The following is a 122838-nucleotide window of genomic DNA, read 5'->3' on the forward strand; positions in this document are numbered from 1 at the left end:
TAAAATAAAATTCTGGTGCACTACACATCCAATACTAGAGAACTGACACTTAAAAAGCCTAAATAAGCACATGCTAAGCAAAATCAGACAGCAAATAAACAGAGGACATATAGAAAAATCCCCCGAATGCAGTGTTTTGATACACCTTCAGGTTAAATCAAGGGGAAAAATGTGCAGTGTGTAAAGCACTGGCATGCAGTATAATTCACTGCACTGCAGAACTTAAAGTACTGTCAGAAAAGGAGGAATTCAGGGCACAAGGTTGGGGGATACTGGAAGGGGTTGGGTTGGCTCACAGTTTTTAATCAAACTCTACAGGTTTTACTTCACCTCTGTATTTCTATTAGGATTAAGGACAGGCATGTTAATACACTAACAGTATCTCCACTGTGTGAACACAAGATTTATATGAACCTGAATATTCTATATTATTATATTATATTATATAATAAGTCAGAAGAAAGTGAACGCGGTCTCCCATTTTCATAGCTGAAAAGGTACCTACACATTCCTGCTTCTCTGAGACTGGAGATGCCTCACTCTAATACTGCTACGTTAGGTCTTGTTTCAAGGAAACTGTCTTTCCACTTTACTTTAGTTTGCATGTTGTTGTTTTATTCATAGCTCTCCCACAAGCACTGACCACCATAGTCTGCGAAAGACATCCTCCAGAGCTAACGTTACTGGTGCTACTGGGTTTCGCTTACTTAAGACTCGACGTCCTTTAGTGACAAACAAATTCAATTTTTTATTCATCATCAAGGTACAAACAATGTAAATGTTCCCTCAAAGGTACAACAGTGGTTTTAAGGTCCAACTGGGCACCTTAAGTAAGTTTTCCCAGGTCAAAAATAAGTATTTGCACCTTTTCGTAACCTAACGTTTTAAAAAACAGACCAATAAAATAAAAAGCCTGCAGATGAGACGGGGTGTGTGGAGTCAATACAACTTAGAAAAAATATAATTTCAGTGGATTATGATACAATTATGTTCCCTGACTAAAGGTACTGAGATGTACCCTTGAGGGTCCCACCCCAGTAACAAGAAGGAACCGCTCCAGTGACAGTTTCATACCATTTTTTCTGACAGTGTAGCAGTAGCTGGAAATAACTTTTTTTATTGAGAGCCAACAGATGAACCTCTTGCCACTAAAAAGCTGTATTTAAACAAGAGGTCTGCGGGTCAAAGCGTTCTTCGAGTGTTCATAGTTCTATATAGAACGTTAACTTTGACACCACTAATAACATATTGTTTACTTAAAAAATAAAGCACTAAAAATGTTGTATAATGTTTGTATGACGCAAACATCCATTCCAACAACCTGCAGTCCACTACAGGAGGAAACCAGGGCGATATGGCTTCTATTATTTTTGTTGCACCATTAAAGAAGTAAGTGCACATCATACAGATGGAGCTTTGAACAATGTCTGCTAAAAAAGAATCAACAAAGGCATAACTGTTAGACTAGCTAATTAATCAAATAATTAGTAAGGTAAAACAGTAATCGGTTATAGAAATAATGATGAGTGACACTCCAACTGTAGAGCCTGAGAGTTCATTTCCGTCAGTTATACAGACGGAAAAACAAACTCACATTCCTACTCCGCTCCAACACTACAAAACATGGCTGGCTGTCTGGAGCCCTGGGAACGCTTAAGGCCTAGCATTCATATCCATAGCAGGTTACATGGGCCCTGATATCTTCAGAGGAAGAGTGTGGTTATCCAGCAGATTTGAGGCCTGATAGAGATGCATTAGACCCCTCCGGCCTCAGCTGTCAATCCAATCCACCACATTGCTGCATCAGCTCGATCTCCAACTGAAAGGATTCTCCAGGGATTTCAGCTCAGCTCCTCCATCACTGGCTTTCCCCTCTCTCAAACACTGTTCCTCTCTCAGTTTGCCCTCATTCTTTATCCTCTCTCTCATTCCTCTTCCATTCTTCTCTCTTTCTCTTTATCGGTCCTTAGCCTGCTCAGTGAAGCCCAGGGGAACTTTTAATGAGACGATGCTCAGTGTGATCCTTTGAACGCTGGGCTCCTCGTGCTGAGTGGAGTAACTTTTTACACCACCCACTTCCTCAAAGAGCTGTCAGTCAAACCGAAGGTCGGTTCCTATCTAGCCAATTAGATGCGACTTGAGGTTAAAACTGGTGGGAGGAGTCAGGTGGAGGTCAGGGTGATGGAACCCAGTGGAAAGGAAACAAAAGACGAAGTCTATTTGTGGGGGGTGTTCTCTGTGATGGCACGCAGGGGTTGAGGCAGGAATACAAGTTCTAAAGTTAACAGGCTGTTATTCAGTGCTGGAGAAGGGGGCAATATTCTGTGCAGAACTGAATAAGAGAGAAAATTCGACCAATCATGAAGAGTGAAGCTGACACTGCACATGACTGTCTGCAATTATTCATTCCACTGAATTAGTTCAAAGTCAGAGTTCAAAGCGCATTTTGGACCTTTAGCTCGCTTAAACTTTAGACACCTTCTTGCTTTACGTGACTGCATAGATTAATTGTGTTCATCAAAATAGAACCAATAACTGAACATTACATTTTGTCACTACCAAAACAATCATAACACTACCACAATTTTACCAAATGTTCAGTTGTCACAATTACAGCCAATTTTGAACTCAAACTCAAAACACTAGCTAATACATGACTAGCAAACCCAGCTTTGAACAGCTGTACACACAGAAAATGATATTTTTTTAATAAAACACAAAGGTTTACTTAACTGCAGAAAATGTGTGTTTTGTTAATGAAAATTCTTAGTCACACACTGATTTTCAGAGTTTGGAACACATTTACTTCAAGAAAACTGGATCTAACGGCTCATCACATGGACATGAGGGACAGACATTAACTCGACATTATTCCAAGACTGGATGATTCAACGTGTGGAAAATATTCCTGCAGATTTTTTGAAAACACTGAGGGAATGCTCTCCTTCCTTACGAGCCCTGGGCAGTCCCCACTCCAGTGTGTAAATAGAAATACAGCTTAACCTTCATAAATACACAGTAGTCAGTGTGGAATGAGAGCAAACACCCACAAACATGCAAACACAACCAGGTATTTCCCATCTCCAAACCACAGCACTACTAATCTGATGTGTGTAATGTGATGCTCATCATAAAGGAAGTGCTTCAATTAAAAATAGCTTTAGTAGTTTTAAAAGAAGAAATATCAGAATGATCAGCACCAGATGACTCAAGTTTCAATACCAGTATCAGAAAAAAAAACCACTGGTATCATGCCATCTCTAATCTGTACTGTAGGCGGATTAGCTCAAGGCCAGGACACACCAGATAAGGTCCTCTTAACAATGTTCCCGCTTTCCTCCCCTCCATCCATCCATCTCCCCACTCTCTGCTCTTCCATTTATTACCAGCCTGCACTGTTTACCAAGTGCAACCTTGAGCTCTGGAACAAACATTGAGCTACAGCACTAAAACACAAACTACACAACTTGGCAAAAATGTCCAAAAAGCCTGTCTCTGCCCCCACGCAACCTCTTAACTCACACTGACACACACGCTCATGAAAGTGTACCATTAGGCTTCAGACTCAAATGTCCAAATGCAATATTTCTGTGATATATCATTAGATCTAAAGCCCTAAACCTGACTACATCCAATATGATTCATACTATCTTAATACACAGCTCCATCTAGACAATCAAAGATGCTCTCAGAGCAGAATCCAACAGCAATAAACTTCAGCTGATCCACAGGATACAGTCAGAATCTTTTACAAGAAAACAGAATATGGTCCTTTTAGATACACTAAAAGTGTGAAGAAATACATGCAGAACTTGGTCACAGAGATAAAGTAAAAGAACAGACTAAACAGGCAAACACGCATACCCAAATCACACACTCTGATCAGTGTGAGGATCACTGTTGGTACTTCTGATATGAGTCAAATGCTCATTTATCAGTAAGCTCATCTTGACCATGAGGTCTGGTAAGGGGCGAGATACGTGTGTTATGACAACTTGACAAAAAAAAAAATCTTATATATGAATAATTACAGTATACTATTTCTGTTTTAACTTCTGTTGCTAAAATAGTATAAATATAAAATCTCAACATACTGTTTGTCTAGTTTAGATGATTTAAATCAGCATTTTATAAGTTGTTATATGTAAAATAACAATTAATATGAAAAGTCATTCCAAACTGTTGAACAATAGTGTAAACTAAGGTGCTAAAGTGGAAACTGACCATACATACATACATACATACATACATACATACATACATACATCACTTCTTTACATAGTGAGGGTTGTTTTACCAAATAATGAAGGGATGATGCATTCAGAGAAGTTGCATTTCTGACATTAGATTACACAAGCACTTGCGTACACACACAATCTATGCCACTTATCCTTCTGGGTCAAGGGTGGTGCTGGAGCCTATATCCCAGCGGTCATTGGGCGGAAGGCAGGAAACACCATGGACATCATGGGGCAGACATACATACATACATACATACATACATACACACATACACACATACACACACATGCATTCACACCTCGGGGCAATTTAGCGTGTCTAATAAGCCTGACTGCATGTCTTTGGACTTTGAAACCGGAGCACCCGGAGGAAATCCACACAGACACAGGGAGAACATACAAACCCCACACAAAAAGGACCCTGGTCACCCTGCTGGGGAAATCAAACTCCAGCCCTTCTTGCTGTGAGGCATAATACTGAACATACAGTACTTAGTAATACTAAAATGTATTACTGAATATGTATCATTTCATTTCTTTATTTCAATAGGAAAACGGCAGACATTCAACTCTCTGACCAGCTACAGTTTCTCTTTCTCATATTAACAGAACAGATACAAACTCTGTCACTCCAGATTACTGCAATATTCAATAACCCATCAAGGTCTAAACTGAAGTGACAGAAGAAAAATGACTGAGCTGGGGCCTCACACCAAGAGATCACTCCAATGATATGAGGCAAGCTGTCAGGCATGTGTGGAGCCCAACAGTACTACAGCATAACAGCCAAGCCAAGTTACAGCTAAGAGATGGTGATACAAACATATAACATCAACTATTAGTAAAATAATAACATGAATAAGATAATAGCACAGTTGGCTGGCATTCAGTCAGCTGCTTATCACTGTGCCGGTTATCCAGTTACTATACACTGGTTGTTGTTGTTGTTCACAGGATCTTTAAAGTTAGGCTAAATCTATCTTATGATACATGCAGATGTTCAGTGATCTAGAAGTACTGGATAACATTATATACAGCCGTATGCACAAGTTTGGACACCCTCAGATTACAGGTTTAGTTGATTTTCTAAGTGATAACATCCTCTGGAAGGAAGAAACCTAAATAAAGCATTTGTCTGCATATTTTAGTGCATAATTTCTATTTATTTACAAGGTTTAACATATAGGAAAGCAAAGTATAAAACAACTTTTGCACAGCCCACATTTCATGCTTTATTTTTCCCCTCAATAGGTTACACTTAGCTTAGTAAACAGTAATTGTCTATTATAATGTGCAGAAGTGAGTTCTCTGTAGAGGATGTTTAACTTATTTTCACTTAGAAATCAAAACATGTAACATGTGACAAGAGACACTCCAGCTTTTGCACAAAACTAACCACGGCACCGAAAAGCAAATCGTGATTTATATAACATACTGGAATACTGCCAAGCCCGGTTACAACTACGTTGAGAGAAAGGAATGAAAAAACATGAGTTCTTAGCACTGGAGTCATTGCACTGGACATTATGATGATTATGTACGCATAGATTAGAAATGTTTTCATTTTTCTCTCTCACACATACACAGACACACACAGACACACAGTTCATTTACATGAAGTTCAGGAAGACAGCTGAATAATTTGGTATCCTGGCTGGCCGGCCGGCAGAAGTGCCTGCAATTGTTAGGATCTTATTAAAATAACTCACATTCCATTCCAGAGCGCAGGCAGGCCACAAACTAATTAGGCCTGAATGAGAGAACAGAGCATCTACACATGTGCACACAAACACACACACACACACACACACACACACACACACACACACACACACACACACACACACACACACACACACACACACAAACACACAAACACACAAACACACACACACACACACACACACACACACACACACACACACACACAAACACACAGGTCAGCGAAGGTCATACTATTGTAAAGCACACTTCTGGAATGATGCCACTTCAAGTCTAGTGAAGTGGTCTTTATTGTTATTCCTCAATATAACTTGGACACATTGGAATGAAATGTATCACTTTGTGATGTAAATGTGCAGGGCAGCGGTTCTCCAGGACCAGGACTGAGAGCCTGTGCCCTAAAAGAACCATTTCTATACACACGTGTGAGTGAGAAAAGCCTTTTTAAAAGGGAATTACATGGATTTCTGCATAATTCAATGGTTAAGATGTAACCAGAGTCATTCAGAGTGGTTCAATGTGAAATAGCTCACTGTAGAGAAACTTGCTGACTTGGATTTTTTTACAGTGGTGGTGATGGGAACCAGGGGTCATGATGTCTACAACACAAATATAGCTACTTAATTTATTGTCCAAAAAGACAAGTTAACTTACACTCAGAGGTGGGCCATTATGAGCATATTTTATTGTTACTGTGATAAATTTTGCTAACACTACGCTTCCCTGAGTGTATTGTGGACATCATCAGTTCTTAAAGAATACTGAGCTCTGCGTGTTTCATTATGAAGAGAGCAAAATTAGTCCTGTTTCGCTAGATTTAGTGCAGCACAGTACATGAAAGGTTAAATAAAAATCTTTGTAGCCAGAGTTTTTCAATGGCAGTTGAAAAGTGCATTATGTCCATGTTAAAATATTGTGATATGTATTGTGTATAGAGAAAATATCGTGATATGAAATTTAGATTTATAGATTTTATATTGCCAACATCTACATACACATGCCTCTTGTTTATATGTAATATTGATTACAGTACAATATTGGGTAAATCTGGTAAACAGTGACACCCTTCCAACAAGCATTGATCATAAAAAATATTAAGCTCAAAAACTTAAGCTCAACATTGTCTCAAGCATAAGACAGCATATTCATAACCATCTCAAAAGTTTACTCTGATGCATCCTTCAGAAGCATTAAACATCTGGTTCCCATCACCACCACTATGAACAAATCTGAGTTGGTGTGCTTCTCTAGAAAGCAGCATTTCTCATCAAAACACTCTGAATGACTTTGTTTAAATTTCAACCACTTCATTTTGCAGAGATTTTGAAAAATTGGTGGAATTCCCATTTAGGGTTTAAAGATAGCAAACAAATGCCATATTTGAATGTGTTCTCTACTTATTTGCACAAAAAAAAAAAAAAATCAACAAAAGATAGCATTTGACCAGGGATTGTTCAAACTTTTGTATACAACTGTATGTGTGGGAATGTGTGCTTCTGTATCCTATCAGGAAAATGGTCCATTCTCTCAGTTTTCCCACGACGTTTGGCCAATGGGTCATATACACAGGCCAGACATACCATGAGGAAGTGATGTCACCACTGGTCACCAAAGAGACGGTCCTTAATGGCCCATCACAACAGTTGGTGAAACCATGGTAACAAGTCCCTCTAATAAAACTGCAATCTGCACAATCAAAAAGCTTTGTGTTTGGCAGTGTTTGTGACCACTCATCAAGCACGAGCGTGCCACTATTCTAAAAGCCTCTCGAGAGTCGACTAGAATACATGACCTAGAATCAATGGACTTTTTAAGAGTAATTTATTCACACGAATGCATAAATCGCACGCCTTCTGGGGCTAAAAGGAGGTCACAGACATTATTATACAGAAAGGAAAAAAAAGATGCTCAAAGACAGCACAACAATCAACAGGAAAGAAAGTCTACAGCCAGAAACTGTGGATGGTGGCAGTAATGACGGCCGTGGGGGTCATTAAATGGTCATTAAGGCACACTGAGGTGCTGAAGATGGACTATGGAGCGCTCATCTGTCTATACTGGGCACACTGCCCAGTCTGTATGTGTGTGTGTGGTATACTCCTTTTTAACAGCTTTGTAATGGTGCGGCAGCTGGACCTCGTGCCGCTACAACAGACCTTTAATGTCCACAAAAGGTACGACCACAGGAGACCTTGTAAAATAACCGACTCCCAACACTGCCAAACCAACCTCTGACATTTTTCAGTTTATTTTCAAGCCTAGTTTATAATACAAGCCTAATGAAAGGCAGCTTCCTGTACCAAACCAATACTACTTCTCCCAAACCACCCTGGAAGCACTGTGCGAGTGCTTTGAAGTTGAAATGAGCCGAGCTTTTAGAAAACAGCTCTCTGCATCTTCACTGAAGAAGAACTGGATGAAATATAGTGATATGATGATATGCTATCACTATAATAGAGAATTACATCACAACCCACTTTTTGCTTTCCTTTGTACATCACAGGTATACAGGTAGGTCTGTATTATTACACTGCATAAAAAACTGAGAAGTAAATGTATGTTTTGCTGGTGCATTGCGTCTGTAACTCATCAGCAATATAAATATTTTGATAGTGTATCGTTACGATGTCTTCAAGTGTCACAATATTCCAAATCTGCTGTATTGTCCAGCCATTATATAGACTACATACAACAGACTAAATAAAGGGACACCCCAGCCAGTATGAAAAATGTAATCACTTACAGCCAGCAGTAAGGATTTGTTGATACCACAGAGATTCCCAATGGCTGTATGATACATTTGTGTAATGAATGCTGGGAATTGTAGTAAAAGAATATTGATGAACGAAAACAAAATTACATACAATTCAAGCGAACTGAATTCTGTCAAATCGATGGCGCTGAGGTAAATGCTCTGCTAAGGAATACTGCAAGCAACATCATAAACTCTTGTTTTAGGCCAGAATGTCCCTTTAAAGACAACTATAACAACACAAAACAAGATTCTGAATGAACCTAATGGTTTAAACAGGGGAGTCAAGCCACCAGTTCTCATAGAAAAAAAGATAAGTAATGTAATACTTTGGAACAATTTCAAACTCCCTTACGAAAAAGGGAGCACAGCAAAATATGTCTTTAAAACAAACAATAAGTAATGAGTTCAGTTCATATACAAAATGGTCAGGTCAACTCCAAAATGGACTGGAGTCAACTGTGGACTGGAGGCAAAGTCCACTAATGATCTCTGATCATATACAGATGAGGTGATATTAATTTAGAAAAATTAATTTAGCGAGACAACACAGCACCTCGCTGCGCTATAGGCTGCTGCTGGAGTCTGACCCCTTGTCAAAAAAAGAATCCCTGCTAATTTAAAGCTTCAGAATACAAACAATCCCATGCTTTTGTATTGCTGACAGATCCATGAGTGTGTTTGAAGCAGATGCAACACTCGACCGCAGCGAGGGGATTTTTTCTGTGGCTGAAATCTTTTAAGACAGCGATAAACCATAGTACACATGTACAGTGGCTTTAGTAAAGCATGTAAATTGCAATACAACTTTTGACAAAAGCTAAAGATATACAGACAGAGAGAGCATGAACACAGTGGCCTCTATAGCAACCTATTAATGCTGTCTACTGTTCAAACTCGCACAGAGAGAGACAGAGAGACAGACAGACAGAGAGAGAAAATGAAAGTCAAAGAAAGTCAAAATGAGTCACAAAAATCTATTAGATCTGAATGGTGAATGGCACCATTCAATTATATATGCATCAGCACTAACTGCCACCTTCTATCCCGCTCAGCGCCTGTGGAGAAACAGTGCTAAGTGGTGTGCTTTAACCTCTCTGATGAAGAAATGCAGATATGCAGCATACAGGGCAAGGTAAACATCAGTTTTTACTGATTTATTTGACCATAGCAGCACACATGCCTGAACCCCCATGACATCTAAAACATGGAGCTCTCTGAAGGGAAACGAGTGCAGTGTATTGGGTTGCCCACTCGCATCTCCTAATGCTGAAAACAATGACAACGACTGGAAATAACACACTTCTGCACATTTTAATGCACAATGTACTGTTTATTTGATGAATTCATCATACAGGGAAAAAAATGAATATAAAATGTGATCTGTTTCATTTTTTCCCCCCAAAAGTGCCACAGCTTTTGAACAGATGAGGCATTCAAACTTCTGCATAAGATTATACGTTTTGTAGTTAGGAGTGGTGAGTGGTAAACACAGAATTCAGGTCAAAGCAATAAAAATGCATTCATTTGCACTGACGCATCAAAAGCAGGCCAGACTTCCAAATTGCCATCCATGTAAGCAGAAGCATTTCCTCACTCTGGATTATAATGCAAAATTGCTTTACTCAGATTAATGACGTGAAACTTCAGAATGAACCTGCATTTTTCTGATTGGATAAAAATTTTACATTTAAAAAGCACCTTATTTAAAACTGATCATCTTTTCTTCCCTGAAATTGAAATCATACTCTTAGTTTGTAGTTACTGTTAGTTTTCACCACTGGTAGGGGGAGCATCTCTATTTGAGATGAGCTATAGAATAACTAATTTTTAGGAATGCCTAATGATATCAGAATCACTGGTATCTGCAGATAACTGCTTAAAAAATATTACCACTGGACAGATGTTTGGATATTTATATACCAATATTTGATGACATCTATTGCAGAGTGTTTAAGCAATGATGCGATACTGTGCTAAAATTTCTGCAGTTTTAGTTTCCTGCATGTTAGTTTACTGCAAAAACATTATATTTCTCTGTTATGCTTATTTACATATGTGTAATCCCAATTTGTACATTTTTATAAATATGTATGGTACATCCCTTTCAATATTCACCATCCTAAATGTTTTCAAGTAGGCCATTCAATACAGCTTGCTATTTAGGCCACTGTCTTTCTTTCTATGTTATGTGTATGAAGCATCTTTTGACAGCCCCAAAGTTTTAACATAATTGTACAGCTTGTTAGTTAAAGACTTATCCATTCTCTCATGTTAAATGGCTTACAGATTAAAAATGTAAGCTTAAACAAAAATGACTAATCTCATTCATACAGACATTCTTAGCATTCAGACACAACAAATGTAGATTACTGTAGATACCACTTTGATATTTTACTGCAGATAACATTATGTTCTGTAATACTATTAATAAAAAATGATGAAAAACAACTTTTATTCACTCCGTGAGGTAATTAATATTGAATCATATGATTTTTGGCTTCTGCCACTATAATAGCCCCTTAAATAGAGAGCCTACCCACCATGAAAGAGTTGGACAAGTCTAGAGTACACAAACAACTGAAGAACACAGCACTGACCACAAACACACAAGAGGAAATAATTCACTGCTTCTCACACCAAAAACAATACTATATCCAGGAGCCTCTGGAAGGGCCGAGTGTAATAAGATGATGCTCTCAAGTGTGCGTGCATGTCTCTTCATTAGTAAATGATGACCACCTTGACACCAAACAAACTGCACTGTCCAAGGATTAGGTCACATTTCAGTCATGCCTCAATGTGATAGCATATCCAGTAGGGCTGTGCCATGTGTTGTCTGTTATTTGTTTCTGCGATATTGACCTTTACAGCACTGATTTTGTTAGCTGGACTTTTAAGCTGGACTGTTTTCAAATGTTCTCCTCTGCTTGCTGCTTAATTCCCCCCCCTCCACAAAAAAAACACAGACAGAGAGGTTTTATTCTGTTTGTGAAGCATGGACATAAATCAAAATATAATTTACTGTATTGAACGCCACCAAACTCTGGTCTGCAGTACAGCAAACGGAAAGTCACAATACTGCAGAGCCTAAAGAAGAACTTTTTCACAGTAGGTCAGTCAGTGCAGATTCCCAAGAAACTCAAAAATCAATAATAAAAGCAGTTTTTTGGTTTCTAGATTCCTCAGACCCTGGTGCTACCGCATGTTCGTGTTAAGTTATCCAGTCAGCTAATTTGTTAAAGGGGAATTCCACCAATTTCTGAAAAATTAGGTCACTGAGTCGTTCGGAGTGGTCTGCTCTGAAGTGGTTCATTGTAGAGTAAATTAAGACTCAGACGCCTTTACAGTGGTCTTGACAGGAGCCAGGGGGCAAGATGTTTACAACACAAATGTGGCCATTTCATTTATTATTATCTAAAACCACCAGTCAACATACACATGCCTTTTGAGTTTTTATATGTAATGTTAATAATGATAACAGTCATAAAGCTGACTGGGGACTATTTGCCTTACAACACCCTGAATGTATTCCTCCACCATGAATGGATTAAAATAAATGGATTAAAATACATTTTAAGCCAAAACTTTCAAAAACTATAATAATGTGTCCGATATGAGGCAGCACATATCGAACCATTAGTTCATTTTGCATGTTATAGAGAGGAAAGCATAGCAAGAACTTGTTCCTAAAAAAAACTGAATATGTAGTGCTATATATAGTGATACATTATTAAATTTAAACACATTTTCCTAATTTGACCCTGAGAACCATCCAAAGTAGTTCAAGCTAAAGCCCAGCGGCTGACAAATAGAAACTTAACAGATAAACAGAAATTGTGCAGTAAAATATGCTGAAAAACGTCATATAACCGAACAGCCACTCATTAACTCTTATGGATTCACTCCATAAGAGTATACGGCTCACTATTACAGCCAAGTGCTGAATCTAAAGGGTTGTGAGTGAATAACTCTAAGCTGTGGAACGTAAGCTCTGGGCACACCCTCAAACAACGGCCATGAACACACCTTAGCTCCACAAAAGGTGAGCAGGTATGCTGCATACATTCAAACTCTCCAATTCACTCCTCACTCCCCACAGGCTACAGCTCAGCAATTACGGTGAGAGCAGTGGCCAGTGTACTCAGAGTGACAGCGAGAGACGGAGAGGGCAGATGAAGTCCCGCTGAGCTGAGGAGCAGAATCGGAGCCCTGCTGAGAGCCAGAAAATGGACAGTCGTCATGGGGACACTCAGAGCAGGTCATTCCAGAGCAGCGGGAGCTGTCGTATATGAAGGCGCTTGAGTTTGACCTGACAGCTGCTACTGCTTTCACAGGGACCTGCTCTAGACTTGGTACACTGGCTTTCAGTCTATCTTCACAAGGAACAGGATAACTGTGGTGCCACTTAAATGAAAGTTATACAAAATGCTGCATACAGACAATCTAATGTAATGATGAATAGATGTGACAAGCTCGAGCCACACCAACATATTGTTTGACCAGTGAAACTGATCGATATTTAAATTCCAAGGATTAATCAATATTAATAAAGCACATTTTTTTTTACTTTACACTTTTATACCTTAACAAACAGATCCCTATAATACAACAAGCAATAATTTTGATAGATATAATATGTAAACACAAGTTTCAAAATGTACCAGTCAATCCCCAGTCCATACACTCATATATGAAAACAGCTTGATTTGATTCCTCTGTTTTTGTGATGTCACAAAAACCAACACATTTACATATATCCTCCTATTCAATCTAGAGCAGTTTAGCTCCGCCCATTCACACTGAAGTTACAAAGTGTGTTTTAGCTTGGATTGCTTTCTGAATGAGGCACAATACAGGACTTCAGATCAGAGCAAAACTCGTTCACATATATCAGAATTAAAGGCAGCCTGTTTAATTCTAAGGGATGAAGGGAGGTTGAAGAATGTTCATGGAAATTATGTTTTTGATACATAAACCCACACAAACATTATACATGGGGAAAAAATAAAAAGCAAGAAAAATGCAGGATATGGGCCCTTTCAAGTAAATACTAATAAGAAATCATAACGCATTTTCCCTCCATACCATAACATATTTCTGTGGTATTAGGGAGGGTCTCTGAGCTAACGGAATACCTTTGCTTCATGATATTAAGTGGTTTTGGTGAGGGGGGATGCTTTGAAAGAAGAATGAGAGAGAATGTGGATGAGTAAAAACAATGTAGTCTCATGAGTGAGAGGAGCATTTGGGGCTGTGACCCTGAACTGGAAGAGCGGCTTCAATACATTCCAGGAATGACAGCATCGATCACAGTCCAGAAAATCGCAACCCCTGGAAAAGAGCAATAGCACAAAACACTAGAGACGCAGCAGTCCTGAGTTTTATAGCCTGATGACTGTTTTTTGGACAGTTTTATAAGTCTGTTTAACCCTCAGCTCACACTGTGTGGGCAAAATGAACACATGAAACACACTAGCACATTTCCAGATTTCTATCAGCCAAAGTCACTATTTTTGCTCTTGAGAAAAAAAAACAAAAAAAAACAGTTGCCTAGATAAATAACATGAATCAAAGTGCTACATAGAACATATGAGGCAATAAGCTATTTAGCTCAATGAGTTTTGTATAATTATGCTATGATATTTTGGTACAGGAGCAGCAGCAGCATTCAAAAACGGTACAAATGCAACACAAACTACTTCATAAAAGTGCAACACAGATCAGCCAAAGTAACAAACTGGCCGGTTGCCAGCATGTTTGGAGCTAAAATGTGCTGATTCTAATACACATTAGAATATTAGAATGTATATTTTACTATTATATATGTAATGCTATTTGTTATATATTACGTAGATCACAATCCTGTAAAAAACAGTCTATGAGTGATGACGGTTACTTAGTTTAAGGTGGTGCCCTGCAGAAAATATTTGGATGTGTCACACCATGATTTACAATACAAATCCAACTGAAGTGTTTGACAAGAGTCATGGGTGTGTGTGTGTGTGTGTGTGTGTGTGTGTGTGTGTGTGTGTGTGTGTGTGTGTTTAGCTCCACATCATCCTCACAGTAGTTAATCACTCCAATGCTCCTCTTGGCAAAGCTGCCTCATACAAAACTAGTGAGGAGTCAGAGTGTTTAAATATTCAAATAGGCTTGAAACTTTAAATAAAACTCAAATAATATTACATTTTTTCAATATGCAAATGAGCTTCTCCCTTACGTTATTTTCACATACACCACCAGAGTGTAGAGTTTCTTTGCTCAGAGTTTATTCTGTGTTTACTCCAAAGAAGGAAGCATACTGCAGCCGGCTAAATGCTTCCACATGCGGGGTGAGAAGGCACACTTGATTTCCACTCCACGCGTATAGTTTGAGTGCGATAAAATGTTCAACTTCATTAGTCAGTTTATCGTTGGATTTCCAGCTAAAGGGAACGAAGTGAAATACACTGTGGCTAGGCTAGTAACGCTAGCTGAGGTGAAAAGACTGTCAGCATTCGTCTGTTTATCTTAAAGGCTTCAGATCGACACTTTTCTTGGTGTAAATTCGAACATCGAATTTGACTGTAATGCTCATGCCTACACAACACGGCTGAGCAATTCAGTACTACATATTTACATACACTACCACCACAACCACCACCTCATATATCAGCACAAACAGGAACCCAAGAAATTCTCAGGTTTACTATTTTTAATTCAGATTTTTGTATTTTCACTCATTAATCTGTGGAGAAAGTAGTCACAAAAATACTACAAAAAGACAAAACATAGATATAACATTTACTAACAGTGAGAAAAAGTCATGGTAGACTGAATTAATCATTTATGACTCACACTCGCGTGTATGATGCCATGCATGTGGTTGATCATACTGATATAATGAATCTACAAGGACAAATTACACAAAATAGAGATTTTGTAATAATCCCCACCAAATCTCCTAATTCTGTGCATATCCGTGTTTATATCTGAAATCCGCTTTTATGTCTCAATTCAAATCACAGGGCTTTACGCAACACACCTCTCTACGCAGCTGCTAAAGAGGAGAGGACAAAAACAGATACAGAAAAACAGCAGCTTCAAAGACGTGCGGGAAAACTCCAGTCTAAATGTAGGTTATTTTCCTTTTGTTCTTTTTTTTTTTACTCCATCGTGCACGGTCAGGTCTAATGGTGAGTAATTGGAAATGTGAACAGCAGGAAAACCTGCTGTGCCCTCCGTCAACCCCTGCATAAACTACTGCACATTATTCAGGCAAGGATATTCCTACGGAGATAACATCAGAGCGCGGTGAGAGAACTTGTCCTTGGGAAACGTATGAGTTCTGCTCCTTGCAGAGTGTGTGTGTGTGTGTGTGTGTGTGTGTGTGTGTGTGTGTGTGTTTGTGTGAGAGATTGTTCATAGTTGAGCAGAACGGCATCCTTAATCATAGAGCTGTGAGCGCCGCCCCATCCCAGAATCCTCCTCTCTATCTCACCTGTTAATGATATTCTGTCGTTCTCACAGGGAGCGGCCACACACAGACACACACACACACACACACAGACACACACAGACACACACACACACACACACAAGGACATGGTAGCAAAGCCTTGTTAGTCCAGGGCGGAGCAGGTGAGATTGGATTCAGACTCTGTACTCGCTCACTCAGAATTACGTTATTGATCATAACACACAGTGGGTTATGACAGATTCAAGAGGCCACAGTGTTACCCAACCAATCAGACAAAAAACAGGAGGGGTTTAATACGGCGATTTATTACAGCACAAGCAGACGGACACTGACGCCTGAACTAACTAACAAACTGATAGTATCAGCGGGTATCATTTAATATGATCAAAAATGAAAAAAGCCTTAGTTAAACAGGGCTTAAGTGACTGATTTTCAGTGAAAATAAGAAAACACATCCCCTACACACTTCTGCACAATTACTGTTTATTTGCTGAGTTTAACATTTAATATACTGGGGGGAAAATATAAAACTTAACGTGGCCGAGGTGAAGGTTATGCCAGCAAATAAACACAAATTGTGCACTAAAATTTGCAGAAAAATACCATATTTATGTGTGCTGTCTGTAGAGGATGTGTTGTCATTTGACTGGTGATGTTCAGATGTTTGCAGATGACTGTAATAGTCAATTCCTAATTATATTTCATAACTGTATTCATGAAGTCTTAAATCATATAGATATTTTATCATGTGGGACAGAGCTTCCTAGTATTCTTTGGGTATGTTGGTTTCACATCATTAGCTTTTATTCATATGATTTTTCACTAGTTCCCTTCATAGAAAGTGTTGTGTGTTGTAAAGTTACCTTCACCCTAAAGTTTAGGTGCATTTTGTTGGTTTCATTTCTGAGTGTTACAATATAAAACAAGACACTAAATGTAACAGAATTATCAGTGGCATTTAGAGACGGAAGGATCGATCGGCTGGCTTTCAGCCCAATACGCGATCGGTAATCGGAGGATATTTCTCTAACTTAGCCGATGCTGAAAGTTGATCAGTAACATTAAACATACAAGCCATATTTCACCTGAGCAACCAGAATGTAACTGCTGCACCACTTAAGATGGAATGGGAAACAAGACGCTGGCGAATAGGAAGCCTCCTTCAGCCTCATCATATCTATTTCACTCAAAAACAGTTTTCCGGAAGTGTCTCCTATTTCACTGTAAACGCACTGTATGAACATGTAGAGCTGTAGCTACTTAACACAGTTTGTTATCAAAGCTTTGAGGATTAATTTCTGTTAGGATGTTAAATAGTGAGTCATGCTAACAGAAGCAGATGGGACCAGGCCTGAGACCGTTGCGTCCTCTGATGCAACTGACTGAAAGCGGGCGAGACACAAGCGGTGCAAGAGGAAACAGAAACACAGCAAGCAGCCTGGTGTCCATGCCAGGCTAAACGCTAGCACCAAGAGACCAGCTATCCATTCCATATTCTCGTCTAATGTCAGCTTCTTTAATAACTAACAAGACTATGGACTCCTGCAGAAGACATGAGGGTCTGTTACGTTCTCATTTTTACCCGAAATGTGTCTGCAAGACACCATCCCTAACTCAGCCATTCAGCTAAACAGGCTAATATTAGCGTGATTTACACTGTATGTATGTTGCGTTATCTGTGCTTCTTTGTGGCAGCTCATAATTTAAGAAGAATTCAACCAGGCATATTGGATGAACCAGTATCTCACCCAATACTATTTCACGGGACCTCAATATCAGCCAACCAAAATACCGGTCAGGTAAAATTCAATTCAACTCTTCCAACCTCAAGTCTGGTTATGTGGTTCCGCTCTAAAGCCTTCATTGAACTTTTGGCCACGGGAGAGTCCAAGTCTGTGTAACCCATACACACAGGCCACTGCTAAAGTAGGCCATGCAACAGACGAAAAGTGATTTTCCACACTCACACACTCTCTCACACACACGCACACACTCCATGCTGATAGGAGCTGCTGGGTGTCTTATCGTGCTGGAATGTGGAAGGGCTGATAAGGCTGAATATAGCAGAGGTATAGGCTTTGGACACAAGGCTCTAAAGTAAACTGACTTTGTATCCAAGGGGTTGTTTACAAGTGTGTGCATGTTTCTTTGGGAGATAACTCTGGCCAGCTCCTTACTACTTAAGGCCTTACCCATCCATCTCCTTACTTCTCTCAGCTGTTCATCACCATTCAATCCTGTGCTTCTCACAGTTTAGCAATACTTAAATGATGTTAATACAGCGAGATGATCTGTTTTGCATATTTTTTGTGGTATGAAATGCCCCATGAAAGCATTACTTGATTTTGTACCTGTATCATTGGGATGTGCATATTTTGCATTATTTTATGCTCTATCAAATCCACTGGAGTTTAGCTTCTGAAGAAAAATGCAACAGGTTAATTATTTCCAACCCTGATGGAACAAGGAAGGGTGGAAATAGTAAACTAATTATTTATAGTCAATATGGCTCGGTAGGAATACCAAAGTGTGGTCTGAGAAAGATATAAATGCTTAATAAAGTCTTACAGGCAACAAATGAACAAAGGAAGAAAAGGAAATAAAAATGTACACAATTTTCACATGTTGCACTGGAAACCAGGCAGGCATAACCAGGCTGACAACTAGCTAGCTTAGAGTAAACTGCATGCCTAAGTCATCACACATTTGCCTCAAACTGCATTGAGTTAAGTAATCTCAGACAGACTTGCTTATAGTCACTGAAACTTTAAGACACATTGTAATCTATAAAAACAGACAAAAGTACAGTAGTAAAAATATTAGTGACCATCTTTAAGTCTGAAATTTAATTATACTTTTGCTCATTACCAATTAGCTACATTAGCGTGTCTCTAGTGAAAACTAAACACCACACTACCACACATCTTTAGGGTGATCCACTACATTTAGTGGACTGTAAAACTTTTTATTTTTATTTTGGGGAAAATATCAAATTGCCATTTTTCTGTCCAGTATTGCAACTGCAATTTAAATGCAATTATTTTCTATAAATTAATTTCCAGGTCTGTTTTTGGCCAAGAAGACCAGAATATCCACTGTTTCTGCCATGAAGCCTGAATCCTGAGTGCATCAGACTTAGTTGTGATGGTTGTGATGTCACATCTATAGAACATATGTGGTCTGTTGCTTCTGATCGTTTGAACTCATCTACACACAGTTCATAAGTTCTGTTATTAGTTCAAATTTGATCCATTTAAAACAACAACACTGTTGATAATGTATTATATAATAAAAATGCAGCCCTTGCAATTTGAAAATTGCACTCTTTCAAATTGCAAATTTCAACATAAAAAACGATTCATGTTTCTTCCCTACATCAAACTATTGCTTTAAAAGTGATTTCAATCAGCTATCCTGGCAATAGTCTCAGACAGGATTCCTGAAGAACAGGAACTAGACAATAACAGCTTTCCAAGCTTATAGTGCTACAGAACTACAGAAGACAAAGGAGCTAGTAGGGAATGTAGCAGCAGCCTGCTGTGAGACCGCAGGGGCCTAACAGCGCCTAGTGCTGCCTACGTGGTTGTTCACTAATGTCAAGGGAGGTGGAATCTATTTGCTGCAGCGAGTTTACCCAAGCAGAGTTTACATCTCTTAGCACTCGACTTCATAAGGTCAAACATGTGGTCATCCACCTCTCACAGAAATAACTTCACTCCTCCATGAAATGCACATAATCGCTACACCATCCAGAACACATAACATAGGTAAATAGATGATCAGATACCTAAATAATGTCAAATATCAGCCTCGTTGTGAACAAAGTCAAAGCCATCTAGCAAGCTGCAACAGTTAGCAGAAAAGCAATACAAAGCCCATTTTCTCTCTTCAGACTCGAGCCTGTTATTTTTTTAAACAGCGCTTGAGGCGCTGATGCCTTTTCGCATCCTTCACATTCTGAAAACACTGGTGGAGTGGCAGTTTCTTTCAACTTATGCCTTAGAAAACAACCCATTAATCATTTTATTCTGTTCACTCACGAGTGACTTGCATTTTGGAAGTTGCTGTCTTTACTGATACAGCTCATGGAGACCTCAATGGGAATAAATGTGTGAATTTCTTAGGCTGTGGTGGGGCAATTCTTGCACAATTTGTTTTCAGAGAGCAGATTTTGGGAAACTAGATGATTAATCTTATCAGCTGGCTTTCAAGCCTATTAAGACCAGTTGTGGGAAGTGGAGGGACGCACTATGCTGTGCACTACAGGGATCGACCAGCTTTGGGAGTGAAAACGAGTGAATTACTCGAGTCCTATAAAAAGGTTTCAATTTTAGACTTGGAGACCCATCGGCTAGCCCGCTCTCACACTCTTCTTTCATCTCTGCAGATAAAGCCATTCAATTATCAGGCCCTGATAAGCTGAATCAGGTGTGCTAGATCAGGAAAAATTACCCATGCAAAGCAGCAGGTCTGTGGGAACAAAGCTGAAAACCCTGTCCTGAAGGCAACTTCCAGCATAGTCCACTCTACTCTATTACAGACCTGATATAAAGAATCAAGACTGCTCAAAAGATCCTCAGGGAAAAACACTTAAACCAGGTATATGACAAGACAGCGACGGCCCAAAGAGACAAAGCGGGGACACATTTTTCTTTAAAGACGTAAGAAGTGCTGGCACAGCAGACTGGGTTTTTCCATTAAAGGGGTATGAACTGACTCCATATGACTAATTACTGCTGTTATAGTCAGGAATTTATCAGCTGGGCTGGGAGGCATTCACTCCAACAGTGAAACTGAGAAAAACACCACCTTAACTTCACAGAGACAGAAGCAGAGAGTGGCCTTTTTCTATGGCCCCTTTATACTTGTACTGGTAAAGGAAGTGTCGTATTGAGTAAACAAAGAAATAACTACGGTGCTCTTCAGCAATACTACTAGTTGGCAGCTGGGTGTGTATGGGTGTAGAATAACCAAATTTTTCTCACCATCCTATATGAGTGTTAGGAAGCAGGTTGTACAGGCTCTTGATGATTTCCAGTATAATAGGAGAGAGGGAGGGACACAAGCTAATGCATTCTGGTTTTTGCAAAATAATTTTTTAATTATCTGAGGAAGACTCATCAATTATACAAACAGTCTACGGATCTACGTTACAAATGAAAACACAAACTTTGTTTCCAGCACCTACTAAGCAGCCAATGGAGCTACCAGGCAAATGTAGCTAACAAATAACGGAAGCTTTTAACCACTAGTTAGCATAGAGTCACCTCAAACCACATCCAGTTATTAAGTAATCTCATATGCATTTGCTTATAAACACAAACTTTGTTTCCGGCACCTACTATTTATGAACAATTCAGCCAAAAGAGGAATGACTGCAAATGTTACAACTAACACCAGAGGTAACAGATGTTTTTAATGAAGCTTTACATTAAAACTGCCAAAACAATTCTTTACTTTAAGGGTGCGTTCAGACTTTGTGCAGGTTTGCTTTGATTAAAACAAACCCTGGAGCGATTGCTCTGTTAGTGCGGTTAGAGCAAGTGAGAACACTGCCACCCAAAAGTTGATGTGCACCAAATAAGCGGACAGAGACCCCCCGGAGCAGTTTGGCCTCAGTTCGCTTCAGAATAACTTCCGGTGCAGTTTGTTTGAAGTATGAAAGCAATACAGATCAAAACTGTCTAAACGGACCAAAGACAGAACAAACCTTCGTCTCCTCTCAGCACAATTGCTTTGGTACGTGGAAAAGACGAGTTTCTGATGCTGTTCAGTCACATGCGTGTGTTTTATCATCTCTTCATAAGCTCTGAACAGGTCATTATGGGGTTAGGCTTCGGAGATATAATTTATAATTTGGGTTTTAAAACAAGGCTGTTTTGTGCTCGTACGAGTGATGATGATGCAGATGATACAGAATAAAGTATATGATAATCACGTTAATAGCTGACTAAAACAGACCACTAACCTAATCAGTTTCTGAAATAAAAATAATTGTTTATTAATTTTTTAAGAGCAGTGTCTTATACTTGGAAACATCTTCTGAGAGAAAGACGGTGAGTAAGAGAGTGACAGAAAGGAGAGAGAGAGAGAGAAAAACAACGAGAGAGAGAAACATGTATGGCAAGCATCAAGAAAGACAGGCAGCAAGCCAACACACAGGAAATTGAGCCCAGCAGTACTCTCTCTCACACAAACACACACACAAAACATTAATTAAAATATCCTGTTTATATTGAGAATCTAGACATGAAACTGGCTTATGTTCAGCTCTATGGCCATATCTCCCTCTCCCTCTCTCTCTCTCTCTCTCTCTCTCTCTCTCTCTCTCTCTCACACACACACAACACACACACACACACACACACACACACACACAGTCGTAGTTTAACAGCTGTGGATCAGACTCAATGCAGGGATGAGTGAGCGAGTGAGTGACTCATTATGCAAAGTCTTCCTCAGAGAATGTCCCGTCACATTAAGAGGAGACATCCAAAACTCCCAGAAATACCTCACACAGGAATGCCCCATTTCTAAAGCCCAAACACCACACACACCCACAAATTCCCACACATTCCCTTATTTCTGTTTGTCTTCTGTCTCCTCCATCTCTTAGTGTTTCACTTTCTCTTTCAAGCTGAACAAAGTTAGACTGTTGTTTAGGATCTACAGTGACCCACAGTATGCTTTGCTGATATGTTGATGATGATCCATACCATGTAATAAGATGAATACATAGCATTTAAAAAGAGCTTTTCAAGAACCCATTATAATAATAATAATAATAATAATAATACACAGGTAAACATAACACAAAATTGTTGAGAAGTAGGCAACCATAAAGACAGGACATTGTAAAGAAACAATGTAAGTCATGTTAAGTCTGTGGTCAGTTGTAGATCATTTTTAAATATGGAAAGAGAGTTGTTAAGAGCTTTGTAAGTAGGAACAAGATTTTTTTTTGTGAATTGAACACTTTCCAGGAAACCAATGAAGATTTAGCCACTTAAATCTATACCATGTAAGATTTGTGGATTTGGAGACCTCTCTGGTGGAAATGTGTAATTACACATAACTTGCAGAAGAACATTTTTATAATTCCCTGAGCAGACTTATCTGATGATTGCAAGTGCGTTAAAAGAGTATTCAAAGAGAACTCAGTTAAAACTTGGTGAGGGAATTGGTGTCCTCTGAGGATGTAAATGAATTATCTACTATTGCCATCATATCTTCATTAGTTTGATGTTGATTTTATTTTATTGATTTGTTTTGAAATATTAGGTTCTGAAAAGGAACAAATACGTAGCTTTCCTCTAGAAAAATATGATTCAGTCTACACAACTGGACCTTCACTATTATTATACATTTATATTTTTTGTAATCTGATGAACAAAAAAAAAAAGTGCAGCTTTAAGTTTGTATAACTTGGCTTGTGTGTGTGTGTGCAGATGTGTGTGTACTGATGTGTAAAACGACCCCCGAAGCAGGTCTGTGTATGCACCGGCACACTCGCACACTTATTCCTGACCTTGGTCTTTCAGTAGGCACCAGAGAAGTGATTTATTGAGAGTTAAACACAGAAAGAGGCACAAAGGGGCCGACCTGCTAACAACTTACACCGCTCTAATGGCGGGTATGTGAGTGAAAACACACTCTGCAAACAAAGTGAAAGTGAGTTTGTACTAAAATAGACCAACTCTGCTTTTTTTGGACTGGACCCTGGTTGAACTGACGATTAGGCTCTATTATATTAAAGGCGTGATGCAGAAAGTGCATTCTCAGATAAAATCAAGCCACCATGACCATGAGCATTCACTGCTAATCAGCTAAGATACTGACAACAGATCAATGTGTGCCAATGGAGTTCTAAAATCAGAAAAGAAACCACAGAAATGCCCAAAGCCCTTGAGACTTAGATTTATTAACTGAATAATAAATTGAATTTAGAACTTTCCTTTACATGTTCACTGCTCCTCCTGCCTTAACAACTCACTCACTCTTGATTCACATTTGCTCTATTGGTTCACTGCGAGATTAACTTAGGCTGGAGCGCAAAAAGTGTTTTTCATTTTATCAGCCTGACAAGTAAACACGCATATATATGCATGACTCCGTATGTATGCATGCATGCATATGTGATGGTCGTTGCAGGATGTGGTACACTGTTAGAAATAAAGGTTCTGTGCTGGTACATTTTCATTCATTAAGGTACAAACAATGTAAATGTTCCTTCAAAAGGTACAACAGTGGGTTTAAGGTCCAATTGTGTACCTTAATTAGGTGAAAAGTACATATTTGTATTTTTTTCAAAACCTAAAGTTTTAAAACAGAACAATAAAATAAAAAACCTGGAGATGAGACGGGGTGTGTGGAGTCAATACAACTTCGAAAATATCATTGGAATGGATTATGGTTCAGTTCTGTCTGCTGACTAAAGGTAATGAGATGTACCCTTGAGGGTACGACCCCAGTGACAAGAGGGGTACTGCCCCAGAGACAGTTTTGTACCTTTTTTTCCTGAGAGTGTATATCCTATCTAACCTCAACAGTGCTGTGTAAGAAACTCAAGAATAAATTGCTGCAGTAAAAAGATGCGTCCTAAACCATATCAGAAGATTTATCCTACCGAAAAAATATGAATTTGGTAAACAATAGATTTCTGAAGAGTCTCCATTCTGTAGTCATGTCCATATTAGCAGCTCAGGGTCTAAGCAGATTTCTATACAGGAAAAATAAAAATTGCTCCCATCGTGCCCTGTAGTAAACAAGTATACTCCAAACATAATACGTTTTACTGTATGGACATTTAACCTCCAAATCTCACCAGATCCTCTGAATTACGAGGTCATTATGGAACCGAAACATGATTATTACTATGTGAGCTAACACTGCTGTGTACTAGATTGACATTACAAGACTCACGTAAATACTCAACAAACAGCAACAGCAAACTTTGTTAACTGTGGAGATTAAGTTGCTTTTGTAATAGAGGACTTAAGTTTCAGTAGTTAGTGTTGTTATATAACATGTTGACGTTTAATAGCAGATTTACTTTCATGCGTGTCACTTCAATGCATAAGAGCGTTAGCTTGTTTGTAGCATGTACGTAGCATTATTCATATTTTGAGTGCCATACAAACTCATAACCTAAGGATCCAGCGGCACTTTGGGAAAATGCATGTAGGACAAAACATCAAGTTTAGAACTTTTTTTGTTTACCACAGGGAACGACAGCAGCAATTTTCAAAGACATCTTTCATTTTCACCCCAAACAGAAAACCAGCTCTACAGTGGGCATGACGCCGACTATAGAATGACCAACCCAATGGTCTATTCTGAATTTTGTGTTTCTGGCAATACTGAAGGAGAATGTAGAACTTAAAATTGCTCACAATCTAGCAATGTAACGTTTTGTGCTATAGATTGCTTTGGCTGTTTTTTCTGATAGCACTCGAAGTATTGTGCCACATCTCCCAGCACTATTTTCAAGACAAGTTTTTCTAAGGCTTGACAAGTTGGAACAGACAAAAAAAAAAAGAACGAGTAGAGCCTTGTTTAAAAAAAAATATATATATATATAAAAAAGTTTAGTGAGTTCAAAGATTTCTATGCAACATTTCACACACTGCACTGTGTTGAACCCAATTATTTAGGACTAATTATGCTCTCTTTGTAATGAAACATGCAGTCATTACTTGCGCAGATGATATTCACGATACTCTCAGAAAAGCAGGTTGTGACATAATGAGACATAATTATTATAATTTAACCAGTACAAACATTTCCAAAATTCTTCAATAACACACATTTAAACAAATAATATCCCACTTCGGAGCAGCAACAAAACCATAATTAATATTTCATTCACAAAATACCCCACCTATCTCTTTCATGAGACAAAAAGAGGCTTTATCCCACAGGGTTATTGACAGCGCGTGGCAGGATGAAACATTAGCGGTGGTTTTAGACGTGGGGAAATTGGGCTCTTTGAGGATTAGCTGCGACGTTGCTCATGTTCGTGCTCAAATTAAATCCCCTGCTTGAATGCATCTTAATCAAGCAGAGAGCCCTTGTTACACGTCCCAAACACAAAGGGCCACCCAGCAGGCACCTTAAGCAGCTTTTGTCAAATCCCTCATAACCTGGAGACAGCCAGAACGGACAAAATACAGAAAAAAAAACACTGCAAAATGAAAACATCCTGAGCGGAGGTATAAATCCTTGAATTAGCCATCTGTCAATCTGTGTATTTGGGGCAGATTTTTCAGAGGTAAAAACAGACGGCTTTGGTTGGTCTACTGATGCAGAACGAGATGGTCTTGCACGCATTTTATTTCACAATGCCGGGGTTAAAATCTAAATAAATGACTCTGGGAATCCCCCTCAAGTCCTTGACATCCTTAATGAAGGAGGGTTTTTGTCTAGGACTGCACAATTAATTATTTAGGCCTCTGCACTTAGTTATTCATAAAAGGCTGCAGTTAACGCCTTCCCTTTAGCAGCGTCCATACTGTGTCAAACTCAGCTAAACACACAGGGCAAAAAGCTCACTAATAATTCAGATGAAGTTCTGCAGAATGTCCCTCAGGGTGCGAAACCAAACCAGTCACTCTGATTGGCTGTTCTATTCTGTGAGTAATCCAACGGCTCCAACAAACAGCAGCATCTGAGCGTCACATACTTTGGCAATGTTTGTTAGTGGGCATTGTGCCAGCGCAATGGAAATTTACTTGGACATTTTGAACTACTATGATCAAATAAAACATTTTTTCCTGTAACTTGGGCACTGACGTCTGTGTGTGAAATGTTGTGACTGTGTTGAGCTGCTAGTGGGCAATGAGGGGTGTAAGTGGAGGGGTGAGAACCCCCTGCTGTGAAAACAATTCTCCACAAAGATGCCTGTGCCGAAATAAAATGGACCGCACAACAAAAAGCCATTTTAAATGTTTACTTGCTCTCTAACCTACAAAAGACGAAAATCTAGCTTGATTCCGATTTGTTAAATCAAACACATTTCCATTGAAAGACATTCCAGCAACATCACTGACAAAAAAAAAGTGCAACTGAGAGATCTCAAGCAGGCATAAAAGGCATTTTATGGTTACTCCTAAAAATGGGTAAGCTTTATAGGAACAGTGCACATTATTGTAACAGTTTAGGCAATTTGGTTAATCTTTAACCGTAGTCCCTGAACAGGTAGCACTCATAAAATTGCATAAAACACGAAGGATACATTCAAAACAGTACAAGACAATACAAAATAAAGATCGATGCCAGGTGTTAAAATGATCAACATACTACAGTGACATTCTTAATTGTTTTTTAAGCCATGATTTTAAATAAGCTGGAAAAAAAAAAAAAACATTTACAGCTGTATTCAAAGTTTCAACACCGCTGGTTAAATGACATCTTTTGTTGATTTACTAAGTGAAAGTACACTTCGGTTACAGACTTAAACATGGCATTTTTCTGTGGATTTCAGTGTTCAATTTCTATTTATTTGCTGAGTTTAACAAAACAAAATATAAAATGTTTCCTTTGGAAAAGGCCACATTTATTTTATTTAATTCTATTTATTTTTATTTATTGTTCATTTAGAGAATCAACAAAACATGGAATTTGACCGGGGTGCTCAAACTTTTACACACGACTGTAGAAATGTGTAACGTCCCTTAACTGTAATTATCAATCCAAATATTTGCTTTTTCTCTATTATCCATTCTGCCCTACTTTTACATGTAATGGAGGTAGAGCATACTGCTTTGAATGTACTCAAAATCAATGGCTTATATCTCTGTAAGAAGCATGTATGCCCTTATAATCTCTTCTAACATGACAGGATGAGACATTCCTAAAGCTGATTAGTTGAAATGCACAACCAATGCCCCAATTATAAAATGAGTTATTATGCCAAGCGCACATTAAAAGAAAACAAAACAAATATGCAGCCTTGAAACCATGCTACTGCACACTGTTTATCCTGACTGAAAACAGGATTAATTAGTAGATGAACAATTTCAAGTGGACACAACGTAAATAAAGGTCTGATCCAGAGCATAATGAATGAGATGCTGGGGAAGAGTTATTTTAGGTTAGGCTTATGTTTAATATGAACGAAATCCAAACGGGAAGGGATTAATATTGATGGAATTCCTGATACAAAGTCATGCATGCTACACTAAATATTTATTTAAGTCAAAGCATAATATTTTCTTAGAGCAGTGGTTCTTAACGCTGGAGGCCCATTGTCCAGCACGTTTTGTTAAGGACTTTGACAAACCAAGCCAACGTTGAATGACTAGCGCCAAACCAAAGCCAACAGACTATCACTTTCCTTCAGCTCACCATCGCCTCTCGTCTTCTGTGAAAAGTTGACCTGGACAGCTGTTTTCCTCTGTCTGCATGAAAAGAAAATCAATCTCCATAGCAGGAGGTGGCAGCAGTCTTTAACTGTAATTTAAAAAATAAATAAATAAATAAATAAATACTGGAAGACTCACAAAAGTCAACGCTATTAAAAATGATGATTCCTTAAGGGTCATTTAGTCAAGAAACTGGTTCTATATAGGACCAACAACACTCAAAGAACCCTTTACATGATTTAATAGTTCTTTGCATTGTAAAAGTGTTCTTCAGACTATTGGAGAATATGCTGTAGATGCTTCCATACAGAACCTTTTTGAAAAGGGTTCTCTATAGCACCAAAAGCCAGTTCTTTAGTAAATGCAAAGGGCCTTATTCACCAATATCACCAAGTTTTTTCTTAACTTTGTTGTTGAGAAAAGTCCTAAGAAAAAGTCTACGTCAGATTCACGTTGTGTTCTTAAACCGTAGTAATGTTCATAGTTTTGTGCTCGAGTGTGTGTAGATTCTGTCCTCACTGAAGAACAAATCTCAAATAAGAACATTGGTGAATGTCAGAATCATCGTGAAAACTGCGTAGGTGGGTTTTAAGAAGAAATTTCTTCTTAAGAATGGTTGGTGAATGAGGCCCAGTGATTCTATATAGAACTATGAGCAGTCAAAGAATCATTTGCATGTTTATATGGTTTTGCATGGTGAAATGCTTCTTCAGATTAACTGAGAATGTGTTGTAAAAGGTTCAAAGCACCAAAAAGGGTTCTGCTATTGTTCTGACGTGACCTTGTAACAAAGGAAGAATCTTTTTTGGTGCTATATAGAACCCTACACAGAACAATATATAACACATTCTCCATCAATCTGAGAACCATTTTACCATGGAAATGGTTCTTTGAGTGCTCATGGTTCTATATAGAACCATTGTTTTTACTAAAGAACCCTTGAATAAGCAATTTCTTTTTTTTTTTTTAAGTGTGGACCAGGATTAGGAACCACCGTCTTAGCGTATCACTAATTCTGCACGCAATCTGTTGATTTCCTCATTATAAGTGGATTGTTCTGTAGATAACTAGCTACACCGCCTCTATGAACAATGAAAGCTTTATATATTATGTGCCGCAAGATTCAGTTTTTTTGTTACCTTGAGCTACTAAGCACCATGTGTGTATGAGATACTGATGCAGCAACTGGATACTGAAGTGTTTAGTAATTTAAAACTTCCACCAACCACTGCATTACACTCACACACAAACAACAGCTCACCAGCCCAGCAGCAAACGTTACCTGAAATTTCTGCAAAAACACTGAGCTCTAAATAATTAACGCAGCCTATGGCTCTCCTCTTCTTATCCCGCTTTGCCTTCATTATCTGAGGGAAAGTTGAGGTGTGGAGGTTTCTCCTCTGTGGCCCCAGAGCTGTGTTTACGTAAGGCATGCATAACACCTTGACTGAGCCGAAGAAAGCTTCTATCAAAGCACGCCGTTATGCAAAAGCACCTGACGCCCAAATCAGATGGAGCTAAACACAGCGCGAAGCTGCTCCTTTGAAGTCCTGCAAACCAGAAGCACTTGACTGACATTAGCGCAGTGCTGAATAGAGGCTCTTACCTCTTCTAGCTCTCCTGCCAAACTGTGTTTTTTTTCCTGAATGAAAACATGCTGGAGAAAATGAGAGCCCTGCTGGAAGTTTCTAAAGACACTGAGGTTCCAAATAACTGACTAAAGATGGACAGAAACGTGAGCCGCACAGTATGTGAGTTCTGGCTTTTGCGTTTTAAAAATGGTGTTCTACTAAGATCACTGCATTTAATATACAACAAAACAAACAAACACAGATCGAGACTACAGCCTTGACCTTCAAACTTCCAGGTGTATAAATGGAACGTGTTACAATAGCACTGTGGGTAGAATGTCCTCCATCTTTAAGACAATGGGTCTCATTCTCCAATATCTTCCAAAGTTTTTCCCTAAATTTATTCTTGAGAAAGGTCCTAAGAAAAAGTCTTCATCAGATCCATGATGTGTTCTTAAACCGCAGCACTGTTCACACCTTTGTGCTCTTAAGTGTGTAGATTCTGTTCTTACCTAAGATCAAATCCCAAATAAGAAAACATTGCTGAATGTCAGAATCAAAACAAAAACTGCGTAAGTGGGCTTTAAAAAGAAATTTCTTTTTAAGAACAGCTGACGAAAGAGGCCCATTCTGTTTTTTTCAACCTACGCTATCCTCCACACTTGTACTGTACCGTAGATAACCACATGCAATTCATATATCTTTCTTTCAGAACTTTAAACAGGCCTGAAATTCCAAAACCAAATACAGTCTGAGAAGTTTCTGTCCCCGCCAGATCTGACCCAACACACACAGCAGGGCGTTTTGAGTCTGAACCCAACCCAAGCCCAACAAAACTCTGTATGAACCTGACCTGACCAACGTCATCATTTTTTGAATCCGAACCAAAACCAATCTTGAAAAAAATCTGACCCGAAGCCAATCCGAACTACACCACGTTTTGAGTCCAAAACTGACCATGGTATAACAAATTCTGTCAAAAACTGACCCGAGCAAACCCATCCACCACACAAAGTGCAGAATAAAACCTGACAGGACAGCACCGGTTACTATGCAAAGACAATAAAAGCCATTAAATCGCAGATAAATAAAATATAAAATAATAGGCTATAATAAAATAATCAGCCTTCCAAAATTAAAGGTTACATTCTGTTTTACTGAACTTATTAATCAAATAATGATTCTGAACATAACTTTAAATGTTTAAGTCTGGAGAACTTTCCATACTGCACTGTTAACACACTGTGTTGCGCTGATGAGATGTTAGTCTTCACTTGTTTAACAATAAAACTCTATTTCTGCACTTAGAACATATTCAACATGTGGCAAATTAAACATTGTTACGATTGCACCAAACTGCACTTTGCTAAATCACAGTTTATGTCCCATTTTCTCAAGCATAGGCCTCGTGGAGCTTGGCGCCGAGTGGGTGACTCCAGCATGCCAGATTAAAAAACAATTTAAGGTATTGAAAGCAGTGAAGAATTAAGTCAGGAGGAAAACGAAAGCAGGGGGAAATGGAGGGTAAAATCTTAAAAGTGGGAGGTGGGCTGTGAGAACCCGAACGTGAAATTAAAACCCGACAATAGTATTCTGAGTTCTTGTTTCTCTGTATTTAGAAAAGAACTGAAAACTTGCTGACTGTAAAGTCCTATTAACACTTTCTCTTATAATAGAAGTCATTGGGCAACTCTGTGATGATCTGAAATACAACTATTCTAACAATACAAGTCTTAGGATGGAAGACTGTCCTACCATCGCCTATTCTGGATGCTTACTGTACTGGCCGCTTTCACATTCTCCAAGGTTTTCAGGTATCCATATGCAATCAGGCCAGAAGGCTGTACAAACTCCACCCACAGCTTATATCACTACGTTGGTAACATATAACCACAAAGTCTTCCCTCTGGAAGTTCCATCTTTAAAAGAACAAATTATATGGTGTTTGTAAGTGTTTGAATAACACTTTTATACATGCTTTAATTAAAGTGCTGCTTTGCATAAATGTTTACTGATTACAATTCAGCAACTGCCCAATGGCTTCTTTTATGAATGTAATTTAAATGAACAGGGTTTCTGTCCTTTGCTAATTACAGGAAAACGCATCAAAATTGCCGTCTATGGTAATCAGCTGTACACAACAAATGCGACAAACAGAGATTACGCTGAAAAACACTGGAACTTTCCTTCAAAGCTCAGCATGGAAACAACTAACCTGCAGATGTAGTAGGTTCTGTTCTGCTTCACTTTAAGCTGCAGTTCACTGGACATGAGTAGCACTGTGGATCTGCTGACAGCTGGAATCAAGACTAGGAAGGGACTGTCATGGCACGCAGCAAAGTAATGATAAGCAGATAAATAAAAAGATAAAATGTGTAGTCCAAGAAGGCCATGCTCAGATTTAATTCGCCTAGGCTTGATAAATCATTCAGAACACGCAGAATGGCAATGAGAACATTATACGGAGAAAGCAGACAAAAGGTACAGCAGGGAATTGAGGGAGTGTCACTGTTTGTGACACAAACAGAGAGAGAGAGAGAGAGAGAGAGAGAGAGAGAGAGAGAGAGAGAGAGAGAGAGAGAGATCTGAACAGCAGAACAGCTGTCACTCACACACACAGAATAACAAGTGTAATCTCACCTGCAGCTGATTGCACTGGCACTGCTAACACCCACCCCCGGAGTACCACCCACACACTCACACCTAACACACATACACACACACACACACACACACTCACACCATTAATAACCCAGTACACACTAACCTGCTGGCACCACCCACACTCTTCGGGGACCTGCAGAGACAGCTTGCTAATCAACCCCACAGTCAGCAGAGTTTCACTCCAAACGCCCCTCTCGCTCTCACTCACACACAGACAGTAGAGGTCACTGGGGTCATTCACTTCATCTGTCAGTGTGATAACACTCTACATCAGCCCGGGTTGATAATTAAGTAGATAAAGTGGACAGGAAGCATGCCATCGTGCATGTGCAGTCAGGAGTGTAAATCTCTGATCTCACAAGTACTTTTGAATCTTCAAATGATTTCACTGCAAATGATTTGGTTCAATTCAGAGATACTGAATACATAGATGTGACTGGAGGAAGTCGGGATGAACATGGCAGAGGGGAGTCCTCAGGGCCTTCTCGGCCTTCAGAGAAGGCCAAATGACTTCTGGAAAAAAATGCATGCCTAATTTTTTGTTCGTTTTCATTCAATAGAATCATTCTTTTATTTAAAGTCTGCAAGTACTACAGATCTGCACTTGATTCATTATTCAGTTTTGGGTGGAAATAATTCTTGAAATGTCCAGCAGAAAATTGGCCAATCAGGAATTGTTTTTCCTCAGTGGTATGTACATAGATAGAGCTAAGTAAGCTCTCCTATTGGTTAGCATAATTACAACGTGACAGAGAAATCAGCCAAACACGTTTTGGATTTCCAATGAGTGGGGCCAAATTCATGAGAAATAAAATGTCACTCTAGGCAAGGGGGGGGCACAACTTTGGTACTAGAGGGCCAGTGTCCAGCACAGTCCCTCTACTCAAACATACCCACTAAACCTGGCAATAACAGATCAGTTGAATCAGGTTTGTTTGAGCAGGTAAATCACCAAACTGTGCTGAACCCTGCCCTCCAGAACCGGAGTTGTGCACCCCCACTCCAGGCTTTCAGGAAGTTCTTCGCACATCACTGACCATGAATACCAGCAGTAGCTTAATCAGTGGGTTGTTCGAAATAGACAACAGGAGCAGCAGCTCTATAGCAGGACTCTTTACTAAAAGAGTCACCGTGAAACTGCTACAATGTAAAATATAAGCTAATATGTCTGTCACAGGCTTCAAGTAAACCATGTAATGTCTTTTCTAAGCCTCAATTTTATTATTTTTTTTTAATTTTCTATCCCACCCTTAACGGTGGAGCAGATACTCCACTGTACTGTTGCCTAGATGCACCAGAATATAAGGTGGAACAGAAAATTCAAATAAGAAGCTAACTTCATGGTAACAGCACACAAACAGCTGAGATTCAGCCTGAAACTCAAAGAAAATTGATTGTTATTCAACATAATGGTCAAATATTACTCCAAGAACAGCACAATGATTTTCACTTGCTACGTTAATACAGAAATTAGCTGACCATCTTCAATATTACACAATTGTTTTTTCTTTCTGCAGTTCAGAATTTGTGCCAACAGCAAAAGGGTCATTGTAAATCAATTACATAGAAATACAAGCACCACAGAAGTGCTCATCCCCACAGTCATGTGTAAAGGAGTGCCATATTTTGAAGTAAAAAACTTTTCCTGCTATTTTAACTGCAATAATCTATACAGGACTCTGGAATATATGAATTAAATGACAAAGAAAACAAATACTAAATAAATATTATAAAATACATGATGAAAGTTGTTGCCCCCAGGGTCACTGGTGTTACTGTGTAACAAAAAAATCACACTGATGACATCACTTGACTTCCTTTTACCTATTTTCTGAGGATCTATGAAGAAAAGCACATAGTTAGTCCACTGCGTCTTTTCAGTTATCCAAGATTTTCTCATTTAGCTCATGATTTCATATTAAGCTTTAAGTTGAAGTCACTGGTGTGACCGACTTTATTCTTAGGTAGTTGTGAAAAAATAGAATACAAATGGATTAAATTACATATTTCAGTGGATATTCCATGATTGACATGGGGTTTGATGCTCTGTAGCAGCCATTTTGTAAAATGCATTTTCCATTAAAAATGTCACTGGTGTTACTGTCTTTGGGGTCACCTTTCTTATGTGTAACACCAATGACGGTCAGTAACACCAGTGACACCTATGGATAAACAGAAAAGTGGACGTTTCTGTAGAATGACCCAAAAACAGAACTGGACCCAAGAGGCCTGCTGGCCGACAACGAGACCAGTCAAGCGCAGACAAGGCCAGGCTGATTCCACGAACTCTATGGCCCAGCACTATTACTACAGTGACTTAATCAAGGGCACAATGACACCAAACACACAACATCCACCCGCAACATTATAGGCATGTCCATTCACTGACTCACGTTATGCTTTTAGGACTCACTTAAAGCACTTACAGTATCAGCCCAATCGAAACCAGACAAAAACCAGACAATGACAACGTGCGCGCATGACTGAGAGTCAAACACTGAGTCAGCATTTTAGAAACTACATTCTAAAAAAAGTCCCTTCAATGGCAGACTACAGTTGAAGCTGTAAATTAGTAGGAATTTCTCAACCTGAAGAACGACAGCAGCCCAGGGAGAATGAGTCGAATTTCTCTTCAGAAGAAAGAAAAGAGGAAAAGTTTCAGAAAAGAGGAAAAGTTTCAGATAATTAAGGTTCTCCAAGCCCAAACCGAACCAAAACCAACTAAGTCACACAGTTCTGCATCATCAGGCTACGTTAAAACTGAAACTGTCTATAAAAAGGGCTATGATTCCTTCATTCAACCAACGCAGATGCAATAACCTCAATTAAAGATAACATTCAGCAGTTTAACCTTAATGTATTGAAGTACACATTTTCAAAAAGATGGTTCTTCAAGAGCTCTTCAGTAAAGAAAATAGTTCTATTCAGAAACATTCTAGAACCATTTCATTCTTAAAGGGGTCTTTGCATGGTGAAATAGTTCTTTGAAATGTCTATATAGCACCAAAAAGGATTCTTCTATTGTTGCAAGCTTAACATCATAACAACAGAACCCTTTTTGGTGTTATACAGAACAACGTTCAACAAGCTTTGACATAGAACCACATACTATTAACCACATTATGTGTACTACAGGTCACCTTTGCAGCCAAGACACTGGTAAATTCTGATGGGTGATTCTAGCTAGAACTTAGTAAAGTGAGGTGTGATATCATCACTGTCCAGAATAAAACTGACCCACAAGGCCATGAGAGCCAGTGGAGAAGAAAAACGATAGTGAACAAACTCAAATCAGCGGAGATATCGCTGCTGCATCTCGGCATGTCCAGACATGTCCCTCTTCCGCACTTCGCCATCATCTCATCCTCAGCAATTAACTGCAGTGAAGAGAAGCTATGTGCTGGAAGGAAATGAACTTAATTTGAGGAGAAAATTGCACTTGTCTGCCCCATTGTGTGCCAGCGCCATCTCCTCAGCACACTCTGACCTTTTGTTTGCTTTCTCATTGTGCTTAACACAATCCGCCAGAAGAATATCCATTTGCTCGACACAGGCCTGAATTAGCGCTCACAGCGAGCCATTAGAGCTGCCGCACACGAGAAGGCAACGTTTCCAGCTCTTTTCATACTGACAAGATGATTTCTGCAGCATCACATGCTGAAGAAAAAAAAATAAAATGTCATGGAGGAGGAGATATTCTAATGGAATTTGGGGCGGAAGGGGTCGGTCAGCATTTGGGGGCAAAACCAAAAGTTTCCTACATTTTGTTACAACGTAAACAAGACCAGTTAAAGAAAATATGAACCAGTGGGGACTTGAACTGGCGTATAACATTGATTACCAGTCTACTTGCAATGTAATTGGGGCTGCACTGCTATGGGAATTGTGCCAGTATCAAAAGTTTTCTCCATTATGATTTGTTGCTGACACAAACATTCATAAAAACATAGAAAAGCAAGTATAGAAGCCTATCGCAGTAACAATAAATATCATATTGCCTACACCTAATGTCATGTTACCAATTACATTTTTTCATCCTTTTCCCTTTATAAAACCTTGATTTACTTGCATTTCTCCAATAAAATGTTTCTGAATCTTTACAGGACTACAGTTGGTTTGTTACTCCTCATGTAAAGCTGTTTTTTTAAACTCTGATCACTCGACCACTCGCAAAAATAATCAGTAGCCTAATTGATTACCAATATAATCAATAGTGAGAGCCCTACACAAAACAAATATGCCTTTATCTTTCTCTGCAATACTACTGTGAACACAAGACAGTGCTTACAGTCACATTATAAAGTGTTTAAAGTGCTTGTTTTGGTCTTGTTTACCATTTTAGAGCCACGCTGCTATCAGTACTTCTACCCACACAGAGATCTGACCCTTAGATCAGCCTTGCCCCTCACTGTAAACAATCCCTACTAAAAAGGTCCAAAGAGCAGAGCAAGGCCTTTTCGATTAGCTCATAATTGAGTGGGCTGCTCAGGAAGTGAGGTTGACCGAATGAGCATCCAGTCCACAGATTATTCGAGAGGCCCACTGGTCGTGCAGCTTGGACAAAAGCGCATAAACATGCACGCACATGCAGTGTAAACTCTACTAGTCCAACTGCTTTTTGTGCTTCATGAAAATCAGTATATACAAAGAACAGACATTTAACCGCTGCACAGAGGCAAGAATGGAGCGAGGACACGGACACACACACACACACACACACACACACACACACACAGGAAACACATGAATGGGGCCACTGTGCATGGTCTTCATGTTTCTCGGCATGAAAGACAAACAAACAGAGGCATTACTCATGATCTCTCCCAGAGATGAAGGAAGACAGGGCAAGGGAAAAAAACGAAAAGCTCGCTCAATCTCAGCACCGGACCGCCGCTCTCTGACCTTAGGAGGGCATGAGCACTTCCTCTCCTCAATCTCTCCTCAGTCTCTGCACCACTCAGCCCAAGCTTGGACAAATCAACCCAGATGTTTCCATTGCACTCTCAGATTAGCCCTCTTCGCTTAAAGCTGTTTGGGTTCAGTGCCCCTCCAGTGCCACAATCAGTCACAATCAAGTACTTTGTTCAGACTTGTTTTTAAAAGTCACAGTTGAAGAGCAACCTACTCCATAGACAAGCACTACAGTGACAACTGCTGCTTTCAAAATTAATGCAATTAATTTTCAAAGTTCTCCACAAAATCTATTTTAACTTGGCCCTTCTAACACCCTGTATCTATGGCAATGGTACACACAATATTTTAGTAGAGCTGAATGATTATTCATTTTCATAGCAAAAATTGAAGGAGAGCAAAACAACAATAATCCCATTTAAATCACAACCAATACTGGTCAGAAAAAACACAATTAGATGTTTTCCACAAATTGTTCTACTCTAGGCACGAACTCGAACTCGACCTCAACGTCATCTGTTGGGCAAAAGGCACTTTATCACGAATGAAAACTGTTTTCATGATCTGTAATCTTTTGACTTAATCTTCATATTTTGCATATCTACAGAGGTCTTCCACAGGTGTTTGCCAAGCATCTTCAGACAATGAACGCAGCATTAGTTTTATGAGCCCATGAGGCTCATGTTCTTAAATATACTTCATTTTACTGTTCTCTTTCACCCAGTTTCTTCCCAATGTAGTTATGGCCAATTCCACCAGTTAGCTAGGTTTCCCCGGTGCTAATGCCACAGCTGAACATGCGTGGAGAACGCTTACTGATAATTCTGTTATGTCAGCTCATAGATGTCCATCTTGACTAGCATCATGATGAGTGATGGGAGGAGAGGTAATATTACCCACCCAGAGAGGGCGAGAGCAACTATGCTTTACTGGACTCCTGGCTGCGGCATCGCAATCGGCCGATGACAGGGCCTGAACGCTTAGGTGACTGCACCACCCGGGAGCCCACAACTGCATTGGTAATCATTTTTATCTGATACCAAGAAATACTTGTTAATTGATTATAAATTAATTCATTTTTAGCAGAATCCACAGGCTCCAAAATGTACACATATTTGAAGACCACTGGCCTGGACAGTGCCTGGATTTGGGGACTATAAAGCTATTCGATTAGTCTTATGAGCTTAAGCTTGACTATAATAAGAAACATTTCTTACAGACTAGGCCAGAGACAACTTTTCAGTTCATTTAAAGAGGAGGCATCATATTTCACTTCTTGCTGAGCCTGCTCAAGGACAGCCTCAAGATTAACACAGAACTGAAAATGAAAATGCACACAGCAGTGTCTGGCTGAAAAGGAAACCAAAGAAGTGACCTTGACAACCACCTGGTCAATGTTCAACAAGTTTATAAGCACATTAAAGCTCAGTCATTCTTCAAGTCCAAACTGAGGCAATACGACTGTGGTGTCACCTGCTGGTTTCTACTATGACTAAAATCAACTTAGTCCCAAGTTAAGACACAACACCTTTCCCCTGCTCCAGGGATATAACAGGATTTGGAGATGGAGTTCAGGTTGTGAGGTTAGGATTAAGCAAACATTATGGGAAACATCCAAAGGTCTACACTCCCCTTAAACACGAACATAAATCCCAGGCAATAAGATGTGTATCTCAGCCACTCACAGAGGCCAGTTATAAGAACATTTTTATCCAGCATGTTTATCACTACCAAACACATTATGCTGCAGGCACTAAAAAGGCCTTAAATTTCAATTATATTCATAATAGAGCCACGGGAATTTCATAAGCAAAAACCATTACTGCTACTACTCAGTTACGCAATAAATAGCAATGAGATTAGAGCCTCATTATATTTCATTTTTATTACAAAAAGCCTCCCGATGCAGACTGAATGTAACTGAGCATAAAAGTGGAAGGATAAACAAGGCACGGCTCACTGAGACACGGCTCAGAAAGTGGGTGGTTGAGCTAGTAAGACAAGAATGAAGAATGTTTAAGAAAAATGCCAACTGAAACATCATGTAAAAAGCAACAAGGGTGAAGGCAGAACTAAACCTTCACGGAACTGCAATATAAGAAGGACCTAAGCCGGATAACGTGAATAACGCCTTTAAAACTCCCTGTAGTCTGGAACAAGCTGTTGTTTTGAAATGTAAGTAAAATATTCAAGTCCCTATGTATGACTTTCTGGCGCTAAAAACCAGCTTGCTTCTTTGACGGATGGCAGAAAGACTGTTGGTTTTGACCGTGTTTATGTATAGAAGGATCTAGAAAAAAAAACAAAAAAAACACAAAAGCTTTGGGAGGCATACTAGAGCTGGGCAATATGACAATATTTACCTTTATTGTGAATAATTATGTCAAAATATACTTTTCAGAGCATATGATAGATATAGTCAGTATTCAAATACATGTTTTTTGTTTGACTACAGAGAACTGTTTAAATAGACAGAGTGCAGCACAGTGTGTGACGTTGAAAACAAACCACTGTTCATATTTTTGATAGTATTTCAAACGTGGCTCTATTTTATCTTTTACAATTTATCAAATGTCAGAAAAACATACATTGTGCCATATCGAGTATCGTGAAAACTTCTTAAAGTATCGTGATATTACATTTTAGCATTATCGCCAGCTCTAGGCGGGACACAGCTCGACCGAATTACTCGGCTTTTGTGAAACTTGTTTACGATAACACCAGGATGTACGACACTAAAACAACAGATATCTGTTTTAAAAAGCAGTAAAAAGTCTAATAACGACTGCAGAAACAGGAAACATGAGACTACAATACACAAAAGTGAGTCTCTGAGGGGTTTACAAACGATGAACACAGTCAGACCAGCAGCAGCAGCGCTAGTCTGTAGGCTAACGTACACACAGCTGACCCGCTCTGAACAGCTCGTTCATTAGAAAACCAACCGCCCCTGAGCGAGTGAGCTCTGACCGAGCTGAAGGAGACAGACAGGGCGACTGAGAGGGGCTGTAGTAAAAACTTCGTGCTTGTTTTAACAGACAAACAGCCAAAACAACAAAGTTAAAGCCGAACTTACCTCCACTTAAAGCTGACTGAGAGACTCTCTGCTCACACTGGCAGCCAGCACAGCAACCTGTGAGCTCAAAAACTTCACATTATTTTCTCCCCAAACTGGCAGCTGGATTTCAAATCAGTCTGTTCCTCCTCCAATGTGCTGTGAGGCGATGAGGTTCGTGGCTTTAAATCCGCAGAAACTCTGTGAACTGAGCCGAACTGAACTGTACAGCGCCGACAGCTCATCGACCAGAGAGCTCAGACTACTTCTCCACCTCCTCCACCTTCTCTCCCTCCTCCCCAGAGAGCTGATCACATGATATTTCACAGGTACGTTCAGACAGAGAGGACTCTCACACCTAAGGGAGATCACCGCCGCTCTCCTCTCCTGGAAAACTGACCGTGTTTCTCCTGCTGACTGACTGACGATGATGATGATGATGATGACGATGAAGAAGATCTCGCCTTTCAGCCTGAACTAAATCAGAGTTCAGTGGATCCAAACACCTCGAGCTGCGACCCGTCTGTGTGTTCCAGTCAGTTTACACACGAGCAGAAAGAGCCAACAAAGTAGACGACCAGCAGAGGAAAAGCCTGTGATTGTTCCTCCCTCCTCTCTCCCTCTCGCTCCCTCTCTCCCTCCTCCCTCTTTCCTTCTCTCTCTCTATCCGGAGAGTTTTTCGCCCCCTGTGGTGAAACAAAAGCACAGTTTCTACCTCAACCAGCCTCCTTCTTAAAGTAGCTTATAGCAGTGGGAGCCCAGCAAAAGCATTTTAAAGGGGAACTCCCATCGATTTCAAAAATAAAAAATCTACATAATTAAATAGTTCAGGTGTAAAGAAAGCCGTTCAGAGTGGTTTGGTGTGAAATGCTCTGTTCTAGAGAAGCTATTCACCGTGGTGGTGACAGGAACCAGACGTCCACCTCTAAAAGCTCCCTCACAGAACGTTATTACATGAAATGGTTAGATTTATGCTGCTTGATGTCTGAGACATTATTATATGATAAAGTTTTTCTTAAAAAGTATTTTAATCAATTAATTTAAATCCATTCATGCTGGAGGGGTACATGCAGGGTGTTCTAAGGCAAAAAAGGCTCCAAAAAAGCTTATTTCAGATTTATGACTATTTTACCATCATTATAATTACATCTAAAAGACTCAGAATACATGTGTAAGTTAACAGGTGCTTTTGGATAGTAAATAAAATGGCTATATTTGTGTTGTAGACATTGTGATCCCTGGTTCCTATCACCACCATGGTAAAGAAATGTGAGTCTGTAAGTTTCTCCACAATAAACCACCACTGTGAATGACTGTTTACATCTCAAGGACTGAATTGGTTTCTGAAATTCAGAAACTTTGAAAAAGTTGGTGGAGAAAAAAATAAACATTCACGCTAAACCAGAAGCTGTTCGACATTGTTGTGGCAGTTTAGAATCTGTGAAAGCTGTTTGCTTTCTAGTAGCGTGAGATGGACATAGTTAAAGGGACACTCCAACCAAAATGTAAAATGTAATCATCAATACATCTGTTGTAAACATGCCTGAACGCCTCCCGCAGCATGCCTCAGTAGTCTCCACAGCAGGGTTTAAAGAGTTTAAAAAGTAGAAAAATCCCTCTTCCGATGATGCATCTTGAAGGTGGAAGTAAATTTTGAAAGGCAAGTGCTTTGAGGTGGAGTGATATTTGGGGATGGGCTGTTTTGTTGCTAGTTGACACAGTTTTTATTAGTATTTATTGGCCTCTAGATCAGGACTGCCCAAAGAACTTGGCCTGCCATGAACTTACCTTAATCCCTACCTCATCATCCAATGAGAAAGCAAATATAATTTTATACTCTCTCAACTTATTAAATTCTTATTTTCCAGTTAAAATGTATTTTTATGTAACATTACAAAATACATTGCCCTGCGATGGACTGGCGGCCTGTCCAGGGTGTATCCTGCCTTCCGCCCAATGACAGCTGGGATAGGCTCCAGCACCCCACCGCGACCCAGAAGGATAAGCGGTTTGGATGATGTATGTATGTATTACAAAATACATTTAAAATCTCAGACTATATATTTGTATATTGTTTTTTACTTTGGGCTCTAAGCCCACCACAAAAATAATATTTTGACCGCTCAAGACAAAAGTTTGGGCAACCCTGCTCTAGATAGGGGCTGGCAGTCAGGATTTGCTGAGCGCTGTAGGGATTCCCAATTGTCCATTTTAAGAAATGCATGCTGGGTGAGGGGTGCAATGATGCGCTACTACATAACAAATAATATATGAAATGTTAGTTTTAGGCCAGAATGCTTATTTAATTTGCGGGCTGTTAAGTGAGTGGTGTCACTGTACTATAGCTGAGTGTGTGTGTGTATGTGTGTGTGTGTTATTGAACAGTGTCACAGCTGAATGATTTGAATGATTTATGAGTATGGTAATATCAGTCTGAGGGAAGAGAGTGCCGTCCTTGCCCCGTGGGCCTGTAGAGACACACTCTCTTCTTTCTTTTTCATCTCTTTTCTTTCTTCGTCTGTTCTCTCTCCATGCTACCTACTTTTCTCCAACACACTCACATACATACATACATACATTTCTCCTTCTCAAATTCTAGGCCTCGTGTTTTGAGAGAGCAGAAGCATTAAGGAAAGAGAGAGAGAAAGGGAGGGAGGGAGAGAGAGAATAATGATAGCTGTCATGGAACAAGTGAGATGGGTCTGTGACTGAACACATTACATGCTGAGTTTTCTATAATTGGAGCCCATTGTTCTGCTGGAACAGTAACGGTCCAGCGCCTGTGTAGCTTTCAATGGAGCTGTCAGACTGCTGTTCACTGAATTCTGAGAAATTCTGAGAAATATCAAGCTCCATCCACAGAACACTGAGGCCGATGAAGGTGGCATCCTCACAGCTTTTATGGCTCCTGTTATTTGCAGGCCACAGATTTACACAGAAGGAGCTCTGGCTGTCAGTGCTGACAGTGATTTTGGTGGCCACACATGTGAAAGGAACCGATCGAAGAGCTACAGGGAAGCACCATCTGTTGCTGTTGCCGATGAGAAACTCAAGAAACTTGACCCCCCCCCCTAAAAAAAATGAGGGAAAACGTAAACACAGAGGGCACTGAGTACATGAACTTGCCTGTACGTCTGTTGCCCCCTGCTGTCTGAGAATGTAATAGCAGTTTAAAATTCTGGCGTATCTTAACACAAACCTCTCCTTATATCATATACTGTGAGTAATACATTTGTATGCAAAAGTTTAAAAATTATTACCTTAGGCGCTCCTTACTAAGTTGCTTAACCCTAAAGAAAGTCTTTTTTTTTCCATTTAAAAAGCAATGCATTTTGTTTTAGCTATACGACGGGACAAAATAAACTTCATCAGAATGTATAGTCATATGCAAAAGTTTTGGTGCCCCTGGCCAAATGACATGTCTTGTTGATTTTCTAAGTGTGGTAGTGTTAAGCTAGAGAGCAGTTGCACAGGCAAGCTGCAGGAAAGACAGCATGTTGCGAGACAGTAGATGAAAGGAGAAAAGAAGCGAGAGAGCAGTGGGCTGTGTGTGAGGAGAGAGAGAGAAATAAAGGGGTTATTTTTAGCATGTGTAATGATTAGATTTTCTTCTCTGTCTTACAGAGGTGAGCTAGTTGGCTGCTGTCAATGTGATGTATTGCAGATAATCCCCTGATTCTAATCATAAAGGTGTGTGTGCTTGTTTGTTTTCATACATTTTTAGGACTTAAATGTCCTGGTTTTGTAGAAAAATGAGATGAAAAGGGCTAAACTACAAGACCAACTATATCCTGATTTTTTAAAAGTGCTTTTTCTACAGAAGTTAAAAAGTTATGTTTCATATTTTAAAACTGAAGGCAAAACTATTTCTTTTTTGGGTTAATGAGATGAAAGTTAGGGTTAACATTTCTTATTACATATACAGTATTGTGCAAAAGTCAGAGACCACCCTTTCATTTATTCAGTTTCTAGTCAAAACAGCCATTAATTATAGGAACTATTTTTCAATGTCAAAACTGAAAAAATCCACAGGTGTTTTTGTCCATCCTTCCACCTGAAAGGACGTGTAGCTGTCAAGAAACCCTTACTGAGAAAAGGGAACAGACAGAAAAGGAGAAAAATTGCACTAGAACACTGAAACTATACATTTGAGTTGTGCTTACAGTTTTATGGGTTGATGAGTTTAAATTTGAGATTTTTGACAGCAACAAAGGGAAGTATGAATGTTGCCGAGGCAATGAAAGACTCTTCATTCCATCAGTCAGATGGATCAGTGCAAGTTTAGGGATATGAACATCTGGAGTTGGTGATTTCTTTTTGATATAAGGCATCATGAATGTTAATAAGCACAACTTTTAATAGAACATGCAGTGCTTCCCCAAAAACATTGGATTGGAAAGAAATTTATAGATCAACACGACAACCCAGACCGCACTGCTGAGAAGATCAAGACATACTTATCAAACACAGAGACTGTTGTTTTTCTCAGAACAATGGACTGACCATCCCAGAACCCAGACCTCAACATTACTGAATGCATTTGGGATTACTGGGATCGTGAGTAGCACAAAATGCAACCAACTTCTTAGACTGAACTTTGGAGGTGTGGACACATATCTCTGCAGATTTCTTTGAAAAAATGAAAAGAAGTGTACTGAAAAGAACAGAAGCTGTAATAAAGGCAAAGTGTGGACACACTAAATACTGAAAAAAATAGTATATTTTGAGGCTTCTGTGTGATTTTCTCTTGAATACATGTTTTTTGAATTTGACTGGAAATTGTATTTTCAAAAGGGTGATCTCTGACATTTGCACAGTACTGTAGGTAGTAAAATATCATTAACGTGGTAAGAAAATGCATATCTGGAATGGTGACTGTATAGGAGAAGGGAAAAAAGTGCTCTTCACTTCTGTTAATGTAAAAGTTTTCTTTTAGTCAGTTCATGAAATGTTTATACAATATAAAAAGCAACTGCTGTTCTCAAATGCTTTAAATGATTCTAACTACTGCAGAAAAGGGAGTTTTGAGGATTTCTTATCTTTTAATGATTTATTACAGAAATCACACGTATCATATAAAGCATAGGTGATATATATGACCTTACATCCTGACACCTTATAAAAACAAACGTGTGTGTGTGTGTCACACAGTATACCAGGCTGTTTACCATTATCACAATATCAGCCTTCCTCATACTGATGTGTTGTGTGCAATTTGCAGGGCCATTTCTGAACATTTGGTGGCTTTATGCATCATTCTGCTTGGGGGACTCCATCCTCCCCAGTCATATTATTTTGTATGCAGGAAATAATACTTCATTGAGTTTATTCAGGAAAACGTTTAATAAAAGCTAAAGAAAACACCACATAAAGGTGAAACAGACTTCTATATATCTAAACCATACAAAAATAAAGAAAGAATACATATTGTTAAATAAGCTTGACTGTGTGTAAGCAGACTGTCTGTCATTTCTTCCTTCTTTTTTCTTTTCATCAATAATGTCTTTATAAGAAATCTGCCAATGTCATGATGACTCAAGATATAATAAAAACAATATTCTTGCTGGTCCCCTGTGGCTCAGGGGGTTCAAAGTGACTGCTTATATTGCTTATGGCAAGAAACAGAACTGGCAACACGCACGTGAGACTTTAACCAATCATGTTTTGTGTTTTGTGTGGTGGTGGAGTGTTTGGATGAATGGATGCTCCAAAAAATGAAAATGATTTTTGGGGAAAATGTAACGCAGGCTAATCCAAAACCACAACACAGCAAGAGTTTCTCTGATGTGTTCTTAATATATTGCGAGGCATCCTGCAGCCCTAGTGCTTGTGTTTGTGTGTATTTGTCTACCACATGAGCCTCATTTACTTTGAATTTCATTGTAAATTTGTTCTTAAGATAAATTCTGAGCATTTGCCTTCAAATGATTTATAAAACACAAACAAAACTTTTGCACAGGCCACATTTTTTTCCAATATGTTAAACTCAGCAAATAAACAGTAGTTGTATATTAAATTGTGCAGATGTGTGTTCTCTGTGGAAGATGTGTTCATTTATTGTCAACAAAATGTCATTTGACCAGGGGCGCCTATACTTTTGCACACGTCTGTATGCACACAAATTCATGTTAGTTGATTTGTTACTTAAAAGACTTCACATACGACTGTTGTAAGATCACATCTGTGCTTAAAATGCTTTATAAATGAGGTCCCTGTGCTATAATTGTACAGATCGAAAGCTCAGCTCTGTCTCATAAACTGAAACTCCAAAAGGCAGAAATCCAAAAGAAGACACTGTGGGCACTTGCTGTGTGATGGGATGGTTTCCACCCTGCCAGTTTGGTGCAGTGCCACCACTGAGCCATCTGCTGCTCTTTCTGACACTCGCAGCAGCTCAGGCTTCATCAGCCAGCGTCCTGCACCCTCATCCTCTCTGCCTGCATGCTCACGCCTCTCCAAACCAACAGGCCTCTGTGGAAAACTGGACTGTAGATGGCAACACTGTGAATGCTGCTCTCCTTTATCCTCATCCAGCCTGAAAGCTTTGGCAAAATGACTGAGTTGCTCTGAGCGGGCCATTTGCTGGTTAGACACATTTCAGGCCCGGGTGGTTTATCCAGGCTTTGAATTCTGTAGAAGAGTGTAAAAAGCAGTGAGTCTTTGCTATATGCATGGAATAAGTCTGTAAGCATTGGGAAGTATAGTGATTAAAATTGTTAGTGTACTCATCAAGCACTACAGACTTAAAGGTACAGTAACAACAGCCTGTGTAATTCTGCAGGATACAGAGACATTGAGAAGTGATAATGTAAAAATTAATTAATGACCAATTTGGTGTATAAAACCACAAAAAAAGTTACAGTTAAAATGTAGAATGAAGAAGAAAATCAATTGGTATCCAAGTAGCTGACTGCATGTGATCATTTATTTATATTTATTTATTGTTTTCATATATATATATATATATATATATATATATATATATATATATATATATATAGAGAGAGAGAGAGATAGATAGATAGATAGTCAGAACTTTTTTTTTTTACTTCTGATTGCATCTGAGTGAGTTAATAAGGCTGGGAAAGTTAGCAAGTTCTACACAGCTTAAGCTCCCAAAATAAGAACAATAATTTCAAACATAACATCATCTTAAAATCCTTGAAGTAAGACAACATAAGGAAAGGCTAAATCTTGAAACAAGTGAAAAACCCTGATTAAATATCATAGCAGTCATAATTACTTAATCAGTGAGTCTTTGCTTGTTTTGTGTCATAATGACTTAAAATAAGGTAAAATATCTGTGTGAGAATTTTTCTTAAAATGAACAAAATAATATTACACACGCAGCGTTATTTGTCTTATTAGAGAAAAAATACTATTTATTACCTTGGTATGAGCTATGCTTTTGGTGTACTCAGAAATCTCTTTTTCAGACATGGTTCTTTAGGGAATCAAAACTAGTTCTTCTGTGGCATTGCTCAAAGCACACTTTGTGGCACCTTTTTAAAAGGGACCACCATCGATTTGATGACATCTCAAGATGTCTTCATAGTTCAGTGGTTTAAATGTAAACAAAGCCATTTAGAGTGATTTGATATGAGATGGTACCTTGTAGAGAAACATACCAATTCAGATTTCTTTACAGTGGTGGTGATAGGAACCAGGAGTCACAATGTCTAAACAAAGCAAATAGAGCTTTTTTTATTTACTGTCCAAAATGACCAGTGAACTTGTCTTCTGAGTTTTTATATGTAATGTTGATGACGGTAAACTAGTGGTGAATCCAGAAATGTTTTTCTTTGGATTCTATTTTGCCTGCATGTACTTCTCCACCATGAATAGGTTTGAAAAAATAATATTTCAGGCACAAAACAATGTCTCAGACATCAAGCAGCACATCTGTCGTGCATATCATGTAATAGCTTTCTGGGATTTAGCTTTTGCTAAGCATTAAAGACTTCAGATGTTTGGTTCCTATCACTACCACTGTGAACAATTCTGACTCAGTCATTTCCTCGAGAGAGGATCGTTTCACATCAAAGCACTCTGAATGACTTTGTTTACATCTTTACCATGTAATTGTGCAGAAATGTTGAGAAGTCAGTGGAATTCCCCATTAAAGAGTGTACATGCATTACATGAGTCTACCCACCAGCCTATGTGCTTCATATCAAAGTGAGAGCTTTGGGTAAAGAGTAAATAAACAAATATTATTGTGTTTATCACTTTCAAGGAACATTTTGGTTAATGAAACCACCACACAGCCATCAAAAGGATTTTAATATCCACCATAAAAATCACAGATATGTGAAAGTGTAGAGAACATAAAGATCAGAAAGAGGGTGCAAGATTGCTGACAGCCAAATATCTGTAAACTACACATTTCAGGATCACTATCTCTCTCTCTCTCTCTCTCTCTCGCTCTCTCTCTCTCTCTCTCTCTCTCTCTCTCTCTCTCTCCCCCCCTGCAGCTGAGCTCTGTTCAGCCTCCAGGCCTCATCAGTGTCCTGATTTAAGGAGATAGAGATGAGACATGTCTGATGAAGCCGTTAATGAAGATGAAATTCTGCTCTTCAGATGTTGTGGCGCGGTCGCTATTGCCTGTTTAAATCTTATTAAACTCCATCAACCTGCTCCCAAGCCATCAGAAACATTTCAAGCATGCTCTAAACACAATCATTCACTTCTGAGCTTACAAGGCTTTCAAGTTCTCCTGTTAACTTGCCATTCGTCTGATTAGAAGTTAACTAATTCTCATTGGCGGGATTCGTACGAGTCATCTATGATAACGAGTACACGCACACATATAGATATGCACACGCAGACGTCTGACAGCATCTGACTGTTTTTATTTGTTCAAATGATTAGGACTTTAATTTGACTTTGTAATTCATTAAATCACAGCGTGCTTACATTAGAAGCACTCCACAGTCGAGTTTTTATGGCTGGTTGACATCAAATAATAAGCTCTGTGGAGCAGAACAATCCAATAAAAACGTTATGAATCTTTAATCAGCAAGAATACTGTCTTTCAGCTAACCTTCAGGGCCCAAGAAAATAACGTGTTTCCTCATATTGGACTGATATCACAGGCCGTGAGCTGATGAATCACTTCAGGCATGAATGAGTATCGATTAATGAGAATTCCACACAGGATTGCTATATGTGCTAATATGAAAGGCTGTGTGAAAGAATGCAGATAATGCCATCACATCATCTGTCACACTGCAAGATACAGCCTCTGTGACTTTTTATATTACTTTTTTTTAATTGCTATAACATATCATGTCAATGGACACCATGTGTTGTTCTACAACAACTACAACAACAGAGTAAACCAAGTCTGGCTCATTCAACTGCCACTGTTTGTATATGGAGATTGCACGGCTTGATTTCAAACACCTGTGACCAAAACACTTGAACTCAATAATTAGGAGGGGTGTCCACATACTTTTGGCCATATATTGTATGTCTATGTTATAAAATGCTGTGTTCTTCACAAAAGTAAAGATTGCAGTTGCTGTGGTTGCTGACATTTAACAATATTTTATTTGCCTTTGGTCCCCATTGTAAAGTAATACATGCCAAAGTGTAGACATTTTAGTCTACAGTGCCATTCTCAGTATTTTATATATGATATTACATTAAAGTATATTAATATAAGTATATTACGTATTCGTATAACATAAGTATATTATGGCTTTTTTAGACTGCTCTTGAGGTCACAGAGTTTCTTGATCTCATTTACATACATTGGGCCACATCTAATAGCTTGTTTTGCTGCATGCCTCACTACATTTTTACATTAATTGTGTTTAGCACACATGTACAACATGATTGCCTCACAGGCCAAAGGTCTACCTTTTTTTAGAGAGTCAGGTTCATTATGTCTCATAACATGGCCAAGAACCGCCTTTGACAGGAGAGGGCTTTTTGACTTATATGCAAAACTAGAGCTAATCATCCAACATCAGTACCTGACCTCACTAATGCTTTTATGGTTGAAGACAATCAAATCCTTAAAGCAATGTGTCAGTGTCTAGTATAAAGTCTTGCCAGAAGAATAGAAGCTGTTACTGCAGCAAAGGGGTACAAACCTTGTATTAATACCCTTGATTTCAGGGGAAGCCCTTCTAATCAGTTCATAAAATACACATTATTTCTTAGCAATGTGTTGACTGATGAATGAGCCACTCAACTAGCCATTGACAAGATTGGCATTGATATCTAGGTAACTATACTAAAAACTATATTACTGCATTTCCTTTTGAAGAACTTGGCTAAATAAGGTTCAGTGAGGAGCATGGAGCTCTCCAGTGAACTTACCGGGAGCTATTTATTAATGAAGCTAGTCTAAATATGCTAATTCTATTAGGCTTTCAAACAGATGTCTACCAAGACCATGTAATATAATTTAACAAAACTAAAAATTATGGGGTGTGCTACTGTTATACCATATCAGAGTTACAGTTAGGTGCTTTGTCCATCTGCAGTGCATAATACACAAGAGTTTTTACTCAAGAATGTCTTATGGCCAACACTTATGCATGTGTAAGCTGTGTTGTGATCATTTTTTGTGGTCAAAGCAAATGATTCCATTGTACTGAGCTACAGTTTTCCACATTCCTGCTACCTTTATTTGCCTCACATTAGTGGATTCCACAGAATTTCCACAGAATCAGGCGGCAAGAGTGTTTCATGTAAAAAAAATTTAGATTATTTCAACACACAATTGCCTCTAAATCTTGGTGTCCATCCTAAACTTTAATAACAGCTTCACAAGCACAACACATTCATCTAAAGAGTTTTGGCTGGAATTCATCCGCTATGGAATCTGTATGCCATGATAAATATTCTGGTTGAAAATGTTTTTCATTTTACTCTCAGCCTAGTAGCATTTTGCTGTCTATTTCAGGGGCAGTTCCTGCTTGACCTGCTTCACTCCTCTCGTTTCTTCAAATCCTTTGATGGTGTTGGAGACAGTGGTTAAGAGCATTTGCAAAGTTCTTGGAATTTGTCTCAACGAACGATCTTCTTATCATGATTACAGACTTTGATCTTTGCATAAGTGATGAAATTTCGGTCAGACTTCGGCCTATGCCATGTACATTTATAAGCAGCATGCACTTTTGAATGTCCGTTACCTGTATTAGCAATCATTAATGATAAAAGGTTAGTTAGCTGAGCTTTATACTTTTATTCATAACTTAGACTTGTAGCTGAGATGTATAGCTTTGATTATCTGTTGATATAAACCCATATCATATGATCAACCATTAAGTGATTATGGTTTCCACAGTGATAAGATGAAAAGGCTGCTTGTGAGCAGGTGCATTTAGGGGTTTCCAGTAAATCATTATGTAACTACACATGTTCTGTGCTTTAGGGCATCACCTTCCTGAACATGCCCACTCCTGTCAGGATACAAATGCTTTAAAACAAAGATCTGTTATCACATATAACAGGCAGGGACACCGACTGCCTGTTTAGCCTGCAAGCACAGGAAGCACACCTGTGCACTGTACAAAACAAAATACTGTGTTATAGTATAATAAAGTGTTCAAACTGCATCTGAATTTCAAATAGTAGGTTAACGTACACTAACTTCTGCAGACACTGCACTGACTAGACTGCACTAGACTCTCTTTACAAACAAGTTTTGTGTACACAGTGACAGTGCAAAGAGGACGTGGCATTTTGCAGTTATGGGTTCAAATTGCATAAGAGCTTTGAAACTTAGTTCCACAGATTTCACATGACTTAGATTTCTCGACAATGGCTACAACACATACACCATCAGCCATAACATTAAACCACACTCACTGTCTGTGCACTTTGTAGTTCTACAGTTACAGACTGTAGTCCATCTGTTTCTCTACATACTTTGCCCATTTTCACCCTGTTCTTCAATGGTCAGGACCCCCACAGGACCACCACAGGGCAGGTATTATTTGGGTGGTGGAACATTCTCAGCACTGCAGTGACACTGATGTGGTGGTGATGTGTTGTGTTGTGCTGGTACGAGTGGATCAGACACAGCTGCTGCTGGAGTTTTTAAACTCTTCAGTGTCTCTGCTGGGCTGAGAATAGTCAAAAATCAAAAATATCCAGCCAACAGCTTCCTGTGACCACTGATGAAGGACTAAAATGACCAACATGATTGGTGTAGACAGCTGCTTTGTTTGTTTCACAGCCAGTGAATCTAAACGTCACTTTTGAGATTTCATCGGAAATGGTCATTAGATTTGAATGGAGCTAAATTATGCATAAAGAATTAATTTTATCAGTGTTATGACCCAGTCTAAGGTCAGTTCATAACTGAAAATGAGAGTGGACTCTCTCCTCAGACCTCCTGCCAGACCAAACACCAGACACTAAACCAGAAAACTGATCAAATTCTTTTAGCTTTTCTTAACAGTCTCCATGTTAAGATAGCGGTTATGGGATAGTGAATTCAGGAATGAGCATGTACCAAAATAACAAACTAAAATGACTAAAGGTTTTAAAAACGAACTAGGGCTGAAAACAAAATGATACAAAAGCCTATCTTATCCTATCTTCCTGTTTTAAAACCAGGTGTAAAGACGATAAAAACAACTGCCACTTACTTTTCCCAGAAGTAGAGTTTCACAGAATCTACTAAAACTTTCACAAAATTACAAGTAAAGGAGTAAAGTGGAATGAAAAGTGCCAGGCTGGTCTGGACAGGTGCACTTCCAGGTCACATCAGAGGGAGAGAGCCCTGAACAGAGCCAGTTTATGAGGAGCCTGGCCTCTACCTATTTCTCCTGTTATATCAAAAACAATGATGCAAAACAGCAGAGGGCGCCTGTGAGTGAGTCCTCAAAAAATGGGAGTAAATGGAGCTCAAGGGCTAAAAATGAAAAGTTAAAATCGTTTCTAATCACTTGCCCAGAACTTTCCTTTAATTTTAGAAAGGACATACTCCTGGCCTTACTCCTGCTGCTGCATGTGTTTTAGAGGACACCAGTCTATACAACAAAATACACTGTAGGCCAAACGTTATCACAGAAATGTCGTCAAACAATCTCTAAGACCTCAGGCAACATATTTGTTAGTATTTTTGTAATAACTTCCTGTGAGGTACCTTTAAAGGCCTTTAAAGACTTTGGAGCCTGGGTTCCTATCGCAGCCATAGCTTTGACACTGCATCTTGTTCTCAAATGGCACATTTTACATCAAAACGATTTCAATGACTTTGTTTGTTTTTCAACAAGCAAGCTATGCTAAAATATAGAACATTTGGTGGACTTTGACTTAAATACAAACTTTTAAAAATTTGTAAGTTGTTGTGAAAATCTGAAATAAAATACCAAGAAATTTGTATAATGATGAAATAAAGCACTAAGCCCCAAGACATTATGTGATACTGTGATTATCACCAGAATGGCAGAAAGGGGTTTTATTAGGCATGACTGTCTTTTCACAGCGCAATGATTTGATATGATGACATATTAATACAAAATTCAATTGCTGTGAGGCGGTCATAGATGTGCACATATACAGTTGTATGCAAAAATGCGTGCCCCTGGTCAAATGACATGTTTTGTTGCTTTCTAAGTGAAAGTAAGTTACAGAGAACACACTTCTGTGCATTTTAATGCACAATTACTGTTTATTTGCTGAATTCAACATATTGGAAAAAAATAAAAGCATAAAATGTGGCACAAAATAGAAACTGCACACTAAAATTTGCAGAAAAATGCCATATATAAGTGTGTTCCCTGTAGAGGATGTGTTAACTTATCTTCGCAAGGTTCTGTGATTAGGAAGCTTTGTAATACTACTATAATGTACATCATTATAGAGCTATTACACTGTTAGAAATAAAGGTACAGTGCAGGTACATTTTTCATTCATCAAGTACAAATCTGTAAAAGTACCGTCAAAGGTACAACAGTGGTTTTAAGGTCCAATTGTGTACCTTAAATAAGTTTTTCCCAGGTGAAAAGTACATATGAAAAGTATCTTTTCATAACTTAATATTTTAAAGGATTAACATAAAATAAAAAGCCTGGAGATGAGATGTGGTGTGTGGAGTCAGTACAACATTCATTTCAGTGTATTGTGATACGATTATGTTGCCTGACTAAAGGTACTAAAATGTACCCTTGAGGGTACCACCCCAGTGACAAGAGGGGTACCACCCCAGTGACAGTTTACTGCCTTTATTATTGAGGGCATATAGTGTCTGAAATTCTCAGGCTTTACACTTTTGTCAGTAAAGTTTAGCAGACTAAACAAAATAGGTAAAAAAAATATTGCACTGCACAAGATCCTCCTAATTATCTGTATCTGGTCTCCTTTTTTAAGTATGTGTTTTTCTCATTATTCTCATGGGACATGTACCACACATGGCGGTTTTATCACCAAGGCAACATCACCCACTAGTGGGAGTTATTGTTTTGTTCTCTAATACACTATTGCAGGTGGAAGATAAATGCTTTTCTGTGTGATCTTTATATGAATACAAATGTAAATGGAGTATGAAGTAAATGTGAATCTTCCTGGACCAGGAAATTAAGAACTGCTTAATAAGAAACTACAAGGAAAAAATCTATACAAATTTATTTAATAATCGTAACTCGTTCATGATATTTTCTCTGTCTTTGTCATATTTAATTGCCCCAGATAGGCTTCCTCTTTGCAGACTTTATTCCTGTCATAGTGCTTAATGCCCAAACTTGACCACCAGCCACCACTGGCACATGTCTGCCACCTGCCATGTTTACCATTTCTGTTTTCATATCTATTATCCTGTTTATGTCCAACGTGATCAGGAACCCAGATCTTTGACAGACTTTACCACTATTTAATGCTAATCACAGATCTTTTCTCTAAATGATCAGAATGCCTTCATACATGTATCCTATATATAAACTTTTTGTAAACTACTTGTGTCATAACTCCACCATTGAATGTTGACCAGAGGAGGATGGCTTCTTCTATAGAATCATAGTTCTTCCCAATCAATACATCAAATCCTTTTAAACAAAATACAATCCTCAATTCCACAAAAGAAGGGACAGAATATGAAATGAGAATCAAAACAGAAAGCAGTGATTTGTAAATCCACTTTGACTTGTATATAAACAAAGGAAAACAAGATATTTAATGTTTTATCTCATCAACTTCATTGTTTTTTTGGTAATTATAAGCTCATCTAGACATTGGTTGCCTGCAACACGTTCCAAAATGTGTTGGGACAGGAGAAATTTAGGACTACGAATGCTGTGAAATGTTCATAAAACATCTTAAACAGGTGATGTAATCATGCCTGGGTATAAAAGGTGCATCCAGGAAAGATCTAGTCCTTTATGAGCAAAGATGGGTCAAGTCTCATCTGCCAAAAAATGCCTGTGAGTAACAAAGCAGTTTAAGAACAACATTCATCAACAAATGATTTAAAGAATTTTATGTATTTCACCCTCTGTGGTGCGTAACATCATCAAAAGATTCAGGCTAAAAAACATTACTGAATATCCATGACCTTCGTTCTCACAGTCGTCATGCATCTGTAGTGGACGTCACCACATAATCTCAGGAATACTTTGGCAAACTGTTGTCAGTAAACACAATTTGTCGCTAAATCCACAAATACAAGTTAAGACTGTACTATACACAGCAGAAGCCATATGTCAACAATGTCCAGAAATACTACTGACTACTCTGGGCTCGAGCTCATCTGAAATGGACTGATGGATAGTTGATGAGTTAAGCTTGGAAATAATGAACTTTGTGTTTTACTGGCCAAACGGATTGTTACCAGTATAAAACACAGCAAGGGTCATGGTATGGGAGTGTATTAGTGCCAATGGCGTGAGTAACTTGCACATCTGTGAAGGCACCATTGCTATATACAGAATTTATGAGCAACATATGATATACAACGTTTTTTAGGGCTGTCCACATGACAACACCAATCCATATTCTACACGGTACAACAACATCAACCCCAAACCTTTTTGGAATTGAGGTTTATATTAAAGTAATACACTATTTGTCCAAAAGTTTGCAGACACCTGCTCATCCAATGTTTCTTCTGAAATCAATGGTATTAATAGGGAGTTTGTCCCCGTGTGCTGTAGTAACAGCCTTTACCCTTCTGAGAAGGCTTTACACTAGATGTTGGAACATTGCTGTGAGGATTTAATTGTATTCAGCCAAATCAAAACATTAGTGAGGTCAGGTACTGATGTGGGATGATTTGATCTGGATCACAAATTCCACTCCAACTCATCCCAAACATACTGGATGAAGCTCCATCACTTCGGAGAACACAGCTCCACTGATCCACAACTCAGTGCTGGAGGGCTTTATACCCCTCTGCTCATCCAGAGCATCCACTTCTATTGGTCAATGCTTTTCTATGGAGATTATACAAGGGCAATGTGCGTCAGTAATGGGTGCACCTTCAAGTATCTGAATTCATTAATTAGAAAGGGTGTCTAGATACTTTTGGGCCTGTCTAATGAGTGCCCATGGAAACATTATGTATACAGTCTTTGATTACCTTTTTGATTACAAAAAAAGACCGACTGAACATGCACCTGGCTAAATCTGAATCCAACTGAGTCTCTGTGTGTTTAATAATACTAACCAGTAGATGTCACCACAGCTGAACATTTGGTTTGCTAACTCTGATTCTCAGGCTCAGTCCTGCTGGCCGTTTTCTGTGTTTTTCAACTCATCAGGTTTGGCCCGACCACCCTCAAGGAGGTTGTAACAATTGCATGCAGTGTTAAAGCGAATTGAAGTGCATGAGACTCCTTTGACTGGGGTTTATAGCCACTGTTCTAACTGTCCAAGTCCCCTTCTGATCCAGTAGCTTAGTACCTTACAACTGCTAGTGTGGCTCTGTATGTAAGTCTGACCATTGCGCTATAAATCTATTCCATAAAAGTGTTCAGCCCATGACAACAGTGCCTGTCTGCATGCTAAAACTACACCATCTGTGTTTATATAGATTCATGCTGCTGACTGAGGCCTTTGCCCACATATGGCACTTAGTCTGGACTGTTCAACAAAATCATCATATTACTTTTCTTCTTCCTTGTTTGACAGGAAGTCAAAATATTTTTTCACTTTCTTTCTCTCCCTCCGTCCATCTATCTCTCTTTTCCTCTGTCATTATTTTTGCCTGCCTCACATTTCCCCCTTGACTCACATGCTAGGCACCTAAACAGACATGTTAAACAGACATGCAGCAGCATGTAAATGGTACTGTTGTATATATTCATAGTTGAGGGATAGTACACACCCGCAGACTCAGCTTTGTCCAAGTGAGAGTATGTGGTGCATAACAAGGGCTACATGTATCACATTTGCTTTTCTACTGCTACGCATTATGATTATGATTATAATAAAAACAATCCTGAACCCTTGATTGAAGTCAAAGATGGGCCTGGATTATTTTCACCCAAACTGTTTACTTCTTTTGAATGGCCTAAGGTCCTTGGTTTGTCAAAACACCCACTGAACAGTCATAAAGGAATGTCTGTGACTGGTTACGGTGCTCACAGTGCATAACAAACAGTTTTTCCAGGAAAAGACAATATTGCAGTAATGATTGTCAAACAATAATATATTGTGCCACCCTAGAGTATGAGAGACATTAGAACTAGGCCCAAATACATGAAGTATCTTAAAGTAAGTTTGGAGTATGTGGCTATCTACACTCTGGTTATTCATTGGTGTTCACTGATTGTATTAGTCATTAGCATTACAGAGAGATCAGACTGTTCCAGACTGAAATTGTGTGTGTGTTGGGTGACGAACATGTTTAATGGTTTTCGGACACCTGGGAGCCGCTGTCTGAATGTCACTAAGCATTCGTTTACACTGATATAGAAATGACTGCATGGTCATGCCACTGTTAAATAAACAGTGCTATGTCATTCTCTCTCTCTCTCTCTCTCTCTCTCTCTCTCTCTCTCTCTCTTTCTCTCTCTCTCTCTCTCTCTCTCTCTCTCTCTGTGTGTGATGGGGTTGTGTATAAAAAAAACCGCCTGGTATCATGTACTTGGCAGCTTCACCTCACTAGCTTCCAATCTCTCTTACAGTGGCACAAAACAAAATATTGCAGAGCTGCATGAATTCATCGGAATGACGTCTGTGTTGAACATTTGCTGTCTGGGACAGAAGAGCACTTAATTAAAGACGTGTTCATGTAATCATTTAGCCGAAAGCTCAGTCATCACTGGAAAAACCAGAGCTTGGATCCCTCTTCTGCTGACGACTAGGGTTGTCATCTGACAGCAGTCTGGGGTGGGGGGTTGGGGGGGGGAGTTATTGCCACTGCGTCAGTAGTGTACTGGTGTCTGTATAGGTGAATACTGAGCTTTCATTGAATTCATATGTACAGTATTCAGTAACGAGTTTAAATTCCTATTAGTGCACTATATACTTAGCATAGAGCAGGTGAGAGTGGCAGTGCCAGTTACAACCAAGCATAGGTTACCCAATCAGAGGCTAACGAATCACAGTTTAACCAAACACAGTCCCTGTAATCACAAGCTAATCAATTACAAGTTAACCAGTCACAGGCTACCTAATCACAGGCCAACTACTCACTGGGTAACCAGTCACAGGCTAATCAATTATGTGCTAATCAACCACAGGCTAACTAATTGTAGCCTAACCAATCACAGTCTAACAATCATCCGCAAACCAGTGGCAGGCTAGCCAGTAATAGGAAAACCAACCATAGGCTAATTAATCACAGGCTAATAATTATTGACTTACCAATTGCAGGCTTGCCAGTCACAGGATAAGCAACCATAGCCTAGTCATCAAGCTTATGATTGATTAGCCTATGATTGGTTAGGCTATTGGTGACCCCAGAATGCAACTGGAAAGAGGGGCTGTTTTTCTGTTACAGCAGTAACCATCTCAAAGAAGAGACGCAAACATGAATGTATTTTACTGATTTTATTTCTATGACTGAAAAAATCAAAACCATTTGGTTGTACAGACAAAATGTGCCTGAGTGATGAAATAAAGGGACCAAATGCAGTGATCACATGCTCTTAAATCTCCCCAGTGACGTTTGTTTGTCTTTCGAGACAGGACCTTTAGCAACTTATCTGTGTTTAATTTTGCTGAGCTGATGATGACGCATGTTACATGTGCAGAGGCTTACTGACTCCTGGCTTACTGATGGGAATCTGGAACTTTCTCAAAGTTGTTGCTGTTTGAACCTTGAACCCTCCAGACCAGTTCGGGCCTGGCTTTCCCCCAGTCGGGGTGTCACCGCAGGCCGCTTTGATGGTTCACACATGGGCTACTTCCTGTGCTACTTCCTGTGTGTTGGACAGAGCAGATCAGAGCTGCTCCATTCTCGCCCCAGAGGGGATGTGAATGTCTGCACACACACAAACACACACAATGAAACTGACCCCGGGACCCACCGTGTCTCCCAACACGCACCCTCGCTTCCCCCAACAGACACACAAGCACACTTACATACAGCAGTTTCTCCTGCAGCGGAGTCTCTAGATGATCGGTAACCTCAATGACTCCTGTAGCCAGTTTAAGAGGGAATTCCAAAGAATTTTCAAAATTTCTGCATAATTAAATGATTAACATCTAAACAAGGTAATTCAGGGTTGTTTGATAACGCACTGTTCTAGAGAAACGTACTGAGTTAGAATTGTTCACAGTATGGTGATGTGAAGCAAACGCTCAAAGCCTTTAAAGAGACCTCACAGGACATTATGGCATGAACTGGCTGTGAATATGCTGCCTGATGTCTGAGACGTTGTTTTACAATAGTGTAGAGATAAAGCCTAATGCTTTTTTCAATATCTATTCATGGCGGAGAGGTACATAAAGGGCAAAATAGTCTTGTCCCCCAAAGAAAACTTATTTTTTTCAAATTTACCACTACTGTCATCAACATTACATATAAAAATTCAGAAGACAGGTGTAGATTCACTAGTTGTTTTGTATAGTAAATAAAATGACTATATGTAGTTTGCTATGTAGTACAGGAAATAATGATTACTGCACCCAAAAGAGCATTATATGTCTAAATAAATCCATATGGGATACAGCCACAGGATGCATGAATCATTATTCAACATTTAGTCTGCTACTTGGGTGTGGAAGACACCTATAGGGAATAGGGAGCCATGTGAGATTCAACCTCTGTGCTGAGATCCCTGGTGGTTCCTATCACAACCACTGTAAAGGAAATCAAGAGTTAGTAAGTTTCTCTACAATTAAACATTTTACATCAAAACTCTTTGAATGACTTTGTTTACATCTCAACCACAGAATTAAGCAAAACATACTGAAAAAAGTGTGTAGAATTCTATTTTAATATTGTATTCACATGTCCTCAGCATCACAATGTTGTACTAAAAGTCGACTTCTGGCGTGTTGGCATGCTAGTATGTGTTGCACTGGTATGAGTGGATCAGACACAGCAGTGCTGCTGGAGTTTTTAAACACCTCAGTGTTACTGCTGGACTGAGAATAGTCCACCAACCAAAAATATCCAGCCAACACCGTCCTGTGACCACTGATGACGGACTAGAGGATGACCAACACAAACTGTGCCGCAACAAATGAGCTACTGTCTCTGACTTTACATCTACAAGGACCAACAAGGTAGGGGTGTCTAACAGAGTGGACAGTGAGTGTTTAAAAATTCCAGCAGCACTGAGAATGATCCACCACCCAAATAATACCTGCTCTGTGATGGTCCTATGGGGGTCCTGATCACTAAAGAACAGGGTGAAAGGGGCTAACAAAGTATGCAGAAAAAAAGTTGGATGTCAGTCTGTAAATGTAGAACTACAAAGTGCACCTAGATGGTAAGAGCAGCTCAAAAAATGGACATAGTGTAGAAACAAGGCGGTGTACTAAATGAAGTAGTCAGGCAAAGCTTTCTAATTACAAACAATCCTCTTATTGTCTCTTAACAAAAGTCAGTTATCACAACCTATCAATTTGGTATCTGCCATGGTCTCTAAAGATATTAATGATAATAATTAACAGTTGTTGTTATTATTATTGTTATTAATTAATTAAAATTTATTCAAAAGAAATTAAAAAACTAAAATAAATTATTCTTGCTAATTATTATGATCACAATTTTTATTATTATTATTACAGTTGGTGTTCTGATTGTATTTTTATGCTGTGTTGTTCATATTAAGTTAATTTTCTTTCAGTTTGAACCTGTGAATTCTGAAAAACATAAAATAATTAAGAGTTAATTTCTTAACAGATTCAACTTTGTAACCTCCAACAGTTAAATGGCACATGACATTGTATATAACATCAACACATTGGCTAAAAGTGAAAAAAAGATGAATGAGAAAAGAAAAGAAAAGAAAAGAAAAGAAAAAAAGAAAAGAAAAGAAAAGAAAAGAAAAGAAAAGAAAAAAAGGAGGGGGGGGGGCATGAGAAATAGTGTACAGAGTGCAAAATGAATGGGAGACGTACAGTGCAGCCCCAGCTCCCATGAGTCTAATATTGGTTATGGGTCATGAAGAAGGCATGAGAGCACAGATTTCTTCAGAGGGCCAGCAGAGGGTCACAGACCAGCTCTTATCAGATTAACAACGAGGAATCATACATGCCATATTCACCGGTTTTATCAAAGAAATCAGGGCAGAGCAGCCAGTAAGCCTTTAACACTGATCAGCCCAGTCAAATCTCTCTGTGACACATTTTGCCTTTGATAAAGATAAAAATACATACAGTCACTGCACGCGCAGAGTCTACATATTAGCATCTATGCCTAAATTCGCCGCTGATTCTGCGGCTGCATTGTCCGTCCAAAGACACATTCAGTGTATGTGTGTGTGACACATGAAGACGGAGCTGAGTGGAGGGTCCTGTGATTGTCCCGCTGTTCTTTACTTGCCCTACATGTGAGGAGGTGCTGTGGCGCCGCCATAACGCTCCTGTGGACTGAAGCAGAAAGAGAGCAGCATCACTGAGCAGAGCCACCACAGCGAGGGTGAGAGGAGGCACAGAGGAGGCGAGGAACCGGGGGTTTTAGGTGAGTGTGGATGTGTTTGAGTGTGGTTAGAGCTGGACAAACCCGGACCGTGTGTGTGTGTGTGTGTGTGAACACCTGCACAACGAGTCTCTGTAACCCAGATTTCACTCAGCTTGCTGGTGTTGTGTGTTGTCTTGCGAAGCTGAAGTCAGCGTCTTATTCGCCAGCTTCTTGCTCGAATTTGACCGTTCCACCTTAAATGGTGCAGCAGTTACATTCGGTCCCTGCGGCCCGAGACGCCAGAATGTAACTGCTGCACCATTTAAGGTGGAACGGTCAAATTCGCGAGTCCTGAATGAGCCTGAATGAGCGCTGTGGCGAAGGTGAGGATGCTGAGGGTTAAACTGGCTTAGATAGGTCGGAAATAGTGAGCTGTATCGTAACGCTTTCCATTTTTAGCCTAGTGTGAGGTTATTTACACATTAATAAGAGGAATAAGTCCGCACTGTATCTGTACAGAGATGCAGATAAGCTGAAACCGATCCACCCACGACTGTTCATCGCTACAAGGTGGCTAACCTTCCATTCACTAAGCTACATCCCTGAATATCTTTAACACGTAGCCTAAATGTGCTCATATCGAAAAATGCCAAGGAAACGTGAAGCACCCCGTGTCTTTTCCCTGTATTATCTTTTGGCAGCAGGCTGTGTGGAGGACCGTGTGGCGTTTCTCTCTCAGTTCACTTGCTCAAGTTTGGAAATCCGATAGCAGGCAGAGATGGAGTATGCGCACAGCTGATGCACAACGGCTAAAAATAATCAGTCCCTACTACTCTCTCTCTCTCTGTCTCTCTCTCTCTCATTGTGTGTGTGTGTGTGTGTGTGATTAGACTGCCGTCTCCAAAAAACACAGGCTTCGGGAATGAAAACGTGGTGATTCGGGACATTTCTTCCAGTAAGTGAGCGTTTACTTCTTGGTCTGTTTTCTTCTTACTTTAGCGAGTTTAGAGAGTCCTCGAGAAGAAAATGTCACTGAGCTCCACTCTGAGAAATGCGTGGAGCAAGTTGGCTTCTTCTGAAAAGCTGACTTCTTCTAAGTTGGCTTTTTCTGTCCACACTGAGGGCGGATTTAACTCTGTGGAGAGAATAATGTTAGTTTCTCTGGCGTTACTTTTACATTTTCGTCATTTAAATCCACTTGTCAGGTCACCTCAGTAGACCTACACTCTTCACAAAGGTTGTTCTTCAGAGGTTCTTTTGTAAAGGCAGTGGCTCTATTTACAACCATGGATTCTATGTAGAACTATTTCATGCTTAAGTAGTTTTCCAGATTGATAGAGAATATGTTGTATATGGTTATATATTGGCCCTTTTTAAAAATGGTTCCATATGGCACCAAAAAGGTTCTTTTCTTTTATTCAAAGCCAAGCTGTGCAGCAGTAGAAGAACACTTTTTGGTGCTATATAGAACCATTTTTGGAAAGGTTTTGTATAGAAGCATATAAAACGCATTCTCTGTCAATCGGAAGAACCATTTCACCATGCAAAGAACTGTTTAGGCATAAAATAGAGCCATTGCCTTTACTAAAGAACGTTACATCGCCAACAGTGTGAACAGAGATTCAGGACTGGAAGTCATTTGAGAGAGGGTTTTGGAAAGGTGTGATGGAAATTACACAGACATCACACTAGACCTCCCCCAGTAGCAGTGATTACTGAGCAGCCACTTAAGTACAAACACAGGGCCAGTCATTATGTGGCTATGAATCTCTTTAAAGATGAAGAGGTGAAGGCTTACATGGCAGCCTGTGTATTTTGTCTGTTTTTTTTCAGACATTAGACTCTAGATGGTACTAGATGACAAATGCTGTATACACCACTGAATAACCATGATCGTGACAAAAAAAATTTGTACCACATTAATGGTTCTTCAGTGTTTTTATACAATAATTGTGAAGCCTTTTAGTGCGTATTGAACAAGCTGCACAGAACAGCATTTTTCCATGGCTGATGACCAGCAATTCTCTAATCCCTGCTCCAGGATCTTTTGGCGCAGTCAGGCAACATGGCCTTGTCATTTTGTGGGAACGATCTCAACAACTCCTACAGCGTGGACAAGGGAGTCCTGAATAACGGCTGCTTTGTGGACGCACTCAACCTGGTTCCGCATGTCTTCCTGCTCTTCATCACCTTCCCCATTCTCTTCATTGGTATGAAAGTTTCACTATTTTCTTAGACCCCGTTTACACCTGGTCTCTTGATGTTACAAGTATCTGGATTGTATCTGCATAAGATTTTAGCCACATGCATTTACACTTGGTAGTCAAATGCGTCTCTGGTTAGTCAGACTGAAAACCGATTACTGTGTGAGACGGAACATGCAAATCTGTTCCTTTCACAGCAACCAGTTACCAGTTGTTTATAGGTTTATCTCTTCATCTGCAGCGTGTTTCTGCACAGTAGTATTGCTGTTAAGCATTTTTGTGTAGTCTGGTGTGATTATCTTCCTCACAGGCACAGATCACATGCCCAGTGATGTGCTGCTTGGGGAGGAGTTTCAGCTGTAGTGGGAGGGGTTTTGGTTGTCAAATGTTTCTAGAAGAGACAGATGTGTTTACACTGCCATAACGTGGCTTGTATGGGTCTCAGACCACCTCCTGAAGTGGTTTGAGTGATTGGATTAGCATCTGTTTTAAATGTGTCTTGGGTGCGTTTACACTTACACACGTCTTAGGGTCATTGTCTTAAAAATGCCAATCTGGACAGGGTTTCCTGATATCGATAAATCATAGAGATGAATGAGCTCATTAGGTTAAATTTGTTATGTAAGTTCCCTATTTCATTAAGATTAAGATAGCATTGTTAAAAATGTGAGCCATAATTACATTTGCAGCTCTTACAATCTTTCAAATTGCAATTTTATTATAAAATCAATTAATCTTTCAGCCCTCCAATCAGCTTAATAGTTAGCTGATAGTAATAGTAAGCTGAACCTGCTAGCTTCAGGTTCCTGTGTTCTCCCACAGTTTTTGCACAGTTTTTAAAATCAAATTCAATTCTTTTTAATAACTTTTAAGTCCTCAGCATAGCAAAAATGGTACCGTCTCCATTGCACAATGGCACACAGAAAACTCCAATATAGCATACATTAATATATATTATATTCAAACTGATTTCTTTATCAGTTTTGCTTTAATCGGTGGTCACAGGACTATTGTATTGTTGGCTGGATAGCTCTGGTAGGCTGACTCTTCTGAAATAGTTTCATATATAATATGACCTATTTCTTAGGAATCATAATTTAATTAAGCATGTCCATGCCCTCTAATCAGACGCTAGTCCTTTAATATGAAGTATCAGCTGATACTTTTTGGAGTTTTCATAGATAATACAGTTACAGGACAGGATAATACAGGACAGAAACATAATGGGAGTGTATATTATACATGGTTCCGGTGACATCACTCGTGATAAATGGCAGAAAACAAACTGGCATAGCCACACGCTTACAGTCTATGTGTCTGTGTTTATACAAAGACAAAACATCAGAAATGGATCAGACTTATTTTAGCTGATACCTGATTCATTAAAATATGCATGGACATCTTCAAATGTAATACCTCTAACGGTAAAAAAAATTAGACATTCTTCTAAGGATCATTCTGGACCCTGTCTTCCACCTGAGTATGGAAGAATATTATCAGTATGTTGGAGATTGTAAAAGCAATTTTGTTGTCTTATTACATGCCCCATGGAAGCTTACAGGAGCTAATCTTTGGTGTGTATTTTACTTAAAAAGAATTTCACACAGAGGAAAAACATTGAAAAAAGAGGAAACATCGGACTATTACTTTAAAATAACTATTTCAAAAGTTTGTACACACTGTCTGCTTTGATGGGAATTTACATTTTTTATAATGTTCTGCATATCTGCATTACTTTGAATATATTGTAGCCTACAAGTTTGAGGAAACTCCACTAGCTATGAGCACATGACATCCAATACAAGTAGCTTTGGCAGCTACAGTGCTGTCTATTTAAAACATCACAAGCAGATCTCATTAAAAATACATGCCTGACATTTTGAACCTCTGTTATCAGAAATGCAAACATTTGGCGTGAACTCCTGCCCTAAGTTACCAGACCACTGTCCAGGAGTTCTCAGCCCCAGTGTTAGACATGTTTAAGTATGTGTTCCTGCTGTAAAACACCTGAAGTAGCACATGACAGGCTTCACAATTACTTCATATGCTGGGAACGCACAAAAATGAACAGTATATGGAGTCTCCAGAGCCACTGGCCTTGTACCATAAAACTGCATAGGATTATGGCTGCCTTTTCAGTTTCCTCTTCAGTTTGATGGCGAGTTTACTTTGATGAGCAACATCAAGTAATGTCTAAAACAGAGCGTTATAGACGGACAGTTATCATACTTATGAGTAATTAGAAAGATGTGGTTTAATAGTGTGATTGGGGGGCAGATACATTGTTTTGCCCTGACAAAATGAAGAATTCACTGATGAAGTTATGTTATATTTTTGAGAGGAATTTTTCTCCATTTTGAGTTGGAGTGACACTTGAGACTGTGTTGAGTGAACCAGATACAAGTAATGAGATTGAGGATTACAGAGAGACTAAGATAGAATCAGTGTGTGTTCAGTTAGCTGTGTGTCATGAAGCATGTAATCAGAGGACTGGCTTGTATAATCTAGATAATGTGGCTGTGAGAATGTATGTGTTTTCATCACCAGCAAAGGTATGTGTGAAAGTATGAGTACATGATTGAGGCACGTCAGCCGTTCCAGTATTTAATATTGCCATATCTTAATAGCACTGTATCAGTGTTAACCCCTAAACCTTGAGGGGTATTATTCAGTAAGTACTATGAATTAATCAGTAACTAAGAGGGCTGTAGCAATATGCCCTAGAATTTATAAAGAACTTTGGAAGGAAAGCCCAGTCATTGAAGTGTGGCTGAGTGCATAGCAATGCTCCCCTCCCCACACACCCCACACCTGCTGCCCGGCCCACTTTACTCTGATAGGATGCACCCAGATGCCTAGTTTTGATCATTGACAGTGGTTTTCACAAAAGATGACAAAATGCAAATGAAGGGAAGAGACTGAGAGCCATATTAACGATACAATTTAACATTTTCCCATACTGTATATTCCCATACTGTGAAATTGTTCACCTTGATAACTATTATGAAACTGCTACGTAAGGTATGCTGCTCCAAGAGTGAGGTATGGAACTGTTGACCCACCAGCTGGTCATTAGAGTGTTAAAGGGGTTAAACACTTTTTTTAATTTATTTTTTTTTATTTATTATTGGTTGGTTTACTCAAAGTAACATTAAAAGGTGACTGAAGAGTTACACATATGTTTTCTTGATCATCTAAGTGGTCATTTATGCCCAGAATGCATCCAAAATCCATCCATTTTGTTAAATCGCATTCTTTACATATGAACATAAATAGAACAGCATTGGGACATCACATTATTAACAGAGAAAAATACATTGCAGAACTTGCTTTTTTAGTGGCAGGAGGTGCGGCATCATGCCAGAGGTTTGTACAAAGAGGTTGTAGCAGTCCAGATGAACTGGATGTAGGAATCAAGCTTTATGTTTTTGTTACTGCTTATCTGAAAAATGTAGAGACGGCGTGCAGAGTTGTGGGGGAAGGTCAGGTTTAGAAATGGGGAAGGTTTACAATTAGCATAATTGTGCATATTCATGCACTGTCAGAAAGAAAGGTACAGAGCAGGTACAATTTTCGTCAAGGTACAAACAATTTTAATGTAACCTCCAAGGTACAACAATGATTTTACGGTTCAACTGTGTACCTTAAATAAGTTTTTTCCTGGGGAAAGACAAATAGTTAGACCTTTTCATAACTTAATGTTTTAAAACAGAACAGTGAACGTTACAAATTTAGTTACCTAAATAAAGATACTGAAGACGTACCCTTGAGGGTACCACCACAGTGAGAAGAGGGCTACCACCCCGGTAACAGTTTGGTACCTTTTTTCTGAGAGGGTAGATCTTCATGTTCTTAAGGAGTGTTGAAGTTTAGGGATGCTCCTATGCCAGTTTTAGTATTTTTTGGCCATAACCATAATACATAAAATATTTAACAGTCTACCATTTAGCACAGATTATTTTTTTGTGTTTTAACTTATGACTTAAGGGCACTTTAAAGGTTATTAGTTTTTCTTGTTTAGCCTGTATTACTGTGTCATAAGTGAGCAGTTATTGACCAACACAAGTCACACAGTGCAGGAATGAAATGATCAAAAAATAAATTTTATATAATGTTCAAAAGTCTAAAATCAGTTTGGTCCAAACCACAATAGCAGGTGTAAAAGATGCCTTGGACCACGGTCTGGACCAAAGAACCAAAATGTAGCCATAAGAGTTGGTCTTGGTCCAGATCAAATTGAACCATGGCTCAGTTCGTCTGCAGTGTGAAAAGACTTTTTGGATGGTTTAGACTTTCGGACCAATTAAAGGAAGTTGAGGCAGGCAGTTATCACCCATTAAACAACAGAAGAGGAAAAAGAACTGGAAAAGCCACGGTGGCACATGGGGAGAGGAGAAGAAGAAATATTTAATTGTAATTTGGTCTAATGAAAAGGTCAAAGGTAAACTTAAAAAAATGCATAAAAATGTATTTCCTGGGAGGATGAGAGAGAAAGGTATACATTTTTCTCCATTCAAAAGGAAAAGGCTACCCGCTGATTTGACAACACACTGTTGTCAGACATACGCTCCTCTACAAACCAATCAATGTGAAACACATAGGTGTTGATGACAGGATGTAAGTACGTCATGCAAAGTTCTTCAGTGCGCTCACTAAATGTGAAACCAATCAAATCAAATGTATACAGTGTAACAAAAACATTCGGATTGGTTCAGACCTTGGTATGGACTTTTAGATGTGAACACACCCTTAATATTCTGCACTATTTCTAGATCACAGTTCAAATGTAGAGCTGGGCGATATGGCCAAAAATGTTATCACGATAAACAAAATTCATATTGTTCGATATCGATACATATCGCGCTAAATGTCAAATCATTATTTCTTTCAAGTTTGAAGGCTGATTTTTGCTCCTGAGTGGTTAATTGTGGTTTTAAACTATCCTTTATGGTCGGAACACGACAAACACTCACCAAAAATTGGAACATTTCACAAATTTGTCGTGGGATAAAGTATCTGGTGAGCTGTTAACAACTGGAAAAGCATGGCCGCAATTTTTGTAATAGTCATAATTTAAGAAAGAAAAGACGAGCGCTCGGCTACCCCGTTACAAATGCTAAACAAGTGGCCAACAGCAGTGCTAAACTGTTTAGTTTCTCAACAACGTCAGCTTAGTATGAACAGCAAACATTAGCTGGCTCGGTAGGTCAGTGATGGATCACACCGCCTTACTGCCATCACTCCTACCGCATCCATGTCAGAGCATATCACAGTATTCAGACACCAGCTGGCAGACGACTGGGTTTCTCTATTCTATCGCAGTAGTTAAAGGGGTGAACTGCAATATATCTAACACCAGACAAACAGAGTCCTCCTTTTAGGTATGTTTAAACTGAAATCGGTGCTTTTGTGTCTTGTGTGATCTACAGTATCATCAATTCTCTGTGCTGTGAGTGACGGAGCGCTGCTTCAAGTTAGCCAGCTGCTAAAAACAGATAGCCTGGAAAGATAGCGTTCTCCCGCTTTCCAATGTGCCACAGCTTCCTCAGTTTACTTTTTGTCAGAGCTGTGACTTGCATGAACCCACTTCTTTCTTTCACTTTCGTTGCTTGGGAATGCACTAATACTTAAATATGACTGTCTGAGCGCTGTAACAGTGCTGTAGTTGTGTGTAGCAGACGTGATTTAACGCTGTTAAAGTTGTTAGGATGTACGGAAAGAGGTGACTTCACTATAGGACAGTACAGTTACTCCACTTATCTCGTTACTCACACTTGGTCACAGGAGAACGGATTGCCAGTCGCTCCACTCAAACAGGGAATGTATAACTCCACTTTTCAGACGTTGCTAAAGTCATTTAACTCATTTTGGTCGTCGCCCCCTCCCTCTCTAACCATGTCGAAAAACTCAGAAGTGCGCCCTCTCTTGGCGACAGCGGAGTAGTGTTGCTTTCCTTGTAGTAGAAAACGCCACCAAGGCTTTCGCTAGAACGTGGAAGTGTGAGAATAGTGTATTATATCAAAGATTTATCGAACCTGTCTTATCGCTCTGTTGAGGAAAAGTTATATCGCGATACTTATCGTTATCGTTTTATCGCCCAGCCCTTTTCAAATGTAAGGAAATTTGTAACATTCGTTATGTTAAGGCATCTGTACAGAAGTCACATTTTTTTAGTAATCTTTTCCATTGAAGATCGTATTCAGACCAATCTCAGGTAGATTTGATCTACTCATCAGAAGCTTGTTGAAGTTAATCAACTTGCAGCTGTTGTTTAACTTGCACACTGTCATTAATGCAAAAGGGGAACATACTAAATACAAAGAAATTAAGAATTTCATGGAAACAGTGTGTAGATTGAAACTAAATTATGATTGTACTATATGTACACTGACTGCTCACTTCGTAGTTCTACAGTTGTCTCTGACTGCATCAACAGGGTGGACCATCAAGGAAGCTTTGTCTGATTGAGTGAACAGTAAGTGGGCACAGTGTTTAAAAACTCCAGCAGCATTGCTGTATCTGACCTGTGATCGTACCAGCACGACACAACACTAACACACCACCACCATGTCAGTTTCACCGCAGTGCTGTGAATGATCCACCACCCACATAATAGCTGCTCTGTGGTGGTCCTGTGGGGGTCTTCACCTTTTAAGAACAATGTAAAAGTGGGCCAACAAAGTGCTTTATCAGATTTTGGTTGTATTCGTAGTGGCTGCTATACCAGCTCATCCTATATACTGGTTGAAATTCTTCGTAAGGTATGAGTTTTTCATAACCTTCATACTGCTATGCCACAAATAAGCACAGATAACACAATGTACCAACAGTGCAAGTTAGCTACTATGTTAGCCCTTTTAGAGGAATGGTCAGGGATGTTTCAGTTGCAATTCAAGTGAAAGTGCAACATTCTCTCACCTCCCGCTAAGGCCAAAGATGAATGCTTTTTATATTGAAATTCCAATTTAAAAGAGTGGAGTTTTCAAATGGCAAGAGCTGCAATTTTTATTGTGCATTGTCAGCAGCATCGTTTTAACGAGTTTTAAAAGGGAAATGTGACTCAGTAGCTAGTTTCCTTGACAATGGATCTTGTTTTTGATTAGTTCTTCATTTACATCACATGAATGAAAGAGGGAGAATAGCAGAGACTACAGTACAGGGTTATGCATGACTTAAAAAGTGAAAAACATAAGATGTGTAAAATTGAGCTCACATTTGACAGCAGTGTAAATGTGAACAGCAGTTGGAATGAAAAGCAGGAGATCACCTGATCAGCAGATTTGAATGCACAAAAGACATTCTTCAGCCTTTCTCTGCTAGTCACCCAGACCTTCCCCCACCCTGGCTCTCCCACCTCTACCCCCGGCTTATCATTATTAGGCTTTTTCGCTGACAAAAGATGGGAAAAGCAGCTCCAGACTTAGTCTCTCCATCCACCTTAAAGCACTGTTGTGACCAACTACCACAACTTTTCAGAAGGATCTTCAGCAAATCTGGAACTTTGTTCTGTTTTCACAAGTTTCAAAACATCATTCCAGTCCCCAAAAAAACAAACATTACTGGACTAGTTGACTACAGGCCAGTAGCCCTGACCTCTGTAGTCATGAAGGTCTTTGAATGCCTGGTCCTAGCCCACCTGAAGGCCATTACAAACCCTCTGCTGGATCCCCTTCAGCATCTCAATAGTCCTGGAACCTATGCAAGGGTTCTGTTTGTAGACTTCAGCTCAGCATTCAGTACCATAGTGCCAGAGCTGCTGCAGGTCACACTGTCCCAGCTGTCTGTGCCAGATCCCATCTGCCGGTGGATTGTGGATTTCCTGACAAACAAGGGACAGCAGGTGCGGCTTGAAAAGCATCTCAGACCCCCGGACCCTCAGTACTGAAGATCCACAAGGTTGTGTGCTCTTAGCCCTGCTCTTCATTCTCTACACCAATGACTGTGTCTCTAAGGAACCAGCTGTAAAGATTCTGAGGTTGGCAGACAATCACTGTGATGAATATGCCTATAGAAAAGAAGTAGAACAGCTGGTCTCCTGGTGCAGCAGTGATCACCTGCTACTCAACACACAAAAACTGTGGAGATGGAAGTGGATAAGTGTCTCTGTGGATTCCACTGTAGAGTCACTCAAGTTCCTGGGCACCACCATATCCAGGGACCTGAAGTGTGAGAGGAACGTGACCTCCATAGCCAAGCGTGCACGGCAGAGAATGTTCTTGCTGGGGCATCTGAAGAAATTCAACTTACCACAGAGCCTGATGATCCAGTTCTAAACAGCCATCATCGAGTCGTCACATCATCCATAACCATCTGGTTTGGTTCTTCCACCTCACAAGTATTAGCCAGGCTCCAGCACATAATCAGGGCAGCCGAGAGGATCATTGGATGTAGTCTATGAACGCTTCAGGACATCTACTTTACAGTAGGGTAATAAAGCATATTGGCAAAATTAGAGCTGAACCCTCTTATCCTGGACATTACCTTTTCCAGCCTCTTCTCTTTGGTAGAAGATTCAAGGTTATCAAAACCAGCACAGCCAGACATGCTAACAGCTTTTTCCCCAGAGCTGTAGCGCCTATTAACCACAGTGGACACCTTACACTTAAAGTTAAACTGAACCTAACCTCCATTTTTCTCTTACAGTATAACTCCTCTGTGGCATAATGCTGATTTGCACAACTGTACAGATGTTCTTTTACAAATGTTTATGTCATTCTGTAAAGTTCTGTATATAATAGTTATTATATGTCTACTCAGATCTACATATGTATAGATATTGATATTTGCATATGTACAGACATTCACACTTCTCTTATCTCCTTTCTCATTGGCCCTTTATTATTACTCTATTCTATTTATTGTTTTTTTATTGTGTTTGTCCCTTATTATAAATATGGAAATATATGTTACGAATGTGTTTGCTTGTCTGATCTGTTCAGTATGTTACATTTCAAACATTGCGCACTCACCAAGACAAATTCCTTAATAAAATAAAGCGAATTTGATTCTGATTCTTTGTCTGTGCTTTAGCCTCCTGCCTACACAGAAACAGTGTGTTAGGTTACTGTAAATGGAGCTTTTGTTAAATGCTGTCCAGGATGGAGATTTCAAAAACGTAGTTATTTGTGTTTTCACATGAATGGATGTTTGTGAAAACACTGACATCATGCACATGTTTACTGCTTTTTGATGGGTGGTGAACGTGCTTAATGGCCCTGCATGTCTGATATGGCTGATAAATGGGCTGCTTCTGTGTACTCGCTAATATCAGGTTTGATTACATGATGTTACCAGCTTCACAAATTGAAAATTGTGATTTTTTCTAAAAATTGAGGTCCAGGCATGTTTATTGTAGCCAAGAAGAATATCCAGTGTCTGATGGACATAGACGCAAGAGCGTATGGGACATACGTATGAGATAAATGAGAGAAGTTTGGATGTGAAGCAACATTTAGCACTAATTTTGTTGGCCCAGAGAAGTCGTACTGCGTGCTAGCGTGTATGCACCAAGGGTTTATCTATATATCGTTCAGTTCTGTTTTTACTACTTTGCACAATAAAAGTACTTCAGATTTAAGGAGGCTGTTAAATGTTATTTCTTGTTAAAAATGAATAGACATCCTAGAATAATAAACCATGGTTATCCTTCCAATTGGTTTTTCTTTAGGAGTGTTCTCTGTAGAGGATGTGTTAACTCATCTTCACTTAGAAAATCAACAAAACATGTCATTTGACCAGCAGCGTTTAAACCTTTGCATAAGACTGAAATTGCCAGAAACATAATACAGCAGTAGAGATTTCCAGAGAATAGAGATGACCATACCGCTCACTGCCAGGGTTCATATATAATACTGATAGATTTGTGGGCCCTCAGTATTAGCTGAATATTGGTATTAGTTGTGCTGTAGTGATGCTACTCAGCGTTGTAGGTCAACAGTGGAAAAACTCAAAAATGACTGGAGAGGGTCTGTGGGGTCAGAATAAAGGAAATGGCAACCAGAGACCAGCAGACTACAACAGCACTGTCTGTTAATGTGTATTTATTGTGCTCTCTGTTAGTAAACTCTCAGCTGGACCTGGGGTAGCCATGGCGCTGTCTCGTCTACTCCACTGGGGCTTCAATGGGAACTTCTTTCTCTCTCCAGTATTTTTTTTTTGTTCTGGTCCCTCAGGGTCCTTTAATTGACTCTTCTTTTTTTTAATATCTACATGGTGCTGTCTCACTGTGAGAGATCCCTGGGCTGTTTCCCATTCATTTTGTTAACATGTCATCTCTTGTCCTGAGGAGAAAATAAGAATGTTTCCCATAGCAGGATGTGGTGACATTTAATTATTACATAAGCAGTGAATGAGAGAATATGAGCTAGTCAGTAACAGATACTGGGCGTTATTCAGTAATTATGAGAAACAACTGGATTGTCTCGTGCCTATACATGGGCTTCATCACAGCAGACCGCCAGTGGCCCTTCATATTAGTCAAATAAGAAGTAAGAGGGTGAGGTTAGAGATTTATGTGTTTGTATGTGTGTGTGAATGTGTGGGTGTGAGTTTGAAAGCCGTTACAGCTTTTTCAAGACCAAGGTTTAAATCCAGCATACACTACCAGTCTAAAATGCCCCATTACTAAAGTTTAGAATAACTGCATGAATCAATCAGTTTTCAATAATGTAAAACACGTTTTGTAACATTAACTTCCAGAATACCCTGTATTTTAAATGTGGCAAGCAAATCTTAAAGGAGATAAAATCAAGCACATAGCCATGCAATCTTCATAGACAAATATAGGATCATAGGATGCTACCAGTTCATGAAGTCAGTTCATAAAATTTCCATGGCTGAGCAGCTCTACCACTATGCGCAATGCCAAACATCGACTGGAGTGGTGTAAAGCATGTTGCCACTGGACCAACAGTAAAGTTTGGTGGAGGAGGGATAATGGTCTGGGGCTGTTTTCAGGGTTTGGGCTCAGTGAAGAGTAATGTTAATGTTACAGCATACAAACACATTTTAGACAGTTATGTGCTTTCAGACTTCAGACTAAAGACATGGACCACCTTTGGGATGGAACGTCAACTGTGAGTCAGGCCTTCTCGTCAAACATCAGTGTCTGGCCTCACAAATGCTTTTTTGACTGAATAGACACAAATTCCCAGTTTTCTGGAAAGCTTTTCCAGAAGAGTGGAGGCTGTTATAGCCGCAAAGGAGGACAAATTAATGTCCATGGTTTTGGAATGAGATGTTCAACAAGTCATATAGGCGTGATGGTCGAGTGTCCATGTGGTGTATTTAAAATCTATATAGAAGGCATTGTTATTTGTAAAATAACAGTAGGTATAATTCGAAACATTTGACTGGTACTTAATGTCAGAGAATAACTGTTTGTGTATGTGTGTCTGTAGGTTGGGGCAGTCAGAGCTCGAAGGTGCAGATTCATCACAACACCTGGCTGCACTTCCCTGGTCATAATCTGCGCTGGATCCTAACCTTCACTCTGCTATTTGTGCATGTGTGCGAGATCGCAGAGGGAATCGTCTCCAACGCGTACGCTTTACCACATGCACACACACACAAACATACATATACAGTACTGTGTAAAACTCTCCACTCTCCATTTATTTCATTTCCTGTCAAAATGGCATTAAGTGCAAGTTATTCAGCATCAGGAAGAAAGCAGGAAATGTGTTTAACATATGATTTTTTCAGTATTTAATGTATCCACACTTTCCCTTTATTGCAGCTTCCATTGTTATTATGAGCTTGATTTTTTGTTTTTCAACACATTCAATTAATTCAGTCTTAGAAGTTGGTTGTATTTTCTGCTTCTCATGATCCAAGTAATCCCAAGCACATTCAACAGTTGATGTCTGGACTCTGTCCATTATTTTAGGGAACAGCAACAGCTTCTTTGTTTTTGCCAATTTTCCTCCTTTTTTGTCTTTTCTCAGTAAGGGCTTCTTGACAGCTAGACATCTATTCAGACTCATAGTGTTGAGTTGTCTTCTCACAGCAGAGGGATAGACAGCTTCTGTGGATTTTGTCTGATCTGAAGCAAGAGTAGAGCTTGATTTTCTTCAAATTTCTCAAAGATGAAAGCTTTAAGTACTGTTTATATGATGTTTACATGGCGGGAGTAGTTTTGGTGGTCTATCAGATCTTGCATGGTAGTTAGAAGTCCCATTTTCTTTATATCTTTTAAAGATTTTATAAACTTCAGTGTTGGAAACTCCTGCTTTTTTATTTATTTTCCTTTGACCTTCATCTATTTCCCCTTTGTTATGCAAATGGATTGTGTTATATCCATTTCCTCAGAAATATTTATTGAAAAATTAATAACTTATACATAATGGCCATTTTGATTGAAAATGAATTGATTTAACTTAATCACTGACATTTGCAGAGTACTGTATGCAATGAGTAACAGATCACACAACTAGTATGACTTCCTTTTGCAAATGTAACAGTCTTTTTATCTGCTGGACAATTTGCCCATAGCATTACTTGTGCTGTTCCACTGTACTGTGTGTGTGTGTGTGTGGGTGTGTGTGTGTACCTAATATGGGCTTTCATGTTTTCTATCAGGTGGATGAAGTCAAATCACTTGCACCTTTTTCTGCCTGCATTTATGGGCTTCATAGCAGCTACTACATCAGTAGTGTATTACCACAATATTGAAACTGCAAACTTCCCTAAACTACTTCTAGGTAAGCGGCATCTTCCAGGGAACACATGAATGAACTTTAGAAGCCAAATTCTAGTGTTTTATGTTAGTATACCTCTCACAGTGACTCATGATCAATAGAGGAAACATATAAAGAGGCAGAAATTACTAGAGAGTGTCTTTTGGAGTTCCATCATAGTGTCACCTTACATTTATTGAACTGTGGTTATTGTCAGGCTGTAATGAACAATGTGATACATGTTGGGGGAAATTTTAAGTAAAAAATTACAAAAAAAGGAAAATAGAAGGTGAACAATGATAGATCATGTAGGGTTTACCTAAGGTAACCTATTAGGTAGCTGAGAGATATCAGATTTATGATTAGTGCGGAAGCTCTCAGACTGCTTACAGTCCTCACCGGATCACACTATAAATATAGTTTATTCTGGTGCTTGTGAATGTCTTTGATGAGGTTTACCGTCTGTTCCTTCGACATGCAGCACTGTTCATCTACTGGGTGCTGGCATTCATCACTAAAATCATCAAGCTGTGGAAATTTGCTGAAGAAGGCTTAGGTGTGGAGCATCTGCGTTTCTGTATCACTGCTCTCCTGGTGGTGCTTTATGGCCTGCTCATGGCTGTTGAGGTCAATGTCATCAGAGTCAGGGTATGTGCCTCCTGGGTCACTGTCAAAAGTTATAAATAAAGCAAAAACACTTCTTTGGAATGGATGTGTAACAGTTTATTTTAGATGGGCTATACAGTGGAATTACTTCAATTAAACAGATTTTGTTTGACGCATATGCTCTGACATATCAAGGTTAAGCTTGTTTAAATGATTGATGTACTGAAACACTATAAAATAACCCTAATCCATGTCTGAGAGAAAAACTTGGATTTTCCAAAGATTTTTGTGTTTTTCTCAATTTAAATATTTGTAATGCTCTTATAACGCCTCTTGCCATAAAACTTAACAAGTCCGTAAAACTGGACTTGCTTTTACTTGATTTAGTTGTGTAACTTGTGATAATAAATACAAAATACAAAGATAAATGATGGCAATTAAAATAAGCCAAGCAGTTCGTGTCCATAAATCATTTTAGTATACTTGGTCATTGAGTTTCATGTTTTCTCTCTTTTCCCCTCGCAGAAGTATGTGTTCTTTGCCAGCCCTCAGCGAGTGAAACCCCCAGAGGATCTGCAGGATCTGGGGGTGCGATTCCTCCAGCCTTTCGTTAACCTCCTCTCCAAGGCCACGTACTGGTGGATGAACCCGCTCATCATCGGTGCTCATAAGAGGCCCATTGAACTAAAGAAGATTGGTAAACTGCCCATTGCCATGAGGGCTCTGACCAACTACCTTAGACTCAAAGATGCCTACGAGGAGCAGAGGGTGAGGCAGTAGATTTGAGATCACTGTGACTTCTCAAAATTGTTTGTTGATTGTGGCAAACTGTGAAGACTTATGGGTGACATGATCTAATACTAAGTGTGATGTTGCATGTAATTTTAGCCACATTAGTGTTTGGCTGTTTATTCAAATAGCACAGTCTGTGAGGCAGCTCTTCATACATATTAGCTGTAAATCCCATCATATTATATTTATTATTGTTTTTAATGAAAGATTGTAAATATACACTATAAGCCAGTCACAGTTGTTACATAATCATCTTATCACAGTTGTTAGCTTTCACAATCATAGTCACAAGAAACAGAATTAAGCACATTTTCATTCCCTGGGTTGATGCAAATACGTGTAAATAAAAGAGAAAACACATTTATTGAGACACGTAATGGCACTGTTGGAGGGCAGCGGTGAGTAATGTTTGTTTATTTGATGTTTGTTAATAGCACCTTTAGAGGGTAGTCACTTTAGTCTTCTACTTTGATAGTTGCATACAATAAACAAAAAAGATAAATTGTCAATCGCAGTTATTTATACAGCAATTATCATCAACTCTTTACATGTTTACTAGGGGTGGGCAATATGGCAAAAATCATGATTCTTCTAGATGCAGTGCAGTGGCAATGCACTAGTAGTACCACATTTAAAAACTGCCATTAAAACTATGTACACAATCATTTTTATTCAGTGTTTTACATACTACAATACACTAAATCCAGTTAAACTGGAATAACTATTCTTTCTTTGTAATAAACATGCAGTTGGTCATCGTTCTTTAAATACTGACAATATCCACAATATACTCAGAAAAGCATATTGTTCATCACAATAACAAAATTCATCACGATAGTGATATAATGTTGTCATATTGTCCAGCTCTAAGGTCCACCATTATGCACTGTTGTCCATCTCTTGCTGCACTATTTATCAGGCCACCTCTACCCTGTCCCTCAATGGAAAAGGACCACCTGAGGATCACCGGTAACCTGAAATTCATAGCAGTGACACTGACCAGATACTACCATGCCAATTCCATGGTAACCACTGTCATTGCTGTGCTAAGAACGGTCTACCACTTAAACAATATCTGGTCAACTGTGGTCCTGCGGTGGTCCTTTTCTATTGATGGTTGGAGTAGAGGGGGACTGATGCCACAACAGATGAGCTGCAGTAGGTAAACTTACAGAGTGCACCTATAGGGTGGGTGCACCTGATAACATGGCCAATGAATAAAGATGCCTAAAAATGAATGTGACTAACTTGTAGCCATCCATACCTCATAGTAGTGCTGATTTCTTTATTAGTTGCTGTGTATGTGTGTTGGTCCACAGCAGAATGCAGAAGATCTGGAAAAATCACCGTCCATTTGGAGGGCCATGTACCGAGCCTTTGGTCGCCCCATCCTTCTCAGCAGCACCTTCCGCTACATGGCGGACCTGCTGGGCTTTGCCGGGCCACTCTGCATCTCGGGAATCGTGGAACACCTGGTGAACAAGACAGAAGTCGTCAGAATGAACAAGGTGTGTTGGTTTGACTTGTTTGCACATGCTATGCCGCATCATCGCAGTAATAGTCCATACTGGACTCACCTATGTTTGTGGAATACACTGTCTAGGGCAGGCATGTCAAACTGGGGACCTTCCAGGCCAAAGTGCTGTGGAGATTAGTGTTTACCCTTATCTAACTCTCTGAATTCAGTTCATGAAGGCCATGCTAATTAGATGATGAGCTGAATCAGGTGTGTTTAATGAGGAAGCGTGCTGGAATCTGCAGTGTTTTGGCCCACCAAGACTGGAGCTCGACACGGTCTAGAGTTATTGTCCAATGCAGCCACCTCACGTTAAACTCCAAGGAACTGATTCCACACACTGACATTTAAAAACTAAACTTTTACTAAGCAAAATCAGCCAGAATCTAAATGTTTGACACACATTTGACATCCATATTTCTATTAGGACCAAGTTGGCAAGTAAGGGAGAGAAAATTAGAAGGTGGAAAGTAGGGGGACTCCAGTCCTGTACTTTTTCATTACGATGAATGTGTGATGACACTTCTTTTTTGTCATTACAGTTCAGTTGCAGAAGTGAGGAATGTACACAGTTGTATGTTATTCATGCTGTATATATACATTGTACTGATATTTATATCTAGTAATAGACAAAAGTGTTCAAACAATGTGTTATATACATTGCAATGTCTGAAAAAAGCATTAAAAATAGGACGTACAACCAAGCCCATATGAGCCCACAGGCACTCCACACTCCATGCATTGATTCCACTGTGCTAGCTGAAATTGATTTTACATAATTAAATAACACTATCAGCTAAATCTTTTCTGTATTTGACAAGTTGTTGTTGCTTTCCCACCTCCTACGTCAAGTCCGCCCAAATTATGACAGGGTTCTAGCAAAACGTATGAGCTCATTGACTGATATGTTATCAGTGGGAGTCGATCATCCAGCCCTGATTCACTTCTGACATCACATCCACACCGTTAGCAAGAGTCATGGCTACAGTGCCAATACCACACGTCTAGACTTGTGTATATAAACATTTCTCACACGTCCGCCGCGATGTTTTTTCCTCACCACGGTTACCATCATGTATCATGTCATGCGATGGAAGATAAATGCTAATAAGTTTATTAGGTGAAATAATAACCCTCTGTTTGGAGATACTGATAGAGATTGTGATCACAGACAGAAAAGATGACATCACTATGACTGCAGACAGAATTGCATAATGGGTATTGTAGTTAATTGAGTAATTTTAGTGGTTGGAGTGGTGGTCTGTTATCTGTTGAGACAGTGGGGCTGGGAGGGTTAACATATTTGTGTGACATGGAAAATTCCCCACTCACTTCACACTCTCTCATACTCACACTACAATGTGCCAATGATGCAACAGTACTGATAAAGCAGTGCAAATGTGTTTTTATGGTTGGAATGTGGTATGTGTTTCCATGTAAGAAGTCTTTCGATCAGATTGCCATCAGTGACATTGATGTTCTGTGATGGAAATGTTTGTCACAGTACATTTTTTGCACTTAAAGTGGAATTCCACAAATAATTCTATGGTTGAGATATTCTATGGTTGAGACATTGCAAATATAGTCATTTTATTTGCCATCCAAAATGACCAGTGAACCTACACGTGCCTTCTGAGCGTTTATATGTAATGTTGACAGTCGTGGTAAATCTGAAAAAATAAGTTTTCTTGGGGACCGTTTTGCCTAGTACCCTTCCACTGTAAATGGACTGTTAAAAAAGCAGTGTCTCAGACATCAAACATTGCATTTAGTTTATGTCATGATTCTGATTCAGTTCAAAAGTCCCTTTTAAAAACATTAAAATTAGACAAAAAATGTGCACAGTGTGAATTCCCTAAGTGAGGCTTTGTTACTATGCCAGCACAATGACAGACCCAGGGGTTGCACATTAAAGACTATATTGTTAAAACAGCAAGGTCAAAGTGGTACTTGCATCATTTTTCTTTTCCTTACAATATGAATAGCTGAAAATATAAAGCTTTTTGTATAATATGAACTTTGTCAATGATGTTCAACCCTTTTGACCAAGGAGATCTGTGTCTTTTGTGTTTTTTACTATAAATGCTTATTTTATATGTTGGCCCTGTAAGACAGAGGATCTGCCTTTCGGAGTGTACTTCATGTCCTCCACGCAGTTGCTGCAGAACACATACGTCCTGGCTGTGCTTCTCTTCCTCGCTCTGGTGCTCCAGCGCACCTTCCTGCAGGCATCTTACTATGTAACCATAGAAACTGGCATCAACCTACGAGGAGCGCTGCTGGTAAGTAGACTACAGGCAGCAAGATTGCAACAACAATATCAAACTATTAATGAATAAGTGAATGCTGCATCACTCAGTGCACTGAACCTTGTTTTGTCTCCTCATAGTTAACATAAAGCCTTTACTTTGTGAGCACAGAATTAATTTGGAGAGTTTTTCTTTAGGAGATGCTGCCAGCTTAGTTTCAGTTTAGTTTCTGCTTACTTTAAATAACGTTCACCTACGGTTGTATTTTTCCAGGCGATGATCTACAATAAAATCTTGCGTCTGTCCACCTCTAACATGTCCATGGGAGAGATGACTTTGGGCCAGATCAACAACCTGGTTGCTATAGAGACCAACCAGCTGATGTGGTTCCTTTTCTTGTGCCCAAATTTGTGGGCAATGCCTGTTCAGGTAACTGAAGTATGTTAATTTAAAAGGTCTATTGTAGGCCAGTGACTTTGTAAACTGTAGCAACAGACCCTTCTGAAATTCTCTTGGACTAGTAAGGATGAGTCATGTTGAGGGCCACATGTGTGTGTGTGAGACCCATAAGAAGAAAATGTGTGTTGATGCAGTCGCAGTAAGTGCTCGCCTGACATCTGAAATTAACGTTTAGCTTACAAAGGCTGTAGTTAATCACTCAAGCTGTACATAAGACTGCCTGTTCTGTGCTGTACTTGTGAGGCACAGGGCTCAAGCTGTGCAGTGAAATAGTGGAGGCGTCAACAAGCTCAGAATAAAAGAGAAAGTGCAAGTTCACTGATGAAGATATAGTGGTGTTAAAAAAGGCCCACCAGAACATTTTGCAGGAGTGTAATTGTACTTTATAATTGTAACTACACTTTAGGTCTGGGTATATCCGTGTCGTAGGAGTCACTAAGTCAACTCTGGGAGTCTGCATAACTGAGTTATAATTTATTATACTGATAATTTTTTTTCAGCACTTCTTTGGGGGCCATGCCTTCATTTAGCTGCTACGACTGCTTCCATTTTTATAGGAAATCTCCCAACTATATGCTTTGGAGACACTACAGCTAATTTATACCTGGAGTAGGTTCCACACAGAACTGCCCACTGAATCACTGGTACATCAAAGAGAATATGTAATCAGCTGCAATTTTAATATTTCCATCCGTTTTTGTGCAATCTTCCCTCAAATACAGGGAGGGAGGGAGAGAAACACATTTTGCATTTTCCATGCACAAAGGCTTGTACAACAATTTCATCCTTAACTCGTATGCTTGTTCTGGCAGAATTTATCTATTTGTGTCCTTAGTCAGGTACAAAACTACATCCTAATACATCTTGGGCTGGTTGCACCAGCTGTACGTAAGTTCAAACATAGGCTAGCTGTTACATGAGTGTTTACTAAATTCAGGTTTATGCATTAATAAATCAAAATAAGTTGCACCACACAAGCTAGTTTTTACATTGAGCTTAATATCTTCTAAATATTCACACCTTCCCTAAGCAGGGGTAAGTGTTGGGGAAACCAATGGAAACCACATAGAAAGCACTAAAAATAAAATCTATCACATTTTTGGATAGTTAAGCTAAAAACATTAAATGCTATGTGCTGTATTTTACAGCTCTACTCATAGTCCCATTTTAACACCTAACATGAAGCCAACACCCACATCTCCAGCTCAGTGAGAGAGCTGCATACATGGTTGTTGCAAGGAAATATTAAAGAATAAACAGGCAGTGGCTACAAGTATTCAGTTTTACTCAGTTCTTGTACACATCATTCTCTTCTATACTAGATATTTTTTCCATGGAAAAAGTCAGCTTGTGACGAATCAACAGAAACCAGACGCTCACGGATAAAAAGGACAATAGCAGCTTTACTTTCAGAATCACAGTCCAAAAACGTAATCAAAAAACAGGAGTGGGTCAAATCCAGAAAACACAGCAGAAGTGTTATGATGAGCATAACACTAGGCAAACAAACACAAAAGGGCAAGGCGAAAGATGAGTACGAAGGGATTAGACAAAAGGCAGAGTCAAAAAACAAAGCAAATAGTCAAACAAAAAAACAGGATTCCATCAACAGGAATGAACACTCAGTAGTTTATAGAGAAACAATACCTCACAACTAGACTTAACTTATAAACTAAACTATGAGTCATATGACTACACACAGGTCATACACATTAGAATTCAGGTGACTGTGAGCGCTGATAAGGGCGAGAGAGAGAGAGAGAGAGAGTCAGAAGTCATGTGATTCCCCAAAGCATTCTGGGCAATGGAGTCCGAGCCAGACTCCGGGTCTGAGGGAAGTATCTCAGTCATGTGATCTCCCGGAGGAGTCTGGGAGATGGAGTCCGTGTCTTTCTGAGAACTTGCCGGATGCGTGACACAGCTCAAGCTGCTGTCACATTTCCATGGTGGTGCGTTTATAGATTCTGAACATCTTATCATCATGTTAAAGTGATGTACACATTAGTTAATTGCAGTTAAGTAGCAATGGCTTACGGACCATGACTAATGGATTTGTGGTGCAACCAGATTTAGTACAGAGATAGTTTGAAACTAATTCTGAGCTCAGTAGAGCTACAGCCTCTACTTTTCTGAGAAGGCTCTAGATGTTGGAACATTGCTGTGAGGATTTGATTGCTTTTAGTCACAAGAGCATTAGTGAGATCTGCTCCCTCTAACTCATTCCAAAGGTACTGCATGGAGCTCCATCACTCCAGAGAATGTAGGTCTCTTACTGTATTGTCTGATAATGATGTGCTCTTTAATCCCCCCCTCAGATCATCATGGGTGTGATCCTGCTGTATTATTTATTGGGGTTCAGCGCTCTGATAGGTGCATTGGTCATCGTGCTGCTGGCCCCGCTTCAGTACCTCATCGCCACCAAACTGGCTGACACACAGAAAAGCACGCTGGTAAATCTTCTTGTCTGTGTGGTCCAGTGCTTTGGAGAGGGTTCTTGCTTTTTCATCTGTAGCTTAATCCACATGTTCTAGTCAAACATATTGGATTTCTATTATTTTTACACCCAGGCAGTGGAACTTGCTTTATGATTCATACAGAATCACACTGATCTCAATTCTGCCTCTGTTAGGACTACTCGACAGATCGCCTGAAAAAGACCACAGAGATCCTGAAAGGCATAAAGCTGCTGAAGCTGTATGCCTGGGAGAACATCTTCTGTGACAGTGTGCTTGAAACCAGGGGCAAAGAGCTGACCAGCCTCAGGACCTTTGCCTTCTACACCTCCATGTCCAGTAAGCAGGCCCAAAATGTCTTGTGCTGATTGGAACTGTCATCCCTGTAATGGGTCTGACCTAATGCCATGCTTTGGAAACATTGTCATCAGCAGAAAACACATTTTTCCTTGTTTCTCTCTGTAGTATTTATGAATGCTGCCATCCCCATTGCTGCTGTGTTAGCGGTAAGACAGCCATAATGGTTCTCATATCTGTTCTCATATCTGTACATAAATCACTTTAATGCCCTAAATTGAATACATTTCTTTTTAGACGTTTGTTACTCACGCATACATTAGCCAGTCCAGGCTGAGCCCAGCCGAGGCATTTGCCTCCCTGGCTCTCTTTCACATCCTGGTCACTCCGCTCTTCCTGCTGTCCACTGTGGTCAGATTCGCAGTCAAGGCTCTGGTCAGGTAATCACATCAGCATGAGTATGGACTGAGATCAAATATCTGTCTTTACTTAGAGGTCTACATGGGCTTGAATATTAATGCCCGCACCCACCCGCTTTAACTCATATCATGTTCTCCTGCGGCCGCAAAATCTAGCGTCATTCCTGCCAGGACCCAGACGCTTCAACCCCACGTCATGCACACACACAACTGCCTACTTTGGTGTGTGGTCTTCGTCTGCGCTGCTTAGGCTTTAGAGCGTGCCCATGCAACCCACCGCGATATGGCAGAACAAGCTCTGGGCCCATCATACGACCATGCACCCAGCCATAAAAATAAACTTTTTAATGTTGGAAAATTGAAGTAAATATTTTGGCACCAGTGAACATTGCATCCCATGACAGCACTGTCAATAGCCAAGTACAGTAACACAGCCAAGAAGCTTGGCTTCGCTTCATTCCTTTATATCTCTTATGTTTTTTATTTTTTTATGTTATGTTTTATTTGTCACAATATTATATTGTTGGCGAATTACTCCACAAAATGTCTAAAAGATAGCTGATGTATGCCGCAACACAGGTGAACCCACCTTGTGCGCACCTATACTTTACTTGATTTTATGAATATGAGTTTAAGTCAGTGTGTGTGAGTGAGATATACAGTAATATTACTCATTAATGGTCTTTGACGTGTTCCTTGAAGTGTTCAGAAGCTTGGAGAGTTCCTGCAGAGCGAAGAGATTGGCGATGACAGCTGGAGAAATGGAGACATGCCTGTGTCTCTGGAGTCCTACAAGAAACACCCAGGGGCTGTAAGTACACACACACACACACACACACACACACACACACACACACACACACACACACACATTCTACTCTCTTAATCATATCCCGGCACAGATTACCCAAACACACTGCTTCTTACACTTTTTATAATATGAATTACATGTCTGCTATCAGTGAAATGTCAGCTGCAGGTTAATCACTTTATAATGGGTCATGGTCTATTCATATAATAAATACATACGTTATGTCTCAGTATTGGATGTTACAATACAGATGTAATGTCTCATATCTTTGTTTCTCATATCTTTTGTCTTTGCAAGGCTAATATAAGCAAATGACTGTTGACATTGTATGTTTTCAATCTTTTTGTTCTTAGCAAGGGTATGACAATTTCAATACAGTACTAAAAAACTGAAAAAATGAATGTTCAAAACATTGTATCCAATTTAAAACTGTATCACTTAGGGATGTAAATGATTAATTGTGAAGAAATAATTGTTTGATCGATTTGATTGCTTAAAAAAAGGTTAAGTTCTTAATTTAAGTTCCTATTTGACAGGGATGTCTATTTTCAGGAAGTTTTTTATTGAGGAACATTGAACAGTATGCATGAAGGTGCAATAGGCAATTGGTTCCACTAGACAGGCCTACAAAAAATTAACCACAGCTGAAATTAGTGATATTTGAGACCACTTTTCATAGTGGTGTTCAGAACCACTAGCTAATGTTCCATATCAAACGCAAGCATTTGCAAGGGATAAAACAGACAACTATTTCTCTGAGAGCAAGTTTAATATATGGCGTTGTGAGAAAATCACACAAAATTATGAATTTAGCTGTCATGGCATTTCTGTTCGTTTTAACTTGGGCTAGTAATGAATGGTCAGTATAACCTTAGAGCATAGAACTTTCATTAGCCCAACATATTATATATTCAAGTAATTTTGTTTTGATTTTTAATCATATAATCATGAAGATAGTTGCCTTTCATTTAAACAAAGTCAGGTTCTTGCATTGGGTATGTTTAACATGGTTTTGGGGCTGTTTACATATACATGCTTATATCTGACTTATATCACCTGTCAGTACCATGTTCCATGGTCTATACAAGGAACACTTTTTAATATTTTGGTGCATTAGTACAGAATTTAGCTGATTTGTCGCTCACATACATGCTGCCGATGTGGCTCAGCCATTCAGGTTTTCAGAACCAGAACTATCTGTTAAATGATTGATATTTTAATGGATTGTGTCTTTGATTTGGCTTTGACTAAAGATGGCCGGTTATAGATCAACAAAATTGCATCACTATACTAATAAAGTTTTTATTCAGAAGTTAGCACCTGCTCATCCAAAGCTTCTTCTGAAATCAAGGATATATAGGGTAATACAGAGTTTGTTACCTCTTTCCTGCAGTATCAGCCTCTACTCTTCTGAGAAGGCTTTACTAGATAATGGAATATTGCTGTGAGGATTTGATTGCATTCAGCCACAAGAGCATTGGTGAGGTCAGGTCCTGATGTTTGATGATTAGTTCTGGATCACAAACCCAACTCCAACTCGTCTGAAGGCTATTTGATGGAACTCCATCACTCCAGAGAACAGTCTTTTGGACATATAGTGTACCGTTACACCCCTTAGTGAATGATTTTTTTGATACACCCAAAATATTTATTTTCACGTTTGAAAAAACAAGGTTATTTGGAACAGTTTAAAGGAAATGTTTATTGATTTAAAGAAGTCATTTCAATTTCAATTTCAAGTAAATAGAGATATTTTAACTTGATTTGTACAATCTGAAGCAAAGGCTAAATCCTGTTCACAACAATTGTTCTGAACACTGCAAAAATGTCAGATTTTGTCCAGTGTCTTGAACTGTGCAGTGGGCTTAGGTCCAACTTAGCATGGGCTACTTTTGTTAGCTTTAATTTCAAACATGACGTCTCAGGCGTCCAGAAAGTGTTGACCCGTCTGTAGGTGCACTGATCCAGGCTGTAAGCGGAGATTGTATCAGGGTGTGTTTGAGGGTGTGATTCTTGAGCTGAGTAAGAATCCATAAACGTGCTAAAGAGGAGTGCCTCCAGACCCCAGTGTGGATAGCATGTCCTCAGCTGTTCCCTGAGAGAGGAAATTCTGTCACATGCCCTCTCTCAGAGGAGGAGAGGGGGCCAGAGTGAAGGGGGAAGACAAAGAAAAAAGAGGAAGAGGAGTAGTAGTATAAATGCAGATGTGTGTGGATGAAAAACTCTTAGGGTCCTAATCTAATCTTAAGTAATTAGGATGCTGAGATACTATTACTATGTGTAAGTACTTAAATTAACTTACGTAATTTTAGTTGATGTACCAGATTTCATTTGTGTGGAACCAATGTACACACTTAAATTCAGCAACTTTTTTTTCAGTGTACTCGGCTCTTATGGAAAGCTAATCGTAAAGGCTAGGGCTAAGAGCAGGTCGTAAAATTTCTTATGACTTCATGAAATCAAGCTTTCTACAGTTCCAACAACTTTTTCACATCAGATCATAGGGCTGTGTGATGATGCAAAAATCATATCAGTATATTTTTCCATGTTTTAATGTTGATAATTATTATTATATGCCAGTCCTAATGCTTAATTTCAAATATGTATTTTGAAACCTGAATCAAAATTTGTATTCTGGTTGCTCTACATTACATCCGATTCCCTGCTAGGTTTGGGCTGTTGTAAGTGAATAGCTAGACTTTTTCTACATCTCTGTCTAGCTAAGTTAAAAGATGAAGTAGGTGATTTTGTAGAAACCAGAAGGTGTAAGCTAGTTTTGAAAAAATCCAACCGAAAAAATCCCACCCTCTACTTTCAGCTGTTTTTTCCGTAGACAGTCCCCAAAAACACATGCACACACACAGCCTACGAACATATACACACAGATTACACACAAGATAAACATAGCTAGCTGCTTTACACCTACAGGTCAGCTAATATTAGCATTGGACTAATACATATTGGACAAGGTAGCAACATAAGTAGCTAGCTACACTGGCTACATAATTCAGGAAAATTACAAATTCCCCCATAAACAAAACAAATCAGATAATTACCTGTCCAACAGAAAAATAGCAACTTTGGCGTTGCTTTCCAGGCCTTTCAACTTTCTCAGGTTTCGCCACCATTAGAAAGCCACAATGATGCCAAAACTGACAGTGACTCACTCTAGTTTGACCTCTTGCTTTATCCAGCCTCTTTTGTTTAAAACCTTTTTTACTTTTGTCTTTTCTTTCTTTCTTCAGCAGTGCAAGTTGTTGTAGGTACCTGTGTATCTTTCTCTGCTGTTCTTGTGAACCTAGCTCACTACCTTTCAGCTGTCTGTGTGTGTGTGTGTCTGTGTGTGTGTATGTGTAGAGCCAAATGACATACTCTGCACATGCACATGTGAACATGCTCATGCATTTGGGCAGGTCTTGAGGTAGGCAGGTAGACAGGCGGGCAGGCCATCCAATAATTCCATTCTGAAAAAAGGGTGCACATTGCTGTCTATTGTATGGAAGCTGCAGTTGTTCATATTTCAAGTCAACTTCGATATCGAATAGGGTTTTTGATTTTGATAATTATCATTATTATCTTATTGAGCAGACCTCTCAGATTCTCTCTCTCTCACTCTGTCTCTCTCTCTCTCTGGTTGTGTCTGTGCAGAGAAATAGGAAGCAGCCACTACGCTATCAGATGGATAACTATGAGCAGCCCCTGCGCCGGCAGCTGCGCCCCACCGAGACTGAGGACGTAGCTGTGAAGGTCAGAGGGCACCGGCCTCCGCACAGCCCCATCACTCTGATTCTCAGGCCCTTCACACACACACACACACACACGTTTACACAGAGCACGTCCTGCCACTGAATGAAAAGGGTCTGCTTGTTCTCATCCCAATTGCTTTTAACCTTTGACAGACGTACGTGTCATATCCGGCGGGTTCCTTTGCTTGTTCAGTGGTTGAGGACATTCACACTCACATATACATATGACACAGTAAGGTGTTACCCAAGTTGACACGTTTCCTTAAGAAGTCAGTTATTGGCAGTGGTAACAAAAGCATTGTTTGAAGGAATATTAATTATTTTGAACTTGTAGCTCATTGAAACAAGTGGGAAAATTATTTTTTAACTGCACATTCTAAACCTTCAATCATTGCCATATTTGTGTTTGTGGAAGAGGAGATTACAAAGAGTTAACATAAATAATTAATGCTACAAAATTTTTTGACATTGTTATTGCATTGTACTGCATTAACAGTGTGGACCTCTCATTCAAAGACAGCTTTTAAATGGCATGAAGTTCTACTGTTGATTCTCTTGATAAAACCAAATTTATTTCCAGCTACTGCAATGGTGAATTTGTTTATCACTGGAGGATATTGAGTCTTAAGTAAGCAAAACACAGCGCTGACTGACTGATACCAGTACTATCAGTAAATCTCAGGAGGACGTCTTCCATTTGACAGTCCTAGTAATTGCATTTAAATAGTGAAACAATAACTTTAATTAATAATTTCTAAGGAACCTTGTCCTACAATACTAGAGCTGTTTAGTTGAAATTGGTTTTGGTTCTGCTCTCTTTATAACCACGGCAAGAAAGTTGTCTATGATTCTCATGAGAAGACCAAAAAAAGAAAAAAAACGCTGCTGAAATTGGATGGTCATTTGTTTTATGGTTTGTTTTATTTTGTTGTTTTTCTGGCCCCGGGTCCCTGTAGGGTCCACTTCCTTTAACCCTCCCAGCGGACAGTGCTAGCCTTCTAACTAATGAACCCAACAGCAGCAAATGCACAGAAGAAACTCGTGAGCGCTCGTCACTCTCCCACACTCAGCCATGTCACATCCGCTCGCTTGGTTATGATTACACTTTTAATCTGCCCTGACATTTACACTCCTCTATTCTCAAACTCTCCCGTCTCTCTCTCTTCCTCTTTTCCTCCCTGTTTTTGAGCAGCGCTCCCAGCTGCTTTTGATTGTTCACTTTGCCCTTTTCCCAGTGAACTCTTTAGCCTAGCGCAGATCTGGCCCTCGCTCGCCTCTGTGATGGATCGGAGCGTTATCGTTGTCATAAATAAACATTCGGTCCCAGAGAGGGAATAACCATCCTACAAGACGTGAGCCGGACCAACCGAGTTGGTTCACGTGGATGGAGATGAAATCCGTTTGGGTTAAATTGTGCTGTGGTGCTCTTTTATGGTTAAACTTCTAAAGTTCTCCATGGCATATATGCTTTGTTTAGTTATCTCTCACTTGTAGCTCATTGAGTAACGTAAAGAAATTTTGTGGAAAGTCATTCTGAACTATAAATCAGTACCACACATGTTGAATTGTGATACAAATTTGATTAAATGTCTTGTATGTAAATTGGATGTAAATGTAATTTAACATAATTGCACAGTAACTAAAATAGCTGAATAGCAAAACAACAGTAATAAGTTTGTATACTTTGAAGGAAGCAGTAATAAACTTATGAAACGTAAGGATTATCTGTGAAAGTCAGCTCATATTTCTTGTTTGCACTTCAGGTGAACAATGCTTACTTCACATGGGGGAGCAACATGTCGACATTGTCGGACATCAACATCCGCATCCCCACAGGTAATTTGACCCATGTTGTGAGATAACTGGAGGGTTTGTGTCTGCCAGCAGTGTGATGTGTTTCTCTCTGGCTCGCTACTTCATTTTAGGGCCGTGACCCTCATGCTATTGTCTTTAAAAACATCCCAGCTATTTTACTAAACACAGCTCCTTTTTGGCCAGCTCTGTACAATCCTGTTTGTGCCTGGGGAAAGTCTTCTGAATATAACCTGCAGGTCAGCTCTGGGTTTATACTACTGTTGGTTTGAACAGTTTGTACTGGCTGATAATGTGTGTTAACCATAGCAGCCTGTTTCTGAAGCGGGTCTTTAGATTCTTGTTGGCCAGAGGGAGACTGTCTCTCGTGCTGAGTATGGATTCCCCTAAAGAATTTTGTCTTTTGCTCTGGTTGTAAGAAGGGTTTTCTTTCCCTAACAGCCCCAGCGCTCCACCCCATCAGGTCCCCCTTGACTTATTTATTATTCTTTCTCATGGCCTGGCACATTGCAAACTGTTCTGTATCGTATCATTTCCAAAATACAAAGCACTGTACTAAACTTGATGTAATTTGTAGTAGATGCATTTTTCTTCTGTTGTGCTCATTCACATGCTCTTTTTTTGTTGCATTATGGTTGCATTTCATTACAGTCAATTCAAAACCTTATAACTGTTTTATGCGTTTTGTTTGTAGCTACATCCACATTGGGTAAACATTTTATGAAAATGCAGTAAAACATAGTCAAAAGTTACTTGAATAAAATCATGGTACATTAACAGTTAATAATGTTTTTCTGCTACATTTTGGCATTTGGCAGACTTACAGTTTATTCAGTACTGGTTACAGAGGTAGGCGAAGGTATATATATATATCTATCTATAGATTTACATACATTACATACATTTTTATATATATATTAGATGCTTAAGCAGAAAGTATTTTTGAAGGTTAACAGTTCCATTTGTAATAACATAAACTCAGTTTTAATAAGAACCATTTTTAACAACCAAAGTAAATATGAAATGTATTTATTGTGCGAAATAGTAAAAGTTAAACTGAACAACACGATAAACCTATTTCAATATTGTTTTCTAATGTTAGCTCTGGGGGCTGTCAAAAACTATACAAGAGGAAGCACAGCAGTCGGTTTGGTGTCCATGTTAGGCTAAGGCTGACCCCGAAAGTCCAGCCATTCCTAATGTTTCTTATCTGCCTCAAAAACAAAGTGGGCTACTTCAGATGAAACAGATTAGACGGCAGGAGGTGATCAAGAGATTGCAGCTTCTTTATTTTCATTTGAAACATGCATGAAACATACTGGACTTGGCTACTCGTTAAACTCATCCAACTGGTGTATTGGGTGAATCTGCTAGCGTGGTGTGCTTCCCCAGCCAGGGAATCAAATAGCAGCATTGCACCTGCAGGCCAGCAATATTAAACACTGCACTTTACCAACTTTACATTTTCCTGTAACATTAGCATTACAGATGACATCAGCTGTTTGCTTCTGCCGTTTCCATATTGGCGAATAAAAGAGGACCACTAGAGCATTTTATTGACTTTTTATTGGCAGTAAATGATTGGTGTTGTATTATATATCCATATAAGCTGTGCTATTGATGAGGTGGGTTCAGTGACACCCAGCTCTGTTATAAAAATGAGAAATTGAGTTTGTTTTGGATGTTCATTGTGACAGCTGCTTGAGATGCTCCAAATTCCTGTAAAGAAAATGTCTGCAGTCAAATACAGACAACAAGCAAGCCTTAGCTCAATGCTGGTGACCTAAAGTGCTCTCATTTAGCCTTCCTGTTACTGACTGTACAGATGATTTTAGTCATAAATAAGGAACATGTGGCTTTTTTTGCCATGACAGTGTGTTGCCTCATAACATTAAAATTGGAATGCTTTTGCTTTCCGCAGGTCAGCTGACCATGATCGTGGGTCAGGTTGGTTGTGGGAAGTCCTCGTTGTTGCTAGCCATGCTGGGAGAGATGCAGACACACAGTGGAAAAGTCTACTGGAGCAAGTAAGAGAACTTAAGTTTTAAGGATGTTTTTTAACCACAGCAGACTAGGAGTTTGTCTATTGATAAATCTAATGCTAATCAAAGTTGTTATCTGTGGCAACAACTATGTTGCCTTACCATTTATGCGTTGTATGTACCACTGTGTACATACTGAAGCGTGTGCTTGTGTGTATGTGCGAGTGTGTGTGTGTGTGTGCTCCATCTTGCCCATTGTGCTGATGAAGACTATCACTTTGGGATAGTAAGTGTTTTTGCTTTTGTCAGTGCATGCATGCATTTTTCTGCATATGTGCATGTACATGTCTTTGTAGTTTTGCATGTGCTGTTTTCTAAGCAAGCAGCCTAACTTGATTGCTCTTGTTCAGCCCAATCTAACCATTCCGTCTTGTTCACTGTTTATCACCACTAACGCTATCAGCGTTCTCTTTTGTCTCCTGTCACTGGTAAGAATGTGGAAATGCTCATGTCTCCATCTTTCAGTCCACACTGGAGATGGTCTCTGATTAGCATTTGCCAAGTTCAACAGTGTCACACAAAATTTAGAAAAGTTTCCCAGTCTCCTTGTGCTTACATTTTACATTTTTTGTAATTAAACTTAAATTACTCACTTTGATCATTTATTTGTGAAATGCTTGGTAGATAATTGAGAAATGTTCTCTCTGCTTTTGTGGAGTTTTTTTAGGAGTGCTCCAAAGCTCCAATCAGGAAATGCTGGAGCTGATGCAGCACAAGCTAGAGCTGGTACAAGAACTCCAGTAAAAAAAAATCATTGACATTAGGCATTCAATTTACTTACATTGCATTGACTTATCAGGAACTTATCAGGACTTATCACCTACCATATAGGTACGATTTGTAAGTTACATTTGCTGACTGTAGCCCATCTGTTGATGCACAATTTATTAGCCTACCCTGCCCCTTAAGGCGAAAAGACCACCATAGGACCACTGTTGACCAGATGTCATCTGGGTGGAAGATCATTCTCAGCACAGCAGTGATACAGGCGCGTGTGTTGTGCTGATGCAAGTGTATCAGGCGTAGCAGGTACTGTCTCTGCTGGTCTGAGAGTAGTCTGCCAACCAAAAATATCCAGCCAGCAGTCATCCTGTCATCAAACACTGGTTATTGATGAAACACTATACAATGACTAACACAGACTGAGCATGGAAAAAGAAGATATGTCATCTCTAACTTTACATTTACAAGAAGCACCAACAAGTTGTGTCTAATAAAATTACCGGTGTATGTTACTTCACAGTTTTGTCTCAGTTGAGTTCACTCTTTCGTTTATTCAACTTCCAGACAAAATGGCCGTTAAGTACAAGTTATTTATTTTACAGTGTTAGAAAAAAGCAGAATACATATTTTACACAAAAGCCTCCAACTTTATATCATCAAGTATATCATCAGATCTGTCATTATTGAATTTGTCCCCTTTTTACTTTTATGCACCCCTCCTTAACTCTTTTATCTTTCCAGTCTCAAAACCTATGAGTTATATCTGCATCCTCCTAACAAAAGCTGCTCCCAAAGGAAACCACTGATATTGTGTTCCCCTTCAAAGGACACTGACATTCACACAAGCAACTACACAAACACACCTTGAAGATTTCTTTCTCATGTCCAGCTTACTAAATGCAGAAGGGCAAAAATGGCTAAAGGAGATGTTTGTGAGGGGATTAAATATAAAATAATCCATTTAAATAAGGAAGGGGAAAGTCAAAAGAAAATATGTGAAAGGCAGTAGTTTCCAAAAGTGGAGTTCAAACCAACTCAACACTATGAGTCTGAAAGGATGTGCAACTGCCAAATACTGAGAAAAGGAAATAGACCAAAAAGAAGAACATTTGCACTAGAACAAAAAACTGAACATCTGAAATGTGGAGTAAAGTTTTATGGACTGATGAGTCTAAATTTGAAAGAAGAAAATGCAACGAACTTCTAAGGCTGAACTTTCTTCAAAAAACTAAAAGCAAGCCTCAAAAGAATGGAAGCTGTAATAAAGGCAAAGGATGGGCACAGACAGACAGATAGATAGATAGATTGAAAAATTAATAACTTTTACTTAATGAATGCTTTGACTAAAAATTTAATAAACAAAAAGGTGGTCTTTGACTTTTGCACTGTACTGTATTTTATTCATGTGGAAGTCAAGTAAATCAAGTAAATTCAAGTATATACCAAGCCCCCTTGTTAGAGTTGTTCTTGTAATAGTCCTAGTGCTATTTTCTGCAGTTCCTGGTTGGGGCTTGAAGATATGTTAGGAGGCAGTAGCTTGTTAGCTGTGTGAATAGAATCGTACTTTGATGCAAATTATGTTGTGGTGTCTTTGTTTTATCGGGCTGTGCTGTCCTTGCAAACACTGCACTGAATGCTAATCTATGAAAGTTTTTTCTTCTCTCAGGACAGTGACAGCACTCTCCAGCCAAAGCTAGAGAATCATTGAGGTCATTTAGTAACCGAGTGAAGAGGAGAGTGTGTCAGTGTCCTTGCAGAGTGATCTGTGTCCCAGTGGGCTGTGAACTAACCCTGGTCACGTGTGTGTTCTGTCTCTCTCTGTGTGTGTCCTCCTCCTACACTACGCTCAATCAGACTTCCTGATAGTGAGATGTTCCCCGACTATTTAAGGTATTTCATAAAGGGTGTTTACACACACACGTGCACATGCACACAACACAATCCTATTACAGCCATCACCACAGAACTGTATTATTCTTGTTAATTTGAAGTGCTTTGAATGTAGTTGTGGCTTGTGCTTGTGGGCATTTATACCTTTGTCATTAGAACAGCCAGTTAAGTGAGAAAGCTTCGCCAACAAATCATTCTTTCATAGCTACTTTCGTGAAGTTGGACAAGGTTTACAGAACATTGGCCAAACCTTATTCAACTTAATTTAGTAACTGGTTTATCGTTGTATGACTTATCATTATGTTTCATTCAAAGTACTTATTTGAGGTAAAATAACCTGTTAATTTGCCATTTACCATTTTTTAAAGTGTAGCAATATTACAATACCTGAACTCATTGAATTTTATGCTGATGTTTATCAGATGTTTATCCCAAAAACCTTGATTACACAAAAAGAATATCCTCACAGTGTGATCTTTCACATGCATACACAATAGGTATTGTTTGATGTGAATGACATACTCTAAATGTAGATATATTGTGTGCTAAAGTGTTCTGTTAAACTTGTCCAACCTAGCAACAGTGGTCATGAAACAACATATTTGGGAGCATGAATATGCCAAGAAAAAAACAAGTGGAGGCTGTTCCAACAAGAGTGCATGAGTTTTTGTGAATATGGTCTTCTAATATTTAATGTCCCTGTTCTATACATGACTTGATGTTTTGACATGACAAAATGATGTTTTGACCCCTGTCGACAGCGAGTATGACTCTGATTTTTCCCACGAAGAACGGAGGTATTTATTTGCAGACTTCTACAACAGAAGTGCAGTGGTTCATCTGTTCATCCATTTATTCATCTTTCCATCCCTCCTTCTATCCATCCCTCCATCTGCCCATCCATTCATTCATTCATCTATCCATTCTTTCATCCCTTTATTCTCTATGGAGTTCTCTTCTTTTTGGATCTGTTAATGCTCTCAGCCTAATCTCCCTCCCCCAGCTTTTCCCATTGTAATGTGAGATGTGTGCTAGTGTTCATAAAATGTTGGGAGTCTTTGATGCAGAACTCACCAAATCAGTGTTTTAAATGTAGAATTGCGAGTCCGGCAGGTTTCAGGATTAGTCTGACTGATTGACGGTTACTTTGATATTATTACAACAAAAGTGTTTAGAATACTGAAGGATTTCTTTAAATCTTTTGGTATTATTAAAGTTTTAATGGCTTTATTACAGTTTTACAGTGGCTTGAGCATGTTTGTTTGGTTAAATGCCCTCTTTAAAAATATGTAAAAACTTCAAAATCAGACATTGTTTTCAATACATTATATTTTGTTTTTTTATTCAAAGGTAATTGAATGGTATAATGTTGGAAATTTGAGCTTCATGCTTGGACTTCTTTAGTGTGGAAATTGTCAGTTTGTGTTAAAGCAGCTGTAAAAAAAGTCTGTAGAAGACTGTAAACCTGTTCTCTTTAACATGGTTTACCTGGCTATTATTACAAAACAGTAACTCAATGCTAAGTGTAGTGCAGAAAACCATTGTTACTTCGGTAAATCCCAGCTATTTCTTCGAAGCACTGGAATACTCTAAACTGGAATAAACTCCAGTCTACAGAATTCAAAGTGCTGTCCCAACAGTCCATACTCTCATTGTTTCAACCTGATTGTCTGGAACATTCTATGGTTTCCACGCTGGATGCATGGTAATCAGTAATGCGACTCCCTACATTTTTTTGTTCATTTATTGACCGCTTGGTGTGTTGTGGTCTCCATTACTTTATAATAAAGCCATCTCTCACTTTAGTTTCATCTCTTTTTCTCTCTCAGTAAAAACAGGTACTCTGTGGCCTATGCAGCTCAGAAGTCATGGCTGCTGAATGCTACAGTAGAGGACAACATCACATTTGGGAGCCCTTTTAACAAGCAGAGGTGAGGGAGACCTCTTTATGGAGGGCCATCCATCCATTTCAGAGGAACATTAACCCTTTAAACTCTCAGGGATATGTATGTGGGCCGAAATTTCAGTTCGTCACTCTCATAACTCATAATTTGCATATTAGTTTCATAGTAGATACTTCATAGTATTACTGGATAATTTCTTGTAGTTACTAAATAAAATGTAAAAAAATACAAAATTGTTATTTTAAAAGGTATTTTCTCAAAAAGTCTGCATAATTAAATAGTTAAAACGTAAAACAAAATGGTTTGACAAGTTCTAGACCAACTTACAGAGCTGAATTGTTCACAGTGGTGGTGATAGGAACGAGACATCCAAAGCATTTAATCCTTCCAGAAGGTTCCAAAAATTATTTTAAAAATAATTCATTTAAAATTAATTTAAAAAGCAACAAAACTAAGATTCTACCTTCATTTTATATCCTATATTTTATATCGCCGGTTTGATTATTTTTTGCTGCCATTTTTCTGCCATGTTCCTACAGATACAAGGCTGTGATTGACGCTTGCTCTCTGCAGCCAGACATTGACCTTCTTCCTTTCGGAGACCAGACAGAAATTGGAGAAAGAGTAAGACACAGGAATGACGAAGATGGCTTTAGTCCACTTTAGTTCACTGTTCCATTTATCTCACTACACATGAGATCAGGGCCTCAGCTGCCACAACACTGCTAAACAGATAATGGGCTATTAATGAATATCAAGGAAAGACCACCATATCAGTCATAAAGAATGGATACTGACAGATTTAATTAGTGAAGTGTGTGTCTGTATGTGATATGTTTCAGGGAATAAATCTTAGTGGTGGCCAGAGACAGAGGATCTGTGTGGCCAGAGCTCTCTACCAGAACACCAACATCGTTTTCCTGGTGAGGAATTTAATAAAACTGTATTAGGAAAATGTGAAAAATACTACAAATAGGAGTTGTCAAGTGACAACCGTGCCAACAGAGTGATAGAATAAGAGGAAAGATGGACAGTTAGATGGATGAATAAAGGGATAGTCTCCTCTTCTTCTGTCCCTCCAGTCCACCCACAGATGACCGCAGTCTGTTAATTTGATCTCTGAGTTTACGCCCAGATAACGCATCTCGGATGATGTAAAATTACATGTTCAAGGATACTTCTCCCCTCCAAAAGAGTTGTTATTGTTAACAGCTACACACGAATGCACGCCTGTTAGGAAACATTACTAAAGCTTCTCCTGAGACCTGATGCTGAGTCTGAAATCCACTGGGGATGGGATTTAAAAGCTCTCGCCAAAATAATCAGCTTTTCTTCAGCAGCCTGGAATAACACTGAGTTGATTGATGTTAAGTTCCTCTTCTGTTTTTTTTTCCACAGGTGTCTTTAAATCATTAATGAGTCCCTTCACAAGATTGATTCTAAAGGAAACCTATCCCTTACCACTTGCTGATGTTTTTGTTTGTTTGTGTTATCCACCTTTAGGATGACCCCTTCTCTGCTCTGGACATCCATCTAAGTGACCACCTGATGCAGGAGGGCATTCTGAAGTTCCTACAGGATGATAAACGGACCGTGGTTCTGGTCACCCACAAACTGCAGTACCTTATTCACGCTGACTGGGTCAGTATCAGTAGCACAAACGTGTTTTTATGTAAAAGTTTGGGCGCCCCTGGTCAAATGTTTAAGTTATTTTTGTTGATTTTGTTGTTTTTGTTTTTCTTGATTTTTGAAGTGAGAACACGTGAACACTTCCTCTACAGAGAACACACTTCTGCACATTTTAATGCACGATTACTGTTTATTTGCAGAGTTTAACATATTGGGAAAAAATAAAACATAAAATGTAGCCTGTGCAAAAATTACACCACATTTTATATTTTGTATGTGTTTCATTTTTTTCCATGTTTAAACTCAGATTTGCAGTAAAATGCTTGTAACATTTAAGTTTGTTTGTAGAGTGTTCAAGCTTTTGCATACGGCTGTTTAAAATGTGTGTAGTGTTCTCTACGTACTGTGTAATGTGCTGACACTAGGAGAACATCCACTTCACCATCTTAAAAGAATAATATCCTAAATGTAGTCAATCAGCTAAGACATATTTTTATAACAGTATGTCATACAGTGTCAGAAACTACACAAGCACATCTACTGGAGATTGCTCAACATGGTTTGAGGGAAGTGTGGTTTTGGTAAATGCTATGAGCTTCTAGTGGCTGTGAGCTTCCCTTACTTGTTAGTTGCATTAGCCTAGTAGCTCCAGTGCATTACTAAAGAAACAAACTTTGAACAACACGCCTTGGCTAGTCAACTTTGTTTGGTGTAACTTCAGTTTATCAACCGTATAAAACATGAGAGCATTTGGCTTAAACATGTCCTAAATTATATTAAGTAGATCCATTTAGTCACCACCATGTTAGCAAGTGCACTTCACTGTTTTTAACAACACTTATTTACTCGATCGATTAGTGGATGGAGTGCCTCTCCATTTTCTGCCTCTCAGATTATAGCTATGAAGGATGGCTCTGTGTTGAGAGAAGGAACACTTAAGGACATCCAGACTCATGATGTGGAGCTGTATGAACACTGGAAGACGTTGATGAACAGACAAGACCAGGAGCTGGAGAAGGTCAGCGCTCTTCACCACATCCCACACATCCACTTTAGCTGTCCCCCAATCAACAGCAGCCTTATTTCACTGCAGTCCAAGTGAACGTCCAGACGATGGATAGTTATTGCAGCGATAAATACTGAGTAACACTTTTTTCATTGTGAATTCGGAACTCCAATACTGATCTGTTTACAAATCATTTTCAGTTTTGTGTTTGCTGCTCATTGCTGTGAGATGTGACATGAGTGTTGTTCATTTTAGGACACAGACATTGAGAGTCAGACTACTCTTGAGAGGAAGACCCTCAGAAGAGCTTTCTATTCCAGAGAAGCCAAGAACCAAATAGATGATGAAGATGAAGGTAATTGTTTGCTGTACTTGATCTTGCAAGTAGACTCTAGTGATGCTTAATTTCGACAAGCTTTGAATTGTGATTGTTACCATTAGGGCTGTCAAGGTTAACATATTAATAACGCATTGAGAAAGAATTTATCAACGCTACTTATTATTTTGATGCTATTAATGCATTTTCCCAGTTCACGTCAGGCTCCTGTCCAAAGCAGTGCAGACTTCAGCATTCTGCCTCATTACACACGTAAAAAAAGACATTTGTAAATTGTGAATTCAGAGTATTAAATGAGGAAAGTGCTATTCTCCACAGAGTCGTGTCCCTAAAGGAACTGTCATGCTTGTCCCAGTTTTGCTCTTTAAACCACCCATAGTAGTGCAGACTGAAGCCCAGCTGCTCGCACTCAGTATGTTGCTATGACAAAATTACGCGCTGCTCTTTTGTTAAAGCTAAATGGCTTTTAAAGTGATATCTTCAGCACCTTCATCAGACTTTGCTTGACAGTGCTTGTGTGAGAACTAGGGATCAGTTAATGAGCAGCACACTAACAAAAGTAGCAGAAGCAAAATGGAAAGCTACCAATACTCGAGAGCCTCCACTATAATCAGAATCCACAAGCTGAACGAAGGAGTACTTTATGGAACCCAGTATTCACATGGTGAATTATTATAATACATTCTGATAAAGCTTATTTAGTCCTCTTGTCAAGCTTTATCAAAATGCACTGCTTTTTAAATGGAATTTAGGGTCAAATATGAACAAGTAAGACAAATGTGATTATTCAAAAAATACTGAGATAAATTGCAATGAATTATTTTATTGTTTGACAGCCCTAGTTCCAGCATATAGTGATTGCTCATTTGGAATCACATGTTGCAGCCTTCTACGATATTCATATTGCAAAAGCCAAAATGACAATAACGAAACAGGTGATATATTGTGCAGTCTAAGTAGACACTTTTTTTCCTTCATAAACAGTTCTTCTATCTAATGATATTTAACAGAGGAAGAAGAGGAGGAGGACGAGGATGATAACATGTCCACCACCACCAGCCGGCGTTCTAAGATCCCGTGGAAGGTGTGTTGGTGTTACTTGTCCTCTGGAGGATTTTTATTGGTCTTCTTGATGGTCACCTCCAAGCTGGCCAAGCACTCTGTCATGGTGGCCATTGACTACTGGCTGGCAGACTGGACCTCCTCAGCTCCAAATGAACCCAACAGCTCCTTCAGCCTGGATGCTAACACCACCAACTACACGCAGAATGAGACTATGAGGAACGATGAGGTGATGAATGCTGTTGTCTGTTGAGGGATTTGTGTAGCTGGACAAATATTTGTTATTTTGTTTGGTCATAAATATTTGTGAAGTCGATCTATAGTACAGTGCATTTGAATGTTTTTGTGTGTGTGGTTTTGTTTGTTCCACAGCATCGATCCTACGTGCCGGTCTTCATTATCCTCTGTGGAGCAGGTATATTCCTGTGTCTCATCACTTCTCTGAGCGTAGAGTTTCTGGGCCTTTCTGCGGCCACTAACCTGCACCATAACTTACTCAACAAGATCATCCATGCTCCTCTTAGGTATTTACACTCGCACACACACATGATGTAGAGTCTCTCAGCCTCTGATTAGGGTTAGTGTTCTGCTTTAGGTCTTATATAATCTGACAAATCTGTAATAATGACAGTACTTTGCACAATGTTTAGGAACCTGAGAAATTTTGATTTAAAAATCTGGACATTAATAAAGTAAGCTGATGCAAAATAATACATCAATGTCAATGTATTTGTTAAACCATTTTCAGATCTCTCCTCATGGCAGCCCAGTATTATTTGTAGTTACCGTCCAATACCTGGCTCAGCTAATCAGTTCATCATTAAATTAAATCAGTTGTGCCTGTGATGGAATTTAATAAATGCATTGCATGCTAAAGACTTTGAAGAGAAATATTGTTCTAACCTATAAGGTATCAACATTTTTTTTGAAAAAAAAAAATTCTTGATATATAGTGATTTTACAAGCAACAACACAAATGTTGACAAGATAAATGATATAAAAGACATGTTTACATTTGTGCACTACTGTATATACCTACAGTATCAGTCAAAGGTAAGCACACCTTATTGACTGTATGTTTTTCATAATCTTAAAAACTTGTTCTAAAGGCTTATGCTTAACTTCTTGTTAACTTCTTGTTCATTTCTACGGTAAATATAAAAGTAAAGTTTAGTTAAATGAGTTCAGTTAAAGTCCAAGTCAGTTAAAAGTCTGAAACGAGTTTTCAACTCTGACTTTGAACCAGTTTGGTAGAATTATCCATATACTGAGTTCTGATAAACACAGTAGAATTAGTATGGTTCTTATTAATAAATGATACTCATTTTGTCTTTTTTGTATCCACCAATGTCAGATTCTTTGACGTCACCCCACTCGGTCAAATCCTCAACCGCTTCTCTGCAGACACCAACATTATTGATCAGGTAAGAAAGCAGCTCTGTGATGTTTTCTCTTTGTGTTGTTTCAAAGTCATTTAAGCTCTGCTGAGAAATGAGGCTTGTGCTCTCACACAGAGACACCACTACAGACTGAAGCTCAGAGAGAGCAGATGAACGTCAGTATGCTCTGACATCAGAAATCCAACATCATCATGCTAATATTTCTTTCTTGCTCCCTCTCTCTCTGTGTCTCTCTCTCTCTCTCTTTCTCTCTCTCTCTCTCTCTCTCTCTCTCTCTCTCTGTCACTCTCTGGCGCTCTCGTTCTGTTACCCCCTCCCTCCTTCCAGCACATTCCTCCAACGCTGGAGTCTCTCACTCGCTCCACTCTCCTCTGTCTCTCAGCCATTGGCATCATCACTTTTGTCACACCAGTCTTCGTCGCTGCACTGGTGCCCCTCGCTGTGGCCTTCTATTTCATCCAGAAGTATTTCCGCGTCGCCTCCAAGTGAGTTCTGATCTGGAAAGTGCTCCTGTGCTTGTATTTCACACCATGTCTCCACTGTAAAAATGTTTGTGATTTTTATTAGTTCAGTCTTAAAACATACTTTTTAAAACTAAAATACAAAAAGCAAAAACATTTTAACATATACCAGTGTACCAGTGAATACCTTACAGTCACCTGGTCCACAAGATAACTTTGATGTAGCCATATTCTGCTGTAACTTATAGTAACATGTTATATTTTTACAGTGATTTTATGTATTTTAACAAAACAACTGCAACACAGTAGCCAGCTATTTATTATAAATTTACATATGAATAATTTACATTTAATTTTACCATGCATGCATTTTTTTAATTAAGTAAAAGATTAACTAAAATGAAATCAAAATAAATGAACATATTTATTCACACTGTTTTGCGCTGTATATTTTTAACTTTACTTTTAATTTGCATAAACATGACCAAAAACTCACATCTGGCAAAATCAATAAACAATACAATTTTTGTCAACACTGTCAGCCTTTAAATACATTTTGTGAAACCTTGGCAATGTATTGTTTGAAACAAAAAAGTTACGCTCACATAACCAGGCTGGGGTGGCACAGATACGGTTTGTTGCTGTCATGTGACTCAGATCTGTTGTTTTCAGAACTGTGTGGACACACAAATCTGACATTTTCAAATCAGATCTGAACCACTTTCATATGTATCCGATTTGTGGCCAGATTGCTCAGATCGGAATTTATGTTTTCTTTTTTACTGTGCATGCGCCATCATTCAGTCATTCAGGTGCAAAAAGCAATGCATCTCTTTTTCACTTTTGTTTCACTGTTATAATGAGCAGCCGGGAGCTGGTCAGAGATCATTATCTTTGCGATGAAGGCTTGTTCTGCTGGCTAGTTTGTTTGCTGTTAATGGTGCGCATGATGCACACACACTTGTTCTTTTACATTAATGACACATTTGAATCACCATCATTTTATAGTGAGATCGGATCTGAGCAAAAAATCGAATGTGAGCAATGAGGCTTGTAATGTGAACGTAGCATGTCAGGCAACACCCGAGTCACTAACTCAAGTCCCCATCTATGACACAGTATTTCACAACATCTTTGAGAAAGCTCAGCCAGTCTGTCTGTTTGTTTTGTAAAAATATTTGAATAAAATAAAGCAAAGCAAAATAATAGTTCAAATGAACCAACTGCAAAGCTGTGTTTTACAATGTTTCTCTATGTCTCTTTCTCTCTTTCTCTCTTCTCTCTCAGAGATTTGCAAGACCTTGACGACTCCACTCAGCTCCCTTTGCTCTGCCATTTCTCAGAGACCGCAGAAGGCCTCACTACCATTCGAGCTTTCAGGTTAGTGATAAGGAGGTTCTTCTTCTGGTATTATTTTTTAGATTAAAAAGTAGATGCATTAAAAGTTCTTAAGAGGATTCTGGTGTGAAACTGTATCAGCAGCATCAAGAAGTTCATGTTATGATACAAAACCCCTTATGGGGCATATCACAAACCGTCTAGCCATGCCTTATGGAACTGTACTAATCCAACTCCAATAAACATCTTCTGCCTGTTTATCTTCTTCCAAACTAACTGTAATCCAGTATTAAACAGCTTGTCATCTCACAATGTTTAGAGTGTTAAAAACTAAGACTCCACATACAAACTGAATGAAAGTCACTCTCATCTTCCTCCGCTCTTGTGTGGTCAGAGTTATGAGCTGTGGTGATGTGTCACGTAGCTAATCGTTCCATTTCATGTGGCTAACGGCTCTTCCCTCAGGCACGAGGCTCGCTTCAAGCAGCGAATGCTGGAACTGACTGATACCAACAACACAGCGTACCTCTTCCTCTCCGCTGCCAACCGGTGGCTGGAGGTCAGAACAGTAAGTACAGCTACTCGAGCCAACTGCAAGGCCGTCCAACTTGACCTGTGGTTACTGAGAAATGTAGCTAATGCATTACCAATAGGGGGAATGATCCACTGCCCCGTGATTTTTTAAATGTGAATGGTTGATCAGCAATAGGGATATTAGTAATATAGCTAAATTAACTGATGGATTTCTTTTTCAGGATTACCTGGGTGCTGTGATTGTACTTACGGCTGCTGTGGCTGCCATCTGCTCTTACCATGGGCTCTCGTCCGGTCTGGTTGGCCTGGGCCTAACATACGCCCTCACTGTGAGTGAAAAACATTTTTCTCTCTTTACGTAACAATAACTCTCAGGTCATTTTTAAAGGGGCCGTAACGTAGAACTGCTCATGACGTTTGTGTCTTGTTATGGACTGAAGCATTCATAATTGATTTTTACATGATCAAACTCCAGACTCTCTTTATTCTTTTATAATAAAGCAAGCTGATTTTGTTACTGTGCCTTTAAGACTCATATATGTAAATTACCTTTGCGGTGATTGGCTACTCTGTATTATGCCTCATTCAAATAACTGTTAAGTATGGACCAGGATTCTTAGGGACGTCAGCCACTTCTTTCAGATAGTAAAATTTGCCTCACAAAAACCAGGAAGAGTACTAAATCTTCTGCTACAATGACTCTGTGATATCACAACCCTGCTGAATTCAAACAGCTGTTTTTGCTGGTTAGTTTCCATATATGTGCTGAATGGACTGGGGGAGAGATCAGTGTTACTTTTTGAGCCTTTAACATTGTTTACATACTACATCAAGCTCTTTTATTGGAAAAAATCAAAGAAAATTCAGCCCATGCTGAACTTCTGTAATACTGTGCTAGAATTATCCACTATATTATATTATTATATATTGGTTTCTGGATTATGCCCAACACATTAACATATTAAAGTGTTGTACTCCAAATTAATCTCTGCAATTTTATTAATGACTTATTACATAACTATACATTGTACATAGATTGATGTATTACTGTTATGCTAGTGCAACTTTAAATCTAATGTCATTTAAATCTTTCACTAAAGGCCCAGTTTAAAGCTTTTTCCAGTTCTTTTGTATGTATGCATATGTGTGTTGTTGAGCAGGTGACTAATTATTTGAACTGGGTGGTGAGGAACCTGGCAGATTTGGAAGTTCAGATGGCTGCAGTTAAGAAGGTCAACAGCTTCCTGACCACAGAGTCGGAGAACTATGAGGGTTCCATAGGTAACGTATTCTGTCTAGTTCTAATTACAGTGATCAGATGGTGAAATTTAAAGAATATAGAGAACTTGATGAACCGCAATAGTACTGAAAATAGATGCATTGAATCTTGATTCAAATGTTTTCAATGGGGCTGTCAAATGATTAAAATAATAAATCATGATTAATCGCACTGTTTAGTGTAGCTAATTGTAATTAATAACATTTGTCTTATATTGTCATAGATGGACTCAAATTTGGCCTTATGGAAATATTTGTTTTATTTATAAAGCAGACAATTTTTGTTATAGCTAACTTCGGATTCATCAAGCGAGCCATCGGTGGTAGGTACCATTTAAAAGTTGTATTTGAACGAAGGAACAGTCACTGTAACTTGTAACACTAGGTGTGTAAATGATGTACACATTTGAATCAGGTCAATTAAACGCACAAGCTTTTTCAGCATATAAATATCTGCCCTCATATCGGATGTCTCAGTGTAATTAACCATTCCCCACAGCCATATACAGTGGGGTGTGAAAGAGAAATCCTAGAACAGATTGCTTAATCTGAGAAGTTTAATCCATCTGACCTGGCCCAGTTTGTGACTTGTCATTCTAGTGTGCGAATTGTTTTTGGTGGTCTGGGACAGAGTAGGCTGACCCCAACCACAGAAATCTCCAAGTTCTCTGTTTCCTGTCCTACTGTCCGCATGTGGGAGTGCGTGACACCGCTCACATTCCCAATCAGGGAATTGCCAGTTTTGCGTACACAGTTTCCACAGCAGAGTGATAGGAGACGCAGACTCGTTTGTGAATGTAAACACTCGTCTCTGGGGAGGTTTGGAGGACTGAGAGGGGAGGATGAGGAGGAAGAGGAGGAGAGAAGAGAGAGGGAGACGCTGCAGCAAGAGCATCGCTGAAACTTTGGTGATAGCGCAGAGACTCCCCACTGCCAAAGAAAGGCCTTCCCTCCTCAATGACGCAATGGAAAGAAATCATTCCTGATAGAAAGAGACTAAACTCTGGAATCCGGACCCAATGTTAGATAGTCGTGATGATTGCAGGTCGTAAAAAGCACTTTGCTTGTCATCTGTTGTATTTTTCCTCTCCACCATGGTGATTCATACTCCTTTGTTGCCTGCAGTCAAAGCGCTTTGGCTCACAAGAGCAATTGTTGAGACTGAGATGGCTTTAGTCTAGAAGACAGTGAGTACAACACACAGATGGTTATTTCTGAGGCAACACTTTGCTTTTTATTACAAACCTTACTGAACACTTGGCTGTTCAAGTTAGTAGTCTAAACACTTCTTAAAGGTCTTATCTCTGCACTCTACTCAGATAAAGTGGTCTTAGACTGCACTTAGGTCTTTGGCTAGGCTGGAAAGTGTTTTTTTTTCCATTCGTCTAGAGTTACATTGCCATTGGTTAAAACTGTCTATTAGTCTATAGTTCTAAAATGTAGCCTTTCTAAGAGACTGCTTTGTTTTTAACCCTTTAAATAAACTGCAAGGTTATCATTTAGTTATTAATTTTAAGACTAATTATTCTGTAACTACTATAAAACATGTGTAAGCTGTATAATTATGAGAGTGATGAACATGTGATGAAAATGTGGACCCACATGCAGACCCTTGCAGTTCAACCCCTACCGAGGCATGGGCCTGCCGGCATGCCCAAAGTTTTATTACACACTTCTATAACCTTAGAAAAGCTCCATTAGTTTGCATTAAAGTCCCTGTAGTTAGTGCATAATTAGCCTTAGTATGTAATAAGCCTGGAATGTTAAGGGGTTAAATTGTTAACACTTTACTAAGACAAGCCAAACCCAATTATTATGCTGTTTTTGCCCACAGCAAAATAATTGTTCTCATTGCAGTAGAAAGCAACACAGCTCAACAGAGATATACAACACATGATACAATATAGCATATATATGGATATGACGGTATGTAATCTCATGCAAAATATAATATACAGTATTGTGCAAAAGTCAGAAATCACTGTTCACGTAATTAATTTCCTGTGAAAACTACCATTAAGTATAAATTATTCATTTTTCAGGAACAGGAGATATTTCTAAAGATTAATAACCTTGAATAAAAAAGGAAAACACTAAGGGAAAAATAAGTAAAATAAGACTTTAGTTCTAAAAATGATTAAAAGACACACAGAAAATGGGACTCCTAACAACCGTGCAAGACCTGGTAGGCCACCAACACTGTCACCATCAGATAAACAGTACTTAAAGCTTTCATCTTTGAGAGAAAATTAAGCTCCACTCTTGCTTCAGATCTGAAAAATCCACAGGAGTTTCTGTTCATCCTTCCACTGTGAGAAGAACAACTCTAGGTCTGAAAGGATGTGTAGCTCTTACTGAGAAAAGGAAAATTTGCACTAGAATATAGAAACTGGACATCTAAAATGTGGAGATTTGGTTTTATATACTGGTGAGTCTAAATTTGTCGTTTGGATCATTTGGATTCTGAGAAGCAGAAAATATAACCAAGAAATGAGAATGAGAAATGACAGCTGAATTAGGAGTGCTGGAATTGCATTCAGGTCGAAATGTTAGTCTTCTCATTGGGTTCTTGTGTTTTGGCTCTAGATGTGTCCCAGGTTCCAGAGGACTGGCCTCAGCATGGTGAGATTAAAATCCAGGACCTGTGTGTGAGATACGACCCCATGCTAAAACCTGTTCTGAAACACGTTAACGCCTTCATCAACCCTGGACAGAAGGTAGGTTTAATCAGACTGAAGGCAAAACCTTGGTATAAATGCCTGTAGAACTTAATGCACAAATCCTACTTTGGTTAAAACACTCACATTGTGTTTTTTTCAAACAAATGTGGACAATCCATCACTCTCATGGACAGAGATCCATGTTGTTGTGGCACTGGTCAAACATTCAAACAAAGAGAACAAACACCACATTCAGTTCAAATCACAGCAGTTCCTGCTGATGGGCCACAGACAGGCTCCTCAGTGTCACCCAGCTGGCGGTTTTGTCACAGCAGTGTTTATTTTCTCACGTCTTTCACATCCAAATGTTCTCTTCTCTTCACAAGTGCTGCCTACTGACTCTACCTGAGGCACACTGAGACTGAACATCTGAGAGCATTCATGAACTTCATGCAAATATATTATTACTTTTTAACATATTTTTTACCTTTAGGTTCACTGAAACAATTTCGTTGCTTTTTTACCCATTTGCAGCATCATCATAAATCTAAACAAAGAGGATATTTTTACAGGCTAAATGTACATCTAACAGTCTTCAGAGGTTCTACTTTTCTCTCTCTTTCTTCCCCCAGGTGGGCATTTGTGGTAGAACAGGCAGTGGAAAGTCCTCGCTGTCTCTGGCTTTCTTCAACATGGTGGATGTGTTTGAAGGTAAATTTTCCTCTTACATCTTCACCAGTGTCTGCCACAGCTGATGCTTACAATAGAGTGATCTTCGGAAGGGAATATAAGTGCGCTGTCATTTTTAATATGACATAACTCTCTCTTTAAGTGGAGAAGATTTGCGGGCAGCAGCACCTGTCCTTTCCCCATGCTTTCAGCCCTGGAGGAGCCGACACTGACTGCTTTGACCAGACTTTTGAAACAAACTGGTCCTAAAATGAAAGAAGGATTGTGTTTTGTTTATTTGATTGCTTTTTGTTAAAACTGTCGTTACTTGTTTCAGAGAATCTCGCAGATAGAGAACACTCCGTGCCCAACTCCAGAAACTTTGCAGCTAGTCTTTTGCTTCCTTTGTTTATGCTGCACTGCTTATGGTTCCTGTCACTTTGACAAGCGACGGTGATGTCATGTGAAGGCATTAGCTTTTAGAGTGCACCAGCACTTTGGTCAAGTCTTTTCGAGAATTAAAGTCATTCTCAGCATTACCTCCAGACCGTGTCATACACCCTTTTAGTTTTTTCTTTTTTTGATGACACAGCTGCACTTTAGGAACAGACACTCAGATAGCTTGGACTAAAAGCAACAGAGCAAAAAAGAACAAAGAAAATGACATTTTTAAAGAATTACTATGTGGTACATGTTATGTATTATCTTAATGGGTAGAATTAATCATGCAATTACACGTCAGTTATCATTTGATTGCGTCCTGGCATCGTTAAACTGCATTCAGCTGTAGATAACTCATGTTTTTTCCACCAGGTCAGTGAGCTGAGCCTTACAATGTGGCCAAACTCAACAATACAAACAATCATTTTCTGAACATGACTTGTGCTCAGTAAAATCTCTTAAACTTGGGAATGGGTAAACACATACTTGCAGTTTGTCCATATAAAGCTAAAGTGAGAAGCTTGAATGGTTTAACATTGGAACTCTTTGCTTTCCAGGGCAAATGTTGGGCTTTACAAAAGCAGAGTTATGATCAAGGATTAGTTTTTGCCTTTAAGATTCTGCTGGTTATGATTATGGACAAATTGTTTTCTTTGCGGATGTTTTATCGTTTCATTCAGTTATTGTTCATTGTTAACCCTTTAAATACATTGATATTCATTGTTATTCAGTGTTGTTGCCTCACTGCATTAATCTTCTAACTGAACCTATTCCTTCCACATGAAATTTGTACATAAATTGTGATTTTTTTAATGATTCATTCGGACTTAATCTGTTCATATGTGAGTACACACAGCCTGATACTGAATGTATTGCTTTAAGAAGTAGGATTAACATGCCTTTTTGCAGACTGAAAAAAAATGGTGCAGGTTGAACCTTGTGCTAATTATTTAATTTTTTCCCATTCAGGAAAGATCATCATTGACGGCATTGATATTTGCAAATTGCCCCTGCAAACCCTGAGGTCCCGTCTGTCCATCATTCTTCAAGATCCAGTCCTGTTCAGTGGCTCCATCCGGTATTCACAAACACACACACGCATACTCTCTCTGTCTCTCTCTTTCTCTCTCTCTCTTTCTCTCTCTCTCTCTCTCTCTCTCTCTCTGAAGGAGAAAGCTAAGGATCAATTTTAACCCAAACAGACAAGGCCAATGATAATAAACACCCACTTCCTCATCACTTAATGAGAAAATGTCCAAAGGATGTGTAGAATAAATACTAAAAGACTCTTATTTTTAGGAAACCACATAAAGAACCTCTTAAAAGCATGATTCATGATTACCAGTGTCATAAAGGCAACCCTACACTACCATTCAAAAGTTTGGAATTAATGTTTACAATAATATAAAAATAGATTTTGTTGCAGGTACGTGTATAAATTGATTGTAATATGATGCTGTACAACTTTGTAGTTGTTAACTAATTTGTAGGGAGCTGTGAAAATGAGGAAATGTTAAGTGCATCCAGAATGAACCAGATGGCTCTATAAAGCTGAGAACACTGTGTAGCATTGAGAATAAAGTTATAATGAAATTAACCAGAATAAAATGAACCAGAATGTTTGAAAAATGGTCATCAAATCTTGAGGCATGTAAATAGATGTAATATAGTGTTACAGGACTTTATCATTTAATAACTTTTCGGTAAAGAGCTTAGTAGTCTCATGTGTCTGCTCTTACGTTTTACACGACATTTCATAAAGTCACACATTGTGCTCATTTGCCAAAATAATAATGTTCATGTTTATATGCAGCTAAACACTAATCTCTCTTTTATGTCTCCAGTTTTTCATGTTTCCTTTCTAACTAGTGCTAGTTTACCTAAGGAATTTAAAGAGAATCACCATTAAGTCTCCTGAGCCATCAAAGAGCAACATTTGAGGAATAAAGTGTTCCTCTGGGTAGTTTGTTGCAGAAATTGGAAAGCTTGTTTAGAAACAAGGGCAAATGAAAGCTTGTCACCATCGCTGCAGTAGTGGGGGGGTTAAGGGCAGGCTGTTGCCACTGTGATGGTTTACATGAAGCAGGGCTACTAGCTTGTTGGTCCCTGGAGGATCTGTGCTATTATAGCAAAGGCCTAGTGGCTCAGAGACACAGAGAACCAAAGCCCAGGACAGCATGACAGGCTTTTTGCATTCAGTGGGAAATGCAGTGCACTGATAAGGAAAGCTATTGTGGTAGGAAGAGTTTTCCCCAGTGGAACTGAAAGAACTTGAAAGTCAGTGGAGTAAAGCCAGGCTCGTTCCCTTTGCCTCTTATGGTCATGTATTGTGCTTCTTTCAAGCATTGTAGATGCACTAGATGCAAACTGCCTTTTTTCTCCTGTCAGCATGTTTAGATAAAGCGTTCGTGTGTATTTCTGTTCTTGCGTCTGCATGTGCACGAATGTCTAAGTCTCCTCTTCTGTCCCTCCCAGGTTTAACCTCGACCCGGAGCGCACCTGCTCTGACGACAGGCTTTGGGAGGCTCTGGAAATTGCACAGCTGAAGAATATGGTCAAAGCACTTCCAGGAGGACTGGGTACGGCAGTGAAGCTTGATTTAACATTAAAGCCCCTGTATTTACTGAATTATAATGCTTCTACTCATATGATGCTACTGTTGTGGTGGTGGTGGTTTGTAAGGGTAAATGGGTCATTTGGTTTCTGAAGGGCATTGGGGATTGAGGAATGCTATTTTAGACTAAGAATAGGCTTTTTATCTCTATTATCAGCATAGGAATATATGCAGTGACCTTAGCTATGCTTAGACAGCTGGAATGTCTTATTTATGATTACCCCCTCCCATTACCCACCACCCAACATCCCATCCCCTCATCCCCCATAGATGCTGTAATTACAGAGGGAGGGGAGAACTTCAGCGTGGGTCAGCGTCAGCTCTTCTGCCTCGCCCGAGCCTTTGTCCGCAAGAGCAGCATCCTCATCATGGACGAAGCCACGGCTTCCATCGACATGGCCACGGTAAAAGCCGTCTCTGCTCTCTTTGTTTTTTTCCACTGTCCCAGAGCCAAACCTGCAAATTCAGACTGACATTGAACTCCATTTCCCTCATAACATTTAATAGGGTCACTTGAGTGGAGCATAGATTTATCCCGTCTGGCTTCAGAGCGCAGGCTTTTTTGGACCTTGAATTTCACATGCGGTGTTACTGAGTGTTCTTCATCAAATGGTTTACATGGAGCCATCACAATTTAAAGTACCGGTTGCTGATTCTCTTTGTACATTTGTCTTCACAGGAGAACATTTTGCAGAAGGTGGTGATGACAGCGTTTGCTGACCGCACTGTTGTTACCATCGCAGTGAGTTTGCCTTATATTAAACACCATAAGTTACTCAACTCTGCACTGTGGGAAAGTTAGTAATGAAAATCTTAGGACCCAAATCCAGAACGACTCTTAAAATGGTGTAAGGCATTTGCAAGTCTTGCCAGGCTTCAAGATTCTCTTTCTGTCTCTTGCTTAAAGTACCATTGCTGCAGTCTTCTGCTTTCCACTTGTCTGTTTACTTGCCTTGAGCAGCTTCATATTATGAGGATGTGATTAATGGTATACTGTATAATATATGATTATATAGTTAATGATGATAATTAATGTTATTTAAATAAATACTCCAGTGTTTTTCAATCTGTCCTTTATCTGGCTTATCTAGGCTTGTGCCCCAGTGACGTTAAAAACATATTTTTAAAATTAATCTGTTGATTTACTTTAAGCAAAAACACAGTAAGACACTATTACAGTATTAATTACAGTATTTCCACACATGAACGTAACTGAACGTAGTGAACATGCTGAAAGCCGCCTATATCAAAGTGTGCATTTTACGACGACCTCACACTACAGCATCATGTTTCACACATCAAAAAATGACTCTATGGCTTAGAATCAGGTTAAAAAAATCATATCTTGGATCTCGTACACAAGGAGAAATTGGCCTTTTCAAACTGTCTTAGCCAAAATGGCTTCAGAGAAGAAGGCACCAGGCTAAGTGACCACAAACTCAAAGAAAAATGTTTGTGTGACATTAGCAATTTTGTTCTTTCTTACTAGATTAATTACAGTTTTATAGCCAAATTAAAAATGACAACCACAGCTTTTACTGAACCGTGATTTTATTATGTTCTTTTATTTGACAAAGATAAAAGATCAATTCACACGTTTTCACTGTCTGTGCTGCCTCGTCACCTTCAGTGTAAGGGGCTGTCACAAAATTACTGGACGAAAAGATAAAGGACCCCTCCCCCCCAGCCCAGTTTAACCATTTACCATGGTTATTATTCACATGGCTACTCAAATGAGAGGACTCTATTAGCAGCACAGGACTAGCCACATCTGTTGTATGCAATCAGTTAGTCTCACGGGGCCAGTCGTTATCTTGTTACAAGAACTTCTGGGGACAACCATGAGAAAACCTTTGGCTAAATGTGGGTGGTGGAAACACAGACTTATTAGGGTGGGAATAAACTGAGTGTAAAATTTCTAAACCAGTTTAATGCTTCTTGAAAGCAGAGCTTTAAAGTGGTGGGCCTTTGTTAACATCGGCCAAACAAGTTTATCGTTAGCCCATCAATGTGCCTTAAGTTACCAATCCAGTTAAGCATGCAGATGTGTGTTGCATGTGCAGAGAGCACATTACCTGCAATAAGAATAAACATTACCTCTTGCAAGGGAAAACATTTCCAACTAACAGTATGGTTTTGCAAAGGTGGGGACAGGTTTTAGAGGGAGTGTACATTAACCATGTACTGCAAACGTGGCTGATAGAGATTAGGACTATTCTGCATTTCATCGTAGTCAATTGTAACAGCGTGAGAGATGCAAATTTGGATTGGTGAAGTGCCGTCTCTCCAATAGTCAGTAAGATGATTCTTACAAACATTTTTGTAGTTCTCTATAAGGAAGTCCACTTGGAGAGACAGTATGAAAATACTGTCCTTTTACTAAGCACTGGGCCTATTGCAAGTCTTAATCTTTTTACTTTCTTCACATTTCTCCACTCCCATTTTCACTGTCCTTATCCACTTTTCCTTCTCTGTCTCACTCTTTCTTCTTGTATGTCTCTGTCTGTTTTCTCTCCTGTCCCCTCTTCCCTCCTGTTTCTCTGTCATTCTCTCTCTCTCTTTCTGTGGCACAGCATCTGGTCTCCTCCATCCTGGAGGCGGAGCAGGTGCTGGTGTTTTCCTCTGGGATTCTGGTCGAGTGTGACAGCGCTGCTAACCTGTTAGCGCAGGAGGACAGCCTCTTCAGCGTTCTCGTGCGCACGCACAAGTAACCTCGCCACAGCCCCACCCTGGGCGTCCCGGTTGGTAATCACATGACCACCATGTGTGCCATATAGGAATCCACTCTTTTGAACCCTAGGTGCTAGGTCTGGGCGATATGGCGTGAAAAAATCATGATATAATGTATGATATATAATACATGATACATGTAATGTTTTATCATATTATTAAATAGATCATCATCGCTTTATTTTAAGAAATATTTTGTCAATATTTAGTACATGCATGCATTTTAAGAATCCTGTAGAAAAATAATGATTATTCCAGTGTAATATTCAAAATTATTTATAAGCAAGATATTAACATGAACATAAATAAAAATATTAAAAACATATGTACATTTTAAAAACATTGTATTTGCACTGGGCCATTACATAAAACATGAAACTTGTTCAAAACTTAACAAAATCTTAACAGTTGGAAAATAGCTATATAGCTAATTGGCTTGACATCTTCCTATTCCTTATCTAGCAACTTGTGTCTCAAAATAGCCGTTGAAGGCCAAATTAAGGAAGAGAACTGCATAATCATTATTGTGAAAATACCTCAAACATGTTATCAATCTTGAAAAAGTGTTTGATTTCAATTATCATTATATTTTTATCGCCCAAGCCTCCTAGCTAGCAGCTATTCTGGATGTGCTGTTGTATTATTCATGTGGCTGTAATGTTTGTGATGCCGAGGCCAACATTCATGTAGAATAGTTTGTATCGCTGCTGTTGTATTTGGCAGCATGAGAACTCGGCCGGCTGCACCGGCTACTGTTTGTCTCCCCTGCTGTGACGGAGTTTATACAATGAGGAGAATAGTGTGTTACTCTTCAGAGCTGGACCTTATTGTTTCCATAAACACAAGGTTAATTTCCATGATATATGTGTGACACACAGCTCTGCTCTTTGATGTAAACTGAGATACGCATATACCAGTGTAATTACGACATCTCACCCAGAAGCCACCAGTGTGTTAGAGAATGCTTTTGACTGTTACACACACTACAGTACAAAGGTTGGAATTACCTGTTATGTTGATTTTGTTCTTTTTTGTGAAGTAACTTAAACTATATAGATTTAAAGGGCCGATATCGTACATTTTCTCCCAAGGTCCACTTATTACTCTTGCTCATAATTCATTTTTACATCCAACCAGAGGTTGTCTCTAACCTCTCTTTATCTCTTACAGCTAAACATAGACAGATATATAAAGAAAGATATATATATATATATATATATATATATATATATATATATATATATATATGTAATAACTGTTCTGATTCCCTGTATTGTACCTAACTTAAAAAGCAGCCCAGGCCGAAACACTCTTTATAACTTCACCGTGAATGGGTGGGGCCAAATAAGCAGATATGTGTGAAATTTTTTAATCTTGTGACATCGCAAAAACACTGAACTCAAACAGGCTGTTTCTTGCAGCATAGTTTCATTATATGGATTGTATTGACCTTGGAGTGAGTGGTATGTTTTGAAACAATTGTTTACATATTATATCAAAGTCTTTTTTTTTTAAGTGAAGGAAATTCAGTTTTCCATGATATGGGCCCTTTAAATATTATAAACATCATGTTTTATTCAATGTTACATGTGTCTTGGGAGCAAGAAGTTGTTATTTAATCATAGTAATTATCTAGTTACAGTTGTTTTTGTCAAGTTATCTGCCTCGAGGTTTGATCACCACTTATAAAATACAAGGCATTCTGGTATAAACTTCATTATAACTTTGTACTTGATGCTTTAGTTTTTAGAATCACCCAGAGTTTAGATTCCTACTGTATTAAAATCTTTTAACACATTTATCTTCAACTAACTTGGTTTTATATTGTTAAAAACATTCCAAACTTTGGAATGGTGTGTATCAGTCTGTACATACCAGTACGTGTCTGTTTATATGTGTTTATATCCGTTTGTCTGTGTTTTCCCACTAGCACCGAGTTCACACTATCCTGACAGCCGACCTTGTGATCGTGATGAAGAGAGGGAACATCTTAGAGTACGGTAAACCAGAGACGCTGATGGAGCAAGAGGACGGCATGTTCGCCTCCTTCGTCAAAGCAGACATGTAGAGGCACCGACCCCATCGCGCCATCACCCCGTCCATCCCACACAGTTCTTCTCCTTCGCCTTAAAGAAGCACGGCATGCCGAGTTCCCCAAGCGCCAGAAAAGACTGATCTGTAAACTGACACACCGTCCAGTCTACTCACGCCTTTATCCTTTTATCACTTTACATGAGATGTAACAGCAGTATTTGATTTTCATTTTTTTCATGCTTATTCTTTGTTACATTAAATTAATATGTGTACATTATTACTTGTGAGAAATCAGCAGCTACACAACGTCATTAGAAAACCTCACATCTTCAGATTGGTAACCTCATCGAAGAAAATGGAGTTGCAATGGTTTTCTTATGATTGATAATATACTGTACTAACTGGTACCAACACTGTACAGGGTTGCTGGTGCATGATACAAGCCGGCAAACTGTCTGTCTGTCTGTCTGATGTGCATTGCTGACTAGTCCTCGGGATGATGGAGGAAGGCTGCCCGCACCTCAGGAGCACAAATAACTATGCAAAGAGATTTTTTTCTAACGGACAGCATATCTTAATCCATGTTCCTGTGAACACCGAGGCCTTCATCACAGCCTCTTTTAGTGACGAAGAATGACAGCTTGTGCTCTCTGGGGATGTGGCAGACCCTCCACCAAAATTTTTTATCTACACTAAAGACTTTCTATTTTGCACTGTACTGCTTCACTGCTAAAGCCAAATCCTAATTTTAGCTTCCAGCTTTAGGTTTGCTCTTTCGTTTGTGCTGCTCATAGTTTTTCTGGTGGCACATGGCACGATAAGTGTATGTGGTGTGATTTAGGTTACATTTGTCTTTGCGTTTATTATTAATTTTAAAGTCTGTAAAAACAGACACACTGAATTTACTTGGTTCAAATGTGTACATTTCCTTCATTTCCACATGAATAAAATACATCAGTACAGTTATTGCCAAAAGTAAGCAAACTGAAAGACACAATTGTGTTGAACTGTTTTATTTGTGTGGAAATTATGTATTCATTTCCAACAAATTTAGTATGTCACTTTTTCACTACAGGCGGACTGAGCCTAGTTTTGTTCAGTTTAGATTGGAAGTTTATAGCAGTTATTATAATATGCACCGTTTAACTCTTTGCTTCATGTTTTAATATTAAATAATATTGCTGAGAAAACTGATCTAGGATCTCTTCACACCCGAGTGATCTACTTAACACACTTCTGCCACTGTTTCTCTCCTGTCTCCTAATGGAGACCACTCTACTGTGTTAAGCAGACAGAATGTTTAACACTCTCCACTCTGGAGCCAGTAGAGCCAGCAGTTCTTATATAAACTGTGAGCAGCGTGTAGTCCTCACAAAGCAAAAGGACATGACCCTCTTTTGGCCGTAATCCTTCTCCATACAATTTTACTGTATGGGAAAGTGCTGCTGCTGGTCAAGGCAATGAACCCTCACTGCGTACAAACTGTAGTGAACACACTTCACTCTGGAGGGTGATTTTTGTGGACACACTGCTATTTGCCAAACATCACTGCGTACCACACATACACTACTTCCCTAAGGCTTTGGCCTTTGTCATGTCAGAAAATGTGTATTTTCATTAGATGTTTTTTTTTTTCATATGATGCACAGCGATGTGCTGAATTAAACTTGCAATACATATTTCATACTTTTTGTGTTGGATGATGGATTGTCTTAAATGTACATATGTAATTATTGTTAGTAGCATAAACATTTAACATGTCATTATACTGTGTGCCTAATTTTTTACACTTGAATAAATTTGGGTGAAATTTGGGCCTTTCTGTCTGTCTCATTTGTTCCTTATAAAAATAGCCATATGGAAAAGTTTGGTAACACTTTATTTGGAGTGGTCTTTTGTAGGTGATTAATAAACTCTTAACAGATTATCAGTAACACATCAACAACATATCTGTGAAGTAGCAGTAGTGAAGCATCTGAGTTCACTGAAGTAAATATCTTGTAGATGTTCTGTTGATACATTGCTTATATTAAGTAGATGTGTTGTTAATATGTTACTTCCAATTGCGCAAAACCTAACCTTACCCAACCTTACCCAAAACCTAACCCTAACTCTGGCCCTAATCCTAACCCTAACCTTAACCTCAACCCAAAACCTAATCCTAACCCTCATATGTTTTTGACATGTTATTGAGAGTCTGTTGAGTGTTTCATCTAAAAGGACCACTCAAAATAATGTGTCACTAAAGATTACATTTTGTTGATTTTTTGTTGAGTGAAAATAACACGTTCTACAGGAAACAAATCTGTTTTCTGCTAATTTTAGCACACAATTTCTATTTATTCGCTGAGTTTAACAACTTGTCATGGTACAGGCCATATTTAATATTTTTCTAAAATGTTAAATTCTGTAAATAAACAGTAAGTGTGCATTAAAATGTACCCAAGTGTGTTCTGTGTATAGAATGTATTCACTTATTTTTACTTAGAAAATAACAAAACATTAAGGTCAAGTCATTTGACCAGGGAAGCACAAACTTTCGCATACAACTGTATCTTTTCTTTTAAAAAATGGAAAAAAAAAAAATTCTCAACGTAACCTCTTGTTAATTTGAGACACCAGCAGTTGGTATATGTCCACTACTGTTTCGCATGCATTTATATTTCTTTAAAGTGCAAAATCTGGCAACCACAAAAACTTGTATGAAATGCAAAGCCTGGGAAAGATGAGCAGAGGCACTGGACACTTTGCTACATGATGCCCCCTCCTGTTCACCTTTGACTGAACCTGCTAACTTCTGAATCCAATTTGTTTGGATTTTTTACCATTTATTTTGCCTTTTACATTTCTTGCTAATCTGAATTGAATCTTTTTTCATTAAATTGAATCCATAAACTTTTTTAGGGATAGTCCATGCTCATCCAGCCCAAAATCTAATCCTAAACGTAACCACACTGCTGGTTCTAATCGTAATCCAAACCCAACTCTAGTACGCTGGGCTAAAATTTTCACCATTTTCAACAAATATGATCCTAAGCACCAGCCTTGCTTCTTATTCTAATTCTAACCCTAACCATAAAGCTGCTGAATATGAAAGCTCGTTTTTACCACTGGAAAAAAAAAAAATATATAGCCATTTATTAAGTCATAATATTGAGAAAGTTTTCCATAATTATGACTTAGTATCTCATAATTATAACTTGCTATCTCATAACAATGAGGTCTTTTCGTAATTATAACTTAGTATCTCATAATAACGATTTACTAAGTCATAATTAGGACTTACAATCTTATCATTATGGCTTAGTATCATAATAATGAGATTC

General features: G+C 39.0%; 2 protein-coding genes across 10 annotated transcripts in view; one reads left to right on the forward strand and one right to left on the reverse strand.

Annotated features, from left to right (window-relative positions):
- Nucleotides 1-41376, reverse strand: part of plxnb2a (plexin b2a) — a 169326-nt gene extending 127950 nt beyond the window's left edge. For all 3 annotated transcript variants that reach the window (XM_036576978.1, XM_036576979.1, XM_036576980.1), the window contains exon 1: nucleotides 40762-41376. The gene's annotated coding sequence lies outside the window, so the exon portion shown is untranslated. The remainder of the gene's footprint in view (nucleotides 1-40761) is intronic.
- Nucleotides 41377-62570: 21194 nt separating this feature from the next.
- Nucleotides 62571-121327, forward strand: abcc9 (ATP-binding cassette, sub-family C (CFTR/MRP), member 9). Of its 7 annotated transcripts, XM_036576986.1 has the most exons (41): nucleotides 63512-63674; nucleotides 64761-64929; nucleotides 76323-76464; nucleotides 77503-77624; nucleotides 78082-78248; nucleotides 78732-78974; nucleotides 80318-80506; nucleotides 82626-82796; nucleotides 83037-83192; nucleotides 85538-85672; nucleotides 85852-86014; nucleotides 86141-86181; nucleotides 86270-86412; nucleotides 87094-87202; nucleotides 90851-90949; nucleotides 92712-92784; nucleotides 94682-94787; nucleotides 97380-97415; nucleotides 98177-98212; nucleotides 99245-99346; nucleotides 99859-99943; nucleotides 100162-100242; nucleotides 100823-100960; nucleotides 101841-101966; nucleotides 102210-102309; nucleotides 103302-103582; nucleotides 103726-103877; nucleotides 104708-104777; nucleotides 105081-105238; nucleotides 106502-106594; nucleotides 107018-107120; nucleotides 107308-107415; nucleotides 108247-108367; nucleotides 110951-111081; nucleotides 111657-111735; nucleotides 113104-113212; nucleotides 114610-114713; nucleotides 115019-115152; nucleotides 115428-115490; nucleotides 117322-117489; nucleotides 119409-121327. In XM_036576986.1, exons 2-40 carry the CDS (start codon nucleotides 64785-64787, stop codon nucleotides 117457-117459), a joined length of 4752 nt encoding a protein of 1583 aa, XP_036432879.1. In that variant the 5' UTR covers nucleotides 63512-63674; nucleotides 64761-64784; the 3' UTR covers nucleotides 117460-117489; nucleotides 119409-121327. The 7 variants fall into 7 exon arrangements, with proteins under 7 accessions (XP_036432876.1, XP_036432879.1, XP_036432874.1 ...); XM_036576983.1 differs by lacking the exons at nucleotides 98177-98212; nucleotides 117322-117489 and adding an exon at nucleotides 62571-62779 and having other exon boundaries at nucleotides 63610-63674; XM_036576981.1 differs by lacking the exon at nucleotides 98177-98212.
- Nucleotides 121328-122838: the final 1511 nt, after the last annotated feature.

Source organism: Colossoma macropomum, unplaced genomic scaffold, assembly GCF_904425465.1.
Source record: "Colossoma macropomum unplaced genomic scaffold, Colossoma_macropomum, whole genome shotgun sequence".
Taxonomy (NCBI): Eukaryota; Metazoa; Chordata; class Actinopteri; order Characiformes; family Serrasalmidae; genus Colossoma; species Colossoma macropomum.

Coding starts and splice junctions, on each gene's coding strand:
- abcc9 (XM_036576986.1), top strand. CDS start 64,785: ATGGCCTTGTCATTTTGTGGGAACGATCTCAACAACTCCTACAGCGTG. Junction 85,673..85,851: donor ACACACAGAAAAGCACGCTG/GTAAATCTTCTT, acceptor TGCCTCTGTTAG/GACTACTCGACAGATCGCCT. Junction 86,015..86,140: donor CTTCTACACCTCCATGTCCA/GTAAGCAGGCCC, acceptor TTCTCTCTGTAG/TATTTATGAATGCTGCCATC.